The sequence below is a fragment of the Heterocephalus glaber genome, unplaced genomic scaffold (assembly GCF_053883595.1).
Source record: "Heterocephalus glaber isolate CG9 unplaced genomic scaffold, H.glaber_assembly_v1.0 deba00000768, whole genome shotgun sequence".
NCBI lineage: Eukaryota > Metazoa > Chordata > Mammalia > Rodentia > Bathyergidae > Heterocephalus > Heterocephalus glaber.
In genome coordinates, this window is record NW_028258162.1 from 14,028,292 (window position 1) to 14,172,470 (window position 144,179).

At 39.2% G+C, this 144,179-nt stretch overlaps 1 protein-coding gene and 2 long non-coding RNA genes across 14 annotated transcripts in view; 2 read left to right on the forward strand and 1 right to left on the reverse strand.

The window, feature by feature from the left end:
• Positions 1 to 2,404: 2,404 nt before the first annotated feature.
• LOC110344898 (uncharacterized) lies at positions 2,405 to 58,891 on the reverse strand. 4 transcript variants are annotated; one of them, XR_015449708.1, is made up of 5 exons: positions 57,398 to 58,891; positions 19,417 to 21,789; positions 18,566 to 18,682; positions 5,024 to 5,205; positions 2,405 to 2,756 (listed from the first exon to the last, which is right to left on the reverse strand). It is a non-coding gene; the product is annotated as an uncharacterized LOC110344898 (long non-coding RNA). The 4 variants fall into 4 exon arrangements; XR_015449710.1 differs by lacking the exon at positions 5,024 to 5,205; XR_015449707.1 differs by having other exon boundaries at positions 18,566 to 21,789.
• A 150-nt stretch (positions 58,892 to 59,041) lies between these two features.
• Positions 59,042 to 64,403, forward strand: LOC110344888 (uncharacterized). The gene is made up of 3 exons (XR_002387819.2): positions 59,042 to 59,119; positions 61,045 to 61,225; positions 64,065 to 64,403. It is a non-coding gene; the product is annotated as an uncharacterized LOC110344888 (long non-coding RNA).
• A 35,797-nt stretch (positions 64,404 to 100,200) lies between these two features.
• The window catches only part of Spag6 (sperm associated antigen 6), a 65,132-nt gene continuing 21,153 nt past the window's right edge, over positions 100,201 to 144,179 (forward strand). The window contains exons 1-11 of one of the 9 annotated variants that reach the window (XM_004859873.4): positions 100,201 to 100,356; positions 100,427 to 100,522; positions 119,460 to 119,626; positions 123,297 to 123,480; positions 124,329 to 124,534; positions 125,340 to 125,513; positions 126,621 to 126,773; positions 127,304 to 127,489; positions 132,159 to 132,275; positions 136,416 to 136,561; positions 140,168 to 141,115. In XM_004859873.4, the coding sequence (XP_004859930.1) occupies positions 100,332 to 100,356; positions 100,427 to 100,522; positions 119,460 to 119,626; positions 123,297 to 123,480; positions 124,329 to 124,534; positions 125,340 to 125,513; positions 126,621 to 126,773; positions 127,304 to 127,489; positions 132,159 to 132,275; positions 136,416 to 136,561; positions 140,168 to 140,237 (1,524 nt within the window). In that variant the 5' untranslated portion in view covers positions 100,201 to 100,331 and the 3' untranslated portion in view covers positions 140,238 to 141,115. Of the gene's footprint in view, positions 100,357 to 100,426; positions 100,523 to 100,561; positions 100,882 to 119,459; positions 119,627 to 123,296; positions 123,481 to 124,328; positions 124,535 to 125,339; positions 125,514 to 126,620; positions 126,774 to 127,303; positions 127,490 to 132,158; positions 132,276 to 136,415; positions 136,562 to 140,167; positions 141,116 to 144,179 lie in introns of those variants that run through there. The other 8 variants (XM_004859872.4, XM_004859876.3, XM_087207268.1 and 5 more) reach the window with 8 other exon arrangements.

Here is a 144,179-nt window from a genome sequence, read left to right on the forward strand (position 1 = left end):
ATCCTTGAGTGACTTTCGCCAAAACGACGATGGGCATCTGCTAGAATCTGAGCCCTTCGAATTGTAACTCTTCTAATGTAGGGCAGTCTGTGACTTGTTTACAACAGCGAGATGGGTTATGCTTCAGAAAGTGTAACTAATGTTTACCTGCGAACTTAATATTTATTAGCATAAAAAGGCTATGTCATTGGGATTGCCTGCCTCATCCTTCGCTTTATCTTTCTCTTCGTTCCCTTCCACCTACTTCACCCTCTCCCTAAGGCCCGGAAGCAAACTGCAGCAGTGCTGTACAACCGAAAGAAAGCTCACGGTGTTTTCTTCAGGGCTCCTGAAATTAGGGAAAGGCCTTTCCATGAAAGGACAGCCAGTGAAATCTGCATTTCCACTTCTCAGCCTACAACTGAGTTAGAGGTTTGAATTGTTTCTCCCTTGACTGTTTTGACAATTTCATGAATTTTACGGGAAAATATTAAATTGACTTACATGTCAGGGGGGAGAGGTTAAATAGCTAAATGTGATGAGGATTGAATGCTTTCAAAGGAAAGTCTTCCGGGCTCCAGGTTTCGTTTTGTTTGACGGATTAAGGCCGGGCCATGTAGAGTGAGGACTCAGGAAGGGTATGTGATAAATCCAACTAGTGATGCACCAGCCCCACCTCATCACATAGGTCAGGGTGAGGAGACCCCTGCCCTGACTCCGTTATTCCTCTTTGCTCTCAGAAAAGCCAAGTCAAGGAGAATTTAAAACAACAGATTTAAGTATGGCCAACTCGCCCAAACTAAAGCCCTAAGAAAGAATATTCAAAGTAAAATTTAAAAAGGTAAACATACTATAAATATCTATGCAAAAAATAAAGACTTCTTCAATAACCTGAATAAATTTCTGTCAACTCCATAATTTTAATAATTTGGAATATATTCTTATGCTTATTAATAACTTCTCTATAAGCTTTACTTAAAATTAATTTAAATTTCCTCATCCATCAAATATCAGCTAAATGGCAGTATTATTACAGGGAAATAAAACAATAGTTGCTAGTGGTTTGCTTTTCTATGTAGGAAAAACAACTGAGAGATTAAAACTGTTTTTGCTTTCTTGTTTTAATTAGCAAATCATACACTTAAAGACTCATGCAATAACCTAAGTGAAAAAGGCAAACATTTATTTCACTCACAGTATTATTCTCACCATTACAAAAATTGATTTAGCCTTAGCTTTTCAAAAGCTTCCTAAACACATAAAATTTAGATAATTACAGAAGGTCTCTGCAGTGGAGTATCTTCTGCAAATCAATATAAAATGATTAATTGACCAGGAAAAGGGTAAGCTCAGAAAGTCACTTGTTTGGATGCAGTGTTACGAACATGGATAAAAAAGAACATCCTATCAATGCCGCCCTAATAAATCAAAATGAGGAATTCATTATGTAATAGTAAACATAACTGAAGAAGATTTAATGATAGTATTTTTAAAAGAATAATCTCAATGATTTTTTTGAATCCCAGATTTCATATTTACCTCTTTAGTTCCAATATTTCTTTTCTTTCACCTTCTAAACTATAAAAACTAATATTCAGAACTCCAGTATTTTTGAGAATTATTTGGAATGTAAATCTAAGAAACATATATGAAAAAAAATCAATCTGTAAATCCCCTATTAATCCAAATAAATGATGCATTTGATTATTGAAAATACCATAATGTTAAAATTTACTCAAGAGTGTTAGAGATTTTCACAAATAATTTTACAAGCAGGGGCTTGGACTTTAATGCCAGTAGTTCTTCCTTTCTCAACTTCAAAATATTTATGATTTCTTAAGCCCAGGATAATATTTCATGTTATAGTTAATATCACTGCTTGGGTTTTCTTTGCCTGTGACTTAGTGTACTACTTAGAAAAATGAAAGCTGATCAAAGGGAAAAAAGTCTTTAAAAAATGTAAAAGTGTTTTCTGATTTTGAGATGTCAATTGTATTTAATACATTTTTGATAAATTAAAAAACACCTAAGATGTGGGACAATTCACTTAATGAAATAGTTTTTACATTAACACTTTAATTTAAAACTCTTAATATTATTAAGGCTTTGCTTTTTAAAGTTACAAGATTTCTCTTCCTGATTTTGGAATTAATGAACAATTATATTTCTATGAGCAACTTGGTAAGAACACAATCCGATTCTTTAAAAACTTTTTTTTGTTTCTTTTTTTAAGTTTCCTGTTGGCTTTTCACATTGTGTTCACACATCCGTTTGTGACCATGTGGGGAAGTGGTAAAATGAGTCTCTCGTCCACAGACTGGCAATGTCCCTTCCGACTGGAGTGTCATACAGGGTCAGTTAGTCACACAGGGCAACAGACAAGTCCAGGAAATACCCACCAGGAAAAAGAACAATAGATAATGGGCAGTTTAACAGTGCGGGATTTAATAAAACACCAAAAACAAAAAAGTCAAACATGACCTCAGACAAAAAAAAAAAATAGCAACATCGCTGGCAACTTCTATTCAAAGAGCAGCTCTCTGGAGGACCAGGAAGCAGGCATAAGACTTCTGTCTCCAAAACGTTTTGTTTCCAGTCTTAGGTTTTTTTGCTTACTTGTTTGTTTTATCTTCAGCACCAAATCTTGTACATTGTAGCACCACTTATTCTGAAGAGAATTAAAAGCCTTTAGTAAGAGAGATTAATATTGTCTTTCAAAGATCTCCTCCCCAAGAATTCCAAGACTTGTAAACATATGCATGAGGATTTAGCTCCATCTACAGGAAGCAGGAAATAAAACAAATGCTTTGTAAATACAAAGTTCTCTCTGCACATATCCATTAGATTAAGACTATTTATGCTTCTTATAAATAATGCTTTTGGCTGAGAACGTTAGCTCAGTTGTACAGCACTGTCTTAGTGTGTGCATGGCCCTGGGTTCAATTTCTGGTAACACACACACATGCCAGACAATTAAAAAACACATCTTTCTATAAATTTTATAAAGTTATGTGCCATGAAAAAACATTAATAGAGTCCTTTCCAAGATTTTTGAAGTGTTCGCCAAACAAGAATCCATGAACGGTAAAGTTTTAAATAATCAGTCCCTGAGTGTGGGATTCAATTCTTTTCTTCCCAGGAAACATCATATCCTCTGTAGGAAGATGAAGGGCATGGAGAATAGGCAGAAAAGCCTGCTACTACCCTTTCCCAAGACAACACTATAAATCTAGGCCCTGCCAGCTTTCCTACTCCAAGTTAATTAACCACACAGGTATCTATTCACTTCAGAAGTAAGCAGACATTCAAATATGCTCTGTCCACATAGAAAATATAAATAGAATATTCCATTTCCCCCTAATATTTGTTCATTATTGGCTAAGGCATGGGGAAAAATTGTTAGGTTATATTAATAAAACCAAACCAATGTCATGTAATATCTTCCAAAAGTACTGAGTAAAGATAATGTTCACACATCCTTGCAATAGCAGTGCTGTCTCCAGATTTCTGAAAGTGCATGCTTCTGTTTTCTTTATTAAATCATATAAATCTAAAATTAAGTTTTCAAAGCTCTAATTGTGTAGATACACTACTTTATTTGTATGCCCAATTTCCATTTCTTAAAAGAAGCAGAGCATTTTAAAATGAAGAAATTGCCGCTGGCCTAATCCTTTCTCTGCACCAAGAATGATGACCATGTACAAACTTCAACCCTGCATGAGTTTATATAGGGATACAAGCCTCTCAAATTCCATAAATTAGATGTTTTTCAGCCTGAAGCATTTAAGATCTAGTATCCTCTAGGTTTCTGTTACTTAACATGAATGATAGGCTCATAAAATACAAGCTTCTTCTCTATTAAACAATGAATTATGGATGTCATATATTTAGATGTAAATTGTGGAATTTCTGGTTAAATGTAGTAGATTAGATGCATTTTCGTGTATGCCAACTACATTTGGAAATCCTACTAAACTGATAGAAAAATATATATACCTAAAATATATAATATACAATAAAATATATAAAATATAGATATATAATATATAAATTAAATATATAAACATGTAAATATGAATACATATAATGTACATATATAATATATAATACATATATATAATGTAATGAAAGAAATCTTTCAAAAATTGAAATAGAAGTGAACCAGGTAGAATTGTCACATTTGTTAGTCAGAAATGATCAAATATTTGCAATATCATATGATTCAAAGTAAGAGTGAAAAAACAACAAAACAGGAGGGAAAATTAAGAAATCACAGAGTTAACAATAGAGATCCAGAATTAAGTTAACAACTCCAGAAAGGGTAAAAAAAATTCATACACAGAGGATGATATGTTTTAAAGAAATAATATCAAGAAACACCAAAGAATTATATTGCATGATTTCAATTTTTAAAATATCCAGTCTAATGTATGCACTAAGAACTGGTCCACACTGTGTCATTCGGTATGAAATTTCAAAACACTAGAAATACAAACAAGATTCTGGAAGCTTTCAAAAAGATATAAACCAAATTGGCCACATATAAATAAACACGTTAAGATGATGTCAGATAATCAAATAACCATCAGCAGGAGTTAAGAGGACATCGGATAATTAAATAGCCACTTGTAGTGTAGAAGACAGCAGCACACGCCCCAAAAGTCACTGTCCCTTATTTCCTTATCAGAGTGTGGTGTGCTCCAAATTTGTTTCCCGATCCTTAGGGTGATGGATGGCATTAGGAGATTTGCTCCTAAGGACAGAGCACTCATGTTGGCATCAGGGACCTCATAAAAGAGAGCTCCCTCACCTGTCGCCGTAAGAGAACACAGTTTAGAAGATGCTGTCTGTGGGTGGGTGGGGGCCCCTCATCCGGCAAGGAATCTGCAGGCACAGTGATCCCCAGATTGGCAAGCAACACATCTCTGGCTTGGGAGCCACACAAGGGCATGGAGTTTTGTTACAGGAGCCAGAACAAACTAAAGATAGATTAGAAGTATTCAAAATTACTTGCACTGTCAAAAATGTATTTCCTATAACTCACCTTTTCTCAGATTGAGAAGGGTATTAATAAAATTAACAGAAGAGGTCAGAGAACAGGAAAACGCGAAATTCAAAAAGAAGAAATGCGTGAACGAATAAGACAGGCGTTGCACAAATGTGTAGCGGGGCACAGAGCGCAGGAGGCTGAGATAGAAGCACTGTGCCGAGACCAGCAGGCGACGCCTGGAAGAGGAGACTTCCATTAGGAAAAGGAACATCTGGCCATACGGGAAATGCTTCCTAAGAAGAGCAATTGAACAATTTATTGAAACATTTAGAAAAAGTTACTTTAGGGTGCATAGAAAATAAGTGGGAAATAAATTCTAAGTAAAATATAATTACACATTCCCAAAACGTAATAGTCATTGAAGAAGGAAACTGAGGCCAAGCAATTTTTTTCAGCTATTCGGTGAATAATACTTACATAGTAATATAATAATGCATAAACTGAAAAAATTAGTTAGAAAAATACACATTTAAGTATGTAGAATTCATAGAGAAGAAAGGGGGTCTGGCTGTGGAAAATAATCTAAATTTGTTTTTGTGTTTATGCGTTCCTGAGAATTGAACCCAAATGGGGCCTTCACGGTAGGCCACATTCCCCAGCCCCAAAATTGATTGTTTTAATATTTATAAATGAAAGGGACTAAGAAAAATAAATACTTTTAAGAATGATAAGCTGTTGCTTCTGGGGAAAGGTGATCAGCAAAACAAGAGGTAAGACAGAACTGTCATTTTTATGCTACATCTTAGGCCAAAACTTGATCTGAAAAAAAAAAATGTGTGTCTTATTTTGATGAAGATGTCTGCAACTTTTAGCACTTCAACTCAGTGCATGGACACAGTGAAGCCAGGTCACTTTATAACACTTTAAACATCAAAAATACTTTCTTTACAAAACATAGTTGGCCCTCTGTATCTATGAGTTCTCTGTCCATGCATTCAACCAACCACCAAATGAAAATATTTAGGAAAACAATACACCTGGTACTAAAAGCATGTGTAAGTTTTTCTTTTCAGTATTCCCTAAATAATGCATTATAACAAGAATATGCACAATGCTTACATTGCATTAGGGATTTTGAGTAATGCAGAGATAATTTAGAATATACAGGAGTACATGCATAGGATAATGAAACACTACACTGTGGTACGGAAGGGACTTGGGCATCTGAGGATTTGAGTATTCTTGGAGCTGAGAGGGGTTTTGGAATCAATTTTTCATGGGTACCAAGGGATGACTATAAAGTTTTCAATTTAAATGTCATTTTAACAAACCCAAGTTTGTTGTTTAAGCTTGTTTTCAGAAAATGCTACATTAATGCTAAGCACAAAGAATGATCTCAAAAGGGTTTCTATATAAAAAAATGTAATCCAGGATTTTTTTCCTTTTGAAGTCAATAGAGTTGTCCCCAGATTTTTATGGACCATTTGAAAACTAGTACAGGAAAATATTTGGTTTGATTATTTAAGCATTTGATAGAAAAGGCATATTTATTGGTTCTATTAATTCTACAATTAAGCATAAGTAATTATCTTTAAGATGATCAAAATAGTATTAATCTTTGTGTTTAAGAACCTCACCAGTCTCCAAAAGAAGCATATGTGTAAGGATATTTCAAGGGGTTAACACGTTGATTTTTAGGAGCAATTTCTACTGTTAGCCTTAATCACAGTTCTCATGTGTGAAGGAGAACAGCAGAGTCAGAAATAGCTGTGCTGTGGAGTGGTTCTATCCTCCAGCGTGGGGATTTGGCAGTTCTTGAGGGTCTGGAGTGTCTTCCAAAGGCTCGCATGTCGAGGAGTCGATTCCCAGTGCAGCAGTGTGTGAGTGGGAGCGAGATGGAACGGCGCAGGTCGCTGTTGGCCTCATTAACCCACTGATTAATCCACTGACCAGCACCAGCTGAGAGGCTTATGAGACGAGCCGACCCAGGTGGAGAGAGGAAGCCGGGGTGGGCCTCTGGAGGACCTGTTTCGTCCCTGGCCACCTTTTCACTCATCCTCTACCTCCTGTCTGCTGTGAAATGCTTGACTGCTTCACTACATATGCCCGCCACGATGTCTTGCCCCTGTGCAGGCCCAGAAGCACCAGGCACAAGTGATCAAGGACTAAAACTCTGAAATCACGAATCCAAATAACCCTTTCTGCCTTTAAATTGTTATTCTCAGGTATTTTGTCACAGTGACTGAGAGCTGACTGACAACGTTTTTTATTTATTCCTTTCTTGTTCAGGTTTATGACAATGGGTGGCATACAACATTTTAGAGCTGCTTTCATATTTCCTTGGCAAATAGGTCCTTGTCTCTAAAAACTAATTTCCAGGCACCAAACGAAGAAAAATGTGATGGACCTTCAGGATACCAAGTTCAAGACTCTATGGAGGAAGGAAACCATGCAGCTGGGTGCCTGGCACTCGAGTTGCTCAATGCTTCCATCTGATCAGACATTGTCTCATGAGCCGTGTGTGCAATGGGCAGTACCAATGGAACAAGCACAGGGACCATGTGTCCAGGGGACCTCAGGGCAGTAATTCTGTTAGCTGCTCTTAGGACTGCAAATGGGAAAATGTGGATCAAGAGAAAGTATATTTAACGTCACTACTTTCCTGTTAAGCAATATTTAATATCATTTTCTGATGTTTGATGTATCCTGTATGCTTTTGTACACACACAAGATTCTCACACCCTGCCACAATCTTCACACAAAAACTTCTTAATCATGTACAGTCAACTCCCCCATAGCACTTACATGTAAGGCTGTGACTCCCAGAAATAAAGTAATGAGCTTCAGAAAACAAGGAAAGTTGAGGTAGAGAAGGAAAGACACAGATGGCATTGGCAGTGTGCCTCAAACCACAACTGCGTACGCTCAGCAGTCTGACCTGATGTAGTAGCTAAAGCAGGAAAACATATGTACCTATGTATGCGTTTGACCTCTGACATTCTAAATAAACTTACGGAACTGATATGTTCCTTTTCTGTAACTCGACCCATGACTTTAATCTACTTCTCATACATATCGACCTAATTATGTTTTATAAAGCAACCTTTCAAATATTTTAGGGTAGCTGTAATGTTCCAATCTCTCCTTCGTGAGTTTCCTCTTTATCTAGATGCACAGCACAGGGCTTCTCATCTGTTAATCCTGTAAAATGTGGTTGAGTTTGTCTGTTATGCTGAAAATCGTTTCTCTAGACATTTTCTACTTGATTACTGTCTTGTGTAAAATTGTGTTTCTTTAAAGGTTAATGAGACATTTGGGGAAAACTTACATAAGAAACTAAAGTCTGATTTCTGGTTTCAGTTTTAACATATAAAGAGATCAGGAGACACTAGGCCCATTTTTACAACAAGCAAAATCTAGAGAAACTCAAAATAAATGACTTTTCTTGGACCAATCAGATAACTGAGGTTACAAGGAATTTTACCACACCCGATTCTAGGGGAGTCCTGAGTCATGGCCAAGATCCCCTTACATAGACCAGAAACTGCCAGATCCATAAATAGATCTCAACCTTTAAATTATAATTTTGACAAACTTCTGGAAGATGAGTGTGGACTAACCGAGTCACAGTCCTGGACTTAGGAGGGGTTCCATGGTTTCACAAACTCTGCCTCAGAGTAACTCAGCAAGTTCTCACCGTGAAAACCTCCTAGAGTTATTCCTGGGGCTCTAGCAAGAGGAAGGGGGAGAGAACTCTAAGATCAAATTGAATCTTTCCCTAACAAAAACCGCCTACTCTGTAGGAGACAAAACTAGCAAGGGAAGGACTTATCACCAGAGAAATACTTGCGACAGTCACAGCTCTGAGGGACAGGCCACTGAAAGACCCAGACTTAGGCCTAAAGTTATAGAATGCATCTCTTCACTCCCTCAGTATCTCCATAGCCAGGGGCGCCTGGTGTAATGACAATGGTGTTAGTGAAGGTTCTCCACAGAAACAAAACCAATAGGAGGAGATTTGTGGTAAGAAATTGGCTCACATGAGAATGAAGCCTAAAATTCCCTTAATATGCTTGTATGCAAGATGGACACCCAGAAAAGCTGGGAGTGTAATGCAGTCTGAGACTCAAAGCCTGAAACCACAGACGCTAATAGTTCAAGTCCCGGTCCAAGACTGAAGGTCCCACATTTGGGAGAGCCAGTGTTAAAGGCAAGAGAAAAATACCCAACTTAAGCAGAGAGAAAAATTTGCCTTCCTTGGCCTTTTCGTTCTATCCAGGCCCTCAACACAGTGACACTCATACACATCAGTGAAGGCATTCTTCACTGAGTCTGTAGATTCAAATAATAACCTTTTCCTGAGGTATTCTCACAGACACACAGAAATAATGTTTTACCAAGCATATGAGCATTTATTAGTCTATTCATGACATAAAATTAACCATCATGAGTGGGTTATACCTTAAAGAGCTGAAATACACAGATTTCTCCTGAGGGCTATTTAAGGAACCTCACAGTCAAAAGGGGTGACAAAAATAAGAGCACATTTAGCTACTGGGAATATTGAACCATACCACAAACCCTAGCAACGTGACCATTAGTCCACCAGATAAGAGCCTATTCAGTTACTATTACCCACTGCATGTCCAATGTCAACAGAAAACTGCAAAGAATTCTGAAAGGCAAGAAAAAGCAGAGTGTGGAAAGGGAAAGCAGACATCAGACTGAGGTAGACAAGGCACAGACGCTTGGGTTATCAGAAAGGAAATTACCACGGGTACCGTTACGGGCTGCAGTGGGGAGATTGAAAGCATGCAAAAATAAGAGAAAGAAATGTTCGATATCAAAGACACAGAGGTGAAAATGAGGAATACCTTCAAGGAGATCATCAGTAAACTTAGTGTGGTTAAAGAAAGAACTAGTGAGGGCTGGGGATTTAGCTCAGTGGCACCGTGCCTGGTCCTACTTTCAATTCTCGGAACAACAACAAAAAAAAGAACTAGTGAGTGTGGATATCCAATATCTATACAGCAACTTCCCAAACTTAAATGCAAAGGGATAAAAGAAACAAAAACTTTACGGAGAAGAACTTTCAAGAATCAAGGTAAGGGACTGGGGATTTAGCTCAGTGGTTCTGGCGCCTGCCTCACAAGCACAAGGTCCCGAGTTTGGTCCCCAGTACCAAAAAAAGAATCAAGCTAAAATTTTAAACATGTAATATGTATGTAATTCGAAAGCAGAAGTAGAAGAGAGAGAAATGGAGGAAAAGAATTATTTCAAATAATAATAAACAAAAAATTGCAAAATTAATGACAGATACCAAACCACAAATACATGAACCTCACAGAATACCAGGAAGAATAGATTTTAAAAACTAAATTCATACCTAGATATATCATATTCAACTACAGAAAACAAAAGACAAAGAGAACACCTTAAAAAGGAAAGAAGGTGGGCAGGATGGAGCAAGGGAGAATAAAACAAGATATCTGTAGAGAAGAAGGGTCAGAACCACAGCAGATTCACTGTTAGACTCCAGGAAAGAGAAGGAGTGGAGCAAAATATTTACCACTGACCTAGAAAACAACTACTGACCTAGAATTCTACCAACCAAATTATTCTTCAAAAGTGAAGAAAATGTAAACTTTTCTCACACAAACAAAAACAGGAAATTTATGACCAGTAGATTTTTCCTTTGATAAATGTTAAAGTGAATTATTTGGGGGAAGGAGGTAATATAGGCCCAAAACATGAGTCTATGTAAAGAAAGAAAGGACTTGAAGAAGTAAAGGAAAAAAACTTTGTTTTTCTTGCTTGAACTAGAAGGAAATTATTAGGTTAATCATTGTAACAAAGTACTGGGTGATAATAGCATACAGTTTGTGAAATAAATTATAATAATGTCAAAAATAAGAGAAAGATGTTGAACATATTAGAAGTTGTCACAGCAATTATGAATTAAAACTTTGGAAAAAATATAATCGATATACTAAAAAAGAGATAAAAGTGAAATTGTATAAAATGTTCAATTACAATGAGAGAAAGAAAAGATGGGAAAAGAAATTAAAGAAATTAAACCTTAAAAACAGCTTAAAACATGGTCAATATTAGCCAACTGTATCAATAATCATTTTGAGTAGTCTAAATATATCAAGTAAAGATAAATATTGAAGGAAATCAAAGCCAAGACATTCACTCTAAATAAATATAAACATTTATGTAACTTAAAAGTATGGGAATAGAAAATATACATCATACTAACACAGACCAAAGCAGCAAAAGTCAGAACAAATACCATTAGCATGGATCAACATTACATAAAAAGGGTCAACTCTCCAATAATATGTGGCTTTGCAAAATGTGTTCATACTTCACAAGGTGAAAAACTGCATAAGGGAAAAACTACTAGAACTGAAAGGAGAAATATGCAAATCTACTCTTACACTTTGGGACACCAAAGCCTCTCCATCAGCAATTCAGTGATCAACAGGCAGAAGATCAGTAAGGATACAAATAACATCAGAAGCACTGTACAGAAACATGATCAAATATTTACACAATCCTTCATCCAATAGCATGACAATGCACTCTCTTCTTAAGCTTATATGGAAATATTCACCAAGATAGTGTATATTCCAGACATGTTAAACACCTCAATAAAAAAAGAAGTAACACAAATGATATTTGCAAATCAAATTATTGCATGAGAAATGAATAACAAAAGTATATTTGAAAATTCTTTAAATATGTAGATACTACACATAGACAATCCAAGTAACTTATAGGTCAAGGAAAGGTCTCAAGAGAAATCAAAATCATTTTGAAATAAGTGAAAATTAAGACAGAATTTAAAATCTATAAAGTGCAGCAAAAGTTCTTAAAATTTTATAGCACTAGATGCATATGTTAGAAGAGATGAAAGATCTAATATAAATAATCTAAACTTTATTCTAAGAAATGTTCTTACTTTCTTCTAAGAACCTAGAAAAAGGAGATGATTTTAAGCCTGGGAAAGGAAACAAAAAGTAAAAATAAAAATAGAAGCAGACATTAGTGAAAATGAACATAGGAAAGCAATAGACGAAATGATTAAAACCACAAATTTTTTCTTTGAAAAGATCCATAATATTGATAAAACTTTAATCAGGTATAGAAAGAAGAGGGAGAGAGAGAGAGAGAGAGAGGAAATCATCCATCATATTGATCATTAAAATTTTAATAAAATTTTACTGTAGACAAGTATATTTCCAAAATTTGATGACTTAAATGAAATGGACCAACCAAAGCTCACACACAGAAGGAGAAAGAGATAACCTAGTCATATATCTAGTAAAGAAATTTAATTGACAATTAATAACCTTCCAAGAAATAAAACACCAAGTTTGGATAACCACTTGTAAATTCTACCATTCATTAAAACAGAATACCAACAATCTATTACAGAGAGTAGAAGCTAAGGGAGTACTTTCTAACACATCTTACGAGGTAAGAACTACCTTAACACCAAAACCAGATAAATATATTACAAAACAGTACAAGACCTATGTGTCTTATGATCATGTGCAATATTTTTCAAAAGAATAGTAGTGAGTCAAGGCCTATTATGTATTTTTTTAAAAATACACTACAATGAAGCATAATTATTTCATACCTACAATAAAAGTTATGAAAGAAGTATTTCAAAATTCAAAAATTGAGCAATGTAATCCATCATAACAACCTAAGAAGAAAAATCATATGGTTATATATAGATGCAAAAGAACATTTGATGATCCTTCAAAATAAAATACAAATCTCAATAACCTAGCAATAGAGGAAAAATTTCTCACTTGATAAAGAATATGTAGCAAAGATCTACAGCTAGCGTCATGCTTAACTGATGAGAAACAGGATGATTTTAGATTAAAATGGACTTAAGGGTATCTTCCTATGCAGTTCCCATTTGGTATTGTACAGGAAGTTCTAATTTGTACAAGTAGAACAAAAAGGGAATTTAAAGACATATAGACTGAAAAAGAAAAAAAAAAAGAAATGGTAAGAAAAAGGAGATCTAAAATTGCCACAAAAATGATGTCTATATATAGAAAAGTCTAAAGCATAAAAAATTAGAATAAAGAAGCATATAAAGTCACAGTGAATGTTAACAATATATGCAATTATTTTTCTCCACTATATCAGGAATGAATAATTGAAATTTGAAATGTAAAAGATGACAATACCATTTACTATAACACAGAGATACAAGATTAATTACTTAGTTACAAGTGTAACATATCTATATATAAGATATCTACACATCTGTATGTGGAAAATTCCAAAACTCGAGTGAAAGAAAATAAAGATGATTAAATGAATTAAGAAGAAAAATAAAAGACCCAATCAAAAAAATAAGCAGCTAAAATGAACAGGCATTTCTCAGAGAAGAAGTACAAATGCTCAATGGATGCATGAAAAAGGGTTCAACATCACTGACCATTAGAGAAATGCAAACTAAACATTGTTATATGACATAGCATGGTTTCTCTTGCATGAGAAATGAAAATATGAATAAAGAGCAAAATAAAAGGTAGATAATAAGAAATAGGGCAACACATGTTTCTCATATGGGAGGTTGATTAAGAGGTCAAATGAGAGGAAGAGTGAGGGTCTGAAAGAAAGAATTAAAATGTTGGACATACATATACAAACTTCCATAAGGGATATAATCATTATGTACTGGAAACATGAACTGTTATGACCTGTAACTAGATGTCCCCCCAAAGCACTATGCAGTCATAGGTGTGGCTTTTCAGAGGTAGCTGGGTCTAAGGTGTGGGATACTGGGATTAAGGGTGCCCCACCCTGGGTTTGTGTGGCACTAATCAACAGACTTGCAGCCTGGGTAGAATACAAAGGTTGCTGCTGCTGCTTTGCTGTCTCCTGCCTGCCTGCCTGCCATGGACTGTTTCTCCTCTGCTATGCCCCTCTGCCACGCCACCCTGGCCTGGAGCCAGCCTACTGAGGACTGAAACCTCTACAAACTGTGAGCTGAAATATACCTTTCCTCCTTTAATTCTGAGTGTTGGATATTTTGTCTCCGCAATGAGGAAAGTAACAAAGACATGTACTAATAAAAAAGTGAATAAAAAACCCACTACTAAGGTTTTATTTTACTCCAGAAAGAATGGTTATCATCAAGAAATAAAATAATAAATGCTAGGGAGGCTTCAGGGAAAAAGGAGCCCTTCTACATTTTTGATGGGGATGTAAAGTAATACAACCACTATGGAATTCAATATGGAGATTTCTCAAAAAACTAAAATGATAAATTCCACTCAACCCAGCTATTCTCCTTTTTAGGTATCTTCCTGAAATAATTAAAGATCTAATATATCAGTGATACATATATATCTATGTTTATAGGAGCTCAATTCATAATAGCTAAATCTTGGATGCAGCCTATATTTCACCAACAGATGAATAGATAAAGAATATATGGGGCCAGGTATTTAGCTCAGTGGTTTCAGCACCTGCCTCACAAGTGCAAGGACCTGAGTTCAATCCCCAGTACAAAAACAAAAAAATATATGATGTTTATACACAGTGGAGTACTACTCTGATGCAAAAAATATAAACTTCAGCCATTTGTAGGAACATGGCTGCACCTTGAGACCATAATGTTAAGTGAAGTAAATCAGACATGTAAGCTTAAATATCACATGGCTCCTCTTATATGAGACATTTAAATTATAAATAAAGACCAAAATGAAAAATGGATAATGAGACGTAGGAAAATAGATCTGTTTAAATTGGGAGGATATCAAGAGATGGAATGGGGAGAGGAGGGAAGGGAATAAAAAAAGAATTGAGGTGTGTTATGTACATGTACCAACTCCCTACAAGGAATGCAATCATCATATAATGCAAACACATACTAATAAAGAATAAAAACTGAAAAAAGGGGTATTCCATGTTCAAAATCTCAGAGCCATTTTCAGATCTATTCAAACTTATTCTACACTACACTAATGCAACACATATCATTTTGGCCAGTGACAAATTGCATGTGCAGCAGAACTCCATGACTGTATTGCCTAGTGACATCATAGTTATCTTAGTTGGCAAGTACAGTTATGATGTTTGCACAATGAAGAAATCACACACCTGATGACACATTTCTCAGAATCCACCCATTATCAAACACATGGTTGCCTATGGAAATCCAAAAGACCTAGGATAGTAAATTGAATAAAAAATAAAAAAGCTGGAAGTCTCACATCCTCTATTTGCAAGACTCACTGTAAAAGCTTCCAATGATCAAAACAGCATGAAACCTGAAAAATAATATACACATAGTCAACTGATTTTCAATACGGACTTAAAAGCAATTCAATAGTGAAGAAATTGTCTTATAAAATAGGCTGGTCTAACTTAGAGACAGACCATACACTTTCCAAAAATTTGACTCAAAATGAGTCCCAGACATAAATTTAAAATACTAAAATACAAAATTTCTAGATGAAAACGTAAGAGAAACATTGCTTGACCTTTAGCTTGATGAATAGCTTCCAGACACATACCAAAAACATAATCCATTAAGCAAAAAATTCATAGATTGGCATTGTTAAATTTAAAAATATCTGCCCTGCAAAAGACACTGCTAACAGAATAATAAGACATGCCTTACAATGAGAGGAGATATTTCCAAAACACTTATCTGATTAAGAAATCTTGTCTTTAAACACTGTACAGAACACTTAAATCTGAACAATAAGAAAATAAATGAATTAATTAAGAAATGGTCAAAAGGTCTGAATAGACATCTTACTAAAATGAAAATTAGTGCATGAAAAGACAAAGTTGCTCAAAGTTATGTCATAGGGAAATGCAAATTACACTAATGGTGAAACCTGCTACAGGCCAATTAGTAAAGTATTATTTTTTTTTGCTATTGTTATCTTGGTGATATTTTCATACATAAATATGCTCTTCATTTTCACCTCACCATTACCCTCCCTTCCTCTACTCATTCTCCATCTTTTTCTCAAAGTTTCCCATGTACTTTTATGTTCTCTCTCTTTTTTTTATTCTAGATACCGTGCATGAGAAAAAAACTTCATATTTGTCATCCTCCGTTTGGTTTACTTCTCCTAAAATGATGATCTTTAGTTTCACCCACTTTTCTGCTGATGAGAAATTTTGTTGTTGGTGGCTGAGAAACATCCCACTGTGTACGTGTGCCACATTTCCTTAGGCTTTCATCTGTCGAGGGACTCGTAGGCCGATTTCATAACTCAGCTAACATGAGTGACGCCACAGTAAACTCGGGCAAGTGGGTATCTGTATGACACACGGACTTCGATTCTCTCTGGCATATTCTAAGGAATGCCACGGTTTGATTATATGGTAGTTCTACTGTAAGATCTGAGGAACCTACACTTGTTTCCATAGTAACTCTACTACTTTACATGGCCCAGAATTGTGTGTGAGAGTTCCTTTTTCTTTGCATCCTCCCCAGCGTTTATTACTTTTTGTATTCTTGATGATAGACATTCTAATGAGGTGAAATAGAATCTCAATGTAGTTTTTATTTGCATTTTCCTGGTGATTGAAAATGTTGAACATTTTTTCATAAAATTATTGCCCATTTTTACTTCGTTTCAAAACTGTCTGTTAGGTTAATCTACACACTTACTGAGTGGATTACTTGTTCTTTGAGTGTTAAATTTTTTGAGTTTTTAAAACTATTTTGGAAATGCAGCTTCTGTTAGAGGAGCAGCCGACCAAGAGTCCCCGTTCTGCAAGCTGTTTCTTCTTTTAATCATTTCCACTGATGCAAGGCTTAGCAGAAGGAAAAAACACAGGTTTTTATCAGGCAAGACTGATAAATAAGAACATTTGGTAATCATAAAAAAAAATAAGAAATTATGGACAGAGTATACAAGACCTCTAGGACAGGATTAAGGGACCAAATTTAAGAATAATAGGCCTAGAAGAAAACAAAAAGGTAGAGATTAAAGGCATAGAAAACTTTTTCAGTTAAAAAAATAGCAGAAAAATTTCATGTTCTTGGGAAACAAATGGACATTCAGGTACCGGAGGCATTGAAAATCACAAATAGACATGATCAGAAAAGAATCTCTTCATGATGCATTATAGGAAAACTTCCAAAAACACAGGAAAATAAAGAATATTAACATCTGCAAGAGAGAAGCACTATGAGGTGCTCTCATCAGGTAACAGTAGATTTCTCAGCAGAAACTTGCTGGCTAAAAGGGCATGGAGTGATGTGTTTCAAGCCCTGAAAGAATAGATTCCAGCTTAGATTACTACCAGCAAATTTATCCTTCAAAACTGAAGAAGAAATAAAGACTTTCCAAGATAGGCACAAAAACAAGCATAACCAGCAAACCAGAATCACAGAAGATTATTAAAGGAATCCTACACCTGTCAGCGTTCTTACAACCTGCAAATCAGCAGTATCAGCAGCTGGCCAAGATGCAGATCTCTCACTCACTGCAAGTGAGAGCCCAAACTGGTGCCCCTTGGAAGACAGATTGACAGTTGCTCCCAAACTTAAACACATGTCTTCCGTCTGACCCAAGAACCATGCCCATAAGTATTTACCGAACTGATTTGAAAAGTATATTTATACAAACACCTGCAAGAAAGTATTTATAGCAGCTTTATTTATGATTTTCAAAAGCAGGGAGTAACTAATATATCCTTCAGTATAAGAATGGAGAAACAGACTATAGTACATCTGTTCCATGGATGCTACTCAATATTTCAAAGTATGAGTAATGCAGCCTCATAAAGATATACATGAATGTTCAATGGTTCTTGCTAAATGAGAGGAGCCAGTTTGAAAAGACTAGTGTTTGACTCCACTCACATGACATCTAGAAAAGGTAAAACTATCAAGTGAATAAAAATATGACTGGTTGCCTGGAGGAGTGAGTGGGTGAGGACAGATAGATGGATGATTTTGAGGGCAGGAAAACTACTGTGCGTGATATCATAATGATACGTGCATGACACTTCTCCTTTGTCAAAACCCATAAAACTTCATGACACAAAAGAGAAAACCTTATTGTATGCAAAATTAAAATAAATTATTTTGGAAGTCAGGTAGCCACAAAGTAAAATACAGAATATGACCAAGAAGTCTAACCTAACTATGTTACAAATGCATAAAATAACTTCCCTGACAGAGGTGGAGAAAGGAGGGCTGGTCTAAGTGACTTCTGAAGTGACAGTCATCTGTGAAACTAACATCAAAAGACCTGAAGGTACCTAAGACCTGCAATCCGATTGATGAAAGGTGTTTCCCACAAGAGAAACCACCATAGATCTATACCTGAGTTGAACAATTAAGTGGCTGGCCCACGGTATGAGCCATGTTTTTACTTCTAAAAAAGGAAGTTGCAGATAACAAAGAGGAGATCTCTGCAATGATCCACGTGATAATGGATTCGCGTTGGAGACATTATGAAATTGCATTCAGCTTAATATAATTAATTTAGTTAATATAAACATATTTTCATATAAAACTTTACGTATGCATATAGAGACATATATGTGAACACACACAAATATACAGGAGAGTGCACTCACCTGTATTCCTGCATTCCCTTAACTTAGGGTCTGGAAGCAACGGCTCACTGCAGCAGCACACTTCCACAGCATCACAGCTTGGTCTTGAACCTCATTCTCCAGAAGGAACCAGCATCTCTGAAAGGAATGGCTGATTCTGGGACTGGCTCAGGACATTTATGTGATGCCTTGAGCATCTTTTTAGTGGCAAAAATGAGCAAAAGAGTCTAGTCATGAGGAAAAAAACCAGACAAATCCTAACTAAGGCAAATGTTACAAAACATCTAACCGCCACTCAAAACTATCAAGATCATCAGCAAGTCAGAGGAAGTGTCAAAGAAAAAGAAGAGACAAAACAACGCAACCTAATATGATATCCTAGCTGGGCAGCCAGAGCAGCAGAAGAAAACTAGGCGAAAAATAATGAAATTGAAATATTGCAACATTGTTTCATTAATTATCATATATATATATACACACACACACACACACACACCTACGTTTCTAAAATCAGGTGTTTATAGTGAAGGAAACTGGTTGTGGGGTACAAGAGTAGTCTATACTTTCTCCACAACATTTCTGTAAATCTAAAACTATCCTAAAATTAAAAGGTTATTCAAAAAACTTAATATCTGTAATTTTCTTCAACAGATGAAAATTACTGTTTTATGTTAGTCGTTTGACATTTAATGTACAAAACATTTTCCAATAGTCTCATTGCTCATTAAAAGTCACTGATTCATAGGTTTTTAGTGACAGAGAGTATCTTAGAAAAACTCATAATCCAGTATTCTGAAATATATACATAACAACCAATTATATTCAAATTAAATGCCAATAATTCAGTGAACTTCAGTTGACATCTGATATACCTTACTCCAGTCTTTTGTGTGAGGTTCTGTGTAATTCATTTATAAAATAAACAGCTGAATGGACTCCTATTCCTTATGTAATGCTTTCCTTTAACTGGCAGCATGGTTTTGAATATCACAGGGTTTTGTAATTCTGTTCTCCACCCTATAAGGATGACAGAATTGATATTAAATCAATATTTTTAACTTCAATATATCTATCAAAGAGACAGTTTCTAAGAAGCATTTAAATAATAAATGAATATGTAGTCTGACTATAAGAGTAATGCTTTTTAAGCAATTAGAAGCTGTCGGGAAAGTCAGCACACCAACAGCAATGTTCTTTTTTTGAAAGAAACAACAACAACAAAGTCGATTCTTAAATAATATCTAAGAATTTAGTTTTCTAAATGTCTTGGCATTTGGATTTGAGTTTTGTAGTAGCATAAATGTTAGTAATACAATTAAATACACAAAGCATTAAAATTTTGTGCTAAAAAAATAAAGAAAATTTTGTGTTAAAGTTAAGAATAAGTGTTTAGTGATAAATAGTACAAATTGTGATATTCAAATCTTCATTTTAAGTCATCATTGATAAATATAAAATGACCCTCTTCCATCCAACAAAGCATAATAAAAAGAAAAGAAAATATCCTCCATGATTTTAAGATTATACTTAGCTTCTTATTTTTACAATATCTCGCTCCCCCTTTCTTTCTCTGCAATAATAGATTTCATTCAGGAATCCCTTCCAAATCAAAGCTCATGAGGATAAGATCATATGGAGAGTCAAAATGAAACTAGAATTCAAGCGTAGGCAGACAGAAGGTATTTGAAGTTATCTGATTAATTCATTATGTATTTAGGAACTGTAACTACCTGCCTAGATACATCTTTATTTTCTACAGTTAGACTTATACCTTCAAAAAAAAAAGATACGCAGTTTATACTGTATACTCTATGTCTTGCTTGTCAAAGTGTGATGTGTGAATCAGCCACTTCAGGATCACATGGTGGTTGTTAGAAATGCAGAATCTTGATCCCTACCTGATGTCTACTGAATCGAACCTACACTTAACAAGTCCCCAGGGGATGTGCCTGGACATTTAAGTCCAGGGAGCAGCACCATTCCACATAACTACTGCTATCTGAAACAATATTTCATCAGGATGTGCTTCACAAATTCAAGCTATAGTTCATTTTTTGTTTGTTTGTTTTTTGTTTTTTGAGACAGGGTCTTGCTTTGTCTTTCAGGCTGGCCCTAAACTCACTGTGTAACCCTCAAAATTGCAGCATTCCTTCTGCCTCAGCCTCCTGAGTGCTGGTATTACAGGCATGCCCCACTATGCCTGGCTGCAGTTTATTTTTGAATGGGTTGCTATTTCTTCTGTTTTTCATTTGTTTTAGTCCCCCTTCCAGAATTTTTTCCTCTGTGATGTTTCAAGGAATCCGCCTCTGTAACTGGTTTCTGTTCTGCCTCTGTTCATGGCCGTAAGAAGCCAGTTATTGAGAAAGGACAGAAGGTAGGGAATTACACCACTAATATTTGCATTGATTCAGTAAATAGTTAATAAATGCTTTTATGTGATTTAAAAAGTAAGCCTTTCTTGTTTTCAAAACAATCATTTTGAAAGTAAGTAAAATACTAACGTGAATAAAAATTTGAAACATGCATATGAAAAGGTCTAGAAGATGTCCCCAGAAGGTCACAGTATTTGAAATATAAGGCAAAAGAATTTGTATTTTGACATTGAACTCCAATAAAGGAGCTGTGTGTGTATATGTGCATGTGCATTTTAAACCCTTATCAAGATTTTAATTTGCTGTCAAGGGCAACTTGTCATATGAAGATGAAACTGTTGCATGATTCATTTTCCAAGTGTGGCTATGCCAGTTTGACAGCTGAGATAATTTAATCTTGGTCTTTCTGCATCGGTATTCAAAAAGAATCTAAAGCAGAAAGAAGCACTTGGTTTTGTTTTATTTTTAGGATGAAGGAAACAGTTTGCACCTTCTCTGACTTGGTGACCACAATGAGCTCACAGACCAAACACAGGTGTGTATGTGAATGGAGCGAGCTCTGAGATACGTGTCTTGCTGTCCTCTACATGTGTGCTTGAATGACAGACACACTGTCACAAGAGGCTGCAACAGTTACCTGGCAAAATCCGTGTTTACCTCAAGCAGCAATTGACATTTCCAGCTTCTTGTGTGCATGTCAACACTGTTTCCAATCACTCCCACTCAGTCCGTGTGCCTTGGCCTTGGTCCTCAGGCCGATGTCAGACGACCGAGTCTGACTTTACTTCTCAGAAACGCAATCAATATCAGCAGCAGTGCAGTGGGATTCATAATAAGCCAGATATGTGCAGGGTTGAAATAAGGCAGCAGCAGCTATGGAAACAAGGAAAGAGCTGCTGATGGGGCGATGCTCTCAAGAGTTAGCCCACTCCCCACAAACGGGACCTCCAAAGCCACAGCGAGGGCCCCCGATCCCTGAGTGTGGCCCTGGGCCGCGATGGCGCATGGTGGCAGCCGCCCTGCATGACCACACAGACGTCGCTCCTAGAACGTCTGGGCTCTTCCCACAGCAGCGGCTCCTGTTTTCTTTATCCTTACAGTGCAGGCATGTAATCCATCATGCCAGTAAGTAAAGCTGTCAGTCCTCTTAATCCATCTCCATAACAGCAAGGCAAGCTCCTCATGCTGGCTTTGTTGCTGCAACAATTATACTAGAGTCCTGATTCTGATGTTTCTTCCTATTCTCATTTCCCTCTCCTGTCAATACTAGTCTATGAAGCCAAATTACACATGCACACACACGCACACACATTTTTTAACCCTTAACTATGATTATTATTATTGAGAGTTTGTCATATGCCAAGCATCCCATGAGTTTCATGTATATTTCTTTACACATTCAAAACAACCCTCAATTAATTCTAATGGAAATACTAGCATTATTAGTCTGTGCCATAAATTTAACATGTATATTACCTCATCATATTATTATGAGATGCACATACATTTGGACTCCTGAACAAAACTGTGTCTTAAAGTTAATGATGCATAATAAGTTATTGTGCATAATAAGTTATTGTGCATAATAAGCTCAGGATAAATATTGCAGGGTTATTTGAAAATCCATGACAATGTATTCTTAAAAGCTTAAAAAAGGACATATTCATATAAATAAATGTAAGAAGGTACACAATATTCTATCTATGCACAGCCAAAAACATTCAAAAAGCAGTATTTATGGGAGCAATAAAACACAAAACCCTAAATTAGATGAGCAAAACCATGATTTTTTTTCTTTCAAGCTCAAATATTTCACACTTGCTTATATCTACTGATAGCAGTAAAGAATTTTGCTAAAGGTTAGTTCAATCATTTTTTATTTAACTCAGTTGATTTTAGGTAAAAGACAAATTCAATAACTCAATGAGATAATAGAAACTTCAGGTTCCACGCAAGGCTATTCTTCTTTCTCGTTTGTTTTCTCCCAACCCCCTTCCTGTCCATGAATGTTAAACATGTTAAAGTAATGTTATGCACAGTGTGTAGTTATGACCATAGAAATAGTATGTTAGGCAAAATCCTGTGGAATCAAGCCCATGACTGTGAACATATAAAAAGTTAATGTTTATGTGCCCATTCCATGACCAACACTATTCTTCCTGTCCAGCAACATCAGGTGGATCATTGCCCCATTATTAGAATCCAGTCACACCTAGGACTAGCCCTAGGTAAAGGTTAATAGCTACGATTCTGAGAGGAGACTTCTATACAGTCATTCTGGACTGTGGTTAAGAGCAAAGTCAAGGACCAGGGATTTAGCTCAGTGGTTCCGGCACCTGTCTGGCAAACACAAGGTCCTGAGTTCGATCCCTGGTACAAAAAAAAAAAAAAAAAAAGCAAAGTCAAGCAGGAGAAGAAAGTCTCCCAGGTCTCTTGACATGAAATTGACTGTTAGTATGTCTCACTTGTCCCACTTTAAGAAGTTAGAGGATGTTGCCCCAAGTTATTTATTTGAGGAAATATCTGGAGTTAAAGATGCTGAAGATGATCACATGGTAGAATTCTCTGCAGCTGAGGATATTTAAGACCAGCTTCCTAGATAAGTAGAGAAAGGTATTTTGCAAACCAATATCTTCTCTTTCATGGAACTGACAGGTTACTGGAGTTGCAGGTGGGAGAAATGTGAATAACGAGGATTATCTGGAGAACCCATAGGCCACTGGGTGCATCTTCTTATTTTGTAAGTATGTGGATCACAGCCACACAGCCAAAATTCAAATTATATTTTCAAACATGTATTGCTACACTTTAGAGCAGTGTGTACATTTCTAAAATGCAACAGAGAAATATAGCTGAAAGATATTCTTCTGTTTTCTTCCTTGTTTCTCATTGAAATGGGCCCCATAAATATTAGTTGTTTTGGAAACAACTAACTACATTCAGAAGTCAGAGAGAAGCAGCTTGAGGAAAGTAATCACATTTCTGCAGGCTTTTCTTAGACGTGAAAAAATGTATGTCTTATGGTTTTAACTTTAGATAAAATTGTCTGCCTCCTGTTTGGTTTAAATCCCACATTTGACTGGTGAAATACGATGACCTTTATTGGTTTTCTGGTCTTTCTTGGACTTTCTTTCTTTCTTGACCTTTCTTGGCCTGTAATGAATTCTTAAACAAAACATTGGAATTTTATAAGAACAATACTCTAGGAATAGGCTGAAGTAAGACGTGCGCTTTAACAATATCATCTTTTATTAATGACTTTGAGAAGCTAATGTTGTGATTGGTTCATTGTAATTCAACACATTTAACTGAGACGTACAACAATCTTTAGTCCCAAAATGTGTAGGACAGCCGCAACATCACAGATTCTGTTCAGCTCTATTCCTTTCTCTATTCACAGGACCAGGCCTCATGCTCTGGTTTGGAATTGAAAGTGGATAGTGATCTTTACTATAAATCGTTGTTCCTCTTCCCCAGGCAAATGTATTTGCTTAGCAATTTGTTTAGCACTGTAGAACCAGAATCGAGTCCCTGTGTTGATACCATTAACCACACATCATACAGGTTAAGACCATAGGATATGAAATCAGAGATTTCCTTTTGAAATATCCTAGTGGGATGACAGTGGGCCATTTATTTACTATCTTTAAACCTCAGTATATCCAATTTTTAAATAACAATGGTATTATTTATCACGTAATTTGGCTGTGAAGGTTAAATGAGATATATATGTGTATATATATATATTCACACAGTATATGGCATGAATTATAATTTCTTTCAGGTAGTAAGCACTCACTAGCTGTTAGCTGTCATTAACATTATGTGGGATTCAACTGGCAGATTAACCAATTTGAACTATTCCCTGGCTATTTCAAAGATACCGATTCATTTGTGTAAGAGTAAGTGTTACCTCAGGCTTGAACAAATAAGGCCCTTTTAATGTTCATAGTTACTTCAAATAACTTTACTATTTGTTGTTTGAATAAATTTTGATTTTAGGGCTGGGGATTTAGCTCAGTGGTTCTGGCGCCTGCCTCACAAGCACAAGGTTCCGAGTTCAATCCCCAGCACCAAAAAAAAAAATTTTTTTTTAATTCTAAAATGACAATTGAGATGTGCTCACTTTGGCAGCACATACCCTAAAATGACAATTGAGATATTTAAAATTTCATATCCATATCATTATTGCAATGACATTCCAAAAACAGCTAAAATAGTGATACATTTAAGGTTTCAACATTTTGAGTTAAAAACTACAGCATTCTTTGGATAAATGAAAGTCTCTAACTGGGCTAAAGAACTCATAAAAAAGTTTATACCACTTACATCTTTTTTATTTTTTTGGTACTGAGGATCAATGTACCACTTACTTCTTAATGAACCACACTTATAACTGAAATTTTAGAAGATATTAATTTATAATAATGAGAGAAAAATAGTACCCTATTAAGAAAAAAATTATGTTTTGTTTTTACATAAATACAAACACATGGAAATTGAATAAAACTCTTGTGAACATCCAATGGGTCACAGAGGAAATTAAAGAAGAAATTGGACAATTTCTATAAGTAAATGATAATGCCAGTACAACATACAGGAATCTATGGGACACAATGAAAGCAGTCCTACGAGGGAAATTCATAGCAGTCAATGCTCATATTAGGAAAACAGAGCTCAAATAAACAACCAAATGCTGAACCTCAAGCTCCTGGAAAAAGAAGAGCATGACAAACCCAAAACTCATACAAGAGAGGAAATTGTAAAGATCAGAGCAGAAATCAATGGAATGGAGACTAAGAGAATGATACAAAAAAAATCAATGAATCAAAGAGTTGGTTTTTGAAAGAATAAATAAAATCGATAAACCCTTAGCCAAACTTATCAAAAGAAGGAAAGGAAAGGCTCAAATCCATGCAATTAAGAGTGAAAAAGGTAAAGTCACAACGGATCCAGCAGAAATCCAGAGGATCATCAATACCTACTTTGAGAACCTGTACTCTAATAAGATGGAAAACACAGAAGAAATGGACAGATTCCTGGATAAATATGAATTACCTAAGTTAAATGAAGAAGATATAAAAATTCTAAACACCCCGATTACAATCACTGAAATTGAAAATGTAATTAAAAATTTACCAACAAAGAAAAGCCCAGGTCCTGATGGCTTCACTGCTGAATTCTACAAGACATTTAGAGAAGAACTACCACAACTCTTTCAACTCTTCAATGAAACTGAAAGGAAAGCAATACTTCCAAATTCGTTCCTGGAAGCAAGTGTTACTTTGATTCCAAAACCAGGGAAAGACCCAACCCAAAAAAGAGAACTACAGGCCAATCTCCCTAATGAACATAGATGCACAAATCCTCAACAAGATAGTGGCAAACAGAATACAGAGGGTCATCAAGAAGATCACACACCCTGACCAAGTCGGATTTATCCCAGGGATGCAAGGATGGTTCAACATCTGTAAATCAATAAATGTAATACACCATATTAACAGAGTCAAGGACAAAAACCATATGATCATCTCAATAGATGCAGAAAAGGCATTTGACAAAATCCCATTCATGATAAAAACACTACAGAAAATTGGAATAGAAGGTCTTTATCTCAACCTGATTAAGGCTATCTATGAAAAACCAACAGCCAACATCATACTAAATGGTCAAAACCTGAAAACTTTCATGTGAAAATCAGGAACAGAACAAGGATGTCCACTATCACCACTGCTGTTCAATATAGTTCTGGAACCATCAGCCACAGCAATTAGACAAGAGAAAGAAATAAAAAGAATAAAGATAGAAAAGGAAGAAGTTTAACTGTCATTATCTGCTGACGATATGATACACTATATAGAAGACCCAAAAAACTCCACCAAAAGACTTCTACACTTAATTGACAGATTCAGTAAAATAGCTGGATACAAGGTCAACACTTAAAAATCAATAGCCTTCTAATACATGAATAAAACACTCACTGAGAGAGAAATTAGGGAAACAATCCCTTCCACAATAGCATCCAAAAAAATGAAATATCTAGGAATCAGTCTAATGAAAGAAGCAGAAGACTTCTACACTGCAAACTATAGCACTCTGAAAAAAAAGAGATTGAAGAGGATATAAGAAAATGGAAAGACATCCCTTGTTCCTGTGTAGGAAGAACCAATATAGTGAAAATGGCCATACTTCCAAAACTGCTATATAGATTTAATGCAATGCTGATTGAAATCCCAACAATATATTTCACAGAACTAGAGAAAACAATCCAAAAATTCATTTTGAATCAGAAGAGACCTAGAATAGCAAAAGCAATTCTAGGCAACAGAGATATGGCAGGGGGGTATCACAATCCCCAACTTAAATCTGTACTACAAAGCTACTGTGATAAAAACAGCATGGTACTGGCAAAGAAACAGACCTGAGGATAAGTGGAATAGATTAGAAGATGCAGAAACAACTCCAGACATACTCAGCCACTTCATCTTTGACAAAGGAGCCAACTACCACCATTGGAGGAAAGATAGCCTCTTTAATAAATGGTGTTGGAAAAACTGGATTTCAACCTGTCAGATATTAAAACTAAACCCATACCTATTACCATGCACTAAACTAAGATCAAAGTGGATTAAAGATCTAAATATGAAAACAGAGACACTAAACTTGCTGGAAGATAAGTTAGGTAGAACTCCTGAAGACATTGGCATAGGAAAAGACTTCATGAAGAAAACCTCAGTGGCACAGGAAGTTGCATAAAGAATCACCAACTGGGATCTCACCTTATTAAAAAGCTTCTGCACTGCAGGAGAAACCACCAACAGAGCTAACAGACAACCTACAATGTGGGGAATAATTTTAGCAGGTGTAACTCAGACAAAGGACCATGAATAATTGATAATGTGAAATAGGAAGAATGATCCAAAGGGGTAAGGGAAGTGGAAGGGGTAGGGGAAAGGCAAGAAGGAAAAGGAAAAAGTATGAGAAAAGGAAAGAATAGAAAGAAAATCTATGTAAATAGGGAAGGGAGGGCAGGTAATGGGGAAAAAATAAGAACCAAGATGCATCATGTACTGGTACAAGCTCCCAATGAGAAATGTAAATGAATTGTATACCTAAAATGTACCAATGAAAGAATTGAAGGAAAAAAGACATGCTCAGTATCTTTAAATGAAAAATTATTTGGTAAATAATATTTCCACTCTCGAATACTGCAAGGGTTTATACACTTATAATATTCAAGTTCGGATAATTATTCTGTGACATTTGTCACTGAGTTGTGCTAATGTGACCATGCTTTTGCAGCAGGTGAAGTACCGAAAGGCCTCGGTTCACAAACGCTGGTGTTCATGAACGATTCAGTTGAACGGAGGTGTTTGGCAAAATTTTACTTCCAATCACAAACGCTGAATCAGGCAACAAACATGACCACGGCCATCTCCTCCACTCTGACACGTGGTCGTGGCTTCCTCTAGTGGAGATCACGGTCACACTCAGACCCGTGCACACTCGCTGTGAGGTGTTTTGCGTGCTTTTTAGCACATACAGTACTGTAAGTATGATTCTATCCTGCATGGCTCCAAGGAAAGTGCAGAGCAAGCGCGGTGGTACAAAGGAAGTGCAGAGTGATGGTGACGGTGATAAGAAAGAGCAGAGCAATCATGGTAAGAAGAAGGCTTTGAAGAAAATGACCATTGAATTGGAGAAACTACAAAAGGGTGAGCGTGGTGTTCGTGTGACTGATCTGGCCTCAGAGTACAAGATGACAAAGTTGACTGAACTATTTCAAAGAACACAGATGCCGTCCGAGGTGCTGATGTGGTAAAGGAGTAACCATGTGAACTGAGCAGAGAAGCACTTGCTGGGAGGAGATGTCAAACAGAGCCCGGATCACACGCGAGGGAAGGCACCGCAGGGACACAAGCCCATGAAGCACAGACTGATGCTTTTGCTGTGTGGGAACGCAAATGCTGGTCTGAAGATTTAGCCTCTACTGGTGGACCACTCCCAGGCCCTTCGTACATTCAAGGAGCAGAATGAGAACAAGGCCAGACTGCCTGTCGTGTGGAGGCCAGTGTGAAACCTTGGGCCGCAGGCGACTGTCCGTGGAATGGCTGCACGAGGTGCTCCCACCCACCCTTAAGAAATATCTTCCTGACAGCTGACTGCCTGAAGGAGCCTCCTTCTGACGGACAGTCTCCAGCCTTGGTGGATGACATGGACCCTGAGTGTGACTTCATGGAGGTCAAGCCCCCCTCAGCAGGACCCCTCTTCCGCCTTCCACGGACCAACAAGTGATCTGAACTTCAAGAAGCTGTGCACAAAGGGGCTCTTCACCAGGGGCTTTAATGTCACCGAAGAGACGTCCCTGACTCTGACAGAGTTCCGGAAGAAACATTTCGATGTCCTCTGCTGCATCAGCCTCACTGACAAAGCCTGGGAAGAGGTCACACCCCAGACCTTAAACTCAGCCTGGAGGAAACTGTGGCCAGAGCGTGTCACCCAGCACGACTTCGAAGGGCCTGAGGCCGGGCGGTGGAGGAGGCTGTGCCCGTGGGCAGGAGCATGGGTCTGGATGACAGCGGTGCAGACTGAGAGGCGCTCGTGGGGGACCATCAGGAGGCGCTGACGGAAGAGCTCGCTGAATTCCAGAGTGAACAGCATCCGCTGAGGAAGAGGAAGGCGGGAGGCCGTCAGCAGGGAGGCGATGAAACTCCTGGCAGAGACGGGAACAAGTGCCGGCGTTTCTCGGGGAAGCCCCAGCTCCGACATAACTACAATGGGCGGTGTGGAATCCGATGAATGAGAACGCGGTCTCTCATTTCCGGAGCGCTGTGCAGCACAGGAAAGAACGAGCGACAGCAGACAGAGTTTTCATCAAAAGCAGCCCTGCAGCCAAGGGAGGAAGAGCAGAGAAGGCCCGCAGGAGGCCTCCGCAGCGTCCTCCAGGGCCGCTCCTCCGGGCAGTGGGCTGCTCCCACCGCCTTCCTGTGCCCCACGCCGGAAGGCTCCTCCAGCAAGGTGAGCGTTCGGTCGACTTCATTTCATATTTTTGTGGTTAAAAAAAATGTTTTAAATAAAAAAATATATATATATTATATATATATATATATATATGACTCAGAATGGATTCACCTTGTTACACTGAATCTTATGGGAAAATTTGATTCATTTCACAATCAAAATCAATCTGCAACCACGTTCACAGGGGTCAGAATGGATTAATCCTATTTACATTAACGTTTGGGGGAAATTTGATTTGGTTCACAGCCAATTCTGTTCATGACCAGAATCATGGAATGAGTCAAGTTCATGAACCGAGGTACCACTGTAAAAATCCAGTTTCAGAAGATAATGTTGATGCTCTGAAGTAAATAGCACTTCTAATTCCGATATTTGCTTTTGGTGATACAAGCCTAGAAATTAAACTTGCCTGAGTTACCAGTAACTAAAAATTGTTGAGAATATATGCCTAAAAATAAATAAGTGGGGCAAGAGATTTAGCTCAGTGGCACCACAGGTGCCTTGCGATCACAAGGTCCTGAGTTCAATTCCCGGTATCAGAAATAAATTCATAAATGAAGAAGGAAAAGTTAACATCCATATAAGAATATAACAGAGATCATACTTGCTTTTCACACAAAACAAAGGATGCCTGTATAAAGATTATCAAACTAGAAGGCCAGAAAACTAATTGTAGTGGAAGAGTTGAGACATGAATTACTGATAGGAAGATTACTGTGCCAACAGTGGCATTTTTAGGGATTCACTAATATGCCGAATTATTATTTCTCATTATGTAGGGGAAAGAAAGAAGAGAATGTGAGAACTTAATAACGACTAACAAGAATGGTGTTTGGGAAAATAGGAAAAAGTATAAAGAAAAATATCAATCACATACTACATCACTTTCATGAAGCAGAAATAATTGAACAATCAATTTTCAACTAATTCATGACAATATTTTAATGGATTCATAATTTTTCTGAACTGTTCTGTTATTTGCTCTCTTATCTTGCTCAATACTCTGTAGGTCACTTTTTGTGCTTCTATCTTATTGAAAATGTACTTGATGAATTAATCCATCACTTTTTCATTAAGTGGATGTATTAGTACCTGTTAAGTATACATAATGATCACATTCATCCTAGGGAATCTGTACCTGTATGTGATAGATCTTGATTCTTCTTTCTTCCCATTCCCCTCCCCTCCCTTCAACCCCTCTTCCCCTCCTTATTACAGAAGTTTTGTTTCCATTGTTTCCTTCTTTTTCACTTTATTTCATTTCCCTTCCTTTCTTTCCCCCTCTCCATTCTCTAGTGCCCTTTCCCATTTGAACATATTCTTCTCATTTCACAATATCTATTATACATTTTGGTCCTTATTTACACTTTCAATTTCTCACACCAGAGAAGCAAGGTGGGATTTAAACATATGCATCCCATTTATTTCATTTTAGAGTATGGTCTCAAGGTGCATCCATTTAACTATAAATGTCTCAAGTTTATCTTTCTTAATGGCTGAGTAGTACCCCATTGTATAAAAAAAATTTTCTTTATCCATTCATTGGTTGATGGGCATTTGTGCTGGTTCCAAGGTTTAGCTATTAAAAACTATACCCCACTATAAACATGGTATGCTTATATCACTCTTTTTTTTTTTTTTTTTTTTTTTTGGTACCCGGGATTGAACTCAGGACCTTGTGCTTGTGAGACAGGCAGCAGAACCACTGAGCTAAATCCCTGGCCCTCTTATAGCACTCTTACATGATGATTTTAATTCTTTAAGGAAGATACCAAGAAGGGGAATAGCTGGGTCAAATGGAACCTCTAAGTTCTAGTTTTTTGAGGAATCTCTACACTGATTTCCACAGTGATTGCACCAGTCTACACTCCCACCAATAGTGGAGAAGGGTTCCTTTTTCTCCACATCCCACCAGTATTGGTTATTGGTTGATTTCTTGAAAATAGCCATTCTTCTGGAGTGAAATGGAATCTCAGCCTTCTTTTAATTTACATCTCTTGAATGACCAATATTTATGAAAAATAAATATTTTTTTTCAAATATTTATTTACTGTTTCTACTTCTTCATCTGAGAAATGTCTATTCATTTCAGATGCCCATTTTTGGATTACATCTTTAAATTTGGGGGGGTCTGATTTTTTGAGTTCTGTATATATTCTAGATAGTAGTCCTTTTTCTGAGGAACAGCTGGCAAAATTTTTTCCCACATTATAGGTTGTCTCTTCACTCTATTGGTGGTTTCTCTTGCTGTGCAAAAGCTTTTTAATAAGATGAGATGCCAGTTTTTGATTCTTTCTGATATTTCTCATGAAATCAGGGTTTTGTTCATAAAGACTTTGCCTATACCAATGTCTTCAAGAGTTCTACATATTTTATCTTCCAGCAGACTTAGTGTTTCTGCATTAATGTTTAGATCTTTGGTTCATTTCAATTTTAGTTTAGTGCATGGTGACAGACACAGGTCTAGTTTTAATATTCAGCATGTGGAAAGCCAGTTTTCCCAGCACCATGTATTAAAAAACCTTTCTTCTTGTGAAGGTGTTTGGCTCCTTTTTTGAAGATGAGATGGCTGAGTGTGTCTGGATTTGCTTCTGCATCTTCTAATCTGTTCTACTGATCTTCAGGTCTGGTTTTTTTGTTGTTGTTTTGTTTTGTTTTTTGCCAGTACCATGCTGTCTTTATCACAGTAGCTTTGTAGTATAGTTTCAAGTCAGGGATTGTGATGCCCTCTGCTTTGCCTTTGTTGCCTAGAATTGCTTTTGCTATTCTAGGTCTCTTTTGGTTCCAAATGAATTTTAGGATTGTTTTCTCTATCCATGATCTTCTAATGGCCATGTCAAAACCATGCTTTAATTTGTATGCAATTTTTTCTCTGATTCATTTGATGTTGGCTACTGTCTTAGTTACTATTCTCATTGCTGAGACAGAATACCTGACACCTGAAGTTAAGGGATATAAGCCTTATTGTAGCTCACAGTTTGTAAAGGTGTGAATTCATAATCGGCCAGCTCCAAGGCCAGGTGGCATGGTAGAGGGGCATCACAGAGCAGGTAGGAGGCAGAAGAAGAAAAGCAGCTACAACAGAAGCAGCAGCAGCAGCCATCTTTCTGTCCCTTATATTACATCCAGGTACCTGCCCTTAGGGTGGGTAGCACTCACACCCAGGGTGGGGTACCCTTAATCCCAGCATCACACACCCTAAATCCAGCCACCTCCAAAATCCCTCCCTATGATCACATGAGGCTTTGGGACAACATCTAGCTACAAATGATAACAGCTACTTATTTAATGAAATTAAATAACTTTACTCATAATAATACACAGTAACTACATAATAACTTTATTCATTGCATCTATTGGATTGAAATTCAAATTTTTATTTCCTAACTTCTCCTATCTCATTAACATTGATAATGTTTCTCCATTTTCTATGCTTATTAAATAAATAACTAAATTCAATATATATATTTTGACTTTCTAATGTACACCAACTCCAGAGAAGCAAACATGAGCAAGATGTACCAGAAAACAATGCATCAAATGCTATAATAAGATTTCTGGGGAAATATAGAAGGTTAGAGTTGAAAGGGTGGAATTTACCAAGAGCAGTGAAGACTGGCAAGAGTGAGGGTAGACTTCCATCATAAGTCCTTGTCCTTGAGACACCAAATGCCCCTGTGCTATGGATACTGGCAACACAAACTCCATTCTGAGAAAGCTCAGCCAAGAGGTGGAAGTGTATCCTCTGAACTACATTCCCAAACCTTAGGACATAAACTGAAAAGTGTTGGGGAGAAGATGTAAAAGTCAATGAGGAGCCCAAAGGTTCAGGGCAGATACAGAAAATAGTAACCAACAGCCATTTCAGAAATAGTGAATTATATTTGAATATAACAAAATCCCCTTTTAATGAATTGACACCCAGCATTTTTGCAATATGGGATGTCATAGCAGGAATCTGAGCTTTCCAAAGTGAGACAGACCCAAGATATCTCAGACCTCTTGTTTTAATAGCAGCTCTTATACTCATTATGTAATTCTTTAAAGTTGAAATCACCTCTGTATTTTAACATATATATTTTGCTATCACATGAAGATCATATTTAGGTTTACCAATCATATTTTGTCTACAGAAACTTTCTAAAAATCTCCTAAATAGTTGGAATGGTAATGATGCATTCATTTCCCAAGAACAAATAATCTTGAAACAAAAACCTGAAACAAGACACCAAAGATATATTCTAGATTGGTCCAAATACCTGGTGCAAAATATTTGACACCTGCAACTTAAATGAATTGAGGTTCATTTTGGTTTGCAGTTTCAGTGGGTTCAGTCCATGGTGTTCCAGTTCCAAGGCAGAAGGGACATGGTGAAGAGGCCTGTTGGAGCAAAGCTGCTCAGGTCATGCAACCAAAAAGCAGAGGGAGAGGAGATTCCAGGAACAAGAATACACCCTTCCAGGCCACACCCCCTCCCACTTCCAAACATGAGACTTTGGAGAGAACTTTTAAACTATAACATACAGAAAGATTTTAATAATATAAAAGCCTCATCACAATATTCAATTAAATCAGATAGTATTTAAAAGGAAAATATTCCACAAACAAGCAAGTTTTATTCTAGGAATACAAGGTTGGTTGAACAGTTAAAAACCAGTAAAAATAATTCACCATAAGAACAGAATAAAAAGAAAGTAGGTACTCATGATATGGAAAAGAAAGTACATTTAACAAAAATCTGTATCCATACATGAAAAACTCTCAAAAGAACAAAGAAACTTTCTCAACCTAAGGTCATTTATGTAAAAAACAAAAACAAAGTATAGTTAATGTGATATTTAATGTGGAAGGCTAAATACATCTTTTCTAAACTCAGGGAAAAAGAAAATATGTTTACTCTTCATAACCAATATGCTAGACAATGCAATAAGGTGAGAAGAAAATGGAAGAAAGATTTAAAACAAAGAACTAAAATAACCTTTTTTATAGACTACCTAATTATTCCTGTACACTATCCTAAGTAAATAAGAAATCTGCTAGTATGAATGAATAAATTTAGCAAGTATTTAGCTTGCCACACCTTTTTAGGAATAATAAATTATGATTCTGTATGTTTCAACCATTTAGAAAATCTAATTGAAATGTCTTTTAAAATAGCACCAAAACCATGAAGTACTAAGGAGTATATTTAACAAATTATGAAGAATATCTGTGCTGAAAAATATAATACAATGTTGAAAGGAATGAAAGACAATCAAAATAAAAAGATGAACCATGATAATGATATTCCCCCACACTGACCTCTGGGTTAAATGCATTTCCATTGCATATCTTGGCAGATGTTTCTTTCACAGACACTCATAAGCAGAATCTAAAATTTAAATGAATATTCAAAGAACCTACAAAAGCAGACATAATATTGGAAAATGAAATGAAGTTGAAGAAGCTGTACTACACTCTGTCAAGAATACAAAGGAACAGTATCAAGATAGGCCAGGTATCTTTCTGAGAGAGTTAAGGATGTTATACTGCAGTGATACATGCATTACGTCTGTTTATAGCAGCACAATTCACAATAGATAAATCTTGGAAGCAACCTACATGTCCATCAACAGATGGATGGATTAAAAAATGTGGTTTTCACACAGAACACAATAGTACTCTGCCATAAAGAAAAATACACTTGAGGCATTTGTAAGAAAATGGATGCGCCTTGAGACCATAATGTTAAGTGAAATAAACCAGACACAGAAGCTTAAATATCACATGGGTTCTCTTATGTGAGAGGCCTGAACTAAAAATAAAGAGCAAAATAAAAGATAGGTAATGGCAGTAGGAGCATAGATCTTGCTCAAAGGGGAAGAGGATGAAGACATGGAGGGAAGGAAGGGCAGGGAAGGAGAACGAAAGGGGAATTAAGATGCGTTCGTCCACCCAGGGCCGGGGCAGGGTGAGCACTGCACTGACAGGCTGGCCATGGGCACAGACCCTCCTGGGGCTCCAGCGGGCCTGCAACAGATCTGCTTTGAGGGATGGGAAAAAACATGGAGATGCAGAAACAGGAAAGGAGAGAGGAAGTAGGCCCCAAGTAACAGAATTGCACCAGTGAGTAAGCTTGGAAAATTAGTCCTTCGCTAGCAGGAGAGCACACAGTGAGGGTTAGTGACCTAAGAACTGCATCTTCCTTTCTCACATACATCTTCCCATTCACACACAAACCCACATTGAATCTTACATATTTTTTCACTTAGCTGACCTACTATTTTCTCAGCTCAACATAGACAAAGAGTGCACACACCTTTCCCTTGTAAACACTCACCTGTTAAACTATTCTATTTCTGTCAGCAGCACCACGAGTCCCCCAGCAAGTCAGATGCAGAAACATGGGATCAGCTTGATTTCCCCAATTTTCTCTTAATCCCTATGCATATAATGACTAAGTGGAAAAATTAAAGCCAGCCACAGGAAGACCAAAAAAGTCTCATTCTGTTTCTCTGTATTCCCTTGTCCAAGGAGAGTCCTCCTCATATCATATTAAAGCTCTAGAACAGGCCTGTCCCCCCGTGGTCCAGGCGCTGCATGTGGCCCTGCACAACTAGTGAAGTGGCCCCACAAGATCACAAACTTTGAACCCCACTGCGTGACGTTTAGGGGTCTTTTTCATGCACGGCTCAGCTGTAGACTGTTCCAGCTCAGGCTGTGCAGGCAGCACTGGGACGCGGCTCAGGGTTAACTCTGCCTCCCCGGCCACCACACACAGGCAAGGAAACTGGCATATGGGGCTGTTGTGTGAACTTGCACAACCTGGTGTGTACAGTGCAGAAATTACCATGAGCACTCCCACCCACCTACCCGTGAGTGTCTGTGAAGACAGATGCATATTGTTCTCAAGCACACATGCAAGTCTTCTTATTTAACTACTAACCCTGGGATTATGATTTCATTTTATTTGTACGATAAAATATTTTAAAGGAAATTTTGTTACTTTCGTGCATTGAATATGTTGTGTATTTTCTGTGGAGCCCGAGGCCAGCTCTTCTGTCAGAACTCGGCTCTAGACCTAACCTGAGATCTTCACCCTCAATCATACTTCTCGGTTGGATGAGTCTGAGTGTGTCCCATGCATCTGTAACAAGGTACCGAAATGACATGTAACACATAAGGAAAACACTTTCTGCCAGTTCATGGTTCTGCGGGCCGGGCAGTCCCAGGCACAGCGACGGTGTCGAAGGGGAGAGGGCGGCGAGCACAGGGCTCAGCCTGAGGTCCTGACAGCTTTCTCAGGAGCGGAGCGAATCCGCTTCACGAGGGAGAACTCACTCCAGTGAGTTCACGCAGTCCCGAGACAGCGTCCTTAGTCTCTTCAGGAAAGCAGAGCACCCGCGACCCAGTGTCCAGAGGCCTCGCCGGCTCTCAACCCAGTTACACGGGGACCAAGTGCTCGCACGTTCCGAGGGGCAAACCATAGCACGTATGCAGAGAATCATTCCATTTCCAGGGTATTACTCCCATCCTGTATTCTTAAACCCTATTTTTTAGAAAGTCATTTTGTGCCTACCTAAAATTCATTTCAAGGTCTCAAAAGGAAAGTAAAAACTGTCTACTTTGGCCGAGAGACTAAGACAGGTAAGTTTAGGTCGTTATTTTTACTGTTCAAAGACGTTAGTCAGTTCCTTTTCCAATTCATACTTACGTGATCATATGTTATAGACTGAATTTGACTTAGTTATTTTTGAAACAAAATACTAATTTTTAAAATTCAGTACATGCAAACACAAGACTGAATGATAGAAAACCAGTATTTTTTAAAATCACAATCTGTTTTTTAGATTTAATTAATAATAAGCAATAGGAAAAAAATCTAAACAAACTTATACTTTTAATTTTTTAATTAGCTACTCTATAGTTTCTAAGGACTTCTGAAAAACAATAATGTCACAAACTGGGTGAAATAAAATGACATAAATTTATTGTCTCACAGTTCTGGAGGCCAGGAGTTCAAAGTTGTTGGTATGGCTCAGTCCTTCTATCTATTCCGTCCTCTCTCTCAACTTCTGGCCACTTCTCTGGCCAATGCCAGAGTCCCTGGCATTTCTCAGCTGTCGGCAACATCACATCACCACCAGCTCCCGGTTCATGTGGCTTCTCTGTCTCTCCAATCTGAACCTCCTCCTCTTACAAGATCAACAGTGAGAGCCACTGCTCATCTGGAAAGATCTCATTCCTGTAGTTTATATTCCCTTTCTCCACATAAAGTGAAATTATCTGTAAATTCTGGCAACATGAACAGCTTCAACTGTTCTGTTTTCTTCGTAAAAACTATGAGACCACCCTTTCAGACCTGCCCATTAGAGATTTAGAGTTGTGAAGCCACAGCTCTGGATTCCGGTTCATTCTGAGGAGTGAATGTACATCAGAGTGAGCAGCTGCAGGGGTGGGGAGCCTATGGCAGGCAGGCCGCAGAGGCCCGTTTGTGTCACTGAAGCTCTAAGGTTCACCATCCCTGGACTAGGGGATTCGAGTATCTGAGTTCCTCCTGAATGGACATATCAGATTCTACCAACGACTTGAATGTAGGTGGCACTTCTTTCCATGGAGGCCAGAGAAAATGATGCAGACCAGCTCCAAAGTTGTGTTTGTGGATTCCATTGTCTGTCGAATTTTTATCTACTATTTTCATCTTTTTTATTTTATCACAGGTTTTCAAAGGGATGTAGAGATAAATGCAAGCCTAAGAGAATTGATATTTTACTTCCTAAGAAGAAAGATAATTACCAATGCTCAGTATGTCCAAAAAGGCAGCAGAAAGTGTCACTCATCTTCCACCTTTGAGAGACTGAGCAAGCCTCACCCCACTCTGGGAGTCCGGGCTGACTGAGCCACACTGTGTCCCTTCAGTGCTGTATTGGATCGTCGTGGTTCTCGGCTAAGCTTCTGACACTGCCACAGCTTGCCTACCCACATTGCCAGATCATGCTGAATCAAGTAGAAGGGCCTTTGTGCAGAGACAACCCCAACACGTGATTCAAACTTGATGACATTTTGCATGCTCAGATTTTTCTGCCTAGAAAATGTTTACTTTGTAACACAGATGTGTTCCTCAATGCCTTGGAATTTCCTCTTTTGAAAAAATGTTGAGCCAACTGAACTTTTGAAGAAAATAATTATATCCTGAATTGAGCTCTACTGAAAAAGCATGGGAGAGTTGCAATCACATCCTTGGTAAATGTGCTGTAAAGTTTGCCTGGAGTTTATCGTGTGAGCACGAAGTGCAGGGACTGGTGGCCCAAGGTTAATACAGACTTTAGTTTTCAAAAGAATGATAAAGTGCCTGAAGATTTCAAAAATACGTATATGCCAATGCATACATTATCACTAATCCTCAGAATGTGAAAACCGCACACTTTAAATACCCAGAGTCCTTATTGGCCACACGTTTATCATGAAAAGATCCCTAGTGACATAAAGCTTAAGTGTTTGACAAAAGTGAGAATGAGGAATGTCTCTTTCCACATTTCCAGTTTGCAGGGAGATCACAAATAAAGCTGCTGCAAACAGTTTTTCTCCAAAGTGGCTGCACCATATGCATTTCAACCAAACAAAGAGGAGCGTTCTTTTGCTCAGCATTTTTCATTCATGTGCTCAGTCCTATTTGCTATTGCTGTGATCATTCTAATAGACGTGTGGTGATAGCTCATTGTGGGTTCATTTGAATTTCTCTAAGAATTGAAGATGCTGAGCAGCTTTTCATATGCTTATTTCTTTTCAAATCTTTTGCCCCATTATTTTTATTGTGTTCTTTTTTCACTGTTGAATTTTAAGTTTGTCATATATTCTAAATAATGATTATTAAACTATGTTTTGCTAACATTTTCTTTTCAATTTTTTAACAGGGTCTTTCAAAATATTGAAGTTCTTAATTATAATTAATTACACTTTTAATCTTTTCTTTTAAAGAGAGTGCTGTTGATTGAATTCACGTCATAGTCCTTTTCTTCTATATTTACTTCCAGAAGTTTTATGTTTTAACATTCAAATCTATACTTTATTTCGGTTAACTCCTGTATATATATGCAAAGTATGGATCAAAGTTCAGTTTCTTTTTGCACGTAGATATCCCCAGCAGCACTTGTTGAAAAGACTCTTCTTCCTCAGTTGAATTAGCTTTGCAGAACTCTGTAGGAAACAACTGGCCACATCTAGTGGGTCTATTTCTGATCTTGCTTTTCAGTTCTGCTGACTCACCTGCATCCTTTTGCTATTACCACAGGCTTGCCCTTTTAGGTTGAACATGATTTGGGCTGTTCTTTCTTCTTTGAATTTCCTTTAAACTCCAGATATATTAATTCTGACTGAAGAACTATATATGATTTGTACTGAAATTATATCAATTCCATAAATTAATTTTGGGAGACTTGACTTTATCACTTTACGTGCCTTCTAGTTCATGACTAGGGCACAGTTTACATTTGTTTTAGGTTTTCTTTAATCAACATTGATTTTACAGTTTTGACAGAATTTACACACATAATTTGTGAGGTTTATACTTTATAATTATTTCAAAACTGGCGTGATTTAAATGGTATTCACACTAGATTTCAGTTTTCAATTTTTCATTGCTAAATAGTATTTCATGTATCCTTAAATATTTTTTTGCTAATATGACATGTTGTTTCTTTTTATAGATTTCTTTGGATTTTTTTAGGTAGAGGACATGTTCTCTGTAAATGGAAACAATTTTATTTTTTTGTTTGTAACCCATGTACCTTATTTCCTTTTTCTCCATTGAACACCCTAAAGTGACTGATAGAAACATTAATAAGGAAAAATCCTTACTTAGTACCTGATTTTAGAAGGAAAACATTCATTCTTTTACTAATAAATAGCATTTTAGTTGTACATATTTTATCTGCTTGTGAAAGTTTTCTTCTATTAGATAAATGAATATTGAATTATGTCAATTTTTGTATCTAGAGAGATTATTATAAGCTTTTTTCCTAAATTTATTAATATGGTTTATTACATTCATTAATTTTTGAATATTGGAATTGTCTTCCATTTCCAGAATAAGTCCCACAAGACCATGATATAATGCCATTTGTACATATTGTTGGATTCACTTGCTAATTTTTTGAGATATTTGTGTTTATGTTCATGAGGGACATTTGTCTATAACTTTATGTTCTTGTCATTTCTTTGTCTGATTTGGATATCTGAGTACTGCTGGACTCATGAATTGGAAAGTATCCTTACTCTAAGAAAGTCTGCAGAATTTGTATTTCTTTATTAAAAACTTTGAAGAATTCATCAGTAAGAATTTCTGAGGCTAGAACTTTTTTGTTTGAAACATTTAAACTATACATTTAAATAATTTAATAGATATAGTATTACTCCGATTATCTATTTCTTCTCAAGTAAGCAGGAAGTTTATTGCATTTTTCCATTCTCTGTGAGTTTTTCTCAAAAACTATTGGTTGAATTCAGGTGCTTCTTTCTCCCCTGTGGTAAGACAAGCCAAATATTTAACACCTGTGCCTTAGGGAATTAGGGTTACACTATCCACCATGGAGTCTCCTGGGTGAGGATACTTGTTACTCAGGAAAGATCTCCTGTAGGGCTGGAGGAGCTAAGAAGGGGCAGGCATTTTTCTCCTATGGCCCCAGTGGTCAGGACCCATCTGGGCTTAGGGGAACTTGGCACTTTTGACCACTGCTACGTAGGGGATCCCTCTCCTTAGAGGACAAAGAAGGATAGTGATTTGGGCATCTGTATCCAAAAGATGGATTTTCCTCATTTGTTAGCTTTGTTCTGAAAACAACTAAGGCAGGATCTAGAAATCCATGGCTCTGTTACCATCCTATTCTCATGAACATTGTAAAATTACCTTTGAGGTCTACAATTTTACCTTCTTAGTGAAGAATTACATGAATTTGTTTCAAGGATGTAGACAGAAAAGAAGAAATTCCTGGTTCTGAAACAAGGGTCTTTATTTATTTATTTTTATTAATTATATTGGTACATTTAAGGTATACAATATGACATTTATCACTGGAAATTTGCACCTTTACATAATCCATCTTGGTTCTTATTTTTCCCCATTCACCTGCCCTTCCTTCAACCCCTCCACTCCTCCCTATCTACAAAGACTTTGTTTCCATTTTTTCTTTTTCTCATATTAATTCCATTCCCTTCTTTCTTTCCCCTACCCCTCCCATTTCCCCTTCCCCTGTGCCCCTTTTCTTCCTATTTCACGTTATCTATTATACCTTTTAGTCCTTATTTACACTTTCAGTTTCTCACACTAGAGAAACTATTGGGTATTTACACATGTGTGCCCTATTTATGTCACTTAAGAGTATCACCTCAATGTGCATCTATTTAGTTATAAATGTCTCTAATTTCTCATTTTTTATGGCTGAGTAGTACTCCATTTTATAGGAAAAAAAAAAACACTAATTTTCTTTATCCAGTCTCCAGTTGATGGGCATTTGGGCTGTTTCCAAGTTTTAGCTATTATAAACTGTGCTGCTATGAACATGGGTGCACATATATCACTGTGGTATGATTCCTTGAATTCTCTGGGAAAGATACCCAGCAGGGGAACAGCTGGGTCAGATGGGACTTCCAGTCCTAGTTCTTTGAGGTATCTCCATAGTGATTTCCACAGTGGTTGCACCAGTCTGCACTCCCACCAGCAGTGGAGCAGGGTTCTTCTTTCCCCACAGCCCTGTCAGCATTTGTTATTGGTTGATTTCTTGATAGCAGCCATTCTTCCTGGGGTGAGGTGGAATCTCAGTGTTGTTTTTATCTGCATCTCTTGAATGACCAGTGATGTTGAACATTTTTTCATATATTTATTTCTCATTTCTACTTCTTTGTCTGAGAAATGTCTGTTCATTTCAGATGCCCATTTTAGGATTGGGTCTTTAAATTTGGGAGGTCTGATTTTTTTTTAAGTTCTTTATAGATTCAAGAAAGTAGATCTTTGTCTGAGGGACAGCTGCTGAAAATATTTTCCCACATTGTGGACTGTCTCTTTACACTGTTGGTGGTTTTTCTTGCAGTGCGGAAGCTTTTTAATAAGAAGAGATCCCACTTGTTGATTGTTTGTGCTAGTTCACGGGCAACTGAGGTTTTGTTCATAAAAGCTTTTCCTACACCAATGTCTTCTAGAGTTCTACCTAACCTCTGTTCCAACTGGTTCAGAGTTTCTATTTCAATATTTAGATATTTAATCTATTTTGGTTTTAGTTTAGTGCATGGCAAGAGATATAGGTCTAGTTTTAATCTTTGGCAAATTGAAACCCAATTTTTCCAGCACCATTTATTAAAGAGGCTATCTTTCCTCCAGTGAGGGTGTTTGGCTCCTTTATCAAAGATAAGATGGTTGAGTGTGTCTGGTGTTGTTTCTGCATCTTCTAATCTGTTCCACTGGTCCTCAGGTCTGTTTCTTTGCCAGTACCATGCTGTTTTTATCACAGTAGCTTTGTAGTATAGTTTCAAATTGGGGGTTGAGATACCCCCTGCCATGTCTCTATTGCCTAGAATTGCTTTTGCTATTCTAGGTCTCTTGTTCCAAATGAAATTTTGGATTGTTTACTCCAGGTCTGTGAAGTATGCTGCTGGGATTTCAATTGGGATTGTGTTGAATACATATAGCAGTTTTGAAAGTATGGCCATTTTCACTATGTTGATTCTTATCCAGGAGCAAGGGATGTCTTTCTATTTTCTGATGTCCTCTTCAATCTCTTTGGCAGAGTGCTATAGTTTTCAGAGAAGAGGTCTTTGATTTCTTTTGTTAGGTTGATTCCTAGGTATTTCAGTGTTTTGAATGCTATTGTGAAAGGAATTGTTTGCCCCATTTCTCTCTCAGTGAGTCTGTTGTTCGTGTAGAAGAAATCTATTGACTTTTGTGTATTGACCATGTATCCAGCTACTGTTGGATCTTGCTTCTTTTTTATTTTTTTCCCATTAAGTTTATTGGTACATTTTCAGTATAAAATATAGTTACATTCATCATTGGGATCTTGTACCTTTACATGATGTATCCTGGTTCTTATTTTTTCCCCTTCCCCTGCCCTACCTTCAACCCCTCCACCCTTCCCTATTTGCAAAGACCTTGTTTCCATTTTTTTCCTTTTCTTATAGTTTTTCTTTTCCATTTTTTTCTTTCCCCTACCCCTCCCACTTCCCCTGCTCCTTTAGAACTTTTCTTCCAATTAAACAATATCAATTATATATTTTTTAAATTACAATATCAAGATCTAGGAGACATTACCACAGATTTTACAGAATTTAAAAGGATATAGAAAGCATATTACAAAAATCTTTTTTGAAATAAATTTGACAACTTCTAAGAAGTATCTTGGAAGACAAATTAATGAAACTAACTCTGGAGGAAATATAAAATTTGAATAGCACCTATTGAAGAAAGTATATTCCTAGCTTGAAAACCTACATATATGGCAACAGCAGGCTCATATACATTTTAACTGATAAATTATATCAAACAATTGAAGCAGAAAAAAGAAGGAACACTTCTCCCCTCATTTTAGGAAGTCAACATTGTGCTAATCCTAAAACTGGATAAAGACAATAGAAGAAAAAAGTATGCACATAAATAGAAATTTGTGTAACAAAACAAACTATTAGAAGTCAGATCTGGCAGGATGTAGAAAGTGGTTTTGTTATAGAGATGGCAGTGTTGGTTCAGCATTGGAAGATCCACCCCCAAAAGTCATCATTTTAACAGAGGAAAGGAAAAAGCCATATATGATCCTGTCACTAGTTGGAGAAAAAGTATTGGACTGAATTCCACAGCTGTTCATGGTAAAAGCTATCAGGAGACTAGCAGTAGAACAGAATATTCTCAACAGATTAAAGACATGTACTCCATACTTCCAGCAAAAACTCCTTCTATGAATGGAGACAATACAATGCTTTCTCCTTAAGGTGGGGAACAAGGGCAGATATGCTTACTCTTTATTGGTCCATTAAACTTTGAAACCTAGGCTCCACCAAAATAGTCTGTCAATAAAATGACACAACTAGGATAGGACTGGCAAGGTAGAAGCAAAATCTTTATATGTAGATGAAATGATCATCTATAGAGAAAATACTAAGAAATCTCTAGGAGCCCCTAGAACTTGTATTTGAATTTAGCAGGATTAGAAAACACAAGGTATATATAAAAATTCTGGTCTGTGTATACTTGCTATAAATGAAGAATTGGATATTGAAATTTAAAAGTTATGTAGGAATACAAAGCACCTAGAGAAGTTTTTTTAAAAAAGACAAAAAACAGTGTTGGAAGACATTTAGTACCTAATTTTAAGACTTCTTCTAAAGCTACAGTAATCAAGGCAGTGTTGGTGTAAGGAAAGACATAGAGATCACTTGAATAAAACAGAGAATCTAAAAATAGAATCACACATATATGGTCCACTGAGTTTTGAAAGATTATTTAACATTAGCATTTTATAGAATATAAACTCAATTCAAGAGCCGAGGAAAAGATAGTGTTTTCAGCAAACGGCACTAGAACACCTGGTATCCATATATAAAAAATTAACCTCACCCCTTTATTTCCACACATGAAAATAACTTGAAGGGATCTATGAACCTAAATATGAAAGCCTAAAAGTATAAAACTTTAAGAACTTATAAGGGAAAATGTTTATGAATTCAGGGTAGGCAAGAACTACCTAGGACACAAAAGACATGATGTATAAAAGAAAAAAATTGATAAATGAGATTCCATCAAAATTTAGAACTTTAAATGACATTATTAAAATAAAAAGTAGTCCTTAAACAGACCATATTTATAATGCATATAACCTATGACCAGAATATACAAAGAACTCTTACAGCTCATTAATAGACAACCCAATTAAAAAGTAGACATAAGAAGATGATAAATAGCCAGTACAGCACAAGGAAAGGTGTGCAACTCTAGAATCAGAAAAATACTAATCAGTACAATAACAAGATTGAATTATACACTCATTAGGGAGATGAAGTTAAATGTTTTAAAAGCCTTGTCATGGCTTTTTCTTTTTGTTGGATTCTCCCCCTTTGTGTTTAATTTGTCACGCCCAATGGATTCATTCTGCTGGGTTTCCTGGGGTTGTGATCCTCATTGTCTTTTCCTAGGGTATTGTCTAAAATTTTTTGGAGTGCTGGTTTGGTATTCATGAAGTTCCTGAGGTGCTCTTTATCAAGAAAGTATCTTATTTCTCCATCAATTTTGAAAGATAGTTTTTCAGGGTACATCAATCTGGGTTGGAGGTTGTTTTCCTTTAGGGCTTGAAGTACATCACTCCAAGCTCTTCTTGCCTTGAGGGTTTGCATTGAGAAGTCTGCTGTGATTCTGATGGGCTTTCCTTTGTATGTGATTTATTTCTTTTCTCTCACTGCTTGTAGAATTTTGTTCTTCTGTTGGATTTCTGGAATCCTAACTATTATATGCCTATGTGTAGATTTTTTTTGATCAAGGCTAGCTGGAGTCCTATATGCCTCACTTATCTCTATGTCAAGTTCTTTTCCTCTGCTTGAGAAGTTTTCTGCCATCTGCTTGCCAGCTTTCTGTGAACAGTTTTTTTATGTCACCTGCACTCTCTCCTCTTTCTTCATTGATTCCAATCAGTCTTATGTTATTCTTCTTTGCATTGTCTAGCAGCTGCTGGATTGATTTCTCATGTTCCCTTACAATTTTAAAGCAATAATTCTTTTCCTGGTCACTAATTGCAATCTTATCTTCTATATCTGAAATTCTGTCCTCACACTGGTTCATTCTGCTGTAGACTTTTGATGGAGTTTTTAATCTCCTGGATATCTGTTTGCATCTGTTTTATGGTTTCCATTTGTTTCCTATGTTGGGATTCCATCATGTTTCTCAGATCCTCTATTTTTTTTTTATCTGTGTCCTCTTTAGATTTATTAATCATGTCTTGCACTATGAGCACAGTCTTTGCTGTTATCTGAATAATTATTTCTGATTTCATTTTTCCCAGATCCTCTTTTGTTGCCAGTTCAGAGAGTCCAGGTGGTTGAGTATCAGATTGTTCCATCTCATTTCCCTTTGGGGTTGCTGTAGGTGATCCGGAAGTCTGTTTTTGAGGCTTGTTTACATGTCTTCTCATTTCCACGAGGGGGGGGGGTGCTTCTGGTGCCCACGCGGCTCCCCTTCTCTGCCCTAGGAGTGTGGGATGGCAGCAGGGGAGCTTCCTTCCGGGTGCTGGAACCGGCTCAGCTTCTCTCTAGATCTTGCTTCTTGACCCATTCTGCCAGTCTATTTCTTTTGACTGCTGAATTGAGACCATTAACAGTGATGGTTACACTTGATATATATTGACTCATCCTTGTCATGACTTTTTCTTCTTGTTGGATTCTCTCCCTTTGCATTTAATTTCTTGTCACACCTGATAGATTCATTCTGCAGGGCTTCCTGGGGTTGTGATCCTGGTTGTCCTTTCCTAGGATATTGTTTAAAAATTTTTGGCATGCTGGTTTGGTATTCTTCAAGTTTCTAAGGTGCTCTTTGTCATGAAAATATCTTATTTCTCCATCAGTTTTGAAAGATAGTTTTGCAGGGTGGATCATTCTGGTTTGGAGTTTGTTTTCCTTTAGGGCTTGAAATACATTGCTCCATGGTCTTCTTGTCTTGTGGGTTTGTGTTGAGTAGTCTGCTGATTGTGATGGGCTTTCCATTGTGTGTGATTTTTTTTTTTTCTAACTGCTTGTAGAATTTCATTCTTCTGTTGGGTTTCTGGAGTCTTAACTATTATATGCCTATGTGTAGATTTTTTTTTTTATAATGGCTAGTTGGGGACCTATATGCCTCACTTATCTCTATGTCAAGTTCTTTTCTCCTATTTGGGAAGTTTTCTGCCATTACTTCTGTGAATAGTTTTTTTTTTTTTAATGTCATCTGGACTCTCTCCTGTTTCTTCATTGACTCTGATCAGCCTTATATTATTCTTCTTTGCATCATCCAGCAGCTGCTGGATTGATTTGTCGTGGTCCCTTACAATTTTGAAGAAATTTTTATTTTCCTGGTCACTAATTGCAATCCTACTGTCTATATCTGAAATTCTATCCTCGCATTGGCTCATTCTGTTGCATAAACTTTCAGTGGAGTTTTTAATCTCCTGGAAATCTGTCTGCATCTGTTTTATGGATTCCATTTGTTTCCTATGTTGGGATTCCATCATATACCTCAGCTCCTCTATTTTTTTATCTGTGTCCTCTCTAGATTTATTAATCATGTCTTTTACTATGGGCAAATCTCTGCTGTTATCTGAGAAATTATTTCTGATTTCATTTTTTCCAGGTCCCCTTTCATTGCCAGTTCAGGGAGTCCAGTTGGTTGAGTGTCAACTTGTTCCATCTCATTGCCCTTTGGGGTTCCCTTAGGTGATCTGGAAGTCTGGTTTTGGAACTTATTTATGTGTCTTCTCATTTCAATAGATGCAGCCTACTGTGTCTTTGTTGAGGCAACTTTTTGCTCACCCAGTGGTCTTGAATTCTCACCAAGCCACTAAGAGCCTTTACTCTGCTACTCACCACTACACCAATTCCTGGGTTCAGAGTGGTGGCGTTCTAGATCCCTGAGCTGACTTGTTGTCTGGGTGGGCTTCTGGCTGGCACCTGAGCACACTTGGGATGGTATCTAGGTGTGCCTCTTGCTGGGGCCCCTATGTAGCTATTTTCTGGGAAGGCCTTTTGTTGGTGGCTATTCACCCCAGTTTCTGTTGTCAGCACAGGCTTTGGCTAGGGTCTCCTTGCATTTATCAATGGTATCCAGGTGAGCCTCTAGGCGTTGCTTGTGGGCATGTATAGCTCTTCTCCAGGTGGTTCCCTGTCTTTGGCCGATGGTATGGTGAACCTCTGGCTGAAGCCCATGTGCCCATGCAGCCCCTTTCTGGGTGGGCCTTTGGCTTGGGTGGGTGTGCCCAAGCTTCTGGTGTTGTGGGGTGGGGTGGAGACCCCAGGCTGGGATCCACCTGCAGCTGCACAGGTCTGGGCCCCATAGCTGCTCCCCAACATCTGCACACACTCACCAATGGAATGGCAGGCTTCTGACAGGAGCCCTAAGGCCCAGGCAGCTCCTCTCTGGGCCAAACAAAGGTCTTTATAAGTAAAGGAATATAAATAGTCAGAGTTCATGTTCATTTGCAGTGACATCTGAGGATGCTCTAAATTCTACAAGGGTGATGCCAGGGGTCCACTCACCATGCACGCCTCCATAACAATTAGTTACATTACAAAAGAAGAATCTGAACTTTTGGAATTCACTGCTTTTATGCTGATAAGAATTAAGCATGTTCTTTTCCCAGAAGACTGTTGCACCATATCCTTCACAGGTGCTACTTGCCAACACACCCCAAAAATGGCCTAAAGGGCATAGCCTCAGGCCAAGGCAGAAGAGACAAACTTTCTCTCCTTTATTTATACCATATTCTTCTAGTTAATTCAAATATTTATTATAAATAGTCATATGTTCATACAAGATATACATAGATTATATATCTAAAGGTTCATTCTCCTTAGAAGACAGAGCTTCTGAAGCACAATGTAGGGCGGTATTATATTTATTGCCCTTTGCCTTTAGTCTAGTGTTTGGCTCCAAAAAAGCACCCGATGTCATTTGCTGAACTGTTCTGAACTAAATAACACTAAGGTGGGTGTATTCTTGGATTATGACATGACCATCATTTCTGAACCAGTGTGCTTTCCATTGAACTAGGCTCTGGCATTTGCTGCAAATAAGTACAAATGAGTTGATCTTCTTTGCAGTTCTTCTTTCATTGTTCATCCTGCACTTTTGGCTCATAGATCACTCTGAGCAAACAATGAATTTAGAGAGCATTTTAAAATCAATCTGTCTGTGGAAATACACAGAATTTTTTAATTGCAAAGAGTTTCATAGAATCCTCTATTTCCATTTCTTTCCCAATACATTTACAGGCTTTTTGTTTTTAGTTCTTCAGTAGGATTACAGCAGTGTCCAATAAGACCAGGCAGTCCAGGAAGGGAGGGAGGACACAGCAGGTAAACACAGATGAAGGGCAGAGGCAGGAAGGCTTTGAATTGACCCACTGGGTCTGTACTCAGCTTTTGATGGGGATCATTGGCCGGAGGATGGCAGGGGAAACCTTGCCTTCACTGTCTCAAGTCTTTGTTGGAGTCACTGATGCTTCCGAATATTGTCATGAGAAGCTTGGCAGTTCTCCAATAGCATATATAGTGTAGATAGGGGCAGAACTAGTAGGGGCAAAAGCCCTACTTCCTTTGAGAAAGAAATGGTTTTCAGATGAGGAATGTTTCAGAATTATTGTATGGCAACCCGAGGAAAAAGGAGGTAAAGTGAATGTGTTTATAGAGACAAAAGGATGCTGCTCTCACTTCCACTCATGGTCCATTCTTCTGAGATTGTATATCCTGTTGATTATATCCCACCTTTTATTTACATCAAATACTCTCTTCATGAATTTTTCCCTACAGCCTAAAAATATATCCTATTAACAACATGCAACCAAACAAATCACAAAAATAACAATGGAAAAAGAAATCTAAACCCAACAAAACAAAATAATATATTTTGACTATGACCCTCATCTAGCTCTTATCCAATTTCTTTTCCATTCATAGCCAAAATTCTGTATAAAATAGTATAAATTTGAACTTTCATATCCTGCCTCCTCCATTTAACCTAAAACCTACCGCAATTTCTCCTGCAGTCACATGGATTGTGCAGAAATCACGTGTGGGCATCCCAAATGGACTTGCTGTTTACCTAAGTTTTGTCCTTTAAGCTATTTCACACTTGGTTGTTTGTGATGCCACCCCATACGATTGGGATATCTTTAGCGTTAGGTTATACTCAGTACTTATTTAAAAATTCATTATCCCACATAACTTAGTGACACCCCTTAAAATAGCTCCATAGTTTGTTGCTCATCAGTTTATAAATCATCAAGAACACAAGTCATGTTCAGACTTTATACTTATTGGGGGCCTGATCGCCTCACGTGTGTGTGTGTGTGTGTGTGTGTGTGTGTGTGTGTGTGTGTGAAGAGAAGGGGTATGTGGTTGAGAGAAATAAAAGGAGAGTTCTTCAGGCCTTCTCTCCAAGCATTTTTGCCCCCAGTGCTTCATTCACAACTGCGGGTCTCTCGCCACCTAAATGCTCTTGACTCACTAAACACAGTGACATAGATATACAGACTCACTGAATCTTTCCTACATTTATTATCGATGAAATGAAGCCTCACTCATCCCATTACCCAAGCCAGAAATCAAGGAATGGCTCCTGACGTGTATGTGTCTTTCACTTCCCAGGATGCCTGTGGTGCACTTGGTCCTGCCGAGTGTCCTCTTCCACATGCTGCCATCACTTAGCTCAGGACCACGTGATTGTGAACATTTGCTACAGCCTTGGCCCCTCTGAATTCTCTTCACCTGCAACTAGGGAGACCTTGCAGCTGGAGGTACAAATGTTAGAGAATTTCAGTATTTTTAAACATACCCAAACCATCTTGTGGTCCAGAATATGGTCTCTTGGTGAGTGTTCCTCATGCTTCTGCAAAGGATGCGTCCCCTGTGTCAGACATAGCCAGTTGATCACGTCCCATGGTTGAGAGTTCTCTTTCCTGAGTGATTTTCTGTGTGCTCATTCTATCAATTATTAAGCAGTACACTTAAACCTCTGGCAGTGATAGCAAGTCTAGGTGCCTTTTTCAGTTGTATTAGCTTTCAATTCACTTATTTTGAAGCTCCTTTATTAGGCCCATACTCACTGAAGATTAATATGGAAGTTACTCTGCTACTAAGAATTTTATCCCTCATGATTTGCTTATGATAAATAGGAGGGCTGCAGAGGCAGGAATTATGTATTTTATCTCTGCATCCTTTCACCTATAGCAAAATCTGTTTCACACTAGAAACATAGCACATGGCTGAGCAGACCCAGGCCCTTTGTTTTCCAGCCAGTGCTGTTAAAAGAGGAAGGGCGAGTCCCTACTCTCTGAATGATTCTCCTCTCCAGCAAGCACACACCTAAATGGGAAAGCAGGATTTTGAACAGATACTAGATATCCAGTAAATACACATATTTTTCATCTCTGGGGCCCCAGCACAGGAAAGTGGACCTTCTTATACAAGGCAGTAGAGTGAGGATGTGTGTGCTGACTGAAACCCAGTTCTGCTCTGTAATTTATTAGGTGTGTCCTGCGAAAGGCAGCAGACTTTTCCTGGCCTTTGTTTATCCATCACAGAAGTGTCATTCATGAAAATACCCATTTTGGAGGTTAGAAGTGAGAACTGCTTAAATTAATATGTACAACAGTTTGGTTTTAAGTATTCTGCCTAGCCGTTATTATCAAATTAGCATCAAAACAGTTGTACAATTACTTTAGTACATTTATCATACATACTTTCCCACTGGCCTGAGTGAGCTTTCTATGTGTTAGACAGATTGCTGCAACTCTAGATGACGGAATCTCTTTCTGCCTTCCTGAGACCTCACGGGAGCCACTTTGCTTCTGAGAAGATCACAGACTTGGTTCCAGGCACGTCTCTGATTATCTTGCAGGCAGCTGACTTTGCCCATTGTGCCCAGGTTTTGTGTGCTTAATTCCTAGAGGAAGTCTTTTTCTTTGGTTCTTAAGTGCTGTTCACCTCTCCCACTGTACTGGCTGTGTGAAGTCCGTGCTGATAAAGCATCATGAAGCAGATGACACAGAAATTCAAGGAGGGCAAGTCACTACTGACAGGAATGAGCAGGGTGACTGGCTGTAGACAACCAGAGATTAATCAAAATTACTCAACCTGAAACCATGGCCTTAAGAGGCATATCCCAAGAGACTGGAGGAGGGGAATGGAAAGATGTGTTGTGTGTGTACCAACTTCCTACAAGCAGTGCAATCAGTGTGCACTTCGAACACGTACCAGTAAAAATAAACTATAACTAGAAAAGAAAAAAAGGGATTTAAAAATCTATGGCCATAGATGGCTGTAAGTGAAGGACTCGCACTCCAGTGATTGCTCAGTGTCAAAGCTGCGCCATGAGAGGCGGCTGAATGACTCTACTGGCTGCCATTGGCTGCCTTGGAATATTGTGTATGTTTAATCCCCAAAGCTTTTTTGTGTGATTGCCATATATATATTCAATCCTATATATATATTTTATATATTCAATTCCATAAAATTTATTCAGTTACCTTTAAATATGTCCAGTGCTAAAAAAAATAGTCAATAATATCTGACTAAAAATAAAATAGAAGCATATCCAAGGATTTTTAAATTAAACTAATTTAGACAAAGAACTCTTTAAAAAGTTTTATCTGGATTTCTATAATAATGAAAGATTTTTTTAAATTTATGACCAATTGTATTTGAAATTGTATTCTTCAACTCTGCGTTTTCCCCAGGGTGCTCTTTCCTTTGGCCTTCAAGCAGAACTTTTCATGATAGAGTCTACTTTTAAACTCTTCAGGAAAAAATGTAAAACCCCAGTCTCAGATATTCTAAAATTTCACCTTCCCTTCTGGGAATTTTAATCAGGAAGCCTGGTTCTTGAAATTCACAGAAGAACTCAGGTCTTGGCAGTTCATACACTTATAATATACACGAATATGATCAAGTGTTCCTCTAAATAAAAAGCTTTTATGTTGTGACATCTCACAAGCCACACCATGCCAATTTACTCTGGTTTAACAGGTACAGTCAATTCGCAGGTATTTTACTGTATGGAGTTTTTGAAAAAAGAAATGTTTAGATATAGCCTTCCTCCGTGTCACTCTATTTCTCTGTAATGTCCGAACAATAACAAAATACATACTCCACACAATGTATAAGGTGGTTATAATAAAAACTAGAGTGTTTCAAGATTTATTTAATAGAAACAGAGTAAATGCAATTAAAATATTTATTTTACTTATTTGTGTTACACCCTTTACATGGCATTTATAAGGCCTAAGGTTATACTCCACATGTAGAGGTTTTACCAAAAATCACTGTAGATTTTGTAATTTAATATTTAGTCAAACTGTCATGAGATACAAGTGAGATTGTGTAATTAAGACATCATGATCATATTGAAGCTTAAAAGGAGAAAATTAGGGGAGGTGACCACTCAGGATCCTCAAGTATCTGAAAGTCAGAGTGATGCAGACACTGGGTTGTCAATAGCTGGCAAACGTTTTCCCCTTTGATCATTTTTGTCTGCATTTTGAGGAATGAGCAGTAGAGGGCATAAAGAGCCAACTTGTGAAGTCCATGTGTGTTTCAACAAAATTCAACAAAACTTTAAGAAAAGAAATATTTTCCACCAATATTTGCATAACAAATATTATTATAATTATATATATAATACTTTTCCTAATTGTATTTTCTAAATAAAAATTTCTTCTCTACCAAGTTATAAAGTATTGCCAAAGTCAAGTGAAGCACATTCTAAACAATAGTAATCAACTAGATTTACACTTTGTGAATAGTCTCTGTATTTATCTATATTCAACAATGAAAGAATGATTTCTAAAATTATGTCTATAAAAATACGTTAGAAATATAAAAATGATTTTCTCACATTGCTTCAACTTATGAACTAGTTCAAGAAATTATAAAATTATGACAAATATACTGTAAAACAAATCTAGGAACTTCCAAAATAAGTAAATTATCTTTTTTGTTCTATTTCACAAGCAATCACTATTAATGTTCTCCTAATTTCAGAATCCTCTATGCATATTGAGCATATACTTACAGAGGTGTGTGTTTGTCATGCATGTATATATGTATTATATGTACATGTTACTTGCGCTTTTGTGTGCATATGTGTGCATCCTATGTTTGTGTGTGTGCATATTTATTAATGTGCACGGGTGATGCATGAATGGATGAGTGTGTAAATGTGTTCGTGTCTGTATGCCTGCACATGTGTTTGTGTGTATGTGTATATGTGTCCATGTGTGTGAGAGAGAACAAGAGATTTATTTACCCCACATCTTGCTCTCTTTCTGAGCATAGGATCCATGGCCCTTCTGTCAGCATGTGTAGATGCAGATGTGGTTTTCAGAAGAGGATGAACATCTCCTTCAAACCAACTTAATTCCAGTCAGAATGGTGAAGGAGTCAGTGTGGGTGGGCATATGGCACCCGCCAATGATCCCAGCATTCTGAGGCTGAGGTAGGAGGATCACAAGTTACAACATCAAAATCACTGGTGAATGAGATAAAGCATGTAAAAGTCAAAAAATGATAAATTCTCAATAAATTTTACTGATTATTTTGATAATATTATTTTTATTTTCAAAGGAATTGTTTAGCATGTCTTTTTTTTCTTCCAGTCCTTCTGAATCCTTCTAAAGGATTTATTTAAAGTCAGTTATCATTTGGCCAGATAAAATTTAGAACAACTGTGAATTGAATTGGTATGTCAGTAGTGTAAAGACAACCTTTGCAGCCATTTGGAGTGTCTACTCTTAGCAGACAGAAGCAGCTCCCAAAGTTACTAATGCCTCATAGAGAAGGCAGGCCATGATTCTTATTTTCAAAGTTGCTTGGGAATCTTCTTTCACTATTGGACAGTTAAGAGACACTTCAAGTGAAAATCCAACAACATCTTAAATGTGGTGAGAGGAGACTAGGCAGTTTCAAAGAGGAAGAGCCATTATAGCACCACAACATTGTCCTCATTAATTTGTGCCTATTGTTTGTGGCTCTTTTCGGCCCTTTTATTAACTTTTACTTATTGGCTGCTGTCTTCATTTAGAGCTTGGTTATGTGAGATTTGAGGAAGAAATTTTTCTATACGTGGAAATGTTTAATGAGTGTTTATATGGAGAATTTCCTTCCCATTCTTCGAACGTTCCTTTTAAAGCCTCCATTCTTATGACAGCTAAATCTTGTCCAGATTGTATAAACTAATACTGTTGCACAGGTGGTCAGGGCAATTCGTTCTAGCTGAATTTGGTCTTTTTAGCTTCTCATTAAACAAAATAGCATACTTAAAACACTGCTGAGTGACTAAATAAGTCAAAGATCAAGAATGGTGGTTGTGTGCAACGTTCCATGCTTCCCTACTTAATCTTGTTCTCCATTGGCTCAGCAAAGCGATCTTGTATTTTCTTTTCTGAGTATTTTCCCTTTTTGTTCATCTTAAATAGCTGGCTTCTAAAAAGTCTGATGATATCTAAAGCTGTTCACTGCCTAAGACACTTGCATAGTTCAAGCCATCAAATCTGCTCATGCAGGACAAAAGAGTTCATTTTGGCTTAGATGACTCTAACTGGCCATCCTCACTGAAACCTTTGCAGAGGATAAATCCCGCGGGCATAAGGAAAGAGAGTCAATTAACTTTTCATGCCAGAAAAGTATTTGTAAAGACTTTGCCTAAGATAATGCATTTTGTGTTACGCTACTTCCTTTCTACCCAAACAGAATCATTTAGAACATTTTCCTGAGCTAATGGCGTTACTTATTAAAGCAAATGACTTAAAGCATGAATTGAAAGGCTCAGCACTGTGTTGGGAAAATGTGTGAAAACCTGAGTCTGTCAAAATGGGCTTGGCATAGTTGACACCAGCAGACACGGCTCTGCTTTGGTTGATTTTGAGGTTCACAGGCTGCTAGCACTGCTGTTGTCTGGTGTCCACCCTCTCGGCGGCCCCAGATGGCCCTGCTTTTTCATTCCTGAGTGTGCACTGCCCTGTGTCAATGCAGCCAAGTCCCCCCTACTGTTTCAACAGTTCTCCTCCCCTTCATATCTTTAAAGATCAGATGTGTGCCGTGTTATCTGGAAAGCATCCGCCTCCCAACCCCTGGGTTTGCTGAGGTGATGGTGCACAGGTGGTGTGTAAAGCAGAGACAAACAGGCAGGGACAAGCACATGGGCTGCAGCAGATGTCAGTTATTCCCTCAAATGCCTGAGGGAATGATGAGGATTTAGAATAAACCACGGTAAGATGACGCCCCAGATAATATTTAGTGACCAATATCCAAGAAAACCACTGGTAAGGGTATGTCTACATATTATCTAAATTATTCATTCTCAGTTTTAACTTCTGTCATTCCTGAGAACAAACCATCTATGTGACTAACAAAGTACACTTTTAAAAGTGTATTCATGTTGTATTTCAACCTAATGTTCCTTTTCTCATCGACAATATGCTTTATGATAAGACCTTTTGAATCAAATTCCTCAATCACCATTTCTATTCATCAGCTCTATTACCTTAAAGATTTATCTCATAAGTAAGTCTCAGATTTCACTGAAGAGGATGACCAAAGGAGAAGGAGAATGTCTAAGAATGCATAAACAACCACTTATCAAAAAAGTAATTCTGAGAGAGGTCTAGCCTACCCTAGTTGCTTCACGGAGCACAGGAGGCACAGCTGTCCCCTGATGGTCAGTCCTAGCACTGCAACCTCAGGCAGAAAAACCTGAAAGAAAACTTACCCATGTTTGGGTGTCCTCAGGCAGCAGGACTTGGGCTACTGCAAACTCCAAAGAAGCTTGAGGACTTTGGTGTTGTGCTTTAGATCGAGGATGTCACCCAAGGCCTCGTGCACTCACGGGCAGGGCTTCTAGAAGGTGAGTGAGTCGTGGGTAACACAGTTGCTTTGTTGTCAGCAGGTGGGGTCTGGTGAGAAGCTGGTCACTTGGGTGTGACCTGCAAGGGTGCATCTTTTTCCTGGCTCCTCGCTTTTCTCTGCTTCCTGATCACCGTGATGTCCATAGATTTCCTCCACCACCCCCTCCCTGACTTCCCATTCTTACCCTGGAGCCGCCTGACCAGGGACTGGAACCACTAGCCAAGATAAACCTCTCCTCCTTTAAGTTGTGGGTGTGGGGTGTTTCTTGCAAAAAGAAAAAAAAAAAAGGACTCAGCCCCTTGGAAAACTCCCTCATCTCTTTCTTCCTCTGCTGGTTCTCGGGTATCTAGTTAACTGATTCGCCTCCTCACCCAAGCAGACTCCTGCCCCACTTTCCATGAGGATCCCACGGGTCTAATAAAAGCAGGGTTATTGCTGGGCACTGGATCAGTGGTCCTGGATTCTCTCACATTCTGCAACACTCCATGTCCTCTGCCTCCCCAAATCCTCCACAGCTCTCTGCTCAGCAGTACCTCCCGGGAACAGATAGCTTTCTCCAGAGCCTCAGAACATATGGGTCATTCATGAAGAATCAAGACCAGCACAAAGACCTTCAAGTCTGTGGGGCCCTCACGGTCATCTACTCCAAGCACCGCGATTGTAGCAGAGAAAGTCGCCTATCCTGTGTCCTGTGCCCGTTTCACACTGGGAGATGCAGACGGAGGTTTACCCTAAGACCCAGGTGTCCCAGTGCTGGACACCCGACCCCACACTGTCTTCTAGAAGGAGGGAAACTGAGGAGTTGAAAGGGGGCTTTATAATTAGGATTATAAAGCTAAGCTATTTTTCCCAGCTTTCTCATGCTGACAGTGAAACTGCTGCCCCCAGTCCTGGTGCCAAGAGTTTCAACAGAACCACATTTCCATCTTTTTTCTGGGCCTGCAGGCGGCCCTCAGCCCGGCTAAATGTGTATGTCCTGAAGGATGCAAGCTCCTGGCTTCAGTTCCCCTCTCCCTGTAAGCTGCAGTGCTTCGCTGTGTTCAAGGGAGGCTGACTAGCTGCCCTCTCATTTGGCCGGGCTGTGAGTAAACGTACTTGTCGACTGTTGCTGCCTTTCTTGCACTCTTGACGGCACCAGGGAAATGAGTCTAGGTGGTAGGGCTCTAGATTCACGCTTCTGGCCAGGTGGGTTGATGGTAGTGTAATGGTCGGCCGCGGGCTCGGCCAGAGCCTGGGAGCGCTGGGGATACTCCTATCCCAAGCTTGGACTTCAGCCATTGGGCTCAGAGACCCGCTGAGACACCAGGTAACTAGCGAAGGAGAAAATGCCCACCTGACCACAGTGGTCAGGGCTACAGCAACAGGGGCAGTACTGCCAGGCAGCCAATCAGGGAAACCTACGGCCAATTTACCCGCCAGCGTCACCAATCAATTGGAACGCCAAGCTCCAGCCAATCAGGACGTCCGCCGCCGGCTGCCCAGCCAATCAGGGTGCCCCGCACAGGGGCTCTTCCGTACGAACGTGGCGCGGGGGCTGCCTGGAGCCATGGAGCTGATCCCGCCGGTGGACCTGGGCACCTGGAGGGTGAGGCCGGTGCGCGAGGGGCCGAAGCGGGGCCGAGCGGAGGCAGTGGAGGCCGAGGCGGTCTGCAGTCCCGGGCATCAAGGCGGGGCCCCGAGGGAGCGCGGGCTCGGGGGCGCTGGCGGACCCGCTGCCTGAGTGCAGGCTGTGCGGACTGTGGCTTTGAACGCTGTCTTTCCTGCCAGGACTTGAGACAGCGCCAAGTAAAAGGCCGTTCAAAGGTGCTCTTAGGGAGCGGGAAACAGGTGTCCTGGTAAGAGGTCACCAGAGGGTTACTGGCTGAGCCAGAATTTGAATGTTTGACCTCTGCTGGTCAACATGGTTTAAGATCTATGCATCGTAACGAGAAATAACGTCGAGCGTGTTCGCGTTGGTTCTCACGTCCTGTGGCGATCCCAGCCCGCCGCGCGCGTTTGGCTGCCGTCCAGCCGGCGCCGGCGGGCTAAGCTGAGTTCGGGGCTGGCTGGCTTCGCAGGGTGACTGGGGAGCGCCCATCTTTTCCCATTGTCTGAACAAGTTCGTGTTCGACTGAGAGTATTTCTTTTTGATCATTTCGTAGAGCTCTTCAGTGGTGATTTTTCCCCCGAATTGCTTCATTTCTTTGATTACAGAATATTGAAACTTTACTTCTTTTTGAGTTAAATTTTCCTCAGTTCTTTCCATTTCATGTCATTCTTGCGAATTGTTGGATATGGTTATGGGCCTTTTAAGTCATTTACCTGCATTTCTTGCTTTTCATTCTTGTCAGTTCTTTAGAAAATTGGTCCTCTCCTGACCACCCTTGCCAGAAATTTGTCTGTTTTATTAAGGTTTTTCCAAATAACTAACTTCTGGCTTTGCTGATCTTCCCTATTACATCTTTGTTTCCTTCTTCATTTATAGCATTCTTATTTTTTATTTTCTTTTTATAACAAGGTGGTTACTTGATTTATTAGCTGTAAGCCACTCTGAATCTATTGCTTGTTAAATGAACATAGTTACACTGATGAATTTCATAGTGTTGCTGAGAAGCTAAAGTGGAAAAGTACATTTTGAACTAAAAGCCCTTGAAAACTCCGTAGTTTGCAGTTTGTGAGTTTTCTACCTTCCTTTGGCCCTAGGTGTAGCCCCTCCTATTGGCACGGCCCAGTTTACAGTGACTGGCTCTCTTTTCTGAACTTCTGTATTGCTTCTAGCATCTGAACTGTGTACTTGAGTTGTGGCTTGTGGCCCTTTGTGCAGACGTACACGTTTTACCTTACAAATGGACTGTGGTGTTTCTGAGGGTACTGATGAGTCTTTTTTTTGCAACTTTATTCATAAATGGTAAAACTGGGAAGCAGTGAAGATGTCCTGTTTTATTTTTTTCTTAGTACATGTTTGCAGGAAGCGATAATCACGTGTCCTGGGGGTTGATACATATGGATAACACATCCTGAGTCTTTTCACTTCCCCTCCTCCTCTCCCTCCAAACTCCCTCCATCCCTCGGGCCCCTTCCCATTTCCAGAAGATCTGCCTCCCTGTTTCTATTATCTTTTATTTTGCTCTTCAGTAGACTTTGAGTTTCTCATAGGAGAAACCTTGTGATATTTAACTTTGCATATCTGATTTATTTCACTTAGCATTATGCTGGGTGGGCCTTATACCTCTTTGTGCCTCAGTTATTATTTCTTTTATGTTGATTTAATCCCTTGATCATTCAGGAAGCTTAAAACATCCAGCTCTCTGCAGGCACTAAAAATACGTGTAGATTTTCCCCAAATAAGTGAAGGAGCTGGAATTTAGGTTTTCAATAAATTCCTTCTGACTGACATTTCCTAATTTTAGGACTGGTTGATTCCAATTCATTGGCATCAATTTTATGTATTCCTGAATTCCACATTCTTGTGTGCAAAGGTTCAGGTTGCTGGACTCTGGAAGGAACGCTTCTGTCTTGTTGCTTTTGCAGGCCTCTCCAGGAGAAGTGACTCAGGCTGTGAAGGTGGCCATCGATGCGGGCTACCGACGCTTCGACTGCGTACTTATACCAGAACGAGAGTGACATAGGAGAGGGATCCAGTGCCAGCTCCTCAAGGGCGTTGTGAGACAAGAGGACCTGCTCGTTGTCAGCAAGCCAGGGCTTCTCTCCTGTGAGTGCATAGAGGGCTCCGACTTAATGCGTTCCTTTAAAAATCATTTCATGCTAGTTATGCACAAGAATGCCTTTTACTTTGGCGTATTTGTACATGCATAAAAAATTAACACTACATTCTTAAAACAAAAATTGATGGGCACTTTGGCTGAGGTGGTAAGATGAAGTCTCTGCCCTCATGAGCACAGAAACTCCCAACCTCAGAATCAGACCGTGATCTCTAAAAGGCAAAGTCCGCGATCCACCCCAGATCTGCTGAATAAGAAACTCTGTCAGTGGTGCAGGTACGAGTGAAGGCCTCAGGCTGGGATTACAAACGGAGTAGATTCAACACAGGCACAAGGCAGGAGCTGGCCGTGCAGATGTACGGATCTGTAGGTTTGGGGTTCTTGGAACACATGGGAACCAAACCCTTAGCACACAGATGAGAAGTAAGGCTGAAGGGCTAGGTCTTGTTATGCCACTTAAGGAGCTTATATTTTCACCGGGAGCCAAAAGAAAACCAACAGATTTCTAAGTAGAGCAGTTTATGTGACACATCAGCAAGACTATGTTGTATCTGGAATGCCGTGGCCGGTGAAGGAGCACGCATGGAGGCAGTGGCCGGACACACTTCAGTTAGGAGCTGTTAACATAACACATGGGAGGCCACCAAGGCTGCAGCTGGCACAGTGGAGCGGGCTGGTGGGTGCGGATGGCAGTCAGAGGGGTGCCGTGGAGATACAGAGACACACTGGGGTAATAGAAATCAAAGAATCCCTCTGCTTTTGACCTTAAAGCAGAATGCTCAGAGCAGGACACAGTGGCTTCAAGCTCTGTCACTCAGGAGCTGTGAATGTTCATTGTTGGACAGATCAGGTCACCATTTCAGCATTTGTAAGATGAGAATTTTATAATCTTCTGAATAATTTCCAGGTCGAAAATTCCATGATTTCAAGATTCCATGTAGTTTCTTTAATGGATTTGCTTATCTGTTTCACCTTAAGGTGGTTAACTTTTACCATTCATCATTGCTCTCTAGGCTAGCATAATCCTGGGTGTGTGCTTGGCCAAGGAAAGAGATTTTCTTCTGAGTACTCACAGCAGGGAGATGGGTAGTTGGGAACTCCTTAGTCTTACACAGAACCTGAAAACAAGCAGTTTCTGTGGGGTCATCGCCAGCAGCGGAAGTGTGTTCATTAGTGTGGGAAAAGCTATAAAAATGTAATTTAAAAATCAGTGAATCACTTATACTTGCCACCTAGAGATAACTATCATCTTGTTTTTGCCTGTTCTTTTCTTATTTTTGATAATTCACTGTACTTGTCATTTGTTTTCATTTTATTTTCATTTGTCGTACTAGTTTTGTTTTTACTTGCTGTGATACAACCCTCTAGTAAGCTTCTGCCACAGTTAATAAAAACGCAGCAGGGAAATGATGAGAAAAACACTGATAAATTTGTCTGGAAGGAATATCTAATAAATATAAGGCAATGTATGTTAACTACTTGTGTTAGCCTGAATGGTTATGATGTGTTATTAACAGAGGACCTTGAACATAAAATCTATATGAGTTGGAAATACAATACAGACATTCTTCTGATTATTACTTGTGTCCTTTTGCCTGCAGACATGGTTTTTCTTTGTCTTTTTTGGTGCCAGTGGATCCAAATAATTATCAGCTGTCCCGCCAAATATATTCTAGTGTGCTAACTTCCCTTGAGTAGGACTCAGGCAGAGGGAGCCTTGCTACAAAGGCCTCTGTGGAACTTCTGTGAAGATAATGTCACTACCTCCCCTTAGGACCTGTCATGCTGTATTTGTTTTCATCTGATCCTAGATTTTTGGTCTTCCAGGGAGTAGCGTGTGGGTCTGAATGCTAGGTGCTCTGTTAGCTCTAGATTGTGGCTGTAACTGTGTGACAGTGTCTCCCTTCTCCTCTGCTGCTGTGGTGCACTTTCCACGGGAAGTCCTTGGTGAAGACAGCACGCTGCCAGAGTCTGAAGGCCTTAAAGTTGGATTACTTGGACCTCTACCTCACTCACTGGCCCATGGGTTTTAAGGTATTGCTTAGTAGGTAGCTAGGTTTGTGTGGACACTTCAATAAATGTCAGTATGGGAGATGGCCCTAAAGTGAAATGGTTAGCCGCCTCCGTTCATCGTGGAAAGTTACTCTAAAAGACGGATCAGGTGCCTCATTGCTCTGAGCCCCACACTCTGCTCTAGAGCATATCTTGTATCCACTTCTAATAAATCCTTCTCATGTCTCTTTAAAAAATATGTGGATCAGACAATTCGAATGCTTAGGTGTTATCAAATGAATTTGTGTTTTCTGCCATTTGGCCTGTAACATGTTAGGTAAGTAGGATTGTGCCTGAGGGAGGCTGGTGGGTTGCACATCAGTACCCGAAACTCTGAGTTGCTCATGCCCTCGTGCCTCACTTCATTATCTCTCATCTTCTGGGGAGGTCTAAGAAAAGAATATCCTAACGATGGAGTTGAGAGAAGGCTGAGTGTGCCCTTAAGATGTGAAGGAGGTCCCCATATCTTCATTCTGTACCCGAAATTATTAAACTTCAACCAATCAGCACTACTTCAAGAGCATCCTGTCTAGCCCCTGAAGAAGTGGACAACAAACTTCAAGGCTGGCAGTGAGTCAGCTCACCCGTCCCTGAGTCTTACAAAAGTGGAGACTGAGATCTAAAGAGAGGAAGTTGTGTCCAGGCTGGTGTTAGTTACTTAGTGACAGGGATGGCTTAGGTGCAAATCTGCTGGCGTCTGGGTCCCCTGTGCACCCACTTTTCTCAGCAGGGTTGATCACAAGCTCTGGTGAGCCATTTTCCTTCTGGTTCTCACAGCCTGGAAACGTCAACGTGCCTGTGGATCGCAGTGGCATGGTTGTACCCAGCGACACAGACGTCCTGGACACGGAGGTGAGCTGAGCCACATCTGGTGTCTCGTCCTTGCCCGTGGGTCTGCAGAGTGGAGGCCAGGCGAGGCCTGGAGCTGCTCGTGTGTCCAAAGACACGGAGATTGTCCCCTTGAGGCTCAGGGTTTGCTGGGTGAATTGAAATGAGTGCTTGACAATTCAGAGACTTCAAATGACTTTCTTGTTACCTTTAGCTTAGAATGGTGTGGCTCTCTCAAACATTTTAGGGTCATATATTTCCCTTTTTTTCTTCAAATTTTTAAATTAAATATTATGTTTATTTCAGAAAATACAGAGTATAAAGGAGAAAATTTCAAAGTCCATGTTGCCATCGTCCAGTGCTGACTGCTATTAGTACTTTGTACTTCCTTTTAGTGCTCTCTTAAGCGTTTCAGAAACATAATGTTGACAACACGATAAGGTTCACGTAGAGGTGGCCGGAGAAGCCCAGGGACCAGATGGAAAATGGTACGGGCTTGAAATGCAGTGAAGGTCCGGAGAAGCGGGGGAGCGGTGGATTTGAGGCTGTGGACGTTAACCGCGGGCTGGAGGGGAGCGGGAGCGGGCAGCAGGAGCCCCTGAGGATGTGGGCTGTGGCGCCGCTGAGCCAGGTGCAGGTCTTACCGGCGTGGCGGGCAGCATCGCGCGTGCGAGGCCTGGGAGCCCGGCAAGCTCACACCGGAAGTCCCGCAGCCTTGGAGCTGAGGTCTGAAGCCCCTGGAGCGAGAACAGTGGGGGAAGCCGCCAGGGCCCGGAGGCGGCCGGACAGCACCACGCAGCCCGCGGGCCGCTGGGGCAGGGACGGGCCTGCTTCAGGAGGAAGGTCTTTCTACCTGAGAGTCCGTCCTCACAAAGCCCCCGGGGGAGGTCCGTCTCCTCTTTCCGACAGAAGAGAATTAGGTCGCGAGGCTGCGCAGCCGGGCTACACCAGAGAGCTTCAGCCTGCGCTCTCCCGGGCACTTTCTGCCGGACTGGAATCGCCGTGCTGTGCAGAGCTGCGTGTCACCGCAGACCTCAGGGCCTTTGAGATGGATTCAGGGAAGAATCATGTTTGGTGAGCCGTACTTTTCCTTGTGGTAAAGTCTTGAGACTTGACGATAGTATTTGCTCTGAGGAGCTGAAGATAGTTGCCACTGTTTACGGCAATTGTGTGCTGCGCTCTCCTACACTAAATGAGCCCTGATCGTTCCTCCTAGAGGAGCTCTGGTCACAGCATTTCCATAACTCATCAGCACCTAGCCTTGTTCTATGTATGTTTCTGTTTAAAAACAACTTTTGAAACATACGTTACGGATTCATTGGCATCGAACTCAGCCAACATAAAATTCATGCCTGAATAAAACTTTCCCAACATTTATTTTTTCCGGAAAGCCCATCATAACCTATAGGGCTTCGCCACTCTAAACAGCACTCTAGCCCTGGTTGGCTGTGTTTTAAACTGAAATCAACAACAGGAACAAGAAATATGTAAAATATGGCACTAAATATCATATAAAATGCATTTATTTATGCCATAAGCATCCAGAGACTCAAATTGTAACTGCTCTATGCAGGCTCTTGAATAATTAGGAAGGCACTCAAATAGTGATTTCGAGGTTAAAAATAAACCTTTATGAGTTGTCAAATTTGCCTTTCTTCGATCCCCAGACTGTGAAGTATCAGTTAAATCCACCGCCAGGTGGCGCTGGAGGAAGCGGTAAGGCGCGCTCCGGTTGCTGTCCGCCAGAAGGTGGCAGGCAGCCTCTGCTCTGGTTTACCGCATCTTCTGGTGCCTTGGAGGGCCTCATGGCATTCCTGTGGGCTCATGGTGGTGCCCCGGGGTAACTGGGTGCAAACTTTGGGAAGTGGATTTAGAAATTATTTATTGCTTTCAAACTTGGAGGAATGATGAAATTAGAATCTTGGCACATGCTCTCCTTTTTTGCTGCCTCCCTTGTCTCCTGTTTAATAAGCACAGTGAGCTTTACATGTCCAGTCGCTGCTTCCAGTCTCAGCTCTGCTCCTCAATACGCACTCTTACAGCCTCCCTTCTCTTAATGGGTGGGAATTCCTTTTAATGTGCTTCGGGAGAAAGTGACATCTTTTTCTCTCTTTAAAAGGAGACCTTTTTAAATGTAGTTTAGATCATTTTTAGTAAAAGGCATATTTTTAAAAGTTGGGAGACTCCTGCAGACCCTTCGGTGACGTCCTATCAGAGTAACAGCTGGGCACAGCTGCCTCAGGCTGCATGACCTGAGAACTACCCCTCTGTCTAATTCTCTCTTAGCGCTTTCCCTGCCCAGCCCCACCCCTAAGCAACCCAGCTGTGACTGCTGCCCTACTCTGGACTCTTAGTTGGGCTCCTTGAACGTGAGGCTAGGGCCCTGACCTGTACGGTGGCGGATTTCTGGGATGTAAGTCGTCTCTCTCACCGTGACTGATTCCAGCCACCAACGTGATGCTGAATGCAGAGCTAAGAAAATCCACCCACAAATTAGCAACATGAGAAGGCTGCAGCTACTATGGGAAGTGCACGTATGCTGTCCAACCCTGTACATTTCCTTACCTTCCTTATTTTCTTCATACCTATTAATTATGTACTATTTGCCTGTTTATTCTCATCATTTATATCCCCAGCTAATTGAAAATAAAATTTATAAGGGAGAGCCTTACCTGTTTTGTTTAGTACTATATCCCTGGCCTTCAAACCAGTACCTGGCACAGAGAAAGTACTAAATATTGGAAGAATTGAGTAAATACACTTAAATAATCGCAAAGCAATACCAATTCCCAATTTAAAATTCCAATAAATTCCTGATAGATTCTGTTAGGGTCTTGATGTAAAATGTCCCTCAGAAGTTTCTCTGAAAGTGCTTGACCATGAGCATAGCACTCATGAGTTGGCTAATTCACTGCTGAGTTCGTAGGTGAGTGTCTTGTGCGTGGTCGGCCCCAGCTGGAGAGGCTGAAAAGTATCTATTACTAGATTTAGTTATAAAGATGAGCACAACTTGGCTTGCCCTTAAAGATCTCCAGTTCAAATGAGACAAATGTAGAGGCAGTTATGAAACTGTAATACATGGTGTGATATACTGAAGTGGGTTGCAGTACATGTTCATTTTGCATAACAAAATTGATCCTGTAATGTTGAATGTTTTCATAGGACCAAATTTTATTTATCCATACATTGAGGTAAGTAAACTGCCCACACCTAGTTTTGCAGCATGGAATTATGTAACTTTCACCACACTTTTCGTCACTCTCCATCCTGGTGTAATGTCTTTAGTAGAGCTACGGCTGGAGAAGCTGACAGTCAGGACTCCTGGTCTAATTTCCAGGACCCAAGCCATTTTCCTCTACATGCTGATGCCAGACTATAATCCCTTCCTCTACCAGCTGGTTTCTGGTACTTGGAAAACATCTAGAACAAGGAAAATAGTGATTTGGTGTGTATTTCCACCATATGTATTCCTACCATATAAAATTCCATCCATTGCCAATACTGTTTTTCTCTATATTAACTGAAAGTAATTTTATACTTTCTGTACATTATATACAGTACAAAGTATTTTAAGTCAACATTCTTCACAGAAAAGTAGGACTAATCCTTGTTCCCTTATAGATCAAGAAACCAAGGCATAAAGAGGTTAAATAAATCGCCAGCAAATATGCAGCTATTAAGTGATACAGGCAGACTGACCCAGGCACTCTGGCAGCAGAGGCTGAGCTCTTAGTCACTACCTGCCTGTCGCATCCCAATTCCACATAACACTAGCAGAAAACATAAATTTCTCAGTAATGTCAAAGAATATTTGGGTGATAAAATCAAAAGAGCTCATTAAACCTGAAAAATTCCAATCCATAAGTGATCAGTGTGGTGACAAAGAGCTAAAATTCTCAGTGCCCAGAATTCTTTGACAGCACGCTTCTGCCCAGCACACACTGGACACAGCCCTGCAGTTACAGCACTGCAAACAGCACAAGATAAAGGCAAACACAAAACTATCCTTTCTTCCTCTGAGCTGATATCTTCGCCCAAAAAAGGTTAAGACATACAGATGCATTTATCCAAATCCAAAGAGCCTTTGGTTTTTTGTTTAGTTTTTGAGGCCTAAGCGAGAGGCCTTTACAATTTGCAACTTTGATGTACAGCTTTGGTTATGATACAGGTTTTCCTAAAAGATGAACAACAACAAAAAGACTGACCTAGAAAATGTGTTTCTGCACCTGCCAATTCAGGCCATTTCCCGATCCTCATTCCTTATAGAAACCTCCAATCTCTCCTTCGGCTTTGGGATTCCTCCCAAGGAGCTTGCCCACTGTGCCTCCATGCTTGGCCTTCACTTTCGTGGGTTAGAGATCTGCCCTGTTTCGAAGACACCTCAGAAGAGGCATGCATCTTGTGTGGCCCCCTGGGATGGCAGTCAGTCACCCTCTTTAAGGAGTGTCTTTTGAGTAGGCATAGCACCTCCTTAGGGTCTACATGGATTTTGCATCTCCTGTTCTCTCTGACTCACCCCTGCCTATATTCTTATGAACTGGCCTAGATTCGATCCTGAAAAACAAACATCTCTTTTCCTGTACAATTCCGGCTGGCTTCAGTATGAGCATTTATCATTTAATGGAACTTTAAATTATAATGCTGTACTGTAATTGAACTTCTGTCCCAGTCAGGACAGAAGTTCTAATCATCCCAGCCTGTTTTTCTCCGAGTTCGGACAGTGATGTTGTTTACAATCCCCCTCTCGGCCCCCTCAGGCCCCTGTTCAGCCTGTGTCTTCCACCAGACAGCACTCCTCCGGTCTCCAGCTCCACACTCTGATGCCCTTTCCTCCTTCTGACTCTTGCTAGTGTAACTCTATACTGCTAAAATGGCAGAAAGGATTATGAGAGATCTCTGTTATGATGCACCAAAAGCAATAATATAAAGTGCTGTGATCCTGAAGGAGAACCCTGAGTAGTGTAAGAGAAAAAAATTATAATACAACATGGCTAATACTTCTGAAGGTACACTCTGGTTTAATGTAATTATCCTGCTTGTCCTGCCTGTGAATCCGTGTTTACAATAACTGCTCTCGGGCACCTCTGTGATGGGAGGCTTCTCTGCACCCCCAGGCCCCCAGCCCCCAACTTGAGGGAAAATATCATTGTTACTAAACTGTGATTTAAGGGAAAAGATCCATGTAAAACCTCAGTGGCTGTGGCTCCCCCTTCGTGGCATCAACAGGAAACACCAAGCTCCAAGCTCCAAGCTCTAAGCCCTTACCAAGTGAGTACAGGAAAGTGAACTGGGATAAAACAAAGTGCCAATACCAAGCGAAAACACTGCCAAAAAGATAGACAAAGAAGGAGCCTGAGCTCAAGGGAGAGCCTCAACCCAAGGCTAAGTGTGAGGTAAAAAGTGACTGGGGCTACACCCAGCCTGCCCTGGCTCCCCGGAGATGGGAGGAGAAGGCCGACTGTTGTCTGGACGTGCCCAAGGAGAAGACACCTTCGTGATGGCACATGAGTGGCATGAGGCCGTCAGGGAGCGCCCTGACTGGCCGCGACATTCACTCTTAAATTCTGTGGCTGAAGGGAATGTTTTCACTTGGTCAATGCGCCTAAAACATTTCTTGTAAACAGCTTTGTGATAATTCTTAAACTACATTTATAGGGTTAACTTGCTCTTTGCTACTTTGTGCTTGTACTAAGATAATTTGTCATTTCCAGGCCACATCATCTTAAAAGTTTGTCAGCTCTAGATAAAAAGTAACATCTCTACTCCTCTTTCTGCTTTCTGATGATAGTAATTTACTGTGCAAGGTTACTAAGAGTCTGTTAATCAGTCAGCTCTAATTAAAATGTAACACTTACAAGTTAAGTCTGTGCTAAGAAATGTACCCAGAGTGTTTTAAATTCAAAGAGAAAACATAAAAATATATGGGTGAAGGCTTTATATGCTAAACTTTTGTCCTACCAAAATGACCAAATAAACCTTTTGTTATTGCATAAATGAGATGCACTTGTACACTGGGTAATGATTTGGCGAGGGACTGTCCGAAAGAGGATGAGTTAAATGAGATTGAGCTGTGACAGCTGTGGGGATAAAGTCCCGCTGCTAAATTCATCACTCTGGGCTTCATGCTGAGTCAGCTTTGGAAAATGATGAACCGCACCAAACAGACCAGAGATGGGAAGCCTCACTGAGCTTGCCCTGCCTGTCAGCAAACAGACCTCCTAGGAAACCAGCCTTTGTGCTCGTGTCCAGTAGATCAAGAAACACTGTGCAGCTCAAGAAGAAATTTTGAAGCTAAAGAGACAGAAGAGGTTGGGCAGCCATGGAATGCTTGATGCAAAAGAAAAATTAGGAAACTTCACCAAATGACGAGAAGGGATGGATGTCACTAGAAAAAACAGAAGCGCGCCATGGCGGTGCATGCGTGTAATCCCAGCACTCAAGAGGCTAAGGCAGGAGGCTTGAGCATCCCAAGGCGAGCCTGGGCTGCATAGTCAGACTTCATATCAAGAAAAAAGTTAAGAGAAAGCTTATTTAGCAGATGGAACTCAGTCACTGTATTTAAAATTAGGAGAGTGGCATTGCTCTGTTTATAAGCCTTTTTATGTCTGCTTTAACAAATGCTCCCTGGACTTTCAGATCTGATTCTACATTTAATCAAAATTTTTTCTTGGCTAAAGTACATGGGAAAAAATTCAGCCTCATGTACTTAAAAAACGAGTATTTACATCTTTTTCAGATAATTAAGGATATTCTTTGATTCATCAAACTGGACAACTTGGAGTTAGAGTTAGTTGCAATGAGGAATGGAAAATAGAATCAATGAACTTTTCACTTTCTGTACACTAAAGTCCATTGATCTGTCATAGCATGCTTGACTGAATTTCCAGATTTTCTGAATCTTGACATTTTGTGCTTTTATTTTAAAAAGTCACATATGTTAATATTACTATCTCATCAGAAATGTACAAGGTCCCAAACATTCTGACATTCTCTTGAAGTTAAAATATTTTCATAGGCACCAAACACTGCTAATCTCCCAGCTCTGTGACAGCCTCACTGTTCATTGTCAGGGATGAACTGAAATAAGATGCTGCCCTTATGAGGACTTCTTCTGTATGTTTGTGATGCAAAACTTTGAACACATCAAGCTTTCATCTTTCCCACTATTTTACTTTTTAAATCTACTCTGACTGGAAAACTACTGTGCATTGAGTGTAAGAGACTCAGTCTTTGGAGAGCTTACTGGGGTCATTTTGGCAGGGAATCAACTATGAAGTTATCCAATTCCCTTCTTCCCTATAAAACTACCATTTTCCTCAATGCCATTATCAAAAATAAGGTCAAAAGTTTATTTTTGCTTCCATTGTAAGGTCTGGCATAAGGGCCGGGGTGGGGTAAGCCATGTGTTACATACTGCTTCAATCACTGAAGGGCCATGTGTTAGTTTCTTACTGTTACCGCCACAAATGACCACACACTTAATGACTTTCACATAACATTTTTTTCCTACAGTTCTGGAGTTTAGAGTTCTAAAATAGAGGTGTTGACAGGGCCATACCCTTCTAGAAGATTTAGGGCAAAGCCACTTCCTTGCTTTTTCTGGTTTCTGGATATCATCAACTTCCTTGAGCTGTGTCTCTTTTTCCATCTTCAAAGCCAGAAGAGTAGGATCTTCTCTTCTTTGACTTTACATATTCTCATTATAAGGGCCCTTGTGATATGCCAGACCCATAGGAGAAGATAGAGGAGAATCTCCACGTGACAAGAACTTTAACCACACAATATCACACATGTCACACCTATGAGATCTGTTTTCGGGGGTGGTGGTCACTGGGAATTGGAAGCAGGGCCCTTCCACTGAGCTACATCCCCACCCCCCTTTATTATAATTATTATAATTTGGAGACACAGGATCTTGCTAAATTACCCAGGCAGAGCTTGAACTTGTGGTTCTCCTGCCTCAGTCTCCCAGAGTAACTTTTATCATGTGAAAGAACGGATTCTAAATTCTGGGGACTAGGTTATCTTCAGGAGGCCATGGTTCAGCCAGCTATAGGCTTCATATTCTGAGGCAAGTTATAATTCTCCTGAGGTATTTGGAAAACAATGTAGATATGCACACAGTTATTTGAATGATTTCTCAACTTAGTAACTTCCTTTTTAAATAAACCATGTTCACTGGGCACGTGGCTTCTCCGCTTGGCAATTTCCTAATCTCTTAATCCTTAAATAAAAAGGTATGGGTTAATGACTTCTCAACCTACCAACTTACTCACTTCTTTATCTCTTAATCACTGAAGAAAGAGACCATGCTCACCATGGGTGGTGCTATGGTTTATATCTAGATACCCCCCAGACCCTCATGTGCTCATTTATGAGGCTCGGGGAAGTGACTGGATTATGAAGTGTGATACTCATCAGTGTGGATTGGTCCACTGTTGAGTTTTGATTAAATGTGATGTTGGGAGGTGAAGACTGAAGATGGTGGGTCCTGGGGGCGTGGCCTGGAAAAGTCTACCTCCCTCCTCCTCCCTTGATCTCTCTCAGCTTCCTGCCTGCCCTGCCCTAAGCAATCTTCCCCTCCCATGCTGCTCTCCTGTGGAGCCAGCCAACCAGAAACCAAAACCTCTACAAACTGTGAGCCAAAATACACCTTTCCTCCTTTAATCTGTGGGTAGCAGGTATCATGTCTCAGCAACAAGAAAGTAACTAGGATAGGTAGGAAGAGCTAAGAGAGGGGAAAGGGAAAGCTATCTGTTCCAACCTGGCAGTTTTTCTGCTAGTCACAGAAGATATGAGATGAAAGTTAAACCTAAATGTGATGGTTGATCTTGATTGTCACCTTGCTTGGATTGAGAAATGCTTAGGATGTTAGTAAATGCACAAGTGGATGTATCTGGGCATGTCTGTGAGGGTGTCTTCACAGACTATTGGCTTATAGGTCAACAAACTGAGGGGAAGCCCTACCCTGAATGTGGAAGAAGCAGTCCCATAGGCTGGGGGCCACAAAGAAGGAAGAAGAGGAAGCCAGCCACTGCATGCTCTCTCACCCTCTAGAGTTGCTGGGTTCCATAAAGTCCACACTCTGCTCCACCTCACCTTCTCAGCCATGATGCTCTGCCTTACCACAGGCCCATAACAATGAAGCCAGCTGGCCACCAACTGAAGCCTGTGAAATCATAAGCCAAAATAACCTTTTTCTCTTTTTAATTGTTTTTGTCAGATATTTTGTCACAGCAACAGAAAGCTGACCAAAACACCTAAATGAAACTACAAGTACATTTGCAGTGAAAAACCATTTTTTTTCCATTTACAACTGCAAGAGGACAAATGGAAAAAATATAAAGAATTTCAATTTTAATTATCAGTGAGATACGTTCACAGTTGTCACTTGTTATATAAATATAAATATTTCATTTAGTAATATACCATTTTGTACATATTATTTACATAATTAGATGCATATATAACTTTCTGTTCTCCTAGCTAAAACTTATTTTCAGGTGTATTTACTACTGAAGTCCCTGAGGACAGAATTCTGTTCTGAAGACAGAATTCTGTCTAGTGTAAAGTTTAAATCATGAAAATCCTGCAAACAATGCAAATGTCACCCTAAAATGGTAATAGATTCATGAATGAATCAAAGTGTTGTCAAATCGTAAGTATCTCATGTTCATAATGCTTTAAATGACAATTACTGAGTTTTTATAGGCAAGGGAATGCTTACTTCCCCTCAACTAGATCCTGTGTATGGCAAATACCTCCCTGTGGTTAGGTGAAAGGGAAGTGTAAGGCCCAGTAGTTCCACTCGCTCTTTGGATTGAAACACAAAGTGACTTCACTACTCTGTGATGTGGCCAATTGCGTGCTTTTACCTACTTGTTTGCACCCAACCCACGGCCTTGAATATTCCCAGACACTAATAAACATGTTTAGGTTGTTACCTGAGACACTAAAAGATCTGATAGGTAGCTACATACATAGATACTAGCCTCCATTCTGAGTGAAATTCCCTTACCTTTCATAGGAACTCCATACACTGACCTCACAAACATCCCCAGGAAGAACATCTCTTGCCTTATTGTTTGTTTCAAGAAAGCTGAAGCCCACTCTGTTTATTAGTTCCCGGACAATTGGTTTGTACTGATCACCTAGGGTTTAGATCTTCTTTCTTTGGAATTCTAATTGGCTCCTTCTTGGAATGGTTTGGGGGAGGTTTGGCCAGTCTGAGCAGAAAGACACCTCAGAGTCACCTCGTATAACGATGGCCTATGCTCACCAGATAGTAGGGGAGACCTGTCCTTGAACAAAGTAGGATTGCAAAATCTCTAAATAGTTCAGTTACAGGACCATGGTCTACTCTGAGCTAGGTAATCTTATTAACATGATGCATAATTTCACAGAAATAGAAAAAAATCCACTATGGATATTGGCCAACACATCTCAATCCAGTTTTTCACAGGTGGTGAGAAACTATCTCTTCTATTCAGTATCCCTGGATTGCTCTTTCCAGCTTGCAATCATGAAGCCATATGCATATTAGGGAGTTGGTGAGATTTAAGCAAGTCATGAGGTCGGGATAAGTGGTTTTACATTTACCTGTGAATGATGGGCCCAATGATATCTAGGATGGTTTATGTATTTGTCACCATTTTTGAGAAAAAGAGGATTATAATTTTTAAAAGTATATAATTAAAAATACTTTTGACAAGAGAAAATGGAGGGGAAAGATATAGGCAAGAATCTTACAGGGAAGGAAGCCAATTAAATTTACTGAGAAGTGGTCTGAGGCTTTTGGAGATTAGAGCTATGGTATTTATTTTCAGGTGTATATGCCCAAGAGACATAGATAGTCTTTAAAATGTTATCAGGACACAAAGGATTTTAAGAAAATCAACTTCCAGATTTTCTTCACTAAAATCTTCTGAAAATAGGGTACTCCTTACCCAGATGTTACTGTGATCCATTTCTACAGGGCATAAAAACAACCAAGTGACAATCAGAGGGATCATTTTCAATACTTGTTTTGAGAAAAGGGTCCTTTGGTACATAATTAAATCATCTTAAAGCCCTCAGGACTTCCTTTTTCCTGTCATGTATGCATTTTGTTAGTAAAAATCTCTATAATATAGTTTAGTGATGCATATTTTTAAAAATATGACTAATATTTTCCAAGATTATAAATTTAAACATGTATCTGGTAAAAACCTGTGGATATATATTTTAAGAGATTAATTTCACATTTTTTATGATATTCAGTAATATAGTTAAATACGGTTCATCAAACGTGCCATAAAATACTTATTTTAATTTCAGTTAATCCTCATTCCATCTTACAAAATGCTCAATATTTTCCTGATAGCAAAAATAAATTTTTAAATGGATGAAAGCACTGGAAAATCATTCAGAATTACATGAGCAGGGGTTTAGATCGGGCCTGCATATGCATGCCTTTTTATGAAGCACTAATGTTTTTGTGAATCCATTAATGATGTTTACTTTGGGGCTATGGTGTTCCCTTTGGTTTTGCTCTGGATGTTTTTCTTTGTCCTGTAAATCAGCAGAAGAGCCATAAGGCTATTTTGCTTTCACCACCTGCTAGGTGGAGAGGGGTCTATTCACAGGGGCACTGTAATGCAGGTAAGAAGCGGGGTACATGGTGGGTCTGCTTGGTGCTTGCTTTGGTTTGCATTTGGAAGATTCCCAAAAAAACCTGTGCATTAAAGGCTTGGTCCCCAAAGCAGCAGTGTTCAGAGGTGAGCTTTTGGGCAAGGATTAGATCCTGAGGACTCTAGCTTCATCGGTGGATCCGTCTTTTGCTGGACTCTTACTTTGATGGTATTTGTGGAAGTGATGGAAAATAAAATCTGGGACCCAGGCAAACAAGCGGGTTGTGCGTGTGTGCACTTGGGGACTATTTCTTGTCCCCAGCCCCTTCCTCCGTCTTCATCTTGCTCTCATTCTGGCTTTCTGCTTTCTTTCTATCATGAAGTGAGCAGTTTTCCTCTGCCTCCTACCTGGACAACGTTCATTTTGCCACAGGCCCAAAGTACATCAGTGGAGCCAGTGGACCATGGACTAACACCTCTGAAACAAGGAGCCAAAATAAACCTTCCCTCCCTTGGATTGTTCATCTCAGGTAATTTTGTCACAATCATGGAAGCCTAAATAACCCAGAAAAGTGCCTTATACCTAGCCAGCACTCAGAACTGTTACCCTTTCCTTCCTAGTATGGACCACAGAGGTGAGGTGTTTAGGCACTCTTAATTAAAAAAATTAAAGAGGGTACAGGTGCCAAGAAACACATGGGACTTGAGATTTTACCCTATTTATAAATATTCTATTTAGCACATGCAAATTTTAAGAGAAATATTTTTAGCAACAAGCCACAATAGCAGTCAGAACTGGGAAGAACCAAACACAAACAGACAAACTAATAGTAGCTAACTAAAAAGTTGATGGAGATATTCACCAATTAAATGGAAACACATTTCAGAATTAAACATTTTCAAATTTTTATTAAGGGAAGATTAATACTTTAAGAAAACTTTGTTGCTTTGAACATAGAGAATTAGATTCTGGTTTTACATCCTGTGTTGGGACTGCTTGGGCTCCAGTAGGGACCGGCTGCTCCCCAAGCTGTCTGTGTTCTGGTTCCCTAAAATTAACAATATGATATTCATCTCCATAGGCACTGGCAGCTTGTAATCCTGCTTGTTTTTCATTAGCATTCAACATTTGATTTAAAAGTAACATTACATCATTCCAATCTAATTCATAAGTTTGGCTAAGTCCCCTAAAGACCTGAATGTACTTAACCAGATCATCTGAAAACTTTCCTAGGTCTTGTTTGATCTGTTTGAGGTCACTGAGAGAAAAAGGCATATGGACACAGGCTTGCCCGAATCCATGACTGACTTCTTATAAGGGATATTGTCCTTGAGGGGTTTGAGCAGAATTAGCTATGGGTGGACATAGTTCTGTAGAGGTTTTAATTACAGCTGGCTTGGGAATTTCACCCTTAGATTCTAAAGGATAAGGGGGAGGGATCTCAGGCTCTAAAGCGCAAGTGAGAAAAACTTCAAGTTTGGCAGTAGGTGGAGCTTTCACCGGGATTGCCTCAGAAACTTTGTCCTCAGAGTCCAAAAGGTGAGGGAGGAAAGCCTCAGGTTTAGTGACAGAGAGAGAGAGAGAGAAAATTCTCCCTTAAACTAAATGTGTTTTGGTCCCTTAAGTGTTGTGCTTACAGAAATAGCTCCTCAAAAAAAAAAATAATAAAAGAAATAGCTCCTGGTTTCACCCGAAGTCGGTTCTTTCCACAGGGTCTCAGGTGCAGTCTCCCGAGGAAGACTGTTGCCCAGAGCACTAAGCGGGGGCATCACGTTCATGTGCTCTCCTGGACAGAGAAAACCTCAATGTCTCATCTAACCCAGAGACGGGGTGTTTCCTGATCTAAAATGACTTCCCTATCTTTGGCGTTGGCAAGAATGCTCATTTTCTAAGGACTTAACTTAAAGGTTCTTAGGAGAAAGACATTGAGTACTTCAGAGATCCTTTCTGACTTTACATGCCTCTCTACAGGAGAGGATAAGATTGGCAGGAGAGACTGGAAATGAGACCAGGAGAGGAGGTCTTTCCTTCTCATGCTCTCGGTGAGTTATTCAAACAACTTGCCCCTGAGTCATCACTCTCATCCTGGAAAGGCCAGACTGGGGAATCTCAAGAGCTAAGACTGCCTCCCCACCAGTGAAGATCAGACCAGAAAGGAAACCGAGGCAGAGCTGGCTCAACATTTTCTTTAGAGTATAGAGCAGGATTCGGCCAGACTGCTCAGTGAAACCTGTCCCCCGAGTCTTAAGAGCAGCTGCAGGCCTAGTGCCTTATTAATTGACAGCTGGGGTCCTGCATTTTATCAATAGGCATGCATAGTTTTCAACTGTAAGTTAGATTTTACAGGGAGACCTATTTTTACTACATTTTCCAATTTACGTGTAATAATTGGTAAAGGCCATCAGATGGTGACCTAACATTACTTTTCCTCAGCACTGTCTAACAAGTCAATCAAGCAATCAATTTAGAACAGAAACAAAAAACCTTGTCTACAAAAGTAAAATATCCTTTTGAAACATCATTTTAACAAAACGACAATGTATAAGAACTCAAAGTACAAAGCATTTACAAGAAGAACAAGCAGTGACAAACAAGAATGACAATTTTAGTTATTTAATATAATTTAGCAATCAATAAAAGTAAATTCTTACCTCCTATTTATTATCTCAGTGGGACCACCAATAATGTCCCAGGAAATATGAAATATGAAATATTATGTCTCCAAACCCATTAACCGTATGAGACACCAAGTTCTTGTTCTCTAGAAATCAAAGAATGAGTCCTAGGAACGATAGAGGTTATAAATAGGAAGATTCTTATTGATCGGAAAGCTCGTGAGGGGCAGGAGGGGTCCCGAGTGGGCAGCCTGGGACCCCACTTTACAGAGGAGTTTAGAGGGTGAAACCCACATGGGTACAGGTGGGCCCCGGCCGTGATCATCCACTAAGGTCACAGGTGCAGTCACTCAGGTGATGGTGTCCAGTTGGGAAGCGAGTCACGTAGCAAGTGTGGATGGAGAGAACAAGGATTCTCCTAGCAGGCGGTGGGTCCAGAGCTCTCTGGTCACCCCAGGGTGGTCGATGCCTGTCTAGGCTTCACTAAGCCCAGTGCTGTGAAGAAGTCCGTGGGTCCGGCCATCCTGTCTCCGTCATGAGGCCTGGTTTTCAGCCGATGTGCAGCTGTGCTGTGTTTCACCTTTGTCCTGGCCTTCTCCAGGACTCAGCCCATCTGAGTGCCTATAGTATTTCTTCCTAGCTCATCTATCTGTAACAGTGTTGGCCCCCTTGTATATGACTCTCACAGAGAACATGATTTCATGAGATCGCTAGCTGCAGTGTAGGACCCCAGGCCTCACTCTCTTGCTGCCTTATGGCTCTCTGAAGAGACACAGACCCCACCTGCACCTGTTCTCTGTTAGCCCTCACACCATGGCTACCCAGAGTTGACATAAAATTCCAGGAAGATGCTGTTCCTATGCTTATCAGAATCTCTTGACTTTTGATTTTCCTGGATGTCTACGCCAAAATGTTACTGGGTAGCTTCTAATCGTGGCTCACCAATTGAACGTTACCGGGTTCTGGGTTGCTCACTTCTTCTTCTGGAGTTAGATTTCAGATTCTTCTCATCTTGAAAAACAGAATTGGACAAAATGAGCAAAAAATAGTGGCAAAGTTTATTTGAAAAAGTAAAAAGGAAGAGTGAGAGACCAATTGCCTCTGCAGAGTGAGTTTGGGCTGAGAAAAGAGGAAAAAGCAAGATAAAGAACGTGGTGGAGAAAGCAGAGCAGACTATTGTGAGGAATGCCATGACAGCAAGCTCTTCTTGGCCTCCGTGTCCTTTTACAGTGTCCACATCTTGAGGAGACCCATGAGGACGTCCACGTGCGGGTCCAGAGAGGTGGTGCTGTGAACCCACCCCTCAGGCTGACCTCAGGTCTAGGCCTCCGACTGAAAACCTCCTACTGAAGTCTATGCGTGTGTAGGGATTTGGGAACTGTCTGTGCATGTTTTCCAGGATCTAGTAATTAACAGGGCACTCCTACTTCCCCAGCCCACTTTGCCACGCCCTGATTTCCTATGTCACTACATCAATTGCACTATCAGCCAGATGTTTAGGCCCTTGTCAAAATGAATGTTCTAAGCCCAGAAACACAAAAACAGATCAAAGGAGAAAAGAGAAAAGAAAAGTAAGAAAAACTAATTGTGTGTCTGTGAAATCCAAATAGCCTAAGTCCATAAGCCCAAAAGAGTTCAAACAACATGGTTTGTATGCATTCAAGCACCATATGTATGGTACAAGGGTCAATAAATTTGTGCTAAATTAGTGCTTGTATAATAAATCCAGCTCGCTGTCTTTTGCAAATAACATTTTGACGATGCAAGCTCCTGTTTTTCTCTAGGTTCTACCACTGAGATTTAACCCCACCTCCTGTATGTAAAGTTTTGTTTGAATGTGGCCACATCCATTTGTCAGCAGCCTGGGTCTGAGGGTGCTTGAGGCTGACATAAGGAACTTAACCCACCCTTTTAAAATAAGTATGCAGTTTTGCCTTTTCACCAAAAAAGGATTTTTAGGATGCATCAGTGAAAGAGGCCTGAAAAGGATTTATTAGAGGATGCGCTAGAGGGCAGTGTTGGTGCTCAGAGAAATGAAGTAAGCTTCAGCTGGGAACTGGGGATCCTTCATGGGTTTGGCAGGTGGAAATCTGTGGAATTTGATAATCTTTAGTCTTAGTCCTGGAGGGACAGGATGTGACACCACTAGTGAAGTCATGGTCTATTCCTAGGGGAAATCCCAAAAGGGAGGTCCATTCACAGGTGAAAGAGGACCATTTGCAAGTGAGAGGGAAGGGCAGACCCCTCTGCAGAAGAGAGGGACTTCCCCATGTTTACTGTTTCAGGAGAAGGAAAAAAGTCAACAAACCAGGCTAGTGTTCTGGAGCTGCAGTTTTTCTTTAAAGTACCATTTTTAAAATTCTATTTCCTTGTCTCCTTTCTACCTAGCTTTATTTCATTTGTCTTATCTCACATTCACTTTATAATAGACTTTTTTGAACTACAAGCAGATGTTATGGTCCACAAAGCCAAAAACATTTACAGCCTGACTCTGCAGAAAAGGATGGCAAATTCCTGCTTGGATACACCGCAGTTCTTCTGTGTGTTTCTAATAAACATGACGGCTACACTGAAATGTTCACAGCACGCAGATCCCCATTCTCAAGCACTATTCAGATTCAACCGAGGGTGCGACATTTGAGCCTGAGAGCCGGTGGCCCTCACTCCGAATTTCAGGGCCGGAGTCCCAGCGGCCCACCTGAACTCCCTCGGCTGGAGCACGAGCCCGGGGCTGCTGGCTCCTCCTGCCCTGGGGTCGGCTGACTTTTATAAAGATTCTCCTCGGGACAGAGGTTTTGGTCTCAGGACTGCAAAACCACGGTCTGTGGGGCAACAGTCTCGGCGCAGCATCCAATCCAGGAAGCACTTTTGGCCTTCCTTTCCTGCTCAGTAGTCGTTGCCAAACAGCACTGCTCAAAGCAGTGCCTGGGCGATCCGGGCCTCTCACATTTCAAGGCCTGGGCAGCCTTGCGTTTGCTTGGAAAGGCAGCCGTGGCCACCCAAGCGAAGGCCACAGCCGTCTGCTATCACGCTGCTGAGTCAACACAAACGTGAGTGACCGTGAAGCAACTTCCAGGGGCGAGGCAGGGTAGCCCCAGCAAAAGTAGGCATCCGGGTGACGGGCTCCCCAAGCGAGGGCGCAGCCCACCGAGGCAGGGACCTCAGCCCCGCGCTTCCTGCAGGAGCAGCGGCGACGGGAGCCAGCCAGCGCCTGCCCCGTCCGCGCCCGGCCGGAGACCGATTCAGCAAAGCCGCCAGGCCCCGGTGCCCGCTTCCGTCCGCCGCCCCGCCTCAAGCCCGTCACCCAGGACCCCGCGATTTCCCGCCCTCCGAGCCGACCCCCCCGCACCCCTGCATTAACCGTGTGCACCCTCCGTTCCGTTCGGCGCCTGCGCCCCGGTCGCCCGAGCTCCTCCTCAGGGCTTCAACTTTGCCCGCCTGCTGGTCTCACTCGCGCTCGGTCCAACCTCGCATTCGGCGGCCCGCGGGGAGGTCTTCCACGGGCCTCGGTTCTTGATGTGGTAAGATGATCAAAAATCATGAAGACCCTGGAACCTGAGGCTCTCGCCGTGTATTTAGAGTAGTCCACTTTTCTTTCTGCACACACTTTTACGCTGCTTCTATCAGCACATCGTAGAAACTTGTCTAACCATTCTGTCGGACTGCTAGAAAGTGCTAGTCGTCTTTGATTTCTGTTGCCTGCTGTCCCAATGTTCATTTACATTCTTGAATTCCCCTCCCTCTCCCCCGAAGGCAGGGGGGAAAGTACCAACATTTTAATTTGATGATGAATGCGGTGCTTTCTGAAATACATTCAGAGAATGAAGTCCATCAGGCCAGGTCTCCTCTAAAACGCTAACATGTTACGGTTTACACCTCCTAGTCCCCCAGCTTCACGTGCTCGTAGCTTGGGCTTTGGGGAGGTGCCTGGACTATGGGGGCTTACAGCTGACTTGCTGTTGGGAGGTGGGATCTGGCCTGAAGAGGTGGGTCTCTGGGGCTGTCCTTCCTTCCCTCCTCTTCCTGCCTGCCGTGCCATGAGCTGTTCCTCCTCTTTCGTGTGCCACGGAGCCAGCTAAGGACTGGAACCTCTACAGACAGTGAGCCATAATAAACCTTTCCTCCTTTAAGTTGTGGGTGTTAGGTATTGTGTGTCAGTGACGAGAAAGTAACTAAGACCGATGTGGAGCAACCTCTGAATAAAGAGGTGCAGGCTGAAACTGGAATTCTCGTTTGCAGGCAAATGCAGGATAACGCCCTTCTCCCTCACAGTCGGGGGCTGAAGTTTAGGAGAAATGTGTCAAAATAATTTTCCTTTCACAACACATCTACATAATTTGGTGATGCTTTAGGCTTTTAATTCTTCTGTATCCCTTCACTGGAGGGAAAGTGCTGAAGGAGCATGCTTATCTAGTTTTAAGAATTCCTAATCAAAGGGAACATTAGAGAAACTTCTGTCTCCATAGTTCTGTCTTTCCTCTAGTAACCTGACACCTCTCATTAGCAGTCATTAGCAAATTAGTCTTATTATGTTCTAGAACCTACATTAAAGGAGACTAATTTCTACAATGTAAATTATTGTTTCTTACCACCTCCTTTAAAAACCTACTTTTTTTCTGTTTATCATTTCCTAATGTCGTCCCAAAGTTTGGTGGCTTAATACCACATTTATTGTCTTTCTGAATCTGGCTTTCGGGAAAAGCCTGCTGAAGACAGCTTGTCTCTGCGCATTTTGGCTTCAGCTGGGACAGCTCCAAGGCTGGGCAACTAGAGACACCTGAAGGCTTTTCAGTACCATGTGTGGGTGCTATGGTCATTAAGGCCAGCCCCTGGCTAGAGGTTCTGTTGGGTCATCTACCCCGGAACTACTTTCTTTGTGTCCTGTGCTTCCTCACAGCATGGTGCCTTGGTACGAGTGCAGGCAGCTGACACGAAGAGCTTTTCTCATCGGGTATCAGGAGTCATCTGGCGTCACTTTTCTTTTTATTTATCATAAGCAACTGAAATAGCCTGTATTCTACCATTTCCGGGGAATTAATATTTAAATAGGATATGATCTAAAAACCAGCACTGGCAACAAAGTTCTTATATTTCTCCTCCTTGAAGAATACACTCATTGCCGATCAATACCTGGCACTATTGCAGGTATCATGGCCTGAAGCTCAGGTGACAAGGGCAAGAACTTCGCACTTTACCAAGTCCAGAAGGGGTGAGGTACCTAGGCAGTGGTTAGTAGAGTCCAGCACCTTGAACACTATTCCTCACATGAAGATTTCAGGACTAAAGGAACAAATCATATACCAGTGAAACATTGAACAGTCTAGTAAACTGCTAAAGGTTCTCATTCAACAGAGGGAGAATTGAAGGCACACAACAGGAATTGATACTCACTTCCGCTTTTTAAATGATAAATTACTCTTACACATGGCATCGATGCTCCCTATGTGCTGTACTGTACTCTGGGCTCTCGATTCCTTTCTGAGAAGGAGCCTGTATTTGCAGTTGACTTGTTTTTTCAACCTGCTCACTCCCTGTAGAATTTCCAAGTCCAACAACCTCTTTCATTTCACCTCTTTTGATTTCTTTTAGTTCCAATTAACAAGCAGTGCTTTTGCCACTTTTCTCTTGGGAATTTGTTTCAAGAACGAAGTCTCCTGTGAATCCTTTTGGGCTTCATAGCAGTGGTCACTTCTTGAGTTCAGCTCTTCCCCTTGGACTTTCTATGAAGCAGGAAGCTGTATAGGGATAATGCCATTAAGATTTTTGTACCCTTAATATCCTTAAGGAATTTGAGACCTAAGCGTAAATCTTTTTGAACTCTTAGCAAAGCATTGTACAATTATGGTCTCTGCTTCATCTTTAAACTCTTTGTGTCTACAGTTACTTTTGATTTGTTCTTATCCCAGAACTCATTTATTTTAGCAATATTTGGACATTTGACATTTAGGGAGGCTCCAAATGGAAAACAGGTATTTGAACACATTGTCCTTGTTCCTTTTTAGGTAACAGCTTTGCTTTGCCTCACCTCTCTCAGTAGCTTCAGCTTCAGGGGCCTCTTAGTAAGGGTTGTGTCTCCTCCAGTTGCCGCAATCATTTCCTCCAGTCCTTCAAGCCCTTCATGCCAGGCTTTGGAGGGTCACCAGGCTTCCGACAATCTCTTTGAAACCCTTCCCTCTCTGCTTCCCTTCCTCCCTTGTTCCCTCTTTCCCTTTTTTCTTGTCATTCACTCTTTCTTGCTCTTTCTTTCTTTTTCTTTTCTTTCTTTCCCTCCTTCCTTCCTCCCTCCCTCCTTTCCTTCTTTCTCTTTTTCTTTCTTCTTTCTTTTCCTTCCTTCCTTCCTTCCCTCCTTTCTTTCTTTTTCTTTATTTCCTCTTTGTTTTTGCTTCCAACTAACTCTTGTTCTAGAAGCATACTACATATTCCAGTGGGGTTTTTTTGTTTTAAACGGCAACAAATCATATTTCATACCAGTGTCTGTGCCAGTTGTTGACGTGTGTAGTAACCCACCTCAGAATTCACTGTCTCAAAGCAAGATGTGTGTTGTTCAAAATCTGCAAGTTGGATGGGGCTCAGTCAGGCCAGCTGATTCCCCCTCCATTTGGTGTCGGCTGGCTGACTAGAATCACCTAAAGGCTGCTCATTCACATTCTGCTCATTAGAACTGGTTCTCACTTAACTCGCCCTTTAACAGAGTCAGTCGGCTGGTCACCCTCAGTAGTTTCTCTGAAGTAAGGGAGCTAGGTTCTGAGGGTGACCTTCCACAGAGAAAGTTAGGTAGAAGCTACATCAATTTTCTAACTTTCTTTAGAAGTCGCACAGCTGCTTCACCACATTCTGTTCACTAGAAACTATGCTGGACACTTCATTTTCAGGAGGCAAAACTTCATGAGAGAAATTTAAAGAAAGGTACACATTTTAAAAGCACCATGGTAAACAGTCATCCAAAGGAAAGTAGTTCTCTCAAACTCGTTACCACACAGATCCTGACAAATCTGATGTGTATTTTAGAGGCTAATTAGGGTTCAAAGTCTTATTCTGGGAGCCGTTATTGATGCAGACCAGAGTAGCTTAATATTATGTCCCTAACACTGTATAAATTATGAGGATTGAAGATGAGGCAAAGGGCTGCTATTGTGTACTTTCTATTTACTCACAGGTGAGCTGGACTCATTTTTAAGAATGGAAAATATGAAATAATCATAGGGCAATAAAAGACTAAGATCAAATGCAGACGTTTTGTGACAGATGACGAGTGTGAAGAGTGGGTTTTTAGGGCTCCTGGTGGTTCTGCCTGTTTTGTGGTGCTGCGCAGTGAAACCAAGGTCTTCACACTGAGCCACCGCCATTATCATTATAATAACTACACTGATCTTTCAGAACGATTTTCATTGGAGAATCATTTGAATTCTAAGACTAGTTCGGATAAAGCAAGAGTGAGTGTCAGGAGGAAAAGAAAAGAATTGATTTACGAAGGAAGCCATACTCTGGGTCATTCTTAAGTGATATCGCCCAATTTAAAAATGCAGAACTGATTCTATTATTGATTTATTCACCATCTTTTATATTCTGGATTTGTGGTTTAGCGTCTGAAAATTCTCAACGATTGTTTTTCAGTGTTTCCTGTCTTCTGTCTCTTGTCTCCCTCTCGTATCCCCAGGAAGTGTATTTACATCTTTGGTAGTTGTCCCACAGTTCTTGAGTATTCTGTTTGCTTGACTGTTTGCTTTAGATCAGTCCTTTTCTCTTTACCTTTCAGTTTGGAGGTTTCCAGTGAGATATCCTCAGGCTCATAGATTCTCTCCTTAGCCACATGCACCCAGCCCTTTTTTGTGGTACCAGGGATCGAACGCAGGACCTTGCGCTTGGGCGGTAGGCAGCAAAGATCCAGTCTATGAATAAGCCCAACAAGGCACTCTCTGTCTCTCTTAGTGACTGAGTTCTCTAACACAGTTACATTGCCCTCTTGTTCTTACACATTGTCTACTTTATCCACTAAGGACCTGTGGCATATTAACCTCAGCTGTTTTAAATTCTCTGAGATTTGATAATCTCAGTATTCCTGATATACTGGAGTTTGGTTCTGATAGCTCTCTCTTCACCGTGTTGTTGTTGACTGCTGGTCTTTTGGTATGCCTTAGACCTTCTGTAGTAGGTGAAAGAAATTTTTGTGAATAGTTCTTCAGCATAGTGGTGTTAAGGTGTAGGGGTGCAAAAGTATTCCACAGTTCTGTGCAGCACAGGCCTCAGTCTTTTAGGGGGATCTGTGTCTCTGGACTATGAATTTTACAGTTTTAAATTTTTTTTTTAGGTTTCTCTTCCTCAGAAGGGACACGGTGGCTGGAGGTGTAGAACATGATTCTTCCTGCATGTTAGTTAGGCTTTGATACAACTGAAGCAAGTTAGGCTGTAGTTCATTTTTCCTCAGGACAGATGTTATTAGCAACAACAATAGAATGGCCAGCACACTTAAGAACTGTTCCTTTCCCCTCCCTATTCTGAATGTACAAAGGGGTTGTCTCCCCTTACTCACTGTGAGAATCTGGTAAAGCTCCAGGATGCTAAGTCACAGATGAGTGGGGCCCTTCTAACCTGGGCCCCTGGAGCTTTTAACTCTCAGGCTGGTTCACACTCAGCTTCTAGCAATTTATCAGACACATCTTAGGTTTTCCTACCCTGCCACTGGTTCTTGATTAAGTTCTGTTCATGTTTGCCCTGGTAAGTCACAATTCGTGTTTGCCTGTTTCTCTCCAATTGGGATAGTGGTAATTTTTCCTGTAACTTCAGATTATTATAAGCTCACTTCTTATGGATTTAGGAAGAGTTGCTTTATTTCAGTTTGTCCATTTTTTTATTCGTTAGGATGGAATCCTAATTTCCAAATCCCTTAGGAGCTGAAATGAAAACTGGAAGTCATGATGTTGACTTTGATCATTTAACATGGTGGTGTATGACTGTTCCATTATTTAACTGTTATGTTTCCCCTTGCAACCAATAAGCAAATAGTGGAAAGGCACTTTTAAGTACAGGAAGATATCCTGCTGCTCATCAAAATTTCCTTCATTCTGGCCCTACTGATCTTTTATTATGACAATGTTGGTAAATAACCATTTTCTAATTCTAGGACTCTCTCCTCATTTACCCTTTGGAATTTTAAGAAGAAACCCTCCCTATTTTTCATAGTTATTTATGTATTTATCACTCATGAAAAACTATTTACCTCAAATTTACTACTGGGGCCAGGGATGTAGCTCAGTGGTGCTTCGCCTGCCTGGCAAGCACAAGGTCTTGAGTATGATACCCGGTACCAAATAAATACATACATAAATAAAGTTTATTACTGTATTCAATTATTCTGGTGCTTAAGTTATCTCAGGTTTGGCCAGTGAAGCTCATAGTAGCTGGCACCTGTGTTCTTGTGACATATGGTGACCCTCATCATATTGAGCACTTCCTAAATGTCTAGCATAAAAAGATTGTCCAGGCACTTCTTGAATGTACCTTCCCTAGCCTCAAATTAAACAATTTCTATTTAATGTCTTTGTTCCTTTTTAGTATTATCATCATTGTCATCATCATCATTGTATTGGGGATTGATTCTGGGTGCACTGTACCCTAAGATGCATCTTCCAGCCTTTTTGGAGACAGGGACTGAATGAATTGTCCATTTTGGACTCAAATTTGCGATCTGCCTTGCTCAGCCTCCTGAGTAGCTGACTGGGCCACTATACCCAACTCCTTTGGTTCCTTTTAACAGAGAAGTTATATGGACCATGATCTGGCTGCAAGGAATGCTAACTGCTTACTGGACAGTCATTGCTTCTTGCACCTTTTAGTTGAAGGAGCTAGAAAAATTTAAAAGATATTTATATATGTATACATACATGCAAATATACATAAATATATATACACATAGACACACATGTAGACATATACATATTTTTGAAGTCATGAATTCATAGCAATGAATGTTTTTCTGTTCATACTCGTGGGGTTTTTCTTGCCTTTTTCTATTTTTTCATCTAGAACTCTGGGGCCCTAAAGTGACACATTTACGTATTTGCTCAGTTGTATAGTTTGTCTAAAATCATTTCAGAATTGCTTCCTCTTTGCCTCTACACAAAACAAATCTCTGAAAGGAATTCATGAATTGTATAACACTGTAAACTGAGGGTATTTAGTCAAATACTGAATTCTTAAATTACTACTATTCTTTTTTTTCCCATGTGACTATGCTATTCATTTGTAATCTAAGTGATTGTTGATTTGCTAGTTTGCTCTCCCTTTTATTTCCCTCGTCCCATTCTTATTACCTTTGAATATGTAGAAAGTTAACTATCCAAAGGAAACACTATACAGAATGTTGGTGTTGGGAAGTGTTAGAAACTTACGGCGGTTGGGTCATTGAGAGGGTTCACGTAGTTCCGGCAGCACAAGGTTAGTTACAGCAATGGCAAACTGTTATAAAGTGAACCTGTCCATCTTCTTCTGTTTCTTCCACATGTATCCATTTGCCTGTCTCTTTGTGCACCAAGTCATGATGCAACACAAGGGCTCCACCAGATGAAAGTAACCGACTTTGGACTTCCAGCCCGCAGAACTTTATTCCTTTCTAAATTACTGCGTCTCGGCTCCATGAATACAGAGTTCAAAGATAAAATAAGATTGAATTCAGCATAAATGGGACAAAAAAGGACCCAGAAAACTATTTCTCTTACTAAGGAATAGAAAAATATAAATGATAGCAAGGGAAGTCTTTAAAAGTCAAGGTCAATTGCATCGCGAACATGAATTCGCATTCTCTCCAATGGTAAAAAGTGAGATCGTTTATGAAAGGAAGGGGTTTTTAAAAAATGATACTTGAGAAATTAGGAAAAGAATTTAAGAATCTAAAGATTTTTAAAAAGAAAATTGAATATAGTTGTCAAGTTTGTTTGTTTGCAGTGCTGGGGATTTAACCTCAGGACTCACACACGCTAGACAATCACTCTACTATCGAGCTACACTCCTAGCCCTGTTCTTTTTACTTTGAACAGAAAGCTGGAATAGCTGCAAAGAGTTAGTCTCAGAAACGGGAGCTGTCACTGCTGACTCAGCACTTCCACCCAGTGTGGAAGTGAGGCTGGAGACTAGGTCGTGGCAAGGTGGCTGGATAACGAGGTGCTCCCATGGCAACCGGGGAGCATGCACAGAGCCCTGTGTGGACCTTGAGGGATCTGACTTCGGAAGGAAAATATAAAAGACGGTGACCACTGGACTCACCACCACCATTTTCTCCCTCTTGCAGGGGCCTGACCTTGTGCAGGGTATGTTTTCTCTTTTCTTCAGGGCGCTTCTTCTTCAGGGCACTTCTTCACTTCTTTCTTTTCCTCTTTTAACATTGCTAAATGTTAAGCTTTCATATTCTTCAGTGGTCCCGTCCAGTTCTTTGAACAAGACATTAAGAGCCTGGAAAAGACCACTGGGCTCTGCAACATCCGGTAATAGAAGAGACACCAAGTTGTGTTTAGGGCACTGTGCTTTTGGCACAACTGCAGCCTAGTAAGAAGGAGCACATGCATCACCCATGCAGTATTCAGGGTCACTACAGGCTTGAAGGTAACATCCCAGGAAAAGCTGGGTCAGTAGACAGACTATCGGTTACTTTATAAATTAACTTCAGCTAAAATTTAAATTAAAGGCTATGTTTAAAAAAGTTTCCTCACATCATTTTTCAATGTTTTTCTCTTTGTTTTTGATATTCTATTTTTCTTCATTCCAAATGCCCAGATCATGTAAAGTTTCTTGGGGTCTGAATTTAGTCAAGGTGGATACTAAGTGGTAAAACTCTCCTTGATAAAAGATCACTTAAATTAGTAACCATGTATCTTGTGCTTTAGGGAAGGAGTGTTTGGGTGGAGAAAAGGATTTCCCTGGTGTTCCTCAAAATAAATCATAGAGGCAAGCAGTTGCTTTTTCATGGATCCAGACCTTATTAAGTAATCATTTGCATTAGCTACTGGGCCCAGGATGTTTTAGTTTTTATTTTTTAAAACAGAGAAAAATACTTCCTGAGAGATTTGACTATATTGGGATAAACTGAGTGAAAATATTTTATGTCAGGAAAACATCCTGTCTGTCTTTACTGATATCTGGCCAAATTTAGCTGTACAAACATTTAATTAAATGCCGAGTAACTAAGAAAGGGGAAAAATTGAAAGTATGCATCCAGAAGGCATGCAGATATGTGTAGTTGACTAAATGTGTCCAATTATATCCGTAAGTCATTTTAATTTGCATTCTATGTAGTCTCCTCATTTTTAGAAGTCGGTCTCTGCATACACACTCTCTCTCACACACACACACACACACACACACACACACCCCACATCCACACTGAATTTTGTCATAAGGTTTTTTGTTTTCATTTTTTGTGGTACTAGGCATGGAACCCAGGGGTGCTCGACAATTAGGCCACGTTCCCAACCCCTTTTATTTTTATTTTTTTGGAGAAGGATCTTGCTAAGTTCCCCAGGCTGGACTCTAATTTATGATTCTGTCCTCTGTCCCCACTTCTGGGCCTAGAGCAAGGCGCCCTGGGAGTGGCTTTGGCTGGGGGGATCTGAAGGGCTGGCTGCTAAGGGGGCTGTGGAGGGCTGGGAAGGGCAGGGCTGAGTGAGCTTGTGACCCCGGGCCTAGTGGGGTGCAGCATCCAGCAGGGAGCCCCAGGTCTGCAGACCCCACCGCGGGGCCCAGGCCAGGCCTGCACTGGATCGGACCAAGTTCCATGAAATAAAACTGCACTCTGTGGCCCTCAACTTAGAATACTCTGAAGTTATTCACGGGAAAAGAAGACAGCACTCTTGTCTCACAAATCAATAACAGAACAAGAGGTTTTCCGACACTAGTCACTCCCAGCGTCTTAGTGCACCTCCAGACAGGGGTCTTTTATTGGACTGGCTTAGACTTCCACTCACCACCCAGTGTTTGGCTCCTTCAGGCTCCTCAACAAAACTGAGTTCAGCAAGGAGACTTCCAAAATACTTATGAATTAACTGTAGTGGGAAGATACAGTGATGGGAGAACTTTTAGCTGTTCGCAAATCAGAAAAATTAGTATTATCAGTAACCAGCTAATGAGTGTTTCTGCTTTGAACAGGATTCATCACAGTTGTTTTCTAGTGTAGCTGAAGTCAGTGTGCTTGGGAAAATGTGTTTACCAGCTGTTTCTTTCTAAATATGTCTCCTGACAATTTCCTTAAAATATTTTCACTTGAGTTCTTTTCAAACTCCCCTGCAACTTTCTAGCAGAAAGGGGCTACCAGAGTTCATAAAACTCACTTTTACTAAATGACCATTTTGTTCAATTAACTTATTGAAATGCTTATCACTTTGGAGAACACTTCCTAGGAAATCCCTTACAATATTGTTAGCTTACTACTGAATAATATAACCAACCTGTAAGGTAGACTTGGAAAAATGCATTTCTAGAAACTCTAAAATACACAATGGCTCTCTTACGGAAAGACAAGACAAGTTTATTGAATTATCATAGTCTACAATGGGTTTGGGGGAATAACCTCTCCATAACTGACAAAAAGATAAATTGAGATCAGTTACTTGGCATACCTTTTAAACTTTTGCCATATATTTAAACATAAGCATTAAACATAAGCATTATGTAAATTTTAACACAAACTTAAAAATGCAATGTTTTCTATCTGATTGAGCTACAAGAAATTATCATTTTCACTTTACTCACTAGGTGTCTTTACTACTGCTAGGAGTGTATCAGTAAGAATTTCTGTTTGAGATATGACCGACCGTAAACATGGTGAAATTATTTATATACGTCCAACTCTGTAACCTTCTAAGACCATTACCCAGACTTATGGCTACAATGATGAGTAATCAAGTACAGTATTATTTCACCAGAAAAAGGCACTCCTAGAGAAAAAGCATTTATCATTCATTTCCTTTAAAGTAAACTTTTCTTACTGAGAGAAGTTAATATTTTCTTCATAGAGGTGGTTGATTTTTTTATATTGTTCATATGAGAATTTTTATTCTTCACTCTAAAAATAGAACATGGGCTAACACTGGAGTAAGAGATAAAGTAATTCAAATTAGTTGTCTTCAGACATTTCCTCTAAGTGAAAAGAAATTAAAAATCCCAAATGAGAGTGAAATTGCAGTGCAAACACTTCCCTTAAAGAATGAGGTGTAGTGCTGGAATTTAACTTCCATTTATCCCACTCACGGTCCTCCGCCTAAGCTCTGTGGGTGGAGCAGACCTGCAGAGGGGACACTCGGGATGCCACTTTTATCGCAAAGGTTTCAGAGACACTGCAAACTTTCTCTGTACTTTTGCAGTCCATTCCAGGAGTCAGAGCACACAGCTACTCTCCAGAGAATCAGTGCCCAGGACGTTGGGGCTGGGGGACCTGCTGCAGCAAGGACCTCGCAGTGGGGGCTCGCACCTGCGCAGTGAGTGCAGCACCCCTCCTTGGTGGCTCCAGCTGGCGGTGGCCTGCGCCCGGCTGTCGTGGTGGCTGCAGCAGGGTGCAGAAGCCTGGCTCCCGGGACGGCCCCACCCCCCCCCCAACTCGGGCGTCCAGCGGAACGGCTGGGGGCTCCGGACCCCGCGACCCGGCCACCCCCTCGCCGACTCTGCGGACCCACCATGCCCTCACCTCAGCATGCCACGGAAGAGAAGCTCAGGATCGTCCAAGTTCAGGGTGTTCGAGTTGCTTGGAGAGGTTTGGAAAGCAAAGAATAAATGACACAGCAATGCATAGTGTGTTCATCTCCTCCCCGGTGCAAGTGTCCAGAGCTCCTGTCCCGCACTCATGTGGTGCACGGTCTACAAGGACGGCTGGGCAGGCAGAGCAGAGCAGCTCGGTGCTACAGCCCAGTGCCCTGGCTCGGAGGCACAGCTGAGCTTTACAGCTCAGTGTGGCAGCTCTGGGTCGCACCTCACATAATTTGAAGACTTGAGAAACCAAAGGTCACTCAAAGAGATGCAGAAAAACCTTCATTACTCCAGTGGGTTTTCAGAGTTTTGCCAGAAGTGAAAGCCTCCTTATATAGGGATCTACAGGGTAGGCGGCCATGCTCACTGAAGCAGAGGGTGGGGTTATGGAACATTCCCGAAAGACATGCTGTGTGAGCATGCTCACTGAAGCAGAGGGGTGGGGTTACGGAACATTCCTGAAATGTCACACGGTTCACAGTCACAAAATATTTTGATACATTGGCACAAACTGTTACATTTCTGGAACAAAACATTTTGTGGAGAAAAAAACATGAAGGCAAAGGGAAGTCAAAGGCCTATTTTTTTGTGTATTGTTTCTCTAGCATAAGTTCGGTACTTAAGTTTTGTTAAAGAAACTGGATAGAGTTCAAGTCATATGAATTTGAAATATGTAGCTTTCTAGGTAAAGACTCTCTTTCCTTCAGGAAATGGCACTCAGAAAAAAAAGAAGCTTAAATTAAAAAGACACTGATAGATTTCCTTCCAATTTAGGGTGCTGCTGTATATAATAGGTGCCTTCTTCCCAGCATGCCCCTAGTACCCCCAAAAGAGTACCCTAACACTCGCTCTCCTCCTGGCAGCCAGTGGCGCCCCAGGCTCCTCCAGTCCCCAGCCAGGACCTCACCCAACCCACCCCAGCTCCCATCAGAAGCGCTTCCTGCCCGGCCCCCTTGCTCTGTCTCTTCTTTGTTCAGAGACAGCCTGGCAGATTGTCCCTGCAAGAAAGGCTTGTTGTGGTCTGGTCTGGTCTTAGTTTTCGGCTTTTTTACCTGACATATCTGGTGCTGAAACCCAGAAGGTAGGCAGTCGATTAAGTGACAATCCCAGCGGGTCAGCATCAATTGGCCTTTTGGCCTTCTCCTCTGGACCACATCTGCTGAGCCGGGACCTTATCGGGGCTCTCTGCCTTTGCCATTGCTGATGCTGCACATCCACACAGGTCACCAGTCTCTGGGTGAGTGGTAGGCAGTTCAGCCTTCTTCTCATTGGGTCCTCTGTCTCGTTCTCGTTCTCTCCCTCCGGGGACTTCTCAGAAATCCAAGCGCTTGGTCAGAGAGTCCCCACGGATGCTGGGCCCAGGACCATGCCCCTGGGGGATGCCCCATTGGACGGCTTCTCTCATTCTCTCCCTCCAGGAGACTCACCTGGTGATTGTCAAAGGAGATGAGGACGCTTCTCCCCTTTGTCCTTCTCCCATGGAGCTGCCTCCTCCTCACCTGCTCTAACATGGGAGCCCAACAATCCAACCCCCCCCCCAATACCTCTAGGCTGCCTCCTGGCACAACTCAGGGCCCTTGGATTGTTGGGACCAGACTTTTTAAGCCAAAAAGTCTTCTTTTCTATTACAACCAGATTTGGCCTCAATACAAATTAGACAATGGGTCTCAATGGCCCAAAAATGGAACTTTTGATTTTAACCTACTGCCTGATTTACACAATTTCTGTCAACACGATGGCAAATGGTCAGAAATCCCCTACCTACAAGCCTTCTTCTATCTGTGCTCTCAACCTGTCCTGGGTCAAACCTGCTTGCCTTCTCAGGTACTTCTAACCCACACTCCATAGCCCACCCCTCCTGATTCCACCCTTCCTGACTCCAACACGTTCAATCCAGCTGATCACTCATGTCTCACACCTCCCCAACCTTATAACCCTATAAGCTCTTCTTCCATCTCTTCATGTGCTTCTCTGTCTCCATCACCTTGTGACCCTTCCTTGTCTCCCCCCTCATCTCTGCCACCTTGCATTTCCCCACCTGCACCTGTTCTCGATACCCACCCTTCCAACATCAGCCCCGGCCACCCAGTTGCCTCTCTGAGAGGTTGCCAGGACCCAGGGCATTATTAGAGTACAATGTCCCCTTCTCTTTCTCCGGTCTTTCTCAGTTTGAAAAATGCTTAGGCTCCTTCTTCTCTGATCCTGATGTCTATATCAAAGAATTCCATTACTTGACTCTGTCCCATGATCTGACTTGACACGATATCTATATGATGCTGATTTGTACCCTCCCCCAGGACAAGAAAAGAGTTTGGGTGGTGGCCCAGACCACAGCAGATACATTTTATGCTGCTGATAACACCAAGCCAGTGGGAGCACAGGCCGTCCTGGAGGAGACCCAGATAGAGGCCACAGACACCATATGGCTCCCTGCCTCATAAAGGGTTTAAAAAGGACAGCTCACAAGTCTGTTAACTTTGATAAGACTAAAAAATAAAAAAATAAAAAATCTCTCAGCCCCTGATATTAAGAGAAAGTGAAAAAAGGTCAAGGAGGGTCGAGCAGGGCTTGCACTCAGATTTAAAAAACTGAAAAAAAAAGTAAGTGATGGATTAAAAACAGCTAGAGAAGCTCTGAAGAACATAAAACAAACTAGTGAGAAAAAACACTCCTGACTTTAAAAGCCAAGGCGAGTGCTGTGCTATCCCAAAATGAAGCCAGAGAAACTACACTGTGCTCTACCAGATGTCAAGAGATTTTACACAAAAATCAAGTTACAAATTTCAGCTAATTGATAAATGCATGTTTCAATTTGAGTTGATGTTTAATTGGTGTGCTTAAAGCACTTCTTGTGCATTGTAAATTCTTGAATTGTAATTATAGGGTTAACTTGCTCTTTTCTGTACTTTGTTGATAAAAAACTCAAGGTTACTGCTGTTGACAACCAGTCAAATTTTAACATGTAACAGTCTGAGAACAGAAAAACAAAAGGGACACTTTAAAATTTTAACAGCTAAAGACAAGTGGTTTATAGTGAGTCAGAGGAAAAAATATTAATAAAGCTATAAGTAAAGAGATATATTTTTGATATAAAAGGATTTTGTATGTTGCTCTTGTTAAAAGGACAAGACCAAAAGGCCTAGGTACATCAAAAAGGTGTGGAGAATTGATTTCTTAAGAAAATATGTATGTTTACTTGTTGGTTTGAAGTTTGTTATAAAATGTTTACAGGAATAGAATTTTCATTCCTTCTGATTCTAATTCTACAAGACATCTCTGTTAATTGACTTACAAAAAGTTTTGAATAGTCTTATTTATAATTATAAACTTAAAAATTATAAAGAGATTATAATTCCACTGGGCTAAATATATTGGAGTGCACTCTAGTTTTAGAAATTGTCTTATGTCTTTGTTTTTTGTCCACTTGTACAGCTGTTTTGTTTATAGATAAAGGTTATTAAGTTCAAGGCATGCTCCCCTTGGTGAACAGAGGAGCAGCTGCATGGAAATATTTTCCAGCCTTTGTTCACTAGGGGAACCTCAACAGTTTTCATCTTACAACAGACTGACCCGATAGTTTTCATAGCCTTATAAAAGACCTGCATCAATAAATATTACTTAAATATATTATTATACTATGTTTACATCAGTTGTCATCAAAGGGATAAATTCTAATTATGTTATTATGGTATGCTTACACTGGTCATTTTCAAAGGACTAAATATCCTGTAAAAAACAATAACAAGGTTTTATTTTTTCTGGTGTACTAAATATACTTATACTTTCTAACTGTATAGGTTTTCTACTATGTTGTTTATGATAATAACCTCTTTTTGATTCAGGTATTTGTCTTTTTCATACACTCCAGCTACTTATAATAACAGATACATTTATGGGCTAAAATGTTTTCTTTAGATAGTATCCTATCAAAAGATAATTTAGATGAAAACTTTTGGTGTTTTTTTAAAAATAAGTATGTTCAACAATGGCTATTTTATATCAAGGTGGACATTTAAATGTGTTACAAAGGTAAAGTCATCATAATTCTCATGTTAAAATATTATTTGTGGCTCTTTTTCTGTTAATATTCTACAGGAATTCAACTACTAGAACAACCATGACTGATAACAATAACAGTTCTCTATATTTTAAATTCCAAAATGCTTGCTATTCAGGTAAAATTGTAATAGTTAAGTTCATTACTCTTGTTGCAATGCTAATGCTATTGACCTTCTCTTATGGGTGTTCAACAGCTAAAGTTTGGAGACAAAAACTAAAAGGTAACTGGGCTATGAATACAGCCAATATTTTGGCCCTGGCCCCTCAAGGTCAACAAAGATCCAGGACATGAGGGAACCTTCTCTACAGGGTCCTACACCTTTGGTAAGTCACTCAACCTCCTGAACAGGGAGATTGCTGGACACCAGAGGACAATGTACTGTGTGCCAAAGGAGGGTCACCAAGAAAAAATCTCCCATGCTTTCACTGAAAACAACTTGGTCGAGCAAGGCCATGATCCATCCTGACGGCTGACACTGACAGAGGTGCAGAGAGGCTCTATGCATGGTTCTAAAGTAATGGCCTGGGGAGACTTAACTGACCTTGATAGATAACAAGAGGTTCATATTGATTGACACAGGTCTCACTTTAACTTTATCTTAAACACCCCGCAGAAAAAAATAACCAAAAGAGGTATAAAACAATGACATAATAATAAAGCTAGACTTCAGAAAAATTAAGACATAGCCCATCCATAAAAATCTTTTGGTTCACTCATGACACAGCCATTTAAGGAAAACAAAACAAAAAAACTTTGGGGACTAAATAGAAGGGGAAAATCATTAATTAGCTACCAGTGTGTATAGATTCTTTTCAGAAAAATTAAAATAAGTTCTTTACAGGTGTCCAATCCTAGAAACCACTGGTCTCCAGGTCTCTCCTTTTAGATAAGTGTTTTTCTGATTCTGTGATAACTAATTAACTATCATGTAGTGATCAAAAAATAAAACCATAAAGTAAGAGTACTGGGAAAAAATCATGTGCTTGTCAGCCACAGTCAGGATAATTTCTATACTGAGCAGGTACAAGATCTATTCCTTTTACAATAATATACATCCTTGTTCTCTTTTTATGATGCTTCTTCTCTCACTGTGCTCATATTTCGTGGATACCTACCCATGTCTGAAAAGATCAATTCTTTTATGTTACACTTGATCTCCTTAAGTTGGCCAGTGTCCTTGTGGAGGTTATCAGTTCTCTTTATTTTTAAATATATCTAGGAGGCCTCCAAAAACTGAGAGATACAGGAATAAAACTGTCCTTTACACAACTATTCCATGGGTTTGCTGGAACTATCAGCCTAAAATGTGTGTTTTCATGGCCTTGAATTTAAAGGACAAGTCAGGTTCATAGTAACACTGCACTCATCAGTATGTTGGCCTCCAAAAGACATTTGCTCAGTTACATGCACCTTTTATATTCCAAAGAAAGGTTATAAAGATTATTTAAATTGTGTTTATCACTTTTCCACTCATTCTCTCAGAGCAAGGACATGACACATGGGCCCTTAGATCATGAGCTACGATCTCTTATTTCTATAACAGTGATGATCACTGTTGATGAGCCCCTAAACATCCAGCTGTCTCTGTAAAATCTATCTAAATAATGAGAGAAATTACGCGTCAAATGAGGGAAAGACTTAAGACTCAATGGGCCAGATAGATATGCCCTCAAGGTGCTAATCAATGGTGGGATACATTTGGTTCCTGGAGCTCATGGCTTCCCTGGCTATTACCGCTCTTGGGACCCCTCAGTATTATCTGTCTGATCGTCTGCTTTAGACTGTTTTTTGCTGTTTTCAAAATTTCTTGCATGAGGGCATTTACCAACCAGACAGTCACGGAGCTCATCATAGCGGGGTACCAGCCACTGTGGCAGAGGAAAAAAAGCCCCCACCTACCGCTCCCCCCGTCAGATCCAGGGTTAGCCCTAACCTTTACCCCTTTGTCAGCTTGAAGCAGCTCCAGAAGAGACCTTCGCCCAACAACCATAAAACAAGAGCCTGGAATGTTAGATTTCCCTCCGATTTAGGGTCCTGCTGTATATAACAGCTGCCTTCTTCCCAGCACGCCCCCAGTCCCCCCAAAAGAGTACCCTAACACTCGCTCTCCTCCTGGCAGCCAGTGACGCCCCAGGCTCCTCCAGTCCCCAGCCAGGACCCCACCCAACCCACCCCAGCTCCCATCAGAAGCGCTTCCTGCCCGGCCCCCTTGCTCTGTCTCTTCTTTGTTCAGAGACAGCCTGGCAGATTGTCCCTGCAAGAAAGGCTTGTTGTGGCCTGGTCTGGTCTTGGTTTTCGGCTTTTTTTACCTGACAGACACAATGTTTAAAAAATAACACAAAAATGAAGAAACACCCAAATTGGTCATCATTAGGAGAAAGCCACGGGAAGAGAGCCTATTATCCTATTATTTCATGCTCTGATTTCCCTCTGGATCTCTAGGAGTCATTACTAAATACTTTCAAAGTACTGCACGGTACTCAAGTGTGTGCCCCTGGTCGTGACCCTCCAGGAATCCCGGAATCAGAAATGCCAGGTGTGCAGTGAATCTAAGAAATGAACTCCCCTCATACCCCTCCCCTTATAGAGTGCTGGAATTCTCCACAAGACAGCCGCTTGCTCTGCTCCTGTAAACATGCTTTATCGCTCCCCGGGAACGGATGGTGCCCGGCGCCTCCCTGTAACCCGGAACCCTGTAGCCACAGAAGGCCCTAGCTTGGCAAGCTAGGTGGGATGAAAAAGAACTGGGTTGTGAAAAAATATTTCACAGCTGGCTGAAGGACATAGTGGCCTCTCCCTGAACTTCTTTGTTCGAGTTTCCTATAAACCTGTACGGTCCGCTGCTTCGGGGCTTCACTTCTCCTAGAGAGTGGAGTCCACGCGCGTGAATAAACTCCTTTTAGTTATAACTCTGTTTTTGTCCCAGTGTTTGGTGATTTCCCGGCTGGCGTGGCACAACATGCAGAAGTCTGGACCGAAAAGGACAGCGCTGACTTCGGCAGCACTGCCAATGCCCGGGGCGCCTGGACAGCGCGCGGAGCAGCCGGGATTGGCCGCCCTAGCCCGCCGTCCAGTGACGTCACGCCGGTGCCCGGCGGCGGTTGCCGGGGCGACGCGTGTACACGGAAGCCACGCGTGGATCCGGCCCAGCCGTTGGACACGCCGAAAAGCGGGCTCAGTGGACCGCAGGCCGGCGCGGGCGCCATGAGCCAGAGGCAGGTGCTGCAAGGTAGGCCTGGCGGGAGGACGGGCGCCCGCGGGGCTGTGGCGGGCCCCACCGAGCGAGCCTCCCTCCGCAGGCCTGGAGGAGTACCGGAAAGCCAGGCTGCAGTTCGTGCAGAGGGTGGCGGAGCAGGCGACCAGGCCGCAGAACCTGGAGACGCTGCAGAGCGCGGGTGAGCGCCAGCCCCTTCCCGCCCCGCCTCGCCCCTTCCCGCCCCGCCCCGCCCTGCCCGGGCGCCGGAGCTGGGGGTCCCCTTTCCTGCAGCCCTCCGAAGGCCGAGAAGCTCAGGGTGTCGGGCTCTGCGGTCGGGCGGCGAAAGCGAAGGTTCGGATGGACTGGACGGCAGGTGGTCCGGGTTACCTTCCCGGGAGGGTCTCCGGTAACCAGAGCCGCTTTATCCGCTGTCACCTTGCCTCTGATCACCTTCTGTTTCCGCACAGCAAGCAATTCCAGACTGGTTTAAACCGTGCTTCTTGTCTTGGATTAGTGAAATGGGCGTGATACACCTAAATCTCTTCCAAGAGAGCAGAAGTAGGTAAAAGTAAGACTTGGCTGGCACGGTCCTGCCGGTTCTTCCTACCCTCAGTCGGAACTCGTCTCTCCCCGACCCCCTTCCTCTTTCTCCCTCCTCATTTTTTGTATAAAAGATTATTACATCACCATCTAACGGTACGGCAGCAGTTTCTCATTACTATGTATGAGAAATCTTCATTGTAGCATATGATCTTTAACGTATTGTAAATTAACACTTCATTAAAAATAAATCGAGAACGTTTTGATAGACGAAGAATACTTAGACCCAGTGTTTACTTTGGGTTTCTTGGAGAGCAGTTACTACTGCACCTAAGTGGTAATTTCTTTTGTCATTGGAATCTTGGTGTTTTCTTCCTTGAGTATTTTTTTAAGGGGGAGGATGATGTATTTAACACGGAGAAAGTGTAATTATTTTATCTTCTAGAATTGTTTTTCAGTGTGACATAATTTAGATTTACATGAAGTTGTAAGGAATACTATAGTGCGATCCCAGGGCCCTTTATTTTTTTCCTCTGAATGGTAACCTTTTACAAACTGTAATAGTATATCAGAACCAGGATGATGACATTGATAAAAACTCATAGATCTTACTTAGGTTTCCCCAGTTATGTGTGTGTGTGTGTGTGTGTGTGTGTGTGTTTGAGCCTATACAGTTTTACTCGTGTGTGTCTGTCACCACCATAATCAAGATGCAGGGCACTTGCATCATTACGAGGATCCTCTTTTATAGCCACGCTCACCCTGCTGCTGTCCCTAACAGCAATCACTAGTCCTTTAGAAATGATCTGTTTCTTAAAATCTGTTGTCATTTTAGAGTTGATATTTTTCTGTAGTTGTTTCATGTAAATTGTTTTTATTCTCTGCTGTGTGTGTATGTATATGTGTATGCACTTACAATACCTCTCACAGTACCCAGAACAATACTTCACACATGGTGTTTCATATACACGTACTTAATTTTATTGGGGCATTTTACATTTTTGAAAATTTACTTTTTAAAAGTTTTTAATTTCTTTGAGTCCTACTCAGTTCCCTTTGTGAATGGATACTTGTTATGTGCAAAGATTTACTTTCTGGACTATATATATTCTTTTGAAGTGGGAAAATAATTGATGTTATTTTAGAAATTTAATATTGAAATATATATAAAATGTAAGGTGCCTTTTAGTAGAGTACAGTGCAGGCTGTGGAATTCCTTCCTTCCTTCCTTGAGACAGAGTCTGCTGTGTTGCTCAGCCTGGCCGCCTTGGGCTCAAGGGAGCCCCAGCCCTGATCCCCCAGATAGCTGGGACTTACACACAGGCTCCACTGCGCTCTGCTTGCATTATGGAATTTAATCCAGCCAGCAGGCTAAGTGATCACCAAAGTTGTAAGGAGTTTAGATTTGACTTTCCATACTTATAGTCTGGCTTACAAAAAAATGGGATACAAAGGAATATAACAGTGTTTTATTTATTTATTCATTCATTCATTCATTTATTTTTGGTATTGGGACTCAAACTCAGAACCTTGAGCCTGCCAGGCAGGTGCAATGTCACTGAGCTAAATCCCCGGCCCTGTGTTTTGAAATTATCTACCGTTGGCTCTTATTTTGACACACTAAGTCTGTTTTCTTTTCCCAAGAAACTTATTTTGAACATATTTCATGTTAAATTTGATTTAAGCATCCCTTTAGTTGCTTTAGAGACTGATCATGCATATCCCAGTATATTTATTTAATTAAATAATAACCTGTAAGCATTGTTATGAGGACTTTTCTTTCTTAGTCACTGAATTTAACCATTCAAATGATTTACTCTTAAAAAAATGACCACAGATTTAGAAATGCTTTTGAATGAGCCACAATATGTGTTTATCAATTATATATTATGTTACTTTATTCGGGTGAGTGCTTTCATTTTGGTAGTGACTTTACTACTGACTTTGACATATTGTCTATATATTTGGGAAGATTTTGCTATGTTATCTTCTTTTCCCCCCAGTATACTGTTAGTAACCATGTAGTATGGATCCAGGGTAATATGGAAAACATTTTCCATATAGGCATCCTGGTCAAACAGTAATTCTTTTGCTAAGTATTTTGAATCATTGTAAGTGAAAGGAATATTAAAGGTGAAGATCATCAGTGGATTTTTTGTATTTTAAATCTCATGGTTCTCCTATTTTTGAGGTGCTAATGACAGAAGTTGGCTTGCTTAATGTATCTAAAGTAGAAATGTTGCAAGATGTCTTGAGAATATTTAAAGAATAAGCTTTTTTTCTAATAAAAATTGTTTCTAGGGAGAAGTGTGTACAAAGTGTCTATTACCTGGAGATTTTTTCTCATTTAGATTTTATTCCTTCTGAATCAAAAGAACACATGAAAACATTAAAAAGTTTAATGTTTGTTATAAAATCTCTTTATGTACCCTAAAATCCTGTATGTTTGAACCATTACATCTTGCAGCTATTTAAAAATGAATTTTGATACTTCCTCCAAATAATCAGTAACACATGACTAATAGTAAAAATAAACATTGTTAGTCTTACCAATTGTAAAATTTCGGCAGTTGGAGGTAGTTGGTGAGTTATAAAATATAAGAAACATGTTTGTGGCATATTGAATACAAGGTCATAATAAAAGCTCTAATAAAATTATTTTACAGCTGGTTAGCTACATAAAATAAACTTCTGAATCATCTATTTATGTAAGTAGAAGTAAAGTTCCATTATATTTTATATACAACCTAGAGTAAAACATGACAAGTCCATACTTACGTCCATTTTCCAAAGAGTAAGAATAAAGAAGTTTACATAACACTTTAAATAGACATCTATGTTGAGCTATTTTGCTGATTGAGGCCATTTAGTGGGTTCAGGATTCAAGAAAATAAGTAATATATGGTACATGATTTTAAATTATATGTGTGGGAAACCAGGTGAAAATCTTCAGATTATTTAGGACCTCAATATTCTATGAGAAGGTAAAGCTCTTATTAGCATTCATAATGTACTTAAAACAGTACGTGCATGCACTATCATTCTTTTACAAAAACCTGTGGTTCTAAAGAATTTTGAAACAGGAAGGACAATTAACAATCATACTACTTAAATTTGATGTATTTTGTTAATTTAAAGATTTTACCACTTTGGGAGGCTGAGGCAGGAGGAACACAAGTCAAGCCTAGCCTGGGCCGTTTAATGACATTGAGTGCAACTCTCTCTCAAAAAATAAGCAGGGCTGAAGATGAAGCTCATTGTGAAGGCCCAGGGTTTAATCCCTGGTACCACATACACAAACCCACATGAGCTGAAAGTTGGGAATATAAAAGATAATGAGCTTGAGACACTTAAAAATATAGGGATGGAGAAATTTGTTACGTATGGTTAAGTGGAAAATATGCCAGGAAGTTATAAAAGTTCTGAATTTATATGTACCTAATAATATTCAGGACATATTAAGACATATTTGTCCTGAAATCAGAAGATTATTCAAAGTTTTATTCTGTGCTCCAAACCATTGTTCTTACATGAACATTTATATGTTTTATTATCAAAGGATTGGGACATTGCAGAAAATAATAGAGCAAAGGCAACAGTCTCAGTGTTTTCTTAGAAAAAAACTGGACAATTTAAAAATAACCTATAGGGCCGGGGATTTAGCTTGGTGGTTCTGGCGCCTGCCTCGCCAGCGCAAGGACCCGAGTTCAATCTCTGGTACCCAAAAAAAAAATTAAAATAACCTATAGATGAACCTATAAGAGAATGGAACTTAGAAATGGCAAGTGTTGGGAGGTTAAAAATGTAATGTTATAGGTTTTTTTTTAATGTTTGAATAATTAAATATTCTATAATTCCACTTTACCTTTGTATGTTGTTTCGGGTCTTTGCTTTTCTACTTGGAAATTTTCTTATTTTTCTTTTTCTAATTAATTTCTACTCATTCTTTTTGGCTGTTTACATGTTGATTCGTCAGGGAAGACACAGTTAAATGTCTTAATTTATGCTACCCTGGCTCTTAGTATTTCTCTTTTATAGTACTTATGGCACTTACCAGTTATTTAAGTTCCATTTTCCCCGCTAACCATAAATTCCATGCCTACCATAATTCTTAGCAGACAGTAAGTGTTCAAAATATTTAAATAGAATGAAGGAAGGAATAATTATTTTTCTAAGCTCTTATTTTCCTTGCTTGGTGTGGACAGAACTTTAGGGATTTTGTTGAGTAGTTCTGACCCTAAGAGAAATCCATTGCTACGTTCTGGGAAATACCATGGTCTTGCCTTGTAGGTGAGATACCAGTGTGAATACCAGTCAGACTTCCTGAATTTTCCAAGAAAAGCACTGTTTTTTTCCATGTATCCCATGCATTCTGTTACACAAATGACTCAACATCAATTTATCGAGATTCTTTTAAAAGTTTAGTTTAAAACAAGTGATGTTTGTGACTGTGTCCCCAAAGGAAATGAACTCTATCCACTTTTATAAATATTCTAAATCCTGTAGCTTTATCATTAGAATTATTATCATTTTAATTATACAGAGACCAGATTATACAATTTTTTCCATGGAAATGTCTTTATCCACATAGTTTTTATTTTTTTAATTAATTTTATTGGTGCAATTTAAATATACACAACAATCACTTTTGTCAAAGAAAATTTGTACCTGCACATGATATAGCTTGATTCGTCTTTTCCTCCCATTCCCTTCCCTCCCTTCAACCTCCCCTTCACCTTTATTTACAAAAGCTTTGTTTCCATTTTTTCGTTCTTTCATACAGTTTTTCCTTTAATCCCTCCCCCTTTCACAGTTTCCCTTTCCTTTTGAACAGTTTCTTCCTGTTTCATATTATCAATCACTCGTTGTGTAGACGTAGTTTTTAAATGAAATTTATTTGCTTTTTGAGGCAGGTCTTGCTGTGTAGCACTTGCCTCAACCTCCTGATAGGGCTTTACATTTTAATAATATGAGTTTTCTTTAAATTGAGAGCTTGTTTTAAAAAATAGATTTTTTTTCCCACAGCTTCTTTGTATCTTATCAGTGAAATAATTGCCTGTGACTCTATTAAAACTATATTAATCATATTTTATATTTTTGCCTCATTAATGCATTTATTATGAAGCTTTAAATGTATGTTAACAAATTTAGCTTTTATTTTTATTTTTATTTATTTTAAAAAATTCTTCTATTGGTACATTTTAGGTATACATTTACATTTATCACTGGGTGCTTGTACCTGTACATGATGAATCTTAGTTCTTATTTTTTTCCCCATTACCTGTGCGCCCCTCACCCCCTCCACCCTTCCCTATTTACATAGATTTTGTTTCCATTTTTTTCCTTTTCTCATAATATTTCCTTTTGCGTCTTCCCTTTCCCCTTCCCCTCCCACCACCCCTACCCCTTTGGAACTTTTCCTATTTCAAATTATCAGTTACTCATTTTAATCATTTCAGTCCTTATTTACACTTTCAGTTTCTCACACTAGAGAAACTATTTGGTATTTACACATGTGTGTCCTATTTATTTCACTGAAGAGTATCGCCTCGATATGCATTCATTTAGCTATAAACGTCTCTAGTTTCTCGTTCTTTATGGCTAAGTGGAACACCATTTTATAAAAATCCACATCTTCTTTGTCCAATTTCCAGTTGATGGGCACTTGGGCTGTTTCCAAGCTTTAGCTATTACAAACTGTGCCGCAATAAACATGGGTGCACATATATCTCTGTGGTATGATTCTTTTAATTCTTTGGGGAAGATACCCAGCTGGGGACTATCTGGGTCAAATGGGACCTCTAGCCCTAGTAGTTTGAGGTATCTCCATACTGATTTCCACAGTGGTTGCACCAGTCTGCACTCCCACCAGCAGTGGAGAAGGGTTCCTTTCTCCCCACAACCCCGCCAACATTTGTTATTGGTTGGTTTCTTTATAGCAGCCAGTCTTTCTGGGGTGAGGTGGAATCTCAGTGTTGTTTTCATCTGCATCTCTCAAATGACCAGTGATGTTGAACATTTTTTCATATATTTATTTGCTGCTCTTACTTCTTTGAGAAATGTCTGTTCATTTCAGATGTCCATTTTTGGATTGGGTCTTTGGATTTGAGGGGTCTGATTTTTTTCAATTCTTTATATATTCTAGATAGTAGACCTTTGTCTGAAGTACAGCTGCTAAAAATTTTTTCCCACATTGCAGGTTGTCTCTTAGCTCTGTTGGTGGTTTCTCTTACAGTGCAGAAGCTTTTTAGTAACATGAGATCCCAGTTGTTGATTCTTTGTGCTAGTTCCCGTGCTACTGAGGTTTTGTTCATAAAGTCTTTTCCTATGCCAATGTCTTCAAGAGTTCTACCTAACTCATCTTCCAGCAAGTTTAGTGTTTCTGTCTTAATATTTAGATCTTTAATCTACTTCAATCTTAGTTTAGTACATGGTGATAGATAGGGGTCTAGTTTTAATCTTTGGCAGGTTGAAATCTAGTTTTTCCAACACCATTTATTAAAGAGGCTATCTTTCCTCCAATGAGTGTGGTTGGCTCCTTTGTCAAAGATGAGGCAGCTGAGTATGTCTGGAGTTGTTTCTGCATCTTCTAATCTATTCCACTGATCCTAGGGTCCGTTTTGTTGATAGTACCATGCTGTTTTTTATCACAGTAGCTTTGTAGTATAGTTTCAAGTTGGGGATTGTGATACCCCCTGCCATGTCTCTGCTGCCTAGAATTGCTTTTGCTATTCTAGATCTCTTCTGGTTCCAAATGAATTTTTGGATTGTTTTCTCTAGTTCTGTGAAGAGTATTGTTGGAATTTCAATCAGCATTGCATTAAATCTGTGTAGCAGTTTTAGAAGTATGGCCATTTTCACTATATTGGTTCTTCCTACCCAGGAACAAGGGATGTCTTTCCATTTTCTTATATCCTCGTCAATGTCCTTTTTCAGAGTGCTGTAGTTTTCAGTGTAGAGGTCTTTTGCTTCCTTTTTCGGTTGATTCCTAGATATTTCATTTTTTTGGATGCTATTGTAAAAGGAATTGTTTCCCGAATTTCTCAATGAGTCTGCTATTTGTGTATAAGAAGGCTAATTTTTCTTTGAGTGTTGATCTTGCATCCAGCTACTCTACTGAATCTGTCAATTAAGTCTAGAAGTCTTTTGGTGGAGTTTTTTGGGTCTTCTGTATAAAATATCATATAATCAGCAAATAATGATAGTTTCACTTCCTCCTTTCCTATCTTTATTCCTTATATTTCTTTCTCTTTTCTAATTGCTATGGCTAATGTTTCCAGAACTATATTGAACAGGAGTGGTGGTAGTGGGCATCCTTGTCTTGTTCCTGATTTTTGTGTGAAAGTTTTCAGCTTTTGACCAGTTAGTATGATGTTGACTGTTGGTTTTTCATAAATAGCCTTAATCAGGTTGAGATGAAGACCTTCTATTCCAATTTTCTGTAGTGTTTTAATCATGAATGGGTGTTGGATTCTGTCAAATGCCTTTGCTGCATCTGTTGCTATGATCACATGGTTTTTGTCCTTGACTCTGTTAATATAGTGTATTACATTTATTGATTTATGAATGTCGAACCATCCTTGCATCTCCAGGATAAATCCAACTTGGTCAGGGTGTATAATCTTCTTGATAACCTCCTGTATTCTGTTTGCCAGTATCTTGATGCCCCTCTGTATTCTGTTTTCCAGTATCTTGTTTGCATCTATGTTCATTAGGGAGATTGGTCTGTAGTTCTCTTTTTGGGTTGGATCTTTCCCTGGTTTTGGAATCAAAGTAACACTTGGTTCCAGGAATGATTTTGGAAGCCTTACTTCCTTTTCAATTTCCGTGATGAATTTAAAGAGTAATGGCGATAGTCCTTCTTTAAAAGTCTTGTAGAATTCAGCAATGAAGCCGTCAGGACCTGGGCTTTTCTTTGTTGGTAAATTTTTTATTACATTTTTAATTTCACTCATTGTAATTGGGATGTTTAGAATTTCTATATCTGCTTCATTTAACTTTGGCAATTCGTATGGATCTAGGAATCTGTCCATTTCTTCTGTGTTTTCCATTTTATTAGAGTACAGGTTCTCAAAGTAGGTATTGATGATCCTCTGGATTTCTGCTGGGTCTGTTGTGACTTCACTTTTTTCATTCATAATTGCATGGATTTGAGCCTTTTCTTTCCTTTTATTGATAAGGTTGGCTAAAGGTTTATTGATTTTATTTATTCTTCCAAAAAACCAACTCTTTGATTCATTGACTTTTTTGTATCGTTCTCTTAGTCTCCATTGCATTGATTTCTGCTCTGATCTTTATAATTTCCTTTCTTGTGCAAGCTTTGGGTTTGTTATGCTCTTCTTTTTCTAGGAGCTTGAGGTTCTGCATTAGGTTATTTAACTGATTTCTCTCTGTTTTCCTAATATGGGCATTCACTACTGTGAATTTCCCTGGTAGAACTGCTTTCATTGTGTCTCATAGATTCCTATTTTACTATATGTGCTGCTGAAACGAGCACCATAGATTCATGTATGTTGTACTGGCATTATCACTTACTTGTAGAAACTGTCTAATTTCTTCTGTAATTTTCTCTGTGACCCATTGGTTGTTCAGGAGGGTGTTATTCATGCATGTAATTGTTAAGATTCCAGAAACTCAACAGAAGAACAAAGTTCTATAAACAATTAGAGAAAAGAAACAAATCACATACAAACAAAAGCCCATCAGAATCACAGCAGACTTCTCAACAGAAACCCTCAAGGCAAGAAGAGCTTGGAGTGATGTATTCCAAACCCTAAAAGAAAACAGCCTCCAACCCAGATTGATGTACCCTGCAAAGCTATCTTTCAAAATTGATGAAGAAATAAGATACTTTCGTGACAAAGAGCACCTTAGGAACTTCATGAATACCAAACCAGCACTCCAAAAAGTTTTAGACAATATCTTAGGAACAGACATTGAGGATCACAACCCCAGGAAGCAAAGCAGAATGAACCTACCTGGCACGACAAGAAATTAAATGTAAAGGGGGAGAACCCAACAAAAAGAAAAAGTCATGACAATGATAAGTCAATCTATATCAGTTATAACCATCAATGTTAATGGTCTCAATTCACCAATCAAAAAAAATAGGCACAATGGGTCAAGAAGCAAGATACAACAATATGCTGCATACAAGAAATACACTTTATTCAAAATGAAACTCATAAACTGGAAGTTAAAGGGTGGAAAACGATACTGCATGCGACGGGAAAGAAAAAAAAGGAGTAGCTATCCTCTTTGCAGATCAAGTAGATTTCAAACAAACATTGATTAAGAGACACAAAGAAGAACACTACATCCTTGTAAAGGGAAGAACCCAAGAGGAAGAGATGACAGTCATAAATATCTATGTACCAAACACTAGTGCGCCCAACTATATAAAACAAATACTAACAGACATGAAAAGTCATATATGCACTAATACAATTGTAGTGCAGGACCTCAACACCCCACTGTCACAAATAGATAGATCAACTAGACAAAAAATAAGTAATGAAATACTAGAACTCAATCGAACTCTTGAACAAATGAATTTAACGGATGTTTACAGTCTTTCACAAAATCAGAATACACATTCTTCTCAGCTGCACCTGGGTCATTCTCCAAAATAGACCACATACTCCCACATAGAACATGTTTAAGTAAGTGTAAAGGAATTGAAGTTATCCCCTGTATAGTATCAGACCATAGTGTGATGAAATTGGAGATCCATAGCAAAAGAAACTGGAACAATTTCATAAACACATGGAAATTGAACAACACACTTCTGAATAACCAGTGGATCACAGGAAATTAAAGGAGAAATCAGACAGTTCCTTCAATTAAATGACAATGACAATACAACATATCGGAATCTATGGGACACAATGAAAGCAGTCTTACTAGGGAAATTCTTAGCAGTGAATATTCATATCAGGAAAACAGAATGAGCCCAATTAAACAACCTAATGCTGAACCTCTAGAAAAAGCTTCTAGAAAAAGAAGAACAGGACAAACCCTAAGCTTATACAAGGGAGGAAATTATAAATATACATAAATTGTACCATTAGAATGAATAATTGATAATGCCAAATTGGAAGAAAAGGTCCAAAGGGGTAGGGGCAGTGGGAGGGGCAGGGGACAGGAAAGAAGGGAAAGGAAAAATGATGAGAAATGGAAACAAACTCTTTGTAAATAGGGAAGGGTGGAGGGGGTGAAGGGAGGGCTAGGAATGGGGAAAAAATAACCAAGATGCATCATGTAAAGGTACAAGTTCCCAATGAGAAATGTAAATGTGTTGTATACCTAAAATGTACCAATAAAAGAATTTAAGAAAAAAAAATGGACTTTCACAGATATTTCTCCAAAGATGTACCAAGTGTCTAGTAAGCAAAAGAAAAGGTGCTTGACATCATTAATGCCTGGGAAATGCAAATCAAGACCACAATGAGATGCCATTTCACATCAATTAATATGGTTATTATTGTTTTAAAAAATGAAAATGGCAATTATTTTGAGGATGTAGGAAAACTGGACTCCTTGTACCTTGCTAGTGGAAATGTAAAATGATATATCCATTGTAGAAAACAATTTGGTGGTTCTTCAGTGATATTCACACAACTGTGAATAGACCTAATGCTACTGAATTATACACTTAAAACATGTTGAACCTTTTCAAGATTTGTAATTCAGACACTGAAAAAATAACAACTTGCAAAAGAAAAGAAGGGAAGTGGATGGATCTTTGTGACCCAGGAAAGATCTGATAGAAAATTGGAGCGTACAAAGAAATTGGAGAAACAGAACACAACATGGAAAAAGTAAGGGGCAATCAGCACTTCTCCTTGGCTTGTGGCTCATGGTTCACAAGAAAGAAAGACCAAATGTAAGAGACACAGTGAAAGTGGAGGACTCGAGTCCTTCAGGGAGAAAAGCAGTGGAACAGACTAGCAGATGTAGTCTAGTGCCACAGCTGGTGAGTGACTCTAGTCCAGTCACCTGGCATTTCTTGGAGAGAATGGTGCACCAATCCAGGGAGGGGTCAGCTGAACCTGGAGGCAGAGCAGCAACAGGTGCTTCATCTCAGGGCTCCCAGTGTTATGATCCCACAGTGACTGGGTGAGGGACATCCACAGGAGAAATCCATGGTCAGGGTGCTGCAGTCAATCTGGCAAGAGACCCCCAGAAGGGTTTAAGGCAAAAGACCCAGTGCCCACCTCCATGGCCTCCGTGGCCAGAGGCCAGGCTCAGCCTGAATCCAGACTTGAAAGTTCCAGAATGGGCCCCCTCACCCTAATCCTACTGCCTGCTTGCTGATGAGTACATTCAGCATGGAATTTGGCTCTGACTGCTTTTGTCTAACAGTGACAGCAGGAACATATCTTGAATTGGACACTGTCCCAAAACTGTAGACCCCAGAAGAAAACTACATGTTCGGAATCACAGATATATATTTTTTTCTTTTTGTGTTTGTTTGGTTCTTTGTTGTTTTTTGTGAGTGTGAGCATTATTTTTAGTTTTTGTTTTGTTTTTCTCTTCTTCTCTTTCCAGGGGCTTGGGAAAGCTGCCTTTGTCCTCCTGCATTGCTTATCTCTTTTTCTTCTTTTTTTCCTCTGTTTTTCTCTCTTCTTCCTTTTAATTTTTCTGTTTAATTATTTATTTTTACTCACAATATAATTTCTTTCATTTCTCCCTCTTTTTCTTTTATCTTCTATTTCTTTTCAGTTTTTCTCTTACCTTTACCTAATTCTATAAACAGCGTTCTACTCCCCCAATAAGATCTTTTGTCCCATTTCTTCATCTCATATCATAGAAAAGTTTTACATTTCTCCATTACCAGACCCTATATCTATAATAGTATAATTATAAAGCTTTATTAATTTTTGATAATTAACTAAAATTACTGTTGAATTCTTTTCCACCATTAGCAAAAATGTAGCTGTCACATTTAGTACATATTAGTTATAAATGATTACCTGGGTTGCCTTAAGATTTACTCATTATTGCTGATTTCTTCTATAGGATTAAGGGTGGTACATAATTGGTTCATATGGCATATTAATATCTAATTTGTCTTTGATGATAGTGTAGCTGATTCATTTGATGTTAACAGTGCTGCATAATTGGCACTATTTCTCTGTAAAGCCAACACTCAGACTGCCTTTGTTACATTAACAATACTAGAGTACATTCCCAGAGAACTTGATTGCTGGGGTAACAACACTGCATCTTCCCCTCTCAAAACAACCAAGGTAATTGGATCTTGGGTCTGTGGCAGAGGATTACAGTTAGCCAAACCAAATTACATCACTAAAAGCAACTAGAGATCTCTATACTAGCAACGAAGCTTTTACACTATAAGCACAATGCTCAGTACAAAACAAAACAAAAAACAATAGAAGAAAATAAGAAAAGGCAACAAAATGCCTCCCCAAACTACTGACTTTCCTGAAGCCAATCCAGGGGGCACCAAGGGGCAGAATAATATAAATCACACACCTGAGTTACTTAAAAGGATAGCAGAGGAGGTTAAAAAACAGCTCAAAGAGGTACCTAGCAGGATTGGAGAAGATAAAACACAATGGAATTAATAACCAAAAAGATGCTGGAGCTTTCAGAAGATACTAATAAAATGCTAGAGGAGCTAAACAAAATGATGCAAATCATGAATAACCAGGTCACCAAAGAATTAGAGTCCATGAAAAGGTTTCAATCAAATCCAAAAGATTAAAAATCATATTGAAAGTATGGACAGCAGAACTGACTGATGTGCAGACAGAATTTCAGAACTAGAAAACAATGATACCTTTAAAGACCAACTACTCAAAGACACCTTATAAAGAAATGCACATGAAAAATGGATCCAACAGCTGCTAGATCAAGCAAAGATTAAGAATAATTGGAATAAATGAAAAATGAGAAGACAACATAAATGGCATGAAAACCCTGTTCACAGAAATGATGGCAGAAAACTTCCCAAGTATAGGAACAGAAAGATACAGATAAGTGAGGCATATAGAGTCCCAAATAGCCATGACCAAAAGAGAACCTGTGCCACATTGTAGTCAGAGTACCAAAAGTCCATCATAGTGAGAAACTTTTAAAGGCTGTTAGAGCAATGAATCACATATAAAGATAAACCCATTGGAATTACAGCAGATTTGGCTACACAAACCTTAAAGGCCAGGAGACCTTGGAGTGAAATGTTTCAAGCCCTAAAAGATAACTTCCAGCTTCAACTTACATACCCCGTGAAACTTTCCTTTAACACTAACAGAGAAATGAGATATTTCCATGACAAGGAGCACCTCAAGAAATTCATGACCAACAAACCAGTGTTAGGAAAGATTCTCAAGGATATCATAGAAAGAGACATTGAAGCCAACAATGCCAATATGTAAAAAAAAATAAATAAATAGACCTGATGAGATGAGCAGCTAAGCAAAGAAGGTGTTAATGGCTTGTGCCTAGATACCCCTAAAGCTTGATGTGGTCATAGGTGGGGCTTTTCAGAGGTGGCTGGATCTAGGGTGTGTGATTACTAAATTAGTCCACTGAATGTTTTTGCATAATCCTGGATGTGGATAATGAGAAGGCCCACCCTGGGTGTGGGTGGCACCACCCAAAGGGCAGGTAGCCTGGAAGCGGTAAAAAGGAAAAGTAGGCTGCTTCTGCTTTGCTACTTTCCTCCTTTAGAGATCTAATGCCAATACTCCTCAAACTCTTTAATGAAGTAAAAAAAGAAGCAGTACTCCCAAACTCATTCCTGGAAACAAGCACTACCCTGATTCCAAAAAAGAGAACTACAGACCAATTGCTTTAATGAATATAGATGCACAAATCTTCAATAAGATACTACCAGACAGAATGCAGCAAATCATGGAAAAGGATCATACATCATGACCAAGTAGGATTCATTCCAGGAATGTGGGGATGGTTTAATATATGCAAATCCAATAAATATATCACATAAACAGAAAAAAGGTTAAAAAAAAATCACATGATCATCTCAACAGATGCAGAACAAAAGCACTTGACAAAATCAAGCATCCATTTATGATTAAGAACCCTAAAGAAAATAGGAATAGAAGGGTCTTATCTCAGTTTTAGAAATGCCATCTGTGACAAACGAATGGCCAGCATCCTACTACATGGAGAGAAGCTGAAAGCTTTCCTTCTAAAATCAGGAACAAGACCAGCATGCCCACTGTCACCACTCCTGTTCAATATGGTTCTTGAAACATTAGCCACAGCAATGAGACAAGAGAAAGAAATAAAAAGATATTGATGGGAAAGGAAGAAGTTAAGTTATCAGTATTTGCAGATGACGTGATCCTCTAGAGAGAAGACCCCAAACGCGCACCAAAAGTCTCCTAAAACTAATAATCACATTCAGTGGAGTAGCAGGATACAAGGTCAGTGCTCAACACTCAGTAATATCCTTGGTTGCAAATAACAAACTCACTGAAGGCAAAAGTAGGGAAACAATGCCTTTCACAGCAGCATCAAGAAAAATGAAGTACTTAGCAGTTAGCCTAATCAAAAAAGAGAAAGACCTTTACAGTGGAAACTATCATACTCTGAAAAAGGAAATCAAAGAGAATATCAGAAAGTGGAAGGAAACCCTCCTTTTGGATAGGCAGAACCAATATAGCAAAGATGGCCATACTTCTAAAACTTTTATAGAGACTTAATGCAATCTCAATCAAAACCAATAGCATTACTTGCAGATATGGAGAAAGCAATCCTAAAATTTATATGAATCAGAAAACTAGAATAGCAAAATGATTCTGGGCAACAAGAACAAGGCAGGAGCATCATGAGCCCAGACTTCAAGTTACAGTACAGTACTACAGTGATAAAAAGGAATGGTATTGACAAAAAAAAAATTGTGGATCAATGGAACAGAATAGAGGATGCAGGAAGAACTCCAGGCACATTCAGCTACCTTTTTGGCAAAGGGACAAAACACCTTTGCTGGAGGAAAGATAGCTCTTCAACGAATGGTGCTGGGAAAACTGGATTTCCACATCCCAAAGACTGAACCATGACCCCTTACCTCTCACTATGCCCTAAACTAAACTAAATTGGATCAGAGATACAAACATTAGAATAGAAAATCTTCTGGAAGGCAAAAAAAGTAAAACGCATGGAGACATAGGTGTAGGCAAAGACTTTTTTGACAAGACTGACTGCACAAAAAAATAATACCAAGAATCAGTAAATGCGATCATATCAAATCAAAAAGCTTCAGCACAGCAAAAGAAACTGCCAACAGAGTGAAGAGCCAACCTACAGAACAGGAAACAATTTTGCCAGCTACTCTTCAATAGATTAATATTTAGAATATATAAAGAACTAAAAAAATTAGATCCCCCCCAAATTAAAGACTCAGTCAAAAAATGGATATCTGAAATGCATAGGTACATTTGAAATGAAATACAAATGGCCAATAAATACATGAAAAAATGTTCAACATCAATGGCCACTGGAGAAATGCAAATTAACATTGAGATTCCATCTCCAGAAAAAAAAATGACTTATCAAAAAGTCAACCAATAACAAATGCTGGCAAGCCTGTTGAGTATAAAGAAACCCTTCTTCATTGTTGGTGAGAATTTAAACTGATACAACCATTTTGGAAATCAGTAAACTCAAAAAACTAAAACTAGAAATTCCATTTGACCCAGCATTTCCCCTTTTTGGTATCTTCCCATTAAAGACGTCATACTACAGAGATGTAGGCATATCTGTGATTATAGCAGCATGATTCATCATAGGTTAAGTCTTGGAAATAGCCTATACATTCATCAACAGATGAATGGATAAAGAAAGCATAGTGTTTATGCACAATGCAGTACTACTCTGCCATAAGCATAAACTTGAGTCAGTTGCAGGAAAATCAATGCACCTTGAGATCATAAATCAGACACATAAGCTTAAATATCATATAGTTTCAATGATATGAAAAACCCAGTATAGAAGTAAAGTGCAAACAAAAAACAGATAATAGGAAAAGGAGAGAGAGAAAAAGTTATTGTTATTTAGCATGAATAATGTATGTAAAAGTGTACCTTGATTTAATAGAATTGTCTTATGTATTTTATGTTTTTGCCCTATTAGTCTGGTTGTTAATCTGTTTATATGACAATTAACTTTATAATGACATACATAGATGAATCTGATGCTGGCAAAATAAAAGGGAGGGTGGTGGAAATGGGAAAGAAAAAGAATTGAGTTGTGTTATATACACATACCCATTCCCTGCAATGAATCTTATCATTATGTACTGCAAACATATACTAATAAAAGTGAAATAAATAGGACAAATGTGTAAATACTGAAGTTTCTCTGGTGTGAAAAGCTAAAAGTGTGAATAAGGATCAAAATGTATAATTGATAATTGAAATAGGAAGAAAACGTCTAAAGGAGCAGGGGAAGTGGGGGGGGGGTAGGGGAAAGAAAAGAAGGGAAAAGAAAAAAAATGGGAAAAGGAGAAAATGGAAACAAAGTCTTTGTAAATAGGGAAGGGTGGAGGGGGTGAAGGGAGGGCAGGGGAAGGGGAAAAAATAAGAACCAAGATACTCATGTAATGGTACCAGATCCCAATGATGTATATAAATGTATTTTATACCTAAAATGTACCAATAAACTTAATAAAAAATTAAAAGTTAAAATTAAAAAGAAAAGAAAAAAGTGTTAGAGTGGTAATTTTTATATTGTTTATATTTTACCACAGTATAACAACAATAATGAGGTAATAAAGCAAACTATAAAGAGATCCTTTTCTTCCCCTGACTTGGGGATTGAACCCAGGGCTTTTGTAAGAAGTTACATCCCCAGCCCTTTTTTGTTTGTTACTTTGAGATAGAGTTTAGCTAAATCCATAAATTTCCCAGGCTGGACTTGGATATGTAATCCTCTGGCCTCACCTTCGCAAACTTCTGGGACTGAAGGAGTTCCTGGCTTCAACAAATTCTCCTAAATCCAACTTTCCAGAAATAACCTGTGTCAACATTTGGTACTTATTCTAGTACCTTATTCTGTGATTTAAACTTTTTCTTGTGCGATTTCGGAAGTTCTCTATCAAGTGCAGATAATAATATAAAGGCATCTACAAACATTGGCCTCATCTCACGTGAGCTGTGACTCCAGAGGGAGCCGGACCTCTGTCCCACCCATAGCTCACTAGCTAGAGTGGCGTTCGCACGTGGCAGCTCTGGGCCTCGGAGGATGTTCTGATTCAGCGACCTGTGACATGAAAACGATGACTGAACGAAACCGGAAACTGAAAAGCTTTGTTGTTTGATGATACTATCTCTGTTGATCTAATCTCATGTGTAATTAGAAAAGTTTTTATTTCTATTTTAAATGTTTCTGGATATAAGATGATAAAAGAATATTAGTAATATTTGTTTTTGTGTCCCCAAGATAGGATTGTAAAAACAAGAGATAATGAGTTTAATAAACTGGTATAGGTTTAGAAAGTTGAGGGCACTTTGTTCCAGTTTGAATTCTGTCATTGTCTTAGACTCTAAGCAGCATCAGTAAAGCAGAAATAGAACTTGGTGATTTTGCAGACTTTATAGTAAACAAAGTTAATATAAAGAGTTAAAATATCTAGTAAAATAACCAAAGTGTAACTATTATTAGTATCTCTTTCCCCATCCCCTCAATTTCCAGTGGATAATATTTAATAATTATCAATAGATTGTCTGAATTCTAACCTTGTTTTACCATTTACTAGTTGTGCAAATTACTTAACCTTCCTCAGCCTCAATTTTTTCATCTGCAAAATGGACAATAATCGGGTCTCCTTCATAGGTTGGTTGTGAAAGAAGTGAATTAATACAGAAAAAATTCCATAGAACAGTGCTTAGATATGATGAATGTTTAATAAATAAGTTACTTTTATTATTGTTGTGATATACCTATTACATAGTCAATCCTAGGATGAATATTATGAGAGCTAGTAATACAGTATACTTTCTTATCTCAAGGAATTTAATTGACAACAATATTTATGCAGCCTTTTATGAGTGTGAGTCCCTAGCTGAATGGCCTTCCTTACCCCCTTGGGTCTGAGATAGATCATGATAAAATTTCTGAAATAAATTGTATGTTCAGTTGGAATGAGAGAGAAGACCAAATTTAAGATTTCATTGAGAAGAAAGGACCTGAAATAAGCCTTTTGAGGTAGGATCTGCAAAGGTTCATGGGAAAATCTACCAACCCCTTTCCTGCTGGCCAGAGTCTGGGCATCATACCGCATACCTTACCCACTCTGTGTTCCTCCTAACTGCCCTCTCAGGTCACATAGCGGTTTACTTGCCGAGTCAGAGGTTTTTAACTCTTGGCTAACCCTAAAGAGTTTCTTATTACCATGCTGTGTTGCTTGTTTGATAATTACAGCTTGTATGATTTTGTATCTTTATCCATTAGCCACTTTTTAAGCTAAAATCCACTAGATTTTAGTGTACATTTTTGTTTTTACTGATTTTTACCCTTACTTTTCTTGTCTGCAAATGTGCACTGAATTGTGTGCTTGCTTTTTAATTTAAATTTTGCTGATTTCTGCTTTTCATAATTTAACTCAGGTGTGATATCTTTGCTGCGGCCTCTTCTTCTCGATGTGGTCCCAACAATCCAACAGACTGCTGCTTTGGCTCTTGGGAGACTGGCCAATTACAGCGATGACTTAGCAGAAGCAGTTGTAAAGGGCGACATTCTTCCACAACTTGTTTATTCATTGGCAGAGCAGAATGTAAGAATTTTTTTTTAAAGAAAAACTTAAATGTTATTCTTTTTGGGTTTCTAAAAAAATCAATAGTTTGCACACAGTCATAACCTTGTAGGTTTTATAATTATTAGGATGTTAATACAACCTTAAATTCTCTTAACTGTGCATACTATTTCTTAGGTTATTTTGTTTGGGGGATTATACGCAGTCTTTGTTGTTATTGTAAGGAGATACAGTGGACCCTCAAGTTATGACCAGCCTGACACACAAACAACTTGAGGTAATTAGGTTAATGAAAGATTCATCTGCCTCTTGTTATCTATAGCGTGTATCCAGGCAAACATCCAGATCTCAGCTGTATTGACTTACTACCAACTTAAGTTACAACAGCCCTCGGGAACTGATTGAGTTCTAAGTCAAGGGTCTACTGTAATTGATTTAAACATTTTTGAGGAATTGTAAACTAAGCAGTATTTTTGTATAAAGGAATTTTAAAGTGTTATAGGATCAGTCTTAGGGAAGACTGTAGGGCTCTAGGCAAGCAAATAGTTGCCTTCAGCAATCTATACATGCAGATGAACTCTGGTACTGTATTGAGAGACAGCCTTGAAGCAGGCAGAAGGGAGAGAATGTGCCTAATAGGTTTGATAAAGCAGTTTTTACTAAGTAAATAAGCATGTCTACTCTTTTTAACCCTGTCTAAACATACCCCAACATGTTCCCTTCCTATATAATGCTGTGCCATATTTGGGGGTCATGGACTATTGATTATACTTTGCTATTTTATCATAACATCCTAGCTACTTAGGAGGTTGAGGTATGAGAATCACAAGCTCCAGGCCATTGTGGGAAACTTATCAAGATACACAGAACAAGGGCTGGGGATGCAGCTCAGTGGTAGAGTGCTTACCAAGCATGCACAGGACATTTGCTTCAATTCTCAGTCCTGCAAAAAACAAGCGCACAAAAAATCAGCTTGTACACAAATATTCAAAGTAGCATTATTCACATTAGCCAAAAAGTGAAAGGAACCCAAGTCTATCAGCAGATGAGTGGATGAATGAAATGTGTGTATGTACAACAAACTATTATGCAGTCAGAAAAATGAGTAATGTATTAATAAATGCTGTAACATGGATGACGTAGAAAACATCATGCCAAGTGAAGGACCCAAAAGGCCATGTATTATGGGATACTGTTTAGATGAAATATACCGAATATGGACATCCATAGAGACAGAAGCAGATTGGTGACTCTTCTGGGAGAAAGAACCAGAAGGATTGCTTAAAGGCATTTTTGGGGGGTGAAGAGAATATACTGGAACTAAATAGTGGTGAATATACAACATCATGAAAACATTCCTTGCCATTGAATTACAAGTTTAAAGCAGTACATTTTTGTGATATATGTATTTTACCGGAATTTAAAACATAAATCCTAAATGTGCTTTTTTATAGATTCTAGAATCATTTACTAATGTCTCCACAAGGAATCCCAAAACTTTTATTTTTGTTGTAGATGTTTTTTCTCTATAAAATACTGTTAGACATCCTTCCTCTTGGATTCTTAACTCTTCTCTTTGAGAACAGGGTCTTGTGTTTTTGTGTCTAACATAGGAGGTCCTCTATTAGTTGTAAAGAGACAAAAAATACTAGGCAGAAAAGTGAAGAGTCATTCAGAACACAACACATTATTCACAAGCTTATGTCTCTTTCACCTACCAGCCTATAAATCATGTCTCAGGTTTAATCTCTTTATGAGGTACAAAGTCCTGTGGTTTTACTTTTTTTTTTAAGTGATTCTTTTCAGTATGAATAAGAGAGAGGAGGATTATAAATTTGGAAGAAGTAAAAAGTAGGAGAAAGAGAAGTAGAAAATATGAATTCTAGGCACTGTAGTTAATAGCGACTATTGAAACCAGTAAAATGTAAATTTGATAGTTCTGCAAATACAAGGTCAGATTAGCTGAAAGTACTGACAATAAATGTATTTTTTATACTATTAAAAGAAAATCTATGGAAAGCTACTTGAAAACTTTACCCTAATTCTTACAACAAGTTAGTGGAAATTGGGTTATTTCCTTAACTTAAGAAACTAAGGACAACATGGCACATCAAAACATTGGTAATAAGATAGCATATTTCTCAGAATAGCAACATACATGATTTTTTAGATATAATGTGTTAAAAATATACCTGTGTTTTTTCTGTCTCCTGTAATTCTTATTATATAACTATTTTAGCCCAATAGAAGGCTTCCAAAGTAGTTGCTGATATGGTTAGTAGTTACCTAGTTACTTTTTAGTTGTCATTGTAAAGAAATAGAAACTCAGAATGTAGATTAATGGATTTTATTAATAAAAGAGTTACGGGACTATTACTGTGTTGTTTTAATCATAAAACAGCAGTTATGGTTAAAATACTCCTATAACTGATTTTTATAACAATAGGAAGAGAAACTCTTGTATGTCAGTTTCAGTTTCTCATTTTTTAATCATAAAATTTATGTACAGGAAATATAAATATAGAGGAATTTATAAAATTCACATAATGGTAATTTGCTTTTCTCTTTGTAAAAATCCATTTCTAGAGGAGACAAATAGTTTATATCCCATTGTTTGGCTTATTTATTTTCCAGGCGAAGTTTAAAAACATTTCATGGATGTTTTGCCTCGTGTGTATATGATGATTGTTAAGTGGAGCATGGCTATTACAATCACCTGACCAAGGGAATGGCAGCAGGAAAGACAAGGTCTTTACTGCAGAAATAGGGGCCCAGGGTGATCAGAGCTCTCATCAGGCTAAGACACTATCTCCTGAAGCTTGCCACAGGCAGCTTTTTGAAGGGGTAAGGGCAGTGCAGGAAATTGGAGTGGAGAACACTTACTTACTGGAGCAGGGTCGTAGCAACAAGGGAATGAGACATTCTAGCAGGAACAGCTCATAGATTAATGGGAAATTTGTTTCTTGCCAGAGATTAATTTCCGCCTCTATGGAAGTTTTATGTATAAGTCACACCGCTCTTAGCTGCCATCCAAGATGTCACAGTGTCACAGATCATTGAGACCTCTGCCGTAGCCAGTGGCCTGGGGAGTTGTTTTGTTCCCACACACCAATTGCTGCCTCTTCAGGGAAGCCATTGTGGGATAATAGGCAGACTCAGACTTTTATTAGGAAAAGCCAATTTATGAATTTGCAGCTTGCTCAGGGTGGTCTCCATCAGGATACCAGAAATATTAGTTGAGGTCATGAAACTATGCTTAGACACTGAGGGCAAGTAAAGAAAATGAACTCTTCAGCTGACAGAGTTTACTTACACATGCTAATAATCCAAGAGGACCCATGAGTCAAACAGTGCCTTTCTGTGTAATGCAGATGCATAGTACCATTAATTTATGAAGTTGTGGAATATCACTATCTTTTATTCTGTAGAATTTTAAAGTGCATGCTTTAGAGTAAAACATTTGAAATCTAATCTAAAACTGACCTTGTTTTCAGTTTAGTTACTGAATGGAAGCAATTGGGGACTAAAAAATAATCAAAATGACTTTGCAGGATGCTTTGCACCTTTTGTATTCAAAAACAATTGAGCTTTATTTATATTAATGTCATTTTAATGTTCCTTTTTTCTACTTTAGATTTTGTGTATGTGAGTGCACAATTCATTTTGGGTTTGGTCTCTCTTACCCTGGTAGCGTTTCTACAAGAAAGCGGCTGCCTTTGTGTTGCGAGCAGTTGGTAAACACTCTCCCCAGAGAGCCCAGGCCATAGTGGACTGCGGAGCCCTGGATGCACTGGTGATATGCTTGGAAGACTTTGACCCTGGAGTCAAAGAAGCTGCAGCCTGGGCACTTGGATGTACTTCACGACATAATGCAGGTAAGGGAGCATAATGGAAAATGTATTAAGTAAATCCAGTTTTTCAGCTTGGTAAACTGTAGATGGGGTTTTATGGATGCTTTTGTACATTATGAGAGATCAGTTTTAAATGACAGCCAGGTTGTTTGGATTACATTTCAGTGTTTACCTGAGCAGAAGGGAAATTTAAAGAGGGGAAGAGAAAGGGTGCAGCGGGTCATGGTGAAGTGGGATTGAGCTTTGCAGGCCAAATAAAATGTTCTAATATATATATTAGATATATATCTTATGTAAACATTAACATTTATATATAAAAAAGTATGTTGCTCAGTTGCAAATCTCATTTTTGAAAGTCTTTTTAATGCACAATGAAAACAGCTTTTCATTTTATATGAAGTGTTTTTAAATATTAATCTTATATGATGAAAGAAATTTTAAAATTGACATTATTGGCACACTATTCATGTTAATGTTTGCCCATAAATAGCACAAAATACTGCCTAATTTGTGTCATCGGTAAACTTTAGGTACTTTCTTTCTATTGTAAACATACATAAAATGCTTGCCTATTGAGAAGTGCAGAACTGTCAGAGCTTAAACAGCTGACATCTGTTTGTGCTCATTAAAAAAAAAAGAAGAACAAGCCATTTCAGCCTAATCCACCTGAAACGTGCTCATGTAAACAGAGGCCCATTGATTGACCTGTGCTCTTTTCAGCCCAGGACTGGTCCACAAGGTTTCTGAAACCAGGAGGACTGATTGGAAGTGCAGATGTTGAGCGTGATGTACACTGTGGTCTTTCTCCTCCGCTGTGTCTGTCAGGGTGAGGCCCAGTTACCCATTCTCACTCACTTTTCTTGGGCCCACAGAGCTGTCACAAGCTGTGGTGGATGCGGGAGCTGTTCCTCTCTTAGTACTCTGTATCCAGGAGCCGGAAATTGCTTTGAAAAGGATTGCTGCCTTGGCCCTCAGTGACATTTCCAAGCATTCTCCAGAGCTAGCACAGACAGTCGTGGACGCAGGAGCTATTGCTCACTTAGCCCAGATGATCCTCAACCCCGATGCTAAATTGAAGGTATTTTACAGTGCAGTGGAGCAGCAAACAAACCAGCCTTCCTACAGCCTAGCAAAATGGAAATGTGTACAGATTCGAATTATATAGCTAAAACGTAATTAGTAAATCACCGTTGAACACACGAACACATTATGTCACTGATATTTTAATATGTGAAATAATGCTGTAAGTATTGGGCAGTGAAGATGTGATTGGGAAAACTATGTGTGATGTTGAAGGTTAAAAGTAGCATCAGTGTTAGCATCAACAATTAAAATAAGAAATCAAATCTCAGGATTGGAAGGAAACTGAAGATTTTCTAGGCTCCCACTGAAATATTCAAGTTTCTTATGACAATGGTCATACTTCAGTTAACAGTAATCAATTATGCTTTGTATTCTAATAATTATATTCTAGAATTTAAAAATTATAAGTGTTAACTATGCAGTGGAAAAGTTCTTTGAAATAGTGTTAATATCATGCTAAAAATAAGATGTTCTGCTTAATCATTTTTATACTGTTACCACATATGTCACAAATTAAGCTTCACAAGAAATAGTGTTCCTCCAGTGGTTATATTATTTAATCACCGGCAGTACAGTTTTTAATAGTACAGAGCTAATTTGGAAATTAGAGAATTTTAAAAAGATGAGTATGAGACTAGGTTGTGAAAGCCTCAAAACTTGGAATGCTCTGTTAGATATCTCATTTTTCCTTTTTACAGAGGACTTTGAACATGTATAAAGCTGCTTAAATTACATCTGAACTCTGTAATGAACTAGTGGGCTCCACATAGTAATGTTTTGATGTGTTTTCTGCTTAACAGCACCAGGTCCTTTCAGCTCTCGGTCAAATTGCAAAACATTCTGTGGATCTGGCAGAAATGGTTGTTGAAGCAGAGATTTTTCCAGTTGTACTTACCTGTCTGAAGGACAAAGATGAATATGTGAAGAAAAGTGCTTGCACTTTAATTAGAGAGATTGCAAAACATACGCCCGAGGTAAAAAAGATTTTTAAAAAGCTTCAAGATATGATAACACACAGTTTTAGTGTTTAAAGAAAGCATCAGTTTGTTTCAGGGGCCCCAAGGTTTTGCTACATGGTCGGGTTAGGTCGGGCTCTCTCATTGTCAGTAGTAACCACATTATGGACCAGGTAACTGTGTGTGTGTCGAGCTGTTCTACGCACTGCAGAATCATCCCTTAGCAGGATCCCTGCTCACCAGATGCCAGTAGCACCCCTCCCCCGAGAGGTGACAGTCAGAAATGTCTCCACACATTGCAGATGTTCCCTAGTGCACAAAATTCCCCTCTGTTGAGAACCACTGGGTTATATCAATGGAGTTTGAGTTTGAATCTGTGTCCAATCACTTCCAGCTTTCCATTTCTACACTGTGGACCTCTGTATCGTTTTATGTCAGCTGGGAGTAGAGAGGAAATTAGACCTCCAGGTTGAGACAGACACAGAGATCCGGCCTGTCCGACCATTCTAGGAGCTGGTCTTACACAGCAAGCTTCAGCTCTGAGCTCTTAGGTGACGAGACAAACCCACGTTGATTCTGAAGCGGTGTCTTTTCGATGTATATTTGGACTAATCAGTTTTCATGCATTATATGTTAAAGTCCTCTTTTCTTTATTTCATTTAACATCTTTATTTAGTTTAGGTTTTTCCAAATGACAGTGCAAAGGGGAGGCAATTAGGTTAGCATATTTCCAGTCTGATGTTGTCTTTTGCCATTGAGTGATTAATCTGCTTCATACTCACACATTGTGATCGGGGCTTTCAGTGGTTAGCTAGTTCTGAACTAGCCCTAGGCTTAATGTCTAGGTGAAGAATTTTGACATCAGTTATACTAGGGATAAAAGTTGTGCTGTTGATGGATTAAAAAATGAACCACAGAGTAAAGTCTGTCACAGCGAGAAATTTGTGTATTTGAAATGGCAGTATATTATATTTTATGCCTCTTTTAATAAATATAGTAGTTTCTCTAATGATATTTCAATTTTACCAGTTGTTTTAAGATCCTAAGTAAAGCATAAGCATGCTAAGCTAAAGGTCATCTTATGCTTTCTGTGCTGATTATGTAGCTCTTGTTCTTGCCTCTTAGCTTTCACAGCTGGTCGTTAACGCAGGAGGGGTGGCCTCAGTGACTGACTGCATTGGGTCCTGCAGAGGGAACACACGGCTGCCTGGCATCATGATGCTCGGTTATGTGGCTGCTCATTCTGAGAACCTGGCCATGGCAGTGATCATTTCCAAGGTGAGTTCTTGCTTCATTTCTCCTGGTTATTGCAGTAAGGTGTTCTAATCCCCCTTGGATTATAAAATATAACTGGCTGGAGCAAAAGATTGATTCATTTCAAGTCTACTATTGTTCTCAGATTTTTAAATATTTGACAAAAAGGTAATCCCATTAAAGATTCTAAGTTAACTTTTTTTTAACAACGGAAAGTGAAACTTTTTAAGTTCCTAAACATTTTTAGTTTGTCACAGTGGAATATGGTTTTGCCTCATCTATGTCATCTGTAGTTTGGTGAAATGTACCCCTATCTGGTGGGAAATAGCTATTTTTAGTTAAGTCAGGTTGTCAAAGTAGATAATTAAGGTAATTTAGTTCTAGTCATTTTATTGACTTAAGAAATGACAGCCCCTGTGATGTGCTCATTTACTGCACCATTTAGGAAAAAAAGATCCAGGCTGAAATGATTTCTTCTAATGTTTGAGAGACAGGGAAGACTCTCTAATCCTGCTCCAGATTTATAAGCCTTGCTCTCTTGATCACTGCTGCAGGGTGTACCCCAGTTGTCAGTCTGCCTCTCAGAAGAGCCAGAGGATCATGTTAAGGCTGCCGCCGCCTGGGCCTTAGGACAGATTGGGCGGCACACTTCAGAACATGCACGGGCTGTCACGCATACTTTGCCAGTTCTGCTCTCTTTGTACATGTCAACAGAAAGTTCTGAGGATCTGCAAATGAAAGTAAGGGCAGTTTTATGAAGATTTATTAGATTTTGACTCATTTTAAAAATATATAATTTAAAATATTTAATTTCCTTATGGATAATATTCCTTTTATGAGTCCAGTAAAACAAATTTATTAGAACAATTAAAATTACTTACCATTGTCTCTAACCATGAGTGCTGTATTTTAAAGAAAGATCTGTAGGTGCAAAGTTGTTTATCAAATGAGTGTCTGATTATTGTATTCAACATTTGTGTTGTCCTAAAAAAAATTTCTGTTGTCCTATGAAATGGGAATTAAATAATAGGATTTTGGAGTTAGAGTTTGCTGAGACCTTTGCTACATTTTATATTCAAAAATAAATGAGTCCAAAATAATTTGAGGTGCTTAAATGTAAGCCATTGGAGTATTTCTGAAGCTATATAATTTACCTTTCATTTACCTCTCCTAACTCTGATCTTTTAATTATGTCTTGTGTTTATTCCTTAAAGTATTGTCCATAAGTAACAGTTTGAATAGGTATTTCATCAAAGAAGACATAAAAATGACCACTGATGCATGAAAAGATGTTCAACATCATTGGTCACTAGGGAAATATAAAGCAAAACTAGAATGGGTTATTCAAATCCCCAAGAATTCTGTTATTAATAAGAGACAGTAACAATTATTGACCACCATATAGAGAACCTTGAAACCTCTTACATTGCAAATGGGAATGTAAAATGTTGCAGTCATGTTGAAAAATATTTTAGCCATTTCTTAAAATAAAAACATAAATTTGTCATCATTACTCAACAGCCCTACTTCTAGATATGAAAAACTAAAACACTTGTGTTATGGCTTACATATGGATCTCTCCCCAAAGCCTCATGTTCTCATAGGTGGGGCTTTGGGAAATGGCTGGATCATGGGTGTGGGATACTATATTAGTCCTCTGAGTGGTTTGGGTGTGACTGAATGGATTTACTGAAGAAGGAAGTCCTGCCGTGGGTGTGAATGGCACCAACCAATTGCTTGTAGCCTGAGTGGAATAAAAAAGGAAAAGCAGAAGGAAGACTTCTGCTTCTGGCCTGCTTTGCTGTAACTCCTTTCTCTTCTGTCTGTCCTTTGCCATGCTGGCCTGCCTTAGAAACAGCCAGTTATGGGCTGAAACTTCTAAAAACTATAAGCTAAAATAAGATTTTCCTCCTTTAACTTGTAGATGTCAGGTATCTTGTCCCAGCAATGAGAAAGTAACTAAGACAATTTATCTATACAAAGACTTGTATATAAGTCTTCACAATGGCATAATTCATAAGAGCCCAAAGTAAAAACAGCTCCCATGTCCATCTACTGGTGAATGGATGAACAAAATGTGGTAATCTCTATAATACAATTCTATTTGACAGTAAAAAGAAACAGTATCAACACATGCTACATATGGATGGAACTCACAAACGTTGTACTTGGTAAAAGATTCTAAGTACAAACATTCACATATTGTATGATATAATTTATATGGATTGTCTAAAAAAGCCAAAATTATGACAGAAAGAGGAGTAGTAGCCTAGAGATTGTAGGGCTAAGTGAGAGGAGGAATACAGAGTTCTGGGCATGAGATTCTTTTTTGGGGTGATGAAAATGTTCTGAAATTAGGTTGTTGAGATGGATTGCATAATTCTGTAAATTTACTAAACATTGTATTTTGTACTTAAAATGAGTGAATTTATGAAATGTAAAATTATACCTCCAGTAAAACCATAAAAATATAATAAGTTCAAAAATAGATGTATATGTCTACAAGAAAGTCTTAATATTTCTTTCATGCTGGTTAATAAAATTGATTATTAATCATAACACACATTCCTATGCATGAAAACACAGTCATAAATTGAGTAATTTCTTCCAGATGAAGCATAGCAAAGTTCAGTGAATTTCCAGTATCAGACTCCTTTGTAGAGTTCTTGACTAATAACTTGACAATATGCCATAAATTTGAAACTAGTAGAGTAGGACTGCCTGCATGGTATAGTGACATGGCTTCTGATACACAGCTACTAGGCCTTGTCCCCAATGGCAGTTAAGTCTGTGGCTTGTGAAGGTCACTAAGACTTCAGATGGTTCACAAAGTTATGCTATAACCAGAGGTGTTGGGATTTGAGAGTTTAATTCCAAATTACACTAGTGACAAAGAGTTGGGCTGCATTTCTTACATTCCTTCTTTAGTTAATTTATGAAACAATGTTGGAGGACAAAGGCACCAAGAAATAAAGAGGTTAAAGATTGAAACTAGACCTGTATCTCTCACCATGCACTAAACGAAAATCAAAATGGATTAAAGATCTAAATATTAAAACAGAAATGCTGAACCGGCTGGAACAGAGGTTAGGTAGAACTCTTGAAGACATTGGGGTAGGAAAAGATTTTATGAACAAAACCTCAGTTGCCCATGAACTAGCACAATCAACAAGTGGGATCTCTTCTTACTAAAAAGCTTCTGCACAGCAAGAGAAATGACAAACAGTGTGAAGAGACAACCCACAATGTGGGAAAAAATCTTCGCCAACTGTCCCTCAGACAAAGGCCTACTATCTTGAATCTATAAAGAATTTTAAAAAAACAGACCTCCCAAATTTAAAGACCCAATCCAAAAATGGGCATCTGAAATGAACAGACACTTCTCACACAAAGAAGTAGAAATGAGAAATAAACATATGAATAAATGTTCAACATCACTGGTCATTTGAGAGATGCAGATGAAAACAATGCTGAGATTCCACCTCACCGTAGAAACAATGGCTGCTATCAAGAAATCAACCAATAACAAATGCTAGCAGGGCTGTGGGGAAAGAGGAACCCTTCTCTATTGCTGGTGGGAGTGCAGACTGGTGCAACCACTGTGGAAATCAGTATGGAGAAACCTCAAAGAGCTAGGGTTGGAGGTCCCATTTGACCCAGCTATTCCCCTGCTGGGGATCTTCACCATAGAATTCAAAGAATCATACCACAGTGATATATATGCACCCATGTTCATAGCAGCACACTTCGTAATAGCTAAAACTTGGAAGCAGCCCAAGTGCCCATCAACTGGAGACTGGATAAAGAAAATGTGTTTTGTTTTGTTTTGTTATAAAATGGAGTACTACTCAGCCATAAAAAATGAGAAATTAGAGACATTTATAGTTAAATGGGTGCACATTGAGGCCATACTCTTAAGTGAAATAAGTAGGACACACATGTGTAAATACCGTCTCTACTGTGAGAAACTGAAAGTGTAAATAAGGACTAAAAGGTAAAATAGATAATGTGAAATAGGAAGAAAAGGGGCAAAGGGGAAGGGGAAGTGGGAAGGGTGGGGGAAAGGAAAGAAGGGAATGGAATTAATATGAGAAAAGGAAAAAATGGAAACAAAGTCTTTGTAAATAGGGAAGGGTGGAGGGGTTGAAGGGAGGTCAGGGGAAGGGGGAAAAATAAGAACCAAGGGAGATTATGTAAAGGTGCAAATTTCCAATGATGAATGTCATTATATTGTATACCTAAAATGTACCAATAAAATTAATTTTTCAAAAATCCAAATAAATAAATGAGTAAACGAATGAAAAAAATGAGGTTATACCAGAATGCTCAATCGGGATTTCTAAAAAAATTTAAATTCAAGAGATTCTTTAAATTACAGCTCAAATGCGCTGAATGTTTTCACTTAAGACATTTATCTGTTATAAAATTTATGATATGAATTGATTTCAAGAGCATTGCTAAACATTGAGTAACAAGATCATAATCCCAGAAAACCATGTTGGCTAAGGCCTTGGAGAGAGTGTGGAATTCTAGTGGAAAATTCCTGTGGACAAACACAACTTGAAGCTTCTAAAGTGAAGGGGACAGCTTGTAATACAAAGAAACAAAATCACAAGTAGCCATGGCCTTAGAGCTGGCTGCAGGGAAGTGCTACACCTACAGTCAAATGAAGACCTTCTTCCCTGACCCTTGAGCAGGGTCCAGCACTACCTGGTGTCATGGGAAATGCGGAAGGTGCCAGAGGAGGGGTGGGAAAGCTATGGGTTCGCTATGCTTGGCTGTGGGGATCCACTCCACACTGTCAAGAGGATCTTTTCTGAACAGTGGAGTCGATCCTATCTGTTTTACTTCCACTCTAGAGTGGAGAAATTTCTACCCATAAGCCATGACAGCAATCTGCAGATGACACTGAGTAATGCGCACAGTAGACATTTCTGACTGCATGCACACAAGCCATGATATCTTTTGGAGCATACAGAATACCTGATAATGAAACTCTCCAGAAAAATAAGTTATTTTCTCATATTTGTTGATTGGAAGAAATAGGCTATATTAGTTAACTCGTAATTTCTTATGTACAGATTTTCATACTAGGATGTCAAGTATGTATTAAGTTACATTTTAGGACTTTATGCTTTATAATTTTAATTTCCTCATAGCTATTTTAAGAGCTCGGTAATACACCATACATTGTGAGGTTTAACATGAAACTAACTGGTGGGGTACTCTATGATAAAACCAATAAAAAATTAAAGTTTTCCAGAAAACTGTTTTTACAAGTGAACCGACTGCAGGTGAGACCAGCAAATTTGATTTTATTTTTAAATTCCAGGGATGTGAGACATGAATTCTTATCTGGCTTTCATTGATTACTCACTTTTGTGTGCTTTTTGCTTTATATTTCAATAGTGTAAAAAAGCCATAAAGGGCATCCTACCAAAATGCACCTACTTACCAGCCCTGGAGCCATTTCTGTACGGTGCTCCTCCAAATATTCTGAAGCATGTGCTGGGACAGTTCAGTAAGGTAAGATACGCACTCTCATCTTACTGCCCGAAAGAAGGGGAGGAAAATGAAAATTATTGTCACCTCGTGTTTGTCTGTTTTCTTTTTTCTGTTAGCTTGTTTTCTTCTGTAACATGGAGTTCTGGATTTTACTACTTAACTCTCATCAATCTATATCGACAAGTGTAACACAAGTAAAGTCTACATACAGATAAAACACTTCTTCCTCAATTGTATTTTCTTACGGCCTCTGTACTTTTTTTATGTTCCCAGGAAGCAAATTCTATGTCAATACTTGAAAACCTCCTAATACAAATACTTTATTGTGATAAAGTGACTTCTGGTGACTTTTCCAGTGTCTTTTAGTTCCACCCACCTGGAAGCCCAGCAATGCTCTTGACAAGAGAAAGCAAAGGGTCTCGAGCCCCGGAAATGTGGTTCACAAAGTCCGTGCACATTACTGGAGGTGCTGCCAGTCAGTCATTGGGGCACATTGACTTTCTTTTCTTCCTTAGATCCGTTCATTGGTGCATTTTAGGTATACCGGGTGTTTACATTCATCACTGGGTGCTTGTACCTGAACGTGATGTATCTGGGTTCTTATTTTTCCCCATTACCTGTGCGCCCTTCACCCCTCCATCCTTCCCTATTTACAAAGACTTTGTTTCCATTTTTTCCTTTTCTCGTAATTTTTCCTTTTCCTTCTTTCCTTTCCCCTGCCCCTCCCACTTCCCCTTCCCCTTTGCCCCTTTTCTTCCTATTTCACATTATCTATTATACCTTTTACTCCTTATTTACACTTTCAGTTTCTCACACTAGAGAAACTATTCGGTATTTCCACATGTGTGTCCTGTCCTATTTATTTCACTGAAGAGTATGGCCTGGATATGCATCCATTTAGCAATAAATGACTCTAGTTTCTCATTCTTTGTGGCTGAGTAGTACTTCATTTTATAAAAAAAAACCCACACATTTTCTTTATCCAGTCTCCAGTTGATGGGCACTTGGGTTGTTTCCAAAAAAAACCACAGACGTTTTCATGAACAGTTTCTAACCAGCAGAGCGGTCACATTTCTGACATCATTGCAGGTTGGCTGGTCGAAAGCATCGTAAGGTAGAAAGGTTGAGCTGCCAGAAGTGGGCACCACCAGCTCAGCTGACTACTGACAGACAGACAGACAGCAAGGCATGAAAGAGAACGATTGCGTTGAACATTCATGGACGGTCAGGCCGGTGACCCTGAGGTGTCAAGAACCAGTTAGACCATGTCCATATATTGGATTTGAAATAATGAAGCTGGTGAGGGTAGTGGATGCCTATAATCCCAGCACTCTGAGAGACTGCAGCAGGAGGGTCACAGATTCAGGCCTCACTTGGACAACCGAGTAAGAGCCTGTTTAGGAATGTTTAAAAAGGGCTGAAGATGTACTTAATGCACAGGATCTGGGCTTAATCCCCAATACTGAAAGAGAAAAAAACAGAAGAGAAAGAAAGGTGGAGAGAGAGGGAGAGGGAGAGAGGGAGAGGGAGAGGAGAGAGGGAGAGAGAGAGAGGGAGAGAGGGAGGGAGAGGAGAGAGGGAGGGAGAGGAGAGAGGGAGAGAGGGAGGGAGAGGAGGGAGAGAGAGAGAGAAAGAGGGAGGGAGGGAGGGAGAGGAGAGAGGGAGAGAGAAAGAGAGGGAGAGGGGAGAGGAGAGGGAGAGAGGGAGAGGAGAGAGGGAGAGAGAGAGGGAGAGAGAGGAGAGGGAGAGAGGGAGGGAGAGGAGAGAGGGAGAGGGAGAGAGAGAGGGAGAGAGGAGGGGGAGAGAGGGAGAGAGGGGAGAGAGGGAGGGAGAGGAAAGAGGGAGAGAGGAGAGGCAGAGAGGCAGAGGGAGAGAGGCAGAGGGAGAGAGGGAGAGGGAGAGGGAGAGAGGGAGAGGGAGAGAGGGAGAGAGGTCTGCACAAGTGGAAATGCTCACAGGTCAGGACTTGGGGTGCCTGGATCCCTAACTTAACAGCTCTGATTCCTAGATACAGTCTTGACCTCTAAACCTTAGTTTGGCTACCTGTAAAATGGGAAAAGTACTCATTTCATAGGCTCACTGTAAAGATTAAAAAGGACATTGTATGTTAAGAGTTTAGATCAATCCCAGGAATATATTAAATGCAAAAAATTAAGAGGTTGTTTTAAAGAAACAAAACATGCAAATGGTTAAGGCTAATTTTTTTAACAATAGAATTGGACAAATTTATTTGAATAGTCAGTTATAATGTTACATGAATGTGGTAGTGCAGTTTATACCCTACATTTGACAAATAGTAAACCCTAAATATGGGCCCCACATTTGAGTAGGCCCAGGGTAGGCACGCATCTGAAATACACTCTCCTCCTAGTCTTCAGCTCCCTGAGTGTTCTCCATGACCCTCAATCGCTTGGCTGACCCTCAAGCTCCACTGCTACTGGAAAACAGGTTTTCCATTGCCAAAGCCACCGCTGATCACAGTTCTGTGTTTTATGCACACGTCCTGTCTGCTTTCTTTCAAGAAAATAGTGAAACATTTTTTGTCTCTTAGCTATATGGTGTGTGGGAGATATAAACAAATAATGCAAAAAAGACTAAATTACTGCAAGGAGAAAATCAATGTTTTCCTTTTGTGTACTCTTGGTTGCTAGGTAAGAAAGTGGCTACCTAATTTGACTGTCTAAGAGGGAGAAGGGATATGGGCTGAGTGTATCATCTGTAGACAGAATCATCAGCTCTTAAAAAGGAGCAATTGACATTATTTTTGAAAGTTTCATTTTATAGTTTACCCTAATAATACTAGTTTTACTGAACTTACTATAAAAATAAACATTAATCATTTTTAAGAGTTCAAAATAATTCTTTCTAATTCCCCAAATAATTAAAAGAATCCTACCACAGCGATATATGTGCGCCCATGTTCATAGCAGCACAGGTTGTAATAGCTAAACCTTGGAAACAACCCAACTGCCCATCAACTGGAGACTGGATAAAGAAGATGTGTTTTGTTTTGTTTTGTTTTGTTTTTAACAAAATGGAGTACTAAGCCATAAGGAATAAGAAATTAGAGACATTTATAGCTAAATGGATGCACTCTTTAAGTGAAATAAATAGGACACACATGTGTAAATACCGAATAGTTTCTCTGGTGTGAGAAACTGAAAGTGTAAATAAGGATCAAAATGTATAATAGATAATGTGAAATAGGAAGAAAAGGGGCAAAGGGGAAGGGGAAGTGGGAGGGGTAGAGGATAGGATAGAAGGGAATGAAATTAATATGAGAAAAGGAAAAAATGGAAACAAAGTCTCTGTAAATAGGGAGGGATGGAGGGGTTGATGGGAGGGCAGGGGAAGGGGGAAAAATGAGAACCAAGAGAGACTATGTAGAGGTACAGATTTCCAATGATGAATGCCATTATATTGTATACCTAAAATGTACCAGTAAAATTAATTTTTAAAAAGGAATATAAAAAAAGGAGTTCAAAATAAGTAAAAAACCAGTGGGATTTGTGGAAGTTAGCCATTGTCAAATAAAGGTCATAATGTATATCATTACTTTTATAAATGTGCCTTAGAGAATATTTGAAGAATTTTCTACTTTCTTAAATGGTTCTTAAGGAGGTAACACTGGAGTTAAGTTAAACAAAGAATAGGTATTAACGAGGCAAAAGAGAGGAAGTTTGTGGCAGCTGTGAAGGCATCCTAGGGACAGGAGACAGCACAGGCACAGGCAAGAAGTGGCCCATCATGCACGCTTTGATGTTATTGATGCAAAGTTTAAGATGGAGGCTGGTGGTAGGAGCCTGAGGTATTTGGGAGCTGGGTGGCAAAGGACCCATTGTACTGTGTGAAGGAGCTTGCCCTTAATTTAGTAGGTGGTGGGTGGGCAGACCTGCAGTGGGAGTAACTTTACATTTTACATCCCGCATGGGTCTCCTTTGCTTGCGTTCATTGCCCCATTCCATCTCCATAACATAAAAAGTCCATGTATTTCTACAAAGAATGCATTGCACCTCCATCACCAGCAGATTTGGCCTCATGTTTTGGGTTTATTGGACATAAATTTTTATCTATATTTTCTCAGGTAAATTATTGCTTTTAACTAGCTATAATCCAACATGGAAAAGAAAACCTGACATTTTTATTGCTTCACTCTTCAAGGTGCTGCCACATGATAGCAAAGCTCGTCGACTTTTTGTAACAAGTGGTGGACTTAAAAAAGTTCAAGAGATACAAGCAGATCCTGGTTCTCTCCTTCAAGAATACATCAACAGTATTAACAACTGTTACCCAGAGGAAGTAGTAAGGTAGGAAAATGCAGTTTGAGGAGGTCAGTAGCAAATGTAGTGTCTGGGCTTTCAAATCTGGATTGCATAGCCACTGTGACATCATGTGAACTTCAAAGTACTCTGTGAGGCCATGTGCATCTTTATTTCTAGCTTGATCTCCTTTTCTGCTTGCAAATTAAATTCAATAATTATGTTCTCATTAACATGCATTTGCAAATCAATCTGGAATATCATTTGAGACATGTCTGTACTAAAATATGCTTTACCAAAGAATACCCCAATACAGAGTTCAAATTAAGTTAACAATTTAAAAATTATGAATACCTGACTTAGAAGAGGCCTGTACGTTCTGATTTTCATAGATCCCTGCATATCGCTTTTCTCAGGCTCACATTCACATTAATGGAAGTATTATAAGTAGAAAAGAGATACTGCATAATGAAAGTTACTCTCTAAATGCAAAAAATGAATATTTTATGATAGGCAAGTAACCGTACAGTAATCTGGCAGGAAGTAACATGACAAAAATTTCCGAGATTTTTTTTTGCAGCGCCGAGGAGCCCAGAGACGCACATATGCTGGGTAAGGGCTGTCCCACTAAACCACGTCCCCAGCTCAGATGAGTCTTTAAAATGTAAATGGAGTCATTTTGCAGAACATGAAGTATAAGCCAAACTGAAGATTCACTTCTTGTAAGGCTAGAGAAGTATTTTATTAACCCCTCCTCAAAAGCAAAGTTACCAAGAAAAAATTAAAAATGTTAAAACTACTGAGTCTTGAAAATGCCCACAAAGCATGTAAATAAAAGGCATATTTACTTATATTTTTCTAATCTTACATTTGTTTTTCTTCTCAATAATATTAGAAAATGTAAATTTGTTATTAAAATTTGTGTTATATATAAATTACAACTTTTATCTGTTTATCATTCCTATTTGATATCAGAGGTTTTTAAAAAACTAATTAATTTATCTGCTTTGGGTTTTGAGCCCTCACTGCCTAGTTCAGGCCGGCCTGGAACTTGAGGTCCCTCCGGAGTGCTGGGATTCCAGGTGTATGCCGCTGTGTCCCGCTTAGAAGCTTTAACAGGATACTGATTTTAAAAGCACACAGCTGTATATGTGAATGGAAATCATTTTATTCTTAAAAATAGTTTTGTGCTTAACCAAAGGACTGATACACAGGAGGAATTCACTCCAATAAATATTTCTTCATGATTTTTATTAGTACACGTTTTTGTTATATAATGGTTGCATTCACTGTGAGGAATTTGTACGTGAACATAACACATCTTAATTTTTTTTCATTTTCTTCCCTTCCCCCTCTCCTCCTTCCATTTCTTGGTCATTTTTCCTTCTTCAAAAGATTGTTTTATTTTCCTCTTTTGGAACTCGTTTCATTTTTCTTTCTCTAGTTACGCATTATGAAGTAAATAAAATTTAATTTTACACAAATACTGGAGAAACTGTAGCAGTGCTTAGCCACTTTCAGTTTTCACTATTTGTTTGATGACAAAATACATATTAAGCAACTTTTAATTTATTTTGCAGAAATAAATGATTAAATAAGATTATTCTGGTTAGATTCAAATTGACTCTAGCAAAATAAAGTACTGTTACTAAGGGAGAATGCCACACTTTCCCGATGAGAAGCTACTTTTGAATTCCTTAGCACCAGACAGACTCTAGTTGGAATGGGGCTTTCTGACCCTCAATGGACAACTTGATGTATTTATTTGTCCATCTGCGTTCTGAAATGCAAACGTCTGTACGCATTTATGGGAAGTTAGATTGTGCTGAGCATATCTGTATTCTGACCGTGAGGGTGAGGGAGGGAAGCAGAGAGCACATTTTCTTTTTGCGGGGATCCTAGAGACCATGAAGTCTCTGAGGCCTTAGGGGAAAAAGGTAAGGCAATGGCAGTTCGCTTGGAAATGAGCCAGGTAAAGCTGCAAGATTTATTGGTAGATCCTAGCTGATTTATTGGGGCTGCTATTTTAAATCAACAGTCCCCAGTAGGGATATATGTAATATGCATGCAATGTGTGTAATTTCACATTTTCTGGTAGCCATGGTTTAAAAAGTAAAATGAATTAGGATAAATAAAATGTAATGATTTTAAAAATCCAGTGTATCCAAATATTATAATTTCAGCTTGTAATCAACATAACATTTATCAATGCTATTAATGATATCACTTCCCGTACATCTTAAATGATTACATAAGATTATTTCACTGGGTATATTTGACCTATATTTAGATTATATAAAATTTACAGTTGAAAAAGTAGACTCATAAGTTATTTCAAACACAGCAAACATTTTTTAGTAACTGATTTGGAGGTTGGTTTTAAAATTTTAATTGAATATAAAAATTTAGTTTCTCAAACACACTTGACGTATTTTCTAGTGTCAACCTCAGGACTTAAATGGCATGATTTTTGAAGATTTAAAAAAAATCTACCTGTTGCATTTATATAAAAAATACTTGTCTCATGTCTGACACATTTATAAGGCCTAGACAGGTGTGCGAGGCTTTAAAATTTAACTCAGACTGAGGGAGAAACAGTTGTGAATTCCTCAGTGTGAAATATTATGAAGAAACACCCTGTTGACAGTCAGTCTTTTCAAGGGCAGCAGACCTTTTGAGGAGAAATAGTCTTTAGCTTTTTATACACGTATGTATGTTCTAGTCAACAATGACTGTGTATCAGCACACTACTGTTTGGCCTACTTTGATAAATAACAGAAAAAATCAGTGTAATACACACTAGGAGTTTTCAAATCAAGAATGTACATAGAAATAGATAAAGGACAAAGTGGGTCCCTAACACTAGAATTTATCTAGGAAAAACTTTTTCGAGGGGCTTATTATAACTACCTTAGGTTTTCAAATCCATTTCTTATGTATTTTAGAATGCCTGCCAAGTATTATTCGACAGGTTTTTATATGCATGCGAGTTATTTTCATGGCATAGCAAACATCCTACAGTGCATTATTGATCAGTGTATTCAATACTTTCCTACTAAATCTTTCATAAAATGATTAGTTTGTAAGTATAAATTTCTAGTGCTATGTATGTACAAGAACCAATGAAAATGCTTAATTTCCTAGGTTTATATAATGCTAATATTTGCAAGCTGCTTATTAGATTTTTAATATGAAGTTTTGTTTTTAATGGATGACCAGATCTGATTAAAGCATAGACTGAAAAATGATTTGTGAGGGAAGCAGAATGCAGACGTTGACTAGCGATGATAAGTGTGTGGTCTAACTTTTGAAAAAAGTCTATTAGTTATGACTTTTAAAGCAGCATTAGTCACTTGATGTGGTAAAAATAAAGTCTCTGCAATAAGGTGCTGTCACAGGGTTGAAGTCTGGCGTGGAAACTGTCCCCTTTGCCGTGACATTTATGTCCTGTAGACCATTGGCTCAGCACAGTGCTGTGGGCTGCTTCTCTCTTCCTCGAGAGTCTCTGCATAAAGCATTCCTGGAATCTAGCTGTCCAGGGTCCATGCGAGGCCTCACTCATAGTATTATTTCACATCAGTTCCTTACATAGACTCTTCTGGCCAACTGTGCTGAATCTTGAATGAGAATCTAAAGGCAGATTTTCTTTTCCAGGTATTATTCCCCTGGGTACTCAGACACACTTCTGCAGAGAGTGGACAGCTACCAGCCTCTTACCAATTAAGCAGAGTCATCTTCTTATACTACAATTCACGGCGAAGTTTCATGAGTAACATTTGCTAAAATTCTTTAAAAATATTTGAATTAAATACATTCTAAATTTATTCAGTGTGAAATACCTTTAGATACAATATTTTCAAAGTTTGTGTAACACTTTAAAAATTCTATATTGAATATGTGAGGAACTGTTCATAATCATTTGCATGCATAGGATTTGTTCACAAGGTAGATTTTAAATAGATGATAAAGTTTTTAAAGACATGCTATTCTTCTACTAAAAATCAGAGGGAGAGAGAGAGAGAGAGAGAGAGAGAGGGAGGTCTCCAACTAGATAAAGGAAAGAGATGATGTTCAAAACCTTTATTCTAGCCAGAAGGGACAGTTCAAAGAGGACTGGAACACAGCGCCCTTGAAGGAGACTCTGATGTTGGGGACATGAATGCATTAGCCTGGCACATAGAATCTCCTGTCAGGCTTAACCTGTCAGGTTTTCCTAGGAATTTAGGACAGAGTTCCTCTTCACCACAAGTCTTTGAAGTTCTCCTTTCAGCCTGCCTAAAATGTTCCTTACATTTCATGGGGCTGCAGAGGGTAGAAGTCATTATTAGGCATTCTGCTCTTACACACATGCTCTCTGACCTCATGGAAAGGTTTCTCATTCACCATGAATAAACAGGGAAGCTGGCCTGTAAGGTGAGTCCGCAGTATTCCCTTGTCCTGGGCTGTTCATACTCCGAAATTTCAAAAGTCACATTTTTGGGGATTTAAGAAATAATTTGAAAAGAGTATCATGAAGCTCAGACTTTGCACCTGTTTTCACCCAGAAGGATATAAAGGGGTAGGCTAACGGAGATCACAATAAAATTTTAAATAAAAATAACATTAGAATTGTCCTTTTTATTTTTCTTATCTGGTGTTTTTCTGACCTTGGGGAATCTGTGATCAGATTTAGGAGGCTTGGTTACTTGGTGTGTGTGTCTTTTGAGCTAAACAAAGGACACTTTGTCCTTTGTTATGGGACTTGAGATGGAGGCCTGAAGAGGAGGCCAGGGGTAATCTGCAGAGCCATCAGTGGGTGCAGTCTGGCTTTGTTTTTAGGGTTCCTTCTGCAACTCTTTAGTTTTTTTTGGATTAAATTCTTTTATTGGTACAATGTAGGTATACAACACAATTACATTTCTCATTGGGAATTGTACCTTTACATAATGCATCTTGGTTCTTATTTTTTCCCCATTCCTAGCCCTCCCTTCACGCCCTTCAACCTTCCCTATTTACAAGGACTTTATTTCCATTTTTTCCATTTCTCATCATTTTTCCTTTCCCTTCTTTCCTTTCCCCTGCCCCTCCCACTACCCCTACCCCTTTGGACCTTTTCTTCCTATTTTGCATTATCAATTATTCATTCTAATCATTGGTACATTTTAGGTATACAATATAATGACATTCATCATTGGAAATTTGCACCTTTACATAGTCTCTCTTGGTTCTTATTTTTCACCCTTGCCCAGCCCTCCCTTCAACCCCTCCAGTCCTCCCTATTTGCAAAGATTTTGTTCCTATTTTTCCATTTTCTCATATTAATCCCATTCCCTTCTATCCTTTCCCCTAGCCCTCCCACTTCCTTCCCCTTTGCCCCTTTTCTTCCTATTTCACATTACCTATTATACATTTAGTCCTTATTTACACTTTCAGTTTCTCACTCCAGAGAAACTATTTGGTATTTACACATGTGTGTCCTATTTATTTCACTTAAGAGTATTGCCTCAATATGCATCCACTTAGCTATAAATGTCTCTAATTTCTCATTTTTTATGGCTGAGTAGTACTCCATTTTATTAAAAAATCCACATTTTCTTTATCCATTCTCCAGTTGATGGGCATTTGGGCTGTTCCCAAGTTTTAGCTATAACAAACTGTGCTGCTATAAACATGGGCGCATATATATCACTGTGGTATGATTCTTTTAAATCTTTGGGGAAGATCCCCAGCAGTGGAATAGCAGGGTCAAATGGGACTTCCAGTCCTAGTTCTTTGAGATATCTCCATACTGATTTCCACAGTGCTTGCACCAGTCTACACTCCCACCAGCAGTGGAGCAGGGCTCCTCTTTCCCCACAACCCCACCAGCATTTGTTATTGGTTGATTTCATGATAGCAGCCATTCTTTCTGGAGTGAAGTGGAATCTCGGCATTGTTTTCATTGCAACTCTTTATTTTTATTTTTCCTCGAAAGGAACCTACCTATTTATTTTTGGCATTTGTCCGGGTTTGCCTCTATCATTTTTTCCAAAGAGTACATGGTTTTATTGTGTCTTTTAAAACTTCACCATAGCCAAGATTGACAGTGGTTTCATTTTTGTTTGTTTGTTTACTTTGGGGCTGGGGATAAAGCCTAGGGCTGTTCGTGCTAAGCCATGCTGCAACTGAGCTACATCCCCATCTCTGATTTCATTTTTTTATACTTACTTGGGCCTCTTTTTTGGCTTTTTGGCAGCAGTTTCTTTGACTCATTGAATATAAGAAAATGTAATTTTTCTTCCCCATTTTATATATTTCTTTGCTTCCTGCCTGTCCAGTTTGTTTTATGAGCGTTTGTCAGGGTCAAGCCTCTCGGGAGGGAAGGGGAGCCTGGGAAGGGTCCATTTATTCCCCAATAAAGAAAGGATGCAAAGCCAAGATCCATGAAAGCAGCAGGAGCAGGTGAGCCAGAGCTAAAGCGAGAGCTGCTTGTCTTTTCCTTCAGCTCTTATTCATTATCAGACATACGAAGACATACCGAGATAGGCTATGTTGTACATGCATGGATGATCATGCTAAATCATGCTTGCATAACTGTGTCCCATTATTTGCATGCCCCTGACAGTGGGGTTGTGTCCTTTTAGGTATCTTTAGGTGTCCCCAGGCTTTGAGTCTATCAGCAGTGGTTCCCCACAGCATTTTAACAATCTGAAAGTAAAAGTAGTTTTCATCTTTATTGATTTTTTTTCTTAGATGCTGTGTTGGTAATGATAGAAACTAGTGTGCCTAGATTAAAACATCCTCAGATATTATTGGAATGGTGAATTTCTCTTACTGTGTTTGTGGCATTATACTTTGTTCTTGAGGTTTTTCACTTCATACATTCTTTCATGTTTATCAAATAGTGCTAAACCAAGATAGTCATATTTAATAGTGTGCAGCTGGGTGTTTATAATTTCATTGTATTCAATTTGGAAGTTTTATGCTCTGAAATATTTCTTAACATAAATTGTATTGCATTTACTAGTTGGTTCTTAACTATTGCATTTACCAGTTGGTTAAGAGAGTTTGGAAGCATACTTTTTGAAAACATTTTTTTTTTAATGGTACTGGGAGTTGAACCCAGGGCCTTTGCACTGAGCTACATCCTCAGCCCTTTTTTATCTTTTATTTTGAGACAGGGTCTTGCTAAGTTACCAGCTTGCCCACAGTGGGTTCCAATGTGTGATCCTCCTGCTTCAGCTTCCCAGAGTACTAGGATGATAGATACACACTGCTGCACCTTGTGAAAAGTCTAAGTTTTTGAAAAATACATGGATTTAAAAAATAAAATCTTTTTCATTTATGTTAGAACAAGAATAGTGTCTCTCATTTATATTCTCTGACATTTTCATCTCTGTGAATTTTGTCAATTCCTGAACTCTGTGCAGACAAACCTCTTCCCACTGCTCTTATCCTCTGCAGATTATTTAAAATGAAACTATTATTAGGGGCCCTCACTTACATGAACAACTGTTTTAAGGTTTCAATTCAGGAAGAACCTGATTGAACTTTATTTTTACAGACTTAGCCAGTTCACCTGCTATGGGACCAGGTGAAATGAATGATATCTGAAAAAAAAAAAGGTGTGGAAATCCTGGGTTCTAGTCACAAGTCTGTTTAAGTAGTAAGGGTGTTAATACTTGCTCAATTTACTCAAATATGCTTT